At 37.6% G+C, this 144,179-nt stretch overlaps 1 protein-coding gene across 7 annotated transcripts; it reads right to left on the reverse strand.

Annotated features, from left to right (window-relative positions):
• Positions 1–11,885: 11,885 nt before the first annotated feature.
• Positions 11,886–107,537, reverse strand: ZNF292 (zinc finger protein 292). 7 transcript variants are annotated; one of them, XM_059177137.1, is made up of 11 exons: positions 106,653–107,537; positions 104,342–104,439; positions 103,980–104,228; positions 103,582–103,778; positions 57,127–57,281; positions 56,663–56,741; positions 54,283–54,418; positions 37,656–37,858; positions 31,290–31,426; positions 28,947–29,088; positions 11,886–20,699 (listed from the first exon to the last, which is right to left on the reverse strand). In XM_059177137.1, the coding sequence occupies exons 4-11, from the start codon at positions 103,747–103,749 to the stop codon at positions 13,551–13,553; spliced, it is 8,169 nt and encodes a 2,722-aa protein (XP_059033120.1). In that variant the 5' UTR covers positions 103,750–103,778; positions 103,980–104,228; positions 104,342–104,439; positions 106,653–107,537; the 3' UTR covers positions 11,886–13,550. The 7 variants fall into 7 exon arrangements, with proteins under 7 accessions (XP_059033120.1, XP_059033119.1, XP_059033118.1 ...); XM_059177136.1 differs by having other exon boundaries at positions 103,980–104,141; positions 104,275–104,439; XM_059177135.1 differs by lacking the exon at positions 106,653–107,537 and having other exon boundaries at positions 103,980–104,716.
• Positions 107,538–144,179: the final 36,642 nt, after the last annotated feature.

Raw genomic sequence — 144,179 nt, forward strand, 5'->3', positions numbered from 1 at the left:
CTACCTGATGTAAGCCATTGCCTTGTTAGGCTCTTTTACTTATAGCCAAAAATAGTTCCTGACTACATTCATGTTAGTGATTAGGGTGAAGATACAGAAGATACGCTTATCTACTGAAGACAAAAGAAATGATAGGTATTGGGGTGCCTGGGTGGCTCAGTGGGTTAAAGTCTCTGCCTTCGGCTCAGGTCATGATCCTAGAGTCCTGGGATGGAGTCCCGCATCTCATGGGGCTCTCTGCTCAGCGGGGAGCCTGCTTCCTCCTCTAACCCCCCCCCCCCCCGCCTGCCTCTCTGCCTACTTGTGATCCCTGTCAAGTAAATAAGTAAAATCTTAAAAAAAAAAAAGAAGAAGAAGAAATGACCAGTATGTTGAATGCCAGACAGAAAACATGATTAAAAATTTCAGTATTTTGTTCAGAACAAGTTGGATGAAATGAAACAAGTGGTCATTCTGTATCGAGATTTAAAAATTTAATATGAGACAAGGATTGGTGTTAGTTCATAATGTAAAGTCCTTGGAGTTTAAACTTACACTTTAGAAATGAGCAAAATGTAATATAAGACTATTGAAAAAAAGTTAATCTTGTGTTATTAGAATTTTGTGTCCAGATTATCAGGAATGATCTTGAAAGATCTTGAAAGAGAAATAACTTATTATATGTTTCAAAGAACCAAGACTAATTGGTGAACGTCAAAGAGATAAACATTTTTATCTAATACATAAATATTCTATTAATTTGAACTACCTCAAAATGAAATGACTGCCCAATAAAGTAGTGAGAGCCCTAACACTGAGAGAGATGATAAAAAGATTCCTGAATTGTACAGCAGGTATAGCTAAATGACCTCCAAACTTCCTTTTAACTCTCCAAGATTCTATGGTTCTTATACCCAGAATATATACTGTGTAATGGCAAAATAAGACATCGTGTTGGTTATCTTACTATATAAATCTAATACCATAGAAAGATCTCTAATAGAGAATCACCTTTAAAAAACAAATTTCATGTACAGTAAGACACCTCTTTAAACAATTTAGGCAGTTCCTAACAAGATTTATCTTTCTTAAAGATGTTATTTGTCAGAGAGAGAGAGAGAGAGCACAACCACACAAGCAGGGGGAAGGACAGAAGGAGAAGCAGACTCCCCACTGAGCAAGGAGACCAACCCAGACTCGATTCCAGGACCCCAGGATCATGACCTGAGTGAGCCAAAGGCAGACTCTTAACTGACTGACCCACCCAGGTGTCCCAAGATTTACCTCCTTGATAATCATGATATTGTAGTAACATGTAAGGTACTTAATATTTTGTATAATTATCGTTCTTTTCTCAACCTTGAAAAATCTAGTTTCATTTCAAGGCTTGGATCAAATATTTCTACCAGAGAGCATTTTTAAAAATGTAAAATGGAATAAATACCTATGTCATAGGTTGTTAACCAGATTAAAGATAATCCATGCAAAGCATTGGTAAACAGAGATTATTTTTTAAAAATATTAGGTATTGTAATTAATAACACATGGCTTTATTATATCACTTATCTCTATATAATTTGTGCATTTATCTCCCTCTAAATTATGAACATACTGAACTGTAGGCTAGAGCCATGTCCTTTGCCATTGTACCTTCAAGGCTTAACCCACAGGAGTAGCTCAGCAACAACTAACATATCCATGAATCTTACAGCCTAACCATGTTGCATGAACTAAAAAAATCATGGTATCCTGGAATGGAAGAAATCTTTAAAATGTTTATAATGAGAAGAGTACAAAGCAGAATGATAAAGTGACTTGTTTATTACATGAAGTGATGGAGTAATAATACTGGATTTTTTTTTTTAAACTCCAAATCTATTTGTTCAGAAGTTTTCTGCACAAAATTGTTTCGAAGATCTTTGGAATATTGCTAACCCATGTAATAACCAACTGCATTGCTCTCCGTTTTTGTTTTGTTTTGTTTTTACCTTAGTGGTCAACTAAATTCTGATTTTGTGGGAATGACAATGTGCCCAGCTTAAAAAAAAAAAAAAATGCACATTTCCAAGTCTCCCTTGCATGTAGAGGTAGCAGTGTGACTACCTTTTTGTCAAAACAAGTTTTGTGCTTTCAGGAATGTTAAAAATATGTGTAATACAGAAAGGTGACTCTAGCCTGTTTCATTGTAAATGGTGCTCTATTAAAAAAGTCAGTCATTTCCCAATTTTCAAAATTGTACTTCAGTAACTGTTCAATTTATCTTAAGTACTCAAAAATAAAAATGACCACATCTTAGGCCATGTCCTTTATAATGTATAAATTAAAAAAATGGAAAAGTAATTTCTGGTTCAATTTTTAGATCTTGGCTCTACACCAGATTCCCTATGTTAGTTTGCCATCTTGTGGCCTCTTACTCCTGTGCAACTCATTATCTGACCACCACACACTCACACATCCACTTTTCCTTTGTTTTATATGCAGCATATAAGTTAGATGCACAGCAAATTTCACTCCCAGACCAACTTCATTCCAGCAAAGGTTGACAAATCTGTAGTCCGAAATACAAATGCTGGCAGCAACAAGTGAATAATTAAAAAAATATGCTCTGAGAGACAAGTACTTAAAAAACATCTGAATATTTATTGAATAGAACATGCATATGTTTGCTGAAAAGGAGTTTACGTGTGTTTTTTTGTTTTTGTTTTTGGTGAAGTCAATATATGAACATGGCCTCTGATAAAGATGGGAAAGCAAGGTAATAACAGGATTTAGATGTAGATTTTACCAAATCAAAATGGTGACATGGTCTTTCTTCCCATTCTGACAAAATTATAAAATCTACTACAATGTTTGCTTTCTCTGCTGAGGGTATACATACGTGTGTGTGCGTGTGTGCGTGCGCGCACACACGCATATATACACCATTGTGACTACAATTTAAATTTTCCTTCAAGCAGTATTCTAGGCTTAACTTCTGTAACACATGGGTTTCTCAGAATAGATGAGTCAAGTGGTGACATATGAATAAAAACTGTGACAATTACCTCCAATACCAACTATTTCCTATGGCTGTGTGAGTTGACATTTAATGAACTCAGAGGTCTGACACAGTTGTTTATTAAATATTATCTATTGCCCTTATGAGATAGATAATGCCTGATTTCAGTCTTCAGCTCCCCAAACCTCCCTTCCAGGATCTTTGAGCTCAATACTTTAACTGTCTCTCCCCTAATTGCCCAACTCAATGTACCAAAGACCTCTGACGAATAGCGCATGTCTGTCCTTCACTTCAGGGTTGCACTTCTGAGAAAAGCTGCCCACACAGACATTATAGCTTGGGCAACGAAAAGGGAAAGAAAAAAAAATGTATCCATCCTATAGGACTGGGTTTCTGCCAATACAGTTTTAAAATCGAAATTCATTTTTTCTCTCATTTTTGGGAATAGTGGCTTTGACAGAACAAAAACAAGTTAAAAATCTCAGTGATTACACACAACCCACCATTTTATGGTTGAAAGGCTTACAGCATTATACAGAACATTCTGGATGTTTCTGGTCATTTCACTTCTAACAGAACAGCTGCTGTCTTTTCATACTTCTGGCTAATCAACTTTGGCTGGGGAGCTGGTGTAGGATCAAGATTTTACTGGAAGAAACGAATTGCTTCAGTTTCTCATTTTATACTGGTAACATGTAGACTACATTAAGAAACCTATTTTTAAAGTGTAAGACAACATATGCCATGACATGTGACAGAACTTACAATTTTGCCTTATTTACTCCTAAGTATATTGCACTGCCTTCCATATTTGCAATGATAATTTTCACTATGTAATCCTGACGCTCTCCACAATCATCCTTTGCTTTGAAACGGCAATACTTTCAGCCAGCAGGACGGTAGAGAAAGCATTCTAAGTGAGGGCTCAGACCTGTTTTGCAGGTTTGCTATTACAAGTCATTACATTTCTCCAACTCACTGTCCTCATCAATAAAAAGGTTGCTACTTTTTCTATTCCTCCTATGGGACAAGGCTTATTTGAGAATTCCATTTTAAATTGCCTACATAATGGTAAGACCACCATCCAAATGCCGTCATGGGATGAGAAAATTCCCTTTAAGGGCATATACTTGAGAAATTCCCAAACTTTGTAATGTTCCAGCTTTAAGAGGCTGTTATGAAGGTTTAGTAAATACTTTTAAGGGGTTTTTTTTGAAACTTTCAAATAAGTAAATATAATAATGTGTTTACCAGCTGTGTTTTAGGGTTGGAGGTATGAGTAAGAATTGCCAATATGCTTGTTTGAATATTTGGGCTGTATAGATTGCAGAAAAGTTTTTCCCAATATGTAAGAGATTCTCTGTATATCCCATCCCCCCTCCCACCCAAGTGTTTAAGTGTTGGTTAACATTTTGAAGTCTCCATTATAAAAAGGGTTACTTTGGCTTGGTGAGGAGGAGGGCACACTCCTTGTAGGGCTGACTTCTAGGTACCTGTTTCCGATGAAGAACTTCCTGGTGTGATCTGCTCCTTAACAGTCTGAAAACTACTCTGCGTCCTCAAAAGCCCAGTGATTTAAATACTTCACTGCTACAGAGGGACCACAGCACATGAGGCCTATCATTATCACTCTGATGTGCCATTCCTCTTCTTCAACCTACCCTGGGTGACAGAAGCTTTTAGGCGATTAGGGATAGTAGTACTTAGTACTCAAGGCTGTTTTAAGGGCAGCTTGCACAGTGAACGTCCTTTTGACATGCCCATAGTTACTTTGAGGGAACTCTGAACACACACAAGAATCTGGAAGCTGAAATGGCAGCAAACAAAACACGTGACTACCAGTTTCAATTATAGGGCTCACAATACACACCAGAGAGAGAGAAGACAGCTGGTCAGAATTCATTCAACCCCTCTACAACTGCTTATTTTCTTCTCTTAGCTTCTTTGGTTTAATAGTACACAGCTGCAGCAAAGATCCCTAGTAGTAAGCCCTTTGTTCTTCTGTGCTCCCTACCTTCATCAACACAGCTACCTTCTTCATGGTGCCAGACTTGACTCCAGAAGTTCATCTATTCCCCCCACCTTGGAATCAATATTAACTGTAAACAGCAAACAATATATTTTTGTGTGTGTGTGTGTGTGTGTGTGTGTGTACAAACACATGTAACAACATTAAAAATGTCATTTATGAATTATCTACTAATCGCCTCGGGGACAATTCTCTTCAGCTACCACGACAATTATTACATCATTTTAAATAAAGACATTGAGAAACTTGTTACTTCATTTGGCTGCCTATGTTTCCCAAATAAAGGCATATATAAGCTCTGGAGTCAATGGATATGGTTTCAGTTCTCAGCTATGCCACATACTAGGTGTGTAACTATTAGGCAAGATAGTTTTTCCCTATCTTACTCAATTTCATCCTAAAATGAGAATATGAGCACCTAAGAATTGATGTAAGAATAAATGGAAATACAAGGAAAGTCCTTAAGCACAGTCTAGCACATAGCAGCCAATAAATATTAACTGTTACTATCACTAGCAGATCTGAAACATGGGACCTAGGCCTGGGAGAGCTTGGAATAGCAGATTCTCATTAGACTGTAGTAGCCTTGGTCTTAAAGAAGTATTCACCGTACTACCTCCATTCTTACTATTCTAATTCCTCTCCCTGACTTGTGCTTAACCCTTTCAACTCTATTATGTTCTTTAAAGAGTTATGTTTGCTACTTCACAAATTTGTATTCTGCAGCCTTAACTGAATCTGGATCTCCCAAGACTACCGGGCCAAGAGGATGTAAGAAGCTACTTTCCCAAACTCCTTCCATGTCCCACATAGCGTGGAAGCTTTCTTCCTGACAAACCTCTTAATTTGGCTTTATTCCCATCATACTCTTTGGTACCACAAGACCTCCAATCCCTGGACTCTCTTCTCTTCAGTCCTTTTGGCTTTGTTTCCTACTCTAACTGGTCTCAATTAATATTGATGTATTTACTTCTGCCATAGACTATCCAACCTCTTCTGTCTTCTCCACTCAAGGTGAGGAGCAGTACTGGAAATACTGCATAATCATAGACAGTGCCACTACACGATCAGGTTCTCAACTCAGCTGTGTTGAATGCTCATCATCCTTTTATACCTGCTACTTAGCTTCTCCCATTCTTCAGCTCAAACCTTTATTATTTAAACCTTGGCTTCCTACTTTTCCAAGGCTTGCTATTCTGTACCTTTGTGTCCTTTCTTCATGACAAGGAGCTCAACATTTTTACTGAACAAGTCTGAGAGAGAAGGGTGCCTGGCTGGCTCAGTTGGTTGAGTGTCTGCCTTCGGCTCAAATCATGATCCAAGGGCCCCAGAATCAAGCCCAACATCAGGATCCCTGCTCAGCAGGGGGCCTGCTTCTCCCTGTCCCTCTGCTTGTGCTCTGTCAAATAAATAACATCTTACAAAAAAAAAAAAAAAAAAAAAAAGCCCCACCGAAAAACAATAGTTTAAGAGGTCCTTTTTCATTGTGTAAAGCTAACATTTCTAACCTGCGATCTTAGGATCAGGTTCCATCTACTACTCTACTTAAACTTCTACTCTACCTCTTTAACAAGTACCTCCCCAGAATCCACAAATATTCAAGACTCATCTTAAAATCCTTCAAATAAGGGAAAACACCCAATTTCCTTTTCTTTCGCGCAAGATGCTTAAATAATTCATTGCCTTGACTTCCTTAGCTCTTTCACCAATTGAATATAACTACACAAACACTTATTACTTGGCATTTCTTATTTACTTGACATTTATTACTTCACTTAACTTCTTTAAAGATCAATGACTACCAAAGATTAATTCTAGTAGCTCCGTTATTCTTAATGATCTCCCAGTGGCACAATACAGGACCAAAAACTACCCTTCATCATTCTCTTCCAGCTTCTGTAATGCCCTATAACCTTACCTCCATTCCTGGTCCTCACCTCATTTAAACCTTCCTTTCCAGGTTGTCTTTGCTAGTTTCTTTTTTTCTGCCTACTAAGTGTTGGTGTTCCTCTGGGTTCTAGCTTTGGTGATTTATCCTTCCTTACATGCTTGCTATTTCTTTCAATTCCAGCAAAATTTAGTAAGTGCTCCCTATATCTCAGATTCTGAGCAAAATGCTCATGAGACAGAGGCCAAGATACTTGTACTCAAGGAGTCAAGTCCACAACTGTAGTTTCAGACCCGATAAAGAACTGATCACTATTCCTCTCTGCCTTAATGACCTATAAAAACCTCAAACTCAGTATTAACTTTCCATCCAACCCTATTTCTTCTATATTATCTTGGCAAACAACATCACCATTCACAATTATCCAAGCCAAAACTTGAGAATTTTACAACATATACTATTTTTCACATCTTAACCCCTCTCTACCAAATCCTTCTCGCTGGAACTTAACCTGTTCTCTACCAAATCCTTTTCAGTGGAACCTGAAAATGCTCAATTTTCCTATACTATGAAAAACTGGTTGGACTCCATGACTCTTTTAGCAACTATTGTGGGTTTTTTAATTATTTCAATAAAATACCAAAAATAGGCATTTACACTTGTTCTCTACACTTCTCAAACTGACTTCCACTCAAACTAAGTAACTGCAAAGGTTACAGATTACTTTCTTACCACTAAATCCAAAGGAGACTTTATAATTCCCTTATCTCAGCAGAACAGGACACCTGAAATAGTTCCATCCTACAAGTCTCATGATTTTTTTTTTTCTATTTCTCTTTTAATCTACTTTGAAATTCTGAGTTTCTCAGAGTTAGGTCCTGGATTCTTTTCTATACAATCTTCCCTTTCGCAATCATCAATTCACAAAACTGCTCTTTTATCCTCACCCTCCTAAATAACATTTCAACAATGTATTCAAACTAAAAACCTATAAATTATCAATTTCTATCCTCTTCCTCTTTTCCCATAACCCATAATGATCAAGTCCTGTCAAATATCCTAGATCTCTCAAGTCTGTAGACTTTTCTCCTTCAGCCATCACCACTTTTCAAGACTGTATTTGCTCTTTCCTGGACAACTTGGATAGACTCTTTAACTGGTCTCCTTTAATTTTCCACTGGAAGACTCCCTCACTAGAATGAACTTTTAAAACCAGCTTGGAGTTTTCTCTAAGTTCCTTCCCCTTATCTCCTTCTTTAGAGAAGTCTTTATTAACTGCTTTCCCTCATTACAGACTACATAGTACCAAATTCTCATTGTTATATATTCTTGTAATGCCCTTAGCACTAATAATTATGCTAACTGTATAGACTCAGCTCCAGAGACTATTGATTCCAGTCATAATCAGGTTCTCTTTATCTCCCATTTAAGCATTCAAGAAGTTTTTACTACCATTAGATATGTACTATGTTTGAGGTACTGGATTGTTCCTTAGCACAGAATAAAAAGCAATTACAACCTGATAAATGCTATCAAGGAAAGATGAGTGCTGCAATGGAGCAATTGATGACGGGGATGAGGCCTGAGGCCTAAAGAAGAGGGAGTTAGAACACAATAAAATATAGCACTCCAAGCAGAAGGAACCACTAATGCAAGGGCCTTGAGATGTTAAAGAGCCGGGTTGGTTTGAGGAACTCAAAAGAAATCCATGTGGCTAGAACACAACGGGCAAATGAGAACAAGAATTTAGATGGGCAGGCATCATAGTAAAACCACCACATTTTATTCAAAGGGCAGTGTGCAGAAAAAATTCCCTTTCTCCACACACTTCCCACAGACCCACTAGAATTACCTCAAAAAAAAAAAAAAAATTAACCTAGCTGTTCAGTGGGGAATATTGTGGAAGAAAGCTCATAAAGAGAATGCTACAGTGGTGTAGGCAAGAAATGATTTGGATGAGAAGTGGGTTCCTTTTTGCTTGAGGTAAAAATGCCTTAAATTGTGACCAAACATTAAGGGGGTGACTTGGTTACCATGATGATGTTAGAGAACCTAGAATGAGGAACCTAGGTAGTTATTTCACTTATCCAGATTAGGAATAGGGGAGAGGAACAGATTGAAGGTAGGGTAGGGAAAGAAATGATTTGGAGGTGTTATGTTGGAGGTAGGCAGTTGAAATTACAAGTCTGTAACTATGAAAAGTTTGGTCTTAGAGGTGTGATGGTACATTCATACTGAACACCAGAGAATGGGCTCAATCATCCAAAGAGAGTGGTGACATACACACACAATAAGCCAAGGTTAGGTACTGAGAGGGAATAGGGTTGGACTTAGCAATGTAGCAGCCAGAAAGGTAGGGTAACCAAGAGAGAGTATTTCCAAGAGAACTCATTAAACCTATTAAATGCTCCTAAGGCAGTGAACAAGCAGAAAAAATAACAGATGTGGCAGCATGGAAGAGAATGGTAATCCTGATGACAGCAATCCCAGAACAGTTGTGGGGAATATATATAGTGGGAGTAAATGAGAAGAAATGGAATGTTTGACAACTCAAGATTAGCTATGATGGGAACCTAATAAAAGGGATTATAGTTAAATGGAAGCTGAGATTATAAACTTGCCTGTTGTAATGATTTCCCTCCCATTCAACTGCTCAAGAGCAGACAGGTTTTGAAATTGTTCTAGATTATGACACAGAGAGAAAGGCATGGTGTGAGGATACCTGTAAAAGAGTGCATTGAACAGTGGGATCTAGTTTCTAAGTAGGACAAGTTGAGGACAGGGATGAATAATGAGCAGGTGGTAGGATTAACTGACTAGTTTCGATGAGGTAGAAGTATTTTTTTAGTGGATATATCCCAAGCAGGTGAGCTAGCAGTTTGTGGTTGGACAAAGGGAATCTAAATTCCAAATATGGAAGTGATACATGTAGGGCTCCCCTTTATGGAGAGCTGATCACTGAAATGAACCACCTCTACGGAGCAAAACCACTGAGAAGTAAAGCAGATACTATCATTTTGTTCACTGAGAGGTAGGTAGTGTTGGGAGGCACAGACAATAAACAATATAAAATTAAAAGCACTGTTATAAAAGGACATGTGAAACCTATCAACTGGAATGAATAAATTGGCCAATCTGAAAAATCACCATTTGTAAACAGCTGATACAAGCTGCACTAGTGCACACACCTGCTTATTCTCAGCCCTGATTTAATGAATGAAATTTTAGAGGAGTGTTTCCTTAAACATGCTCCCTAGAACACTAAGTTAGTTGGATATATTTAAGTATTTCTTTCATTAAAAAAGAAAAACATTTTCATTTTCAGTTAAGTCTGAAATATTCCCATTTAACAGTTAACATGTTCCCTGCATAGAATTTTCATTTTTTTTTTCTTTTTGAACTTTCAGTCTTTAATATACTACTGCACACTGAACTCTTTAAACTTGCAGTTTAGACAACTCTGATGACAGGATGTTCCAACCTGGTGGTATCTCACTACAATAAACATTCTGAAAAAGAATGTCTTACTGTTCTACTTCTCAACTCTGTTAAGACCTTTTCTTCTGGCCCCCAGAAGAAATTTTTTGCCTCAAGTCTCCCTGCTTTTAACTTCCAACTTATCCAATCTATCATCCTCTATAGAATACGTATTATCTTTCTAAAATTGGTACCTGTTCAAACTGTTGAACTTAAATGCATTCAGTAACCATTCAACAAATCAAAATTGAAAACTATAAGGCATACAAGAACCTTCATGACCTGGCCCATTTCCTCTTCAGCTTCTCCAACCCCCTATCTTTCCACACAGACTACTTCCAATATTGTAAATGCACTATGTTGCCACATACCTCCATACCTAGAATTTTCGTTTCCCTATGACCATTCCAGGACTAGTCGTTCATCTTTCAAGACTCATCTTTTCCAAAGATTTTCATAAACACCCGCCCCTGCAATATACGGCATTCCCTCCTTGACTATCTCTAGCTATAGTATTTATGTCGTCTTAATAGCTACAGCAACTGTTTGCTTACCCGACAATCAAAAAGAAACTCAATCTCTGTCCAGCCCTTTAAAATAATTTAGGCTGAATGTAACACAACTGAAAAGTTCCCAAACTGTTACCTTTTCACTTCACGTGATGTATTTTGAATAACATGTTCTGATCTGTAGATTAAAATTCTTTGGGTTTAGAAGAAGGGGAAAAAAATCCATTTTTAAATGATAAAACCTAAGCAAACTAAGGCTGTAGAAAGAAAATACCTCAATGGACTGAGGAAAAGTATAAGTGAAAAATACATACTTTAAGATTCCTTTTTTAACACTTAGGCATTACATTCCATATCAGATTTTACCAACATGCTGTTCTATAAATCTGTATTTTTAAACCTAACTTGATTTTTCTGTTTCATGCTAAAAAGCCCACTCTGCTATAATTATGTTTAGCAAGCAGTACCTGGAATATAGAAAAAATTAACTCAATATTGGCAAACTTTCCCCTGTCATGTAGAACAATTACAGAAATGTCTAAGGGTCAATTTTCTTGAGCTAATGAGCAAAAGAAAAGCCCCAATACAATGGTATTTTCACTTCACAGTGGTTCATCACTACATTCACCAGAAATAAATCTACTTGCTACTGCACTATTGAGGACAGTTTTGCCAAATGCCTATCTTTAAGAGCTAGATCAACTTCCAAGAAACTTACGGAAACATTCAGTTGTTAACAAAAATTTAATATTAAAATTATTCAGAGTTAAGTTACTGTTAATTTAGAAAAAAACATGTATTAATTACCCATAGAACAACTTTTATTTTAATAAATAACAGTGGGCTTATCAAAGGGAAGGAATTTTAATGTGTCAAGTTTTATGCATATTGGTAATAAACCTTAAGGAGGTGAAACCAACTATTCAATACAACCCATTAGGCCCTAAAAATAAAACTATAATGCTTTAATAAAACTTAAAAAAAAATTTTTCCAAAAGAAAATAATTCACTCCTTGACCATGCTTATTTATTCAGAGTACCAGCAATTTCAGTTAAGTGCTTCATTTTTCCTGCAAATCTGATGTTGCACAGGGAATATACACATTTTCTTATTATTACAACATCATCAATATCTCAGGCTAATAATATTGTGAATGCAACTGGTTTATAACAAACACAAAGTCAAAAATCAATGCTACTATATACGGCAAACAGAAACAAAAGTAAATTCAAAAGGTGTTTTCTTTTGTTTCCAGTCCTGACTTTAGCTGGACTTCAAATGAAAGTAATAAACTCTCCTGAAATAACCTCTATCTCTGCCGTGAATCCACAGTATAAATATGGTGAATAAAGCTAAACTATAAGAGCTAACTATATACTGAATAACCAAAATAATCAATTGTAACAACTAATACTGCTCTGGAAGACCAATCTAATGAAAAAAGTATCATTAGATGTGGTGGGAAAATACAAATCTGTACAATCTAACATCTATAAACAATAAAATCAAAACATCCAACTTCCTTATAGAAAGTGTTTCATCTATGTAATTATAAATGTTAAGGACTCTTGCATTTTATAAACACAAGATGGGCTCACTTTGATGATACCAATTTTAAGATTTATAAAAATGTTTAAAAAAATCTTTCCACAAAAGTTTATACAGTTTAAAGCTATACACCAATCTATAAATCTCAGAAAATGGAAAAAAAAACTTTGTAAGATCACATGTATAAAACAAGAAATGAAATGTGATTTTATTTAAGGCAATACTGGGCTACTTCACAAATCACCACCTCAAATATTTACACTGCTCCACACTACTAGTTTCTATCACATTCACAAAGGATTTTTTTTTTTAATACCAAATGTTTAAAATCTTTGATGTAAGATTCTTTATTCACATTTCCATTATATTTCATGGAATCATAGTAACTATACCCAATTAGAAGCATTGAAAAAAAACCTGTAGCTATAGGAAACCTCTAAAGAATCTGCTATAATTTCACATGAATCCCACCCCCAAATTCTGGAGGATAAATTTACAAAGCAGAGCAAGATATTGATATAATGTGCCTACTTTGTGAAAAGTAATTCTGAGATCTTGTAAATAAACGTTTTATGTAAAAATCAATGAACTATGGCAGAGTTTCTACTTTTAGTTCAAAAAATTCTTAATTTAAAACCATAAAAGAACAGTTTTAAAAACTTGATCACTTAGTTAAAAATTAAAATTCCAAATATAAACGTGTCATTTAATAGTTTAGACTTACACACTGCTGGTGGCAGCAAATGATTTACAATAATAAATATATACAAAAAAGGTATCTACAAACAAAGACTACTGTCCTACATGAGCAGTGACCTGGTGAAACTGATCAATCACACAGATAATTCAATTTAGTTCATGGAAAGGGCAACTGGCTGATAGAAATTTGAGGTGTAGCTCAACTATTTACAATAACTGAAGTACTGATTCTGTTCCTCAAGTCCCATAGGGATAAAAAAAAAAGTTTTACATGACAAATGCCATGTATTTTTTTTTTCTTTTTTTGGCCAGGTTAATTCATGTCAACAAAAATTAATGAAAAAGTTTCACAATTCTAGCATGCTTGATGGCTTCCTATTTAAAATAAAACCGTAAATAATATATTTATAGTACATTAGTTATCAGTACTGCCCTCTACCTGTAGCTTTACCCATACTAATTTCTTTCATAACAGACATATCTGGATCATTTGAATGTACTTCAAGTTTTTTCAGACTGACGGTAGGTTTCATTTCCTGAAGTTGTTTTAACACAAGTTCAGTGCAATCTTTAAGAGTCTTGTCTAAAACAATTTTTACATTATCACTGCACTGAAGCTGTGATGGATTGGCAAACTGTACAAAGGTTTCACTTTCTTTACAAGAACATACATGATTTCCACTAGTCACAGCAGTCTTATCAATATTTTTTCTTGAATTTGAATGGGATCCTTTCTTATTTCCACTATTTGGATGGTCTTTGTCAGAATTTTTCTTCTGCTTTACTGCAGACTCCTCAAGAAACTTCAGAAATGATACTTCAAATCCCATTGGTTTAAATGAGCTCCAGTCAAAAGATGCAGGATGCTCCTCTGTAGTTTGAATGGCAACAGCAGTTTCTTCTTCTTTATGCGTACTACTTAACTCAACTGCTGAGGCTGGTTCTGCTTTTTCAACTTTTCTCTTTTTATTTTGGGAGACATTTTTTTCTTTATTAACTCTCTTCAAATTACTTGTTTTTTGTTTTTCTGACTGGCAGGGGTTATTTTCCTGAAAATCATTACTTACATTTGAAGACGTATGAGCTTGGGTCTCAACACTTGCATTGTCTTCATTTATTAATTTTGTAATAAATAATTCTGTTAGCTCATCCATTTCATCTTTTTCATTTTTTTCACTTTCCTTCTGTGGAACTGTAGCTGTTCTGGAGTTATCATTACTCTCTGTTACACATGCATCAGAAGTTTTCACATCATTCTTATCACCTTCTTGCTCAGAAGTGTCCTTTAGTTGTGAGTTGCAACACCGTTTGAAGACAATGAGAAGATTACGGTGTTGTGATGTAAATGCCTTTGATAATTTATGGCATTTATAATGTCTTATTATATTGCTTTCACTTGTAACAACTGATGTGCACCCTTTTATCATACATGGATACTGGGTCACAAATCTGCTCGTACACTCAGATAAGGCATCATTTCTAGCCTTTATGGAATATACGTGCTTTCCACGTTTTAGAGAATAAGGCTTATTTTCTTCGATCTGTACAATTTTAGCTGTCTTATTTTCTAAATTATTTTTTTTCTTTCGTTTTGTCTTAGGCATTTTGAGTCCTTCCTTTCCAGATCTGTGTTTTGTCCCCCGATGCTTAGATTTTGTCTTTTCTTGGTTTGCTTTGCTTGATATATTTTCCTGACCAGGTGTTAATCTTCTTGGCCGAATCAAATGAGCTTTATGTTTGTCATTATGCTTATTAAAAATATGTCGGAGGAGATTTGACCGAGTTGCATATATACGGTCACAGCCTTCACAGTCACATTTGTATATGCCATCTTCTTCAGTTTTACTTCCCCTGATTCCAATTCCATGATCTGCCTCAAGATGAACAACATAGTTCAAATATGTGGTAAATGAAGACTTACATTCTAACTGGTCACATGGAAATTTCCCAACATCCACAGAAGCAGTCATACCTTCAATTTCCTCAGGAGTCATTTCATGAAGTTTCATGTAGTGTTGTATCAGGCCAGTAATTGCTTGGAAAATTCGAGAACAGTCACTCACCTGACACCGAAATTCTTTCACAGTCTGTTTGGTTTCAATTTCTTCACTTTCTTTACCAGCTTCACTTTCTTCTTCAACCTCTGCAGAAAATGCAGGTAGATCTGACTTGTGTACAGCCTGGTAATGCAGAATTAGGTTTTGCTGTATAGTAAAAGCAGCAAAGCAACCCTGGTGAACACATCGATAAGGTCTGTAGGGGCTGTATCTTGTTGGAAACTCAACAGAGTGAGAAACTGGCTTCTTGCGTTTTTTCTCCTCCTTTTCTTTTTTATGTCTCCTAATTTTTCGTCCTTTGGTTTGTGTATTTGTGAGAGAATTTGAATTACATTGTTCTGAAGTAACTGTGATCACCTGCAAGGAATTTTCTGTTTTTTCAGGACTTTTTTTTTCTACAAGTTGTTTTTCTGGGATCACTGCTTCATTACTGAGGGCATTCTCCTTCACTGCTCCCAAATCTAAAGCAGGCTGGAATTCCCTTTTGTTTTCCTCCGTCATAGTTAGCTGTCTTTTTACTTGTGGAACTCGTGGGGCTGACGAATTTTCACTCTGAGATTTTCTTCCATAAGGCCTTTTTATTTTTAACTTTACCATTTCTTCTGTTGTAAAATGATGGACCAACTGGCAGTGTGCCCGGAGATTAGAATTTCTTGTAAATGTTTTTGTACAGGTAGGTACTACACATTTAAATGGAGCAAATTTCAACTGATTCTTCTTAATTTCAAGAATCATCTCTGGAGTGTACTGATGAATCTTACCATAGTGCTTAAATAAAGCATCCTTTGTCATAGCACTGTAATTACAACCTTGGTTTTGACACACGAAAGGTTTATTAACTTTGTCACTAAACTGAATGTTGCTTATCATTTCAGAAACTGGCTGAACAACTGTGACAGTTGGAACTGGTTTAACAGGAGTGGGAGTCAGTGTCACTGATGTATTTATTAGTACACACTGGGGTGCTGGAGTGGACAAGTCATTTTCTAATTTCAATTTCTGCAAGCCTTCTAAAATTTCCTGTATTTGATCCTCCTTATGTAATACTTCAGATGGAGGAATGTTACTTTTTGCTGGCATGACACCTACGAAGGAGGAAAACTGAGAAGAATCAGGTAACTTGTTATTTTGTACAGTGTTTACTGAAGGAAGCTGAATGTTATAATTTATTTGAGCATTCTGTGACGTTTCACCAACACTGTGAGATCCAGTTTTTACCTCAAGTATTTGAGAATTCATAGCACTTTTAATAATTTCAAGAGTCTTTTCAAAGTTTTGTATAACATTGTCTTCAGAAATCTGCAAATCAGAATTTATTGAAGTTGTGCACGAATTCAAAGCCATCATTTGGGAATCACCATTTTCAGTTTTTAATGTTAAAGGCGCTAACACTGTATGGGACTCAAGATTGGTTTTAAAGTTTTCTTTCACATCAGTAATAAATAACTGATTGTCAACACTATTTAATTTCTGTGTTAGGTTTTCCACCAAACCCTGAGGCTCACAATTTGGAATTACATTTGAATGGAGGTTACTAGTTGGTATCTCAATACTCTTTGCTATAAGTCCCATTGCTGTTAAGTCACTTGTTACCAAGTTTTGGGAAGCATTAGGTGCAATTAAGGGAGGAGCAACTTTCTTCCTTCTCTTTGAAGCACTGTTTCCCTTTTTATTTAAATGACCAGACCTTGTGTTCTGAGGACCACTTATAACTGAAACACGTGAACTGTTATTGGTAAAATTTTGTGATGGCCCACTAGAATTAGGGAATGAACTAGAACACAAACCATTTTCAACAGTCTTCAGTAGTAAGTCATTTGTTGGGAAAACAGGCAAACTGCTGCATTCCTCAATGGAGGAAGTTTTGGAGTTTGGTGTCCTATTCTGGTTTGTCAGCAGGGGGTTTGGGTGGCATACAGTCTGCAACAGGGGTGGTACAGCTGGATTTGGCATCACTGTTGCATTTACTTGTGCTGCATCTGGAACACAACCTGCTGGAACATGAGAAAGGATTTCAGAACCCTCAAATGTACTGGGAATGCCAGCAGTTTCCAAAGCCTGTTTAATAATTTCACTTCCTTCTTGGCTAACACTGGTACTAAAGCTAGTCACACCAGTCCGAGGAAATGTATTTGGTAAAAATGTTGAGCGATTTTCAGCAGCAAGAAGTTGCAGAAATGATGGATCTTTAAAACATGCTTCTGGATTGAAGGTAGACTGTTGTGGCTGCTGCAAATTTACTGCATTTGTGGAGAGAATCATGCTGGCAAGAAGAGAAGGCTGTCCATTATTCTGTAGAAGTTCTTGAGCAATTTCTGCTCCATCCAGTGGTTTACAGTAAGATCGCTTAGATAAGTGTCCACCCAGAGATCTGGGATTAGTAAAAGCCCTGTAACATCTGCTACAGATAAATTTCCCATCTCTGATAATTGCAGGCCATTTAGCCCTTTTGTTGTGCTTGGGTTTTCTTTCCTTCCCATTTGGGCCCCGCCCACGGTCTTTTTTAACTTTTTCAGGTGCAGACTGTTGGGCACTGCTGTTATTAAAGTCATTTGCAACACTTACTTGTGAAGGAAAAACTGCATTTTCACCATTACCTCCCTTTAAAAAGGAGGAATTAGCGTTTGCTTCAATCTGTGAGGAAAAATGATTTGTACTATTTTCCAGTTGGGAAAAAACAGAATTAGCCCCACTCTCTGCTGGTGAAGGGAAGAGAGACATTGAACTACTTTCCGCAGGTAGAGGAAGGAAAGGATCTGAACCACTGTCAATATTCAAAGGCAAAACTGTTTTGGTTAGATCTTCCATTTGTGCTGGCAAGGTAGTAGTAGATAAATTTTCCATCTGGGAACATATAATACCACCACCTTGTTCATTTTTATCCTGAGAAGGTATATTTGGATTTATGACACTTTCCACTGAGGGCAGCAGTGGAGCTGACACACTTGTTAAATGAGCTGGAAAAATGGAAGGCGAGACATGCTGCAACTGATTTGAACAAGTAGGATTCCCGTTGGCTTTGGTCTGTGGTGTAAAAAATGCATTGTTAGAGCTGCTCACCTGTGATGGCAAAAAATAAACAAACTTTCCATTATTTGGTGTATTTAAGTTGTTAGATTTCTGACCTTTTTTATTTTTGCGCTGCATTTTAAATGCAGCATACTGGTCAGGGTGTGCTGTCTTCATGTGTTTCCCGATACTCTGTGAAGAATTATAGGTTCGAGTACATCCCTCGACCTGGCAACTGAATTTCTGAACTGGCGCTTTTGGAGGCACTGATGGAGTTCCTAAAGAACTACTTGGGTTGGGCTGTGGTGGAACAAACGTGATACTTTCCAATGTCTTAAGAGGTAAATTATAAAGATTGGATGATGTTTTGACATTACCTCCACATTCAAACTTGGAAGCTGGTAAACTGTTTAGAAATCCTGCCTGATTTTGCACAGAAAAGGTCATTAGGTTGTTCACTTGTCTTTCTAAGTTTTGTGGGGTAAGGTCACCTATTTTGAGGGTATCTGAATTTACTAAAGAATTCTGAGTAATCTGGGCTTCATTAAAGCAATCCTGCTTGCTTTCTTGAAAACTTGGACGACACAAATCATTACAAGTATCTCCACCTGCTGTATTTAAGTTTGTGACCAGTGATTCACTAGTGCCTTCCACAGATGAGTTTTCTTGTTTTCCAAAGTTATCCTCGATCCCCTGATTGAGGGACACTTTAATGGACACAGCTACTTCACTGGCCTGAAGCAGAGGAGTAGTCACAGAGTTCTCCAAACCATTTGACAATGGTCCATCAGCTGGCCTGAGCTCTGATGCAGAAATCTGGTCTTGTTTGGTCACAGCTGATTCTGCTTTGCTTTTATCCCAAGCATCACTTCCATCTGTCGGTAAGGTGTTTTCAATATTATTTTCTGAAGGAAGCACAGACCTCTCTTTCTCAAAGCTCACTTCTGTGTTCGGATTCACTTTAGAAGGCTGAACACAATCTCCAGATGAAGTACGCTGGTTTTCAGGAGGCAGCACTTTTTCAGGAGTACTGTGATCGTCCAGATGCTTTTCTAGCTCACTCTGAGAACGATACACTTTACCACAACCTGTGAACTTACAAGTATAGGTATTATAATGCTGTGCTTCATGATCATACAGTAAATAAGCTTCTGAAAAAATTCTGCCACATTTAGGAAACATACACTTTGCTCTAAAAACTTGATGTTCCTTTCGGTGTGTTAAGAGCTCTGCGTAACTATTAAAACCAGCCTTACATTTCATCTGTATACAGATATATGGTTTACTGCCACAGTGCATTTGTAGGTGATCATTAAGATGAGTAACACTTACAAAATGCCGTCTACAGTACTGGCAAATAACTTTTTTGCTTTGCATTTCAAGAAAGCGCTTGGCATCTTCATTATCCTTATGCCCCTTTACATGAGCAATTAAATTTTTGAAGTACTTAAAGCCCTTTTTACAAAAAGTTACAGGGCAATTAAATTCATTAACAGGTACTGGTTTTTGGACTGGGATTACTTCTGGTTCATATGATTTATCTTTGTCATCATTCTCATCATCTGAACCATCATTGTCATTAAATATTATGAAGTCTGTTGAATAGAGACTATTCTTTTTTATAGGCCGCTGTTCCTGCTTGGTCACAGCATTAGTCTTCTGATTCTCGTTGGAAGTTGTGATCTTAGGTGGCCTCCCCAATCTTCTTAATGGTTTCATAGCTGCTAGTCTCTCTTTACTAGATTGTTTAACATGTAATGTGACATGAGGGACAAAAGTTTCTTTAGAATTGAAGTTCTTTGCACATATAGGGCAACTGTAAATCCCATCTTTGTAATGTTTTTGAGCATGTCGTACTATTCTATGACCAAGGAATTCTTTGTCACATAGCACACAATATTGCATGTAGGCTTGCCAATTCCTAAACCTAGCAGAAATAAATCCCCTCTCTCTTAATTGTTTTATCTCTCTCTTCTTTTGCTTTTCATCACAGATGTCTTTAAGAAGGCCAGAACTAGCACCAATTCCACCAGAAAGTCCATTCATAGAAGTTTCTTTAATCTCTTCCTGGTAGTCCATTACTTTCTCATAAACTTCACTGTCGTTTAGTTCGTCTATTGAAGACACAATAGATGCTTCTTCCCCCATTAATGCAAGACACTGTCGTTTTAACGTTTTCCAATCCCAGAATTCTGGATCAAAGGGCCACTGAGTTTTCAATACAAGTAGGAGCTCACAACGTAGAGAATTTGGTATTGGAAGATTCTCTTCATCGTATTTCTGGTCTGGCTGGTTATACAGCATCTCCACAGCATAATATGCATCTACTGTAGGCTCAATAAGAAATTCACTCAGCTGACAAGCACGTTTAACCTCCAGATCATCAGGCAACAAGCATGAAATGGTCTTGCAAATAGATATTTTCACTTCAGTATTTTCTGTAGATTCCAAACGAAGGGCTTTTACACATAATTCTATACAGGTGGCAAGTCCAGCCCCTTCAGTCTGTGAAAAAGCAAACAGGAAATGTTAATTTAATCTACACTAACCAACACGTATTTGTGAATTCAGTAATTTTGAAACTAACGTTTGCTACTCTCAAATTTTGTAGCTGCAACATATGAAATGCTGCCTCTTCTAAAGCACTGTAGCTTAGCTGTGTGTGTGTGTGTGTGAGAGAGAGAGAGAGAGACAGAGAGAGAAAGAAATGAACTATAAAGAACAGCAGGAGAAAGATAAGCATTGGAAATAAAGAGAAGACCTGGGTATAAAATCAACTAAAATAGCTAGGAAGGGCACCTGGGTGGCTCTGTGGGTTAAGCCTCTGCCTTCGGCTCAGGTCATGATCACAGGGTCCTGGAATCGAGCCTCGTATCTGGCTCTCTGCTCAGCAGGGAGCCTGCTTCCTCCTCTCTCTCTGCCTGCCTCTCTGCCTACTTGTGATCTCTCTCTGTCAAATAAATAAATAAAAATCTTCAAAAAAAAAAAAAAAAAAAAAAGGCTAGGCAAACCTGGAAGTTACTAACTTCTCTAACCGTTCACAGCCCACTTATAAAAATCAAAATAGCATTTAAACTTCATAAAATTGCTGTGAGCATTAATGAATATTACGTATCAAAAGTATATGATACAGTTTAGTATAATGTCTGGTACACAGCAAGTGATCAATAATGTCAACTTTATCACAAATCTTATTTCCTAAGTTTGTATTTAGAATCCTTCTGAAATAAAAACCCAGTTACAGAACTGAGGAAGTCCCTGTATTTCCTAATTTACTAGAATGAAAGGAGATTTTCACTTTTAACAGAATAAAGTTAACTTGATCCTTCACGGAGGGGGGGGGGGTCTATTATACACTGGCTGAATGCCAAATCACTTACCTCGTTGTTGAACCACCTTAAAAATCAGAAGTACAAGGAGACACAATAAATGTTTTTCCTTTTCAATAAGCATCTTGAACTATTATTATAAGATAGCAGTAATGAAGGGTAAGAGTCATTTGAAAGTAGAGGTAGTGAAGAGAATAAAAATGGGTTTTAAAAGGACTAAGAAGACATAGATATAAGAAATAAACCAGTATAAGATGTGGTCACAATCATGGGAATGGAATATGTATTACACCAGATCAAAAGGCAGAGAAGAGATAAGTAAAAAAAGCTGACAGGGTATTTACACAGGCTAAGAAGGAAATAAAATATTTTACCCAACCAGCTTAGATTTGTGGGGCAATACGAAAGTGAGGGGAGGATACTAAATTGGCTTGACTTCATGAAAAGCAAGGGTACAAAGACCAAGAAAAAAATGGACAATAGATGATACTTATTTTTAAAAGTGACAATGAGGAAAGGACAACAGGGACCATATGGTTGTCTCCAGCTTTTACGTCAAAACCATATATCTATTTTCTACTATTTTGAGATAAATCCGAGCCAGAAAACTTTAACTGTAAAACATCTGTACCTCTGTTACATGCCTTAGCGGCTACTACTAATAATGGATAATTAGGTCACTCCTTTCTCACAGTATGAAAAAAAGATATGTATTATAGAGAGGATATCTTGGAGAAATCCAAGATGAAGTCAACCATAAATATGAGATGAAGTGATAATGAAGACATATACCAGAAGGACTAGTACATATGTACAGAACAAGAATTGTGAAGAAGGATGTTTTTCTTTAGAAAATTCAGGAAATGATGAAGGAAGAAATGACTTTAAGAAAGGTTTCAGGAAGCCTGTTTTGTGGATGCCATCTGCACTGTGGAAGAGGGACTAGAAGTATTCTGTCATGTAACTGTTGATCCCTTCATAAACAACAAAAGCAGATTCAAAAATTCTACTTACTGCTTAAAAAATGCAACTAAAATTATTTCAGAGAGAAACTCAACAGTTCTAATACAGTCTGCTATTGGATTCAAGGGTGATTTCAACTCATTAAGGGCAAATGGCTTTGAATAAATTTGCTTTAAAAATACCTTAATGTTGTAATTAAATGTGAAATCTTAATGCCAATGAAACTACAACAATGTTTTTTATTCTTGGGAATTTTTCATCTTTGTGATTAAAAATTGTTTATAGGTAAATAAGTGTTTTTAAAGATGAGTTTGAATTACTAATTTCCCATAAATATGTAATTGACAATTAGCCCATAAAAATCTACTTAATTCCAGGGCACCTGAGTGGCTCAGTGGGTTAAGCCTCTGCCTTTGGCTCAGGTGATGATCTCAGGGACCTGAGTCCGGCATTGGGCTCTCTGCTCAGCGGGAAGCCTGCTTCCCCCCCCCCCCCCGCCTCCGCCCCCGCCCCGCTCCCGCCTGCCTCTCTGCCTACTTATGATTTCTCTCTCAAATAAATTAAAAAAATCTTTTTAAAAAATCTACTTAATTCCTATCATTAGTTAATAAAAGTTACTGATAATACCAACTTAAATTTAAGAGTGACTGATGAAGGTTAAGTGCTAAAAATTGAGAGGAGGAATATAGATTCACCCCCCCACTGACAATAATCCAGCATGAGGCAACCTTCTAAAAGATACAAGATTTTAGCTTTGGTACTGCCCCCCCCACCAACTTTTCTGTTCCTTTCCTCTGACTGCCTAGTATCCTTGGCCCAAAACTACCCAAAGGCTTAAAGGCTGATTAGCAGCCCCCGGTACATCCTGTACAGCCCTCTCCATCCACACACAGCAACATGTCTTAACCTAAGTGGTTACCTTTGTACCTCAGATATATATTCTTAATGGGGAATAACAAAAGGGCCTTCACAATCTTTAAGTATGCCTCATCTGGTCTAGATTTATCTTTTGCCTTATCCAAATAGCCTATATTTCAGGTAAACTAACTCTATTTCCTCAAAGACGCTATTCTCTCATTTGTCTTGATACCACTTGTGATATTATGATATAAGAAATACATATATTTTTTGGTTTTCATCCAGGGTTCCCAGCAAGTAGCTCCTAAAACCTTTGTCATTTCCTAAGTGATAAGAACTATATGGGCATCTTTTGTTCCCAGCTCCTGAAACAGCTCCAGAGCCTTAAACTGTGAAACAGGTGCTGTTACTAGTAAGTCCCCTTTAACCACAAAGAAGTTTATTTATGTTAATGAGGCCATTTTTGGAAAGCCCCTAGATAACCACCAGATGGGGGCTGACAGGGGAACAAACCTGTGATTACAGGGTTGGAACTTTCAGCTCTTGCCCACACCCCCATCCCAAGAAAGGGAGAAAGCTGGGGTCTAAATCAGCTGCCAGTGGTGGCTGATGATTTAATCAATTATGCTTATGTAATGAAGCCTCTGTAAAAACCCCAAAAGAATGGGGTTCAGGGATCTTCTGCACTGGTAAACATATGAAGATCTGGGAAGGCAGCTTGCTCCTTGCCCTGTGCTTACCTTCCATCTGCTTCTTCCTGAGTTGTATCCTTTCATAAAACCAGTAATCTAGTAGGTAAAGGGTCTTACTGAATTCTGTGGGCCACTCTAGCAAATTAATCAAATCTGAGGAGGTGGTTGTGAGAACTTCTGATTTTAGCCAGTTGGTCAGAAGCACAGATGACAAACTGGACTTGTGATTAGCACCTGAAGGGGGGGAGTGGTGTGTGTGTGTGTGTGTGTGTGTGTGTGTGTGTTAGTCTTGTGGGACTGTGCTATCGCCTGTGTGTGTGTGTGTGTGTGTGTGTGTGTATGTGTGTGTGTGTTAGTCTTGTGGGACTGTGCTATCGCCTGTTAAATAGTGTTAGACTTAAGTTGTAGGATACCCAGCTGGTGTCCACAGAATCAGGTATCTGCTTGATGCAGAGACCATCCCCACATATTTGATGGCCCAAAATTTTCAGTGAGTAGTGAAGAGAGAAGAAAAATTTTTCCATATACCAGTTTTCATACTTTTTCTATTACTAGGAACACGTTCCCCTCCCACTCTGTGTGACTACCACACAGAGTCAACACAGAGAAGTGGATTAGAATGTCCACCTCTTTTATTCATTCAGCTACTTTATACCAGGCACAGTGCTAAGCAATGTGCTCTAACAGGAGTCTCAGCACTCCACCAAAACAGAAAGACCCATACACCAAATTGCAACTGTTTGTGTGTCTCCATTAGTAGACTATGAAAACCTGTATTTTTCAACTTTTAATTTCAAGGGTCTAGGAAAAAGCACGAATAAACTGTTCAATAGCTCCTGGAATTCTGAAAGAGGGCTGCCAGTTAACCAAAATCACTAACCTTGAGACTAAATTACATCATGTGAAAAATAAGGAGTTACACTAGAACCTAGTTAACCTAGTTAACTTAAAGGTTTCTTTTAGTTCTAAAACAGTAATAATCTATGATTGTAGTTTTGTTCTGTGAGAGAGAGTATGACACACACATGCCACTGGGGATAGGGGCACAGGGTAATAAATCTCAAGCAAACTTCCCACTAAGCTTGGAGCCCAATGCAGGGCTCGTTCTCACTGAAATCCTGAATGGAGCCGAAATCAAGAGTCAGATGCCTAACCAAGAGAAACCCAGGTGCCCTATGATTCCAGTTTTTTTTTTTTCCCAAGATTTTATTTATTTACTTGACAAAGATCACAAGTAGGCAGAGAGGCAGAGAGAGAGGAGCAAGCAGGCTCCCCGCTAAGCAGAGAGCCCGATGTGGGGCTCGATTCCAGGACCCCGGGATCATGACCCGAGCTGAAAGCAGAGGCTTTAACCCACTGAGCCGCCCAGGCGCCCCCCTATGATTCCAGTTTTTTTTTTTTTTTAAAGATTTTATTTATTTATTTATTTGTCAGAGAGAGAGAGAGCGAGACCGAGCACAAGCAGACAGAGTGGAAGGCAGAGTCAGAGGGAGAAGCAGGCTCCCCGCGGAGCAAGGAGCCCGATGTGGGACTCGATCCCAGGACGCTGGGATCATGACCTGAGCCGAAGGCAGCTGCTTAACCAACTGAGCCACCCAGGCGTCCCTATGATTCCAGTTTTAAGATAAAACCTCTAAGGGAACCTGGTGGCTAAGATGGTCAAGCAATCGCCTTTAGTTCAGGTCATGATCCCAGGGTCTTGGGATGAAACCCCGCATCAGCCTCCCTGATCGATAGGCAGCCTGCTTCTCTCTCTCCACTGCTTGTGCTCTCTCTCAAATGAATAAAATCTTAAAAATAAATAAATAAATAAAACCTCTGATCAGATTTCAGAAAGTAAAAAAAGAAGGGAAAAACATTTTATGCGATAGGAAACAAGATTTTGGGGGCAGAGTAACTGATTAGCAAGTTCCAAGTTATTCTTGTGAATAGGTGAGCTCCCCTGACCCAACTTTCTAAAGCTATTATTCATGCTTTTAACTGCTTTTTTTATGGACTTTACTTCTAAACCTAAAGTCTCTCCACAAAGTTACTATTCCGCAGACTGTCCATGATGATAGAAGCATTCTTTATCCTATTCAATGTCACTAGCCTCATGGAACTACAGAGCACCTAAAATAAAGGTTACTGGTTACCAATAATGGACAGTATAGCTCTTGTCCAAGTTTTTCCCTCTCCAACACAATCTCCTTATTAGTGGGGTGTAAGGATGAGGGAGGAGAGTCATTTTTACCTAACTTCCTTGATTAATCTAATTAAGAAATGAAATACAAAGTGGTTAGAGTTACCAGGTGGTCAAGAGAAAGTCACCCAATCTGCCAGGCTTTTTAGTTTCAAAGTCCTTCCACTGTGCTATACTGCTCTTCAAGTTAGACATAAAGCAGTGGCACAACCTGTATTTTAAAATTGTACAATAATTTTTAAAGAAACTTAATATTAAGTTCTATTTTTTACCTGCAGCACAATATATAAAATGAAAAATCAGAATGAATTAACAAGGTTGACAGACAAAAACTATATAGATGAATTCACCCCGTTCTTTACTCCTAAAAGAGAAATTCTATTCTTCTGAAATCATTTCAAGAGAAAAAGGGAAATTTGTAAGATTTACTGACCAACTACAGATTTTGGAAGTTACTCTTAAAGGGGGAACAGGAGAGTATCTTTTGTGTGTGTGTGTGTGTGCACGCACGTGTGCAGATGAATTAAAAAAAATTACAAAAAAAATTACAGATGAATTAAAAAATATTTCTTGAGGCTTCTGGGTGACTCGGCTGGTTAGAAGTCTGACTCTTGAGATCATCTTAGCTCAGGTCATCACTGCAGGGTCCTGTGATGGAGATTTTCCCTCTCCCTATCCTCCCCCACTCTTGTGTTCTCTTTCTCTACAAATAAATAAATGAATCTTAAATCCTTCTTTCAAGCTGCATCCCCGTTCTTAAGGATTCCTAAACACTGTTTGGCACCCCATTCTACATAATATCCGCAACTTTAGAAAAACGTCTTCTGTGTACATTTAAAATGGAAACCAACTGCATTACTACAAGGGTTACTATAAGAAAATAAATTAATTCTGGGGCTCCTGGATGGCTCAAGTGGTTAAGCATCTGCCTTCAGCTCAGGTCATGATCATAGGGTCCTGGGATTGAGACCCGTGTCAGGCTCCCTGCTTAGGAAGGAGTTTGCTTCTGCCTCTTTCCCCTGCTGGTGCACACTCGCTCTCTCTGTATCTCAAAATGAATAAAATTTTTTTAAAAAATCTTTAAAACAATTAATTCTGTAAAACTCAGACTCCAATTGAGATAATTAGAAACATATATGTAACCTCTGCTTTCCTCTTCAGTTATATGTAATCTATTTAATCTACTTATTAATTGTTTTCATTTCAATAACTGTTTTTTATTCTTAGAAGTTTTTTTTTGACTCTTTAAAATCTGCTTGGTCATTTTGATAGTATCTTTCTTTCTCATGCTTTACTTCCTTATTTTGTCTTTAAATATATGTATTTTATGTAATTTTCCATAATTGCATTACTTAAACTTACGCAAATAATTTTTCTCTACTGAGATTCATTCATGTCACTGTTTCATATGCTTTATAAATTTTTTTATTTTGTGTGTGTGTGTGAGAGAATGAGTGAGTGTCATGTGCGCACGCGCGCGCGCGCACACACACGCAGGCAGAGGGAGAAGTAGATGACCCTGGGATCATGCCCTGAGGTGAAGGCAGCTGCTTAACCAACTGAGCCACCCCGGCTCAGTATAAATGTATACTGATACATGTATAAATCCTGATGGTTACATTTTTGTCTTTAAATAGTCTATTTAATTCTACTGTTATTTTTCTCTGACAAAATTCCCTCATGACAAACTGTTTCATGTTCCATAATTCTTGATCATGAACTCATCTCAACCAGGACTTTACCTGAGAATCCAGCACTGAGTATGTCCCTTCAAAGAAGTTCTGCATTCTGCCAGATGTTACCAGCCCAGTACTCCACTCTTACCTTCTTAAACATTACTTACTTGGCATGAGGATTTCTGGACTATAAATATGGTAAATTTAGGCCACAAATCTGTGTGAGGGTAGACCTATGGTTACAACCTCTTAAGGGAAACATTTTTCTTTCTCTGACCCACAGCCCAGTAGAACATGCATAAGCTTCCCTACCATCTATCTGTACTAAAAAGCACCATTTTTCTGGTCTACTTTTTCAAAGAAATTACAGAACTTTGCAGGTGGGGTAGGGGAACAGATTGCTGAGTTCCAACTCCCCAACTGGGAGTTGGGGAGGGCCCATAAAGCTATCTCCCATCCCAATGTGCAAATTCCTTGGTTACTGCAAGTAGTAACCTATCCCAATACCCATCAGGCCAGGAGAGACCCAGCAGCAGCTTAAGCTTTCGGCTTCAGAAAGCTTTAAGTTCCTCTTCATTTTGGGCCTATGGATTCTCCCTAACATTCCTGCAACCTTAGGTGCTATATATCAAAAGAAATATTTATTTTATTTCACCAAGTATGTTGGGGCACTTTGTAGAAGGATTTTTAGATAATGTAATCTGCCAAACTGCTAGCAAAGGGAGCTACCTTACATCTCTCTCTTTATACCTTCTTAAATTTCTATAAAGCCAGTTATCAAAATAGTGTAACACCTAGGAGCAAAAATTGTCAAATGATAAAATACCAGTATATGCATATTACTTTTCTTTAGGTCAAGAGCAAGCCCCTAGCTCTCATTTGTACTTTTAAGTTTTTCTGTTATCAAATGCCTATTATAAGACTAATTAAAGCAATGTTCAAAACTTTAAATGAAATAACAGAAGTCACTGGAAGAGGTGCCAAAATAATAGTTTTTATTAAAAGTAATTAATACATCTTAAATTGAGAAAAAATAGCTTGATCATTCTTACCTCCGAATTAATAACTTTAATCAGGAAGAAAATGTGATATACTGTCTTGGTTAACAGAGAAAGTTGCCGACATCTTTCTAGGTACACTTGAATAGATGGTTCTACTCTTTGCTGTAATTTACTCCAAAAGAGAGTGAGCTCCCTAAAAAAAAGTATAAAAAAATAAGTTGGAACAATAATGTAGTAATCATGGACTATATTGGTCCAGTCATTACATTTGAAATTAAAACTGGTTTTAGATTCCAAATTCTACACGTGGAAATTAAATTTAAATTAGATATAAAATATAAGGTATATTTCAAATTTTTTAGAGACTAAATAAAATCAGGATATCATTCTTTTAATGTTTTTCAATGTCAGAGAGAAATGATACCCGTACTAGTAAAGCACCTCTCATTTAAACACATTATACAAATGGTATCTGAGCCACATTGATCTATACAGATCAATGGCGTATTTTTAAAAGCATTTAATTTTATCTTCTACCTGAAACTGAAAACTGACCAACTGGTCACGTAAATTTAAAAATTTGCTATTAAATATTAAAATTAATCACGACAAAGAACTCAAAAGACACAACTAATTTCTCAAATTGGTGAAATAATAAACTTTGAAAAATGAACTTTGAAATTTATTTCAAATACAATTAGAATGTAGGTTTCACAGAAAATAATCCTACGAAACGATGAATTTTCCTCCCTTTTACCTAATGTCCTATTTCTCTTCTGTCCTCTGTGGTTAATTTCCACAAAAATCTTTTTCCTTTCCTCAACTTTCCTCACAAAGTAATCTCCTCAATACAGGCCTTTCCTAATATTATTTCCTCAGGAACACTGCCCTTTCACCACCCACTTGAATAACTTGATCATTTACTGGATTTTAACTTATATACAGAGGACTTCAAAATCTGTCTCTCCAGTATTGGCCACTTTCACCTCTCTAGTTCTTTTTAAGACTTCTCCAATTTGATCTCTTCTGAAACCTGAAACTTAATATATGAAAATGATTAACATTCTTTCCAGTTCACCATCTTTGTAATTAAATGCATCATTATCACTGACCCTATAAAAGCCTCTGCTTTCTATTATCCTAAAGACTGTTTGTGTCAACATTATTTCAACCCATCCTACATCCATAAAGAAGCCTTCTTAACTTCCCAGATTGACTGTTAACTGGCTTTCTAGTTCACTTTTCAAGCTCAACTCTGTCCTGCCACTTCCCCCCAATCGTCATCACTGTTAAGACCCCAAAGCCTTCTCAAGTACTTGTATTAAATAGCATTTCTTAAACATAAATTCCCCCCTCACTTAAGAACTTTTAATAGATTGCCTTCGTTGTAATGAAATTCAGACTTTGATGAATTTTTCAAAGCAATGCAAGAGTTAATTAAGTCATACTAATATTTATATTACATGGAAAATCTACTTCTCCTCAGTTAAATGCATGCTTTTTATTATCCCTTCATAATCTTTCTTCCTACCTTTTGTATCAATCCTCTGTGTACTGCATATATGATTTTCTCTTCATAACAAAACTCAAAACTGCTCAGAAAACCTTTGTAACTGTGAACTTTATTCTTGTTTAATTACACACTGATTTAGCTTGCCTGTCCCATATTCATGGGATTTGTATGTCATACATCATTTGGTAAAAATTCTTAAAGTCTGAATATTGTAAACTGAATTTTGTGTTTCCAATATTACCAACTAACACTGAAGACTAATAATGCTATTCACTGGCCAGATAAATTGTCAGTTTTAGCTAACACAATTTAAGACAACTGATCTTAAGATCTTTTTTTGAGTCAGTTGAAGTCAACATCTTTATTAGTTGTACGTTGTATGTAACAGGCTTCTGCACACTTGAAAATGTACCATATAAAGAAATATGCACTCAAGAAGTTAGTGAAGTAGAATGATAAATGAACTTTATTTCCACACATAAATTACTAAACTAGTTATGTAGTTGCAAGTGTGTAATATGTAGAGGAAAAATATACACAGAGACTACTTAGATATCTGAAAATATTGTGGCATTAGACAAAATGAACATTTCCTTCATCTTCTAACATCTAAAAATTTCCTGATCATTATTAATCATTATACAACCATTACTGGTATACTAAGGGGGTTGTGTGGTCCTTAACATAAAAAAGTTACAATATGAACTACTTCATGGTCAGTCTGAACGGCATGTAATAACTGAAAATAAGCTTTTATAAGCTTTTTCTTTTGATAAGATTTTAAAATATTAAAAAGTATGTTCTTAAGCTCTCTGAATTCTCATAACCTATCTTGTATTCTTATTTAACCAATTTTTCTTTACAAAATAAAATCAACTCACCAAGCACAGTACATATCTCCTTGTTGGAGCTGACGTGATAAAAACGCAGTACATAAGACAAGAGCACTTTTTTCATCACCCTCAGATTCTAAGTTACAAATCATTTCTAGTGCATCTTTGCAGTCAACTTCTGAAATCTAAAGAAAAAAGGATATAGAAAATATGCCATAAAATGGTTTTATTATTAGGATATATAAAAATATACTTTTGAATCATTAGATATTTACAGATCATTTTTTATCAGTAAAACCTCTAGTTTGTCATTACTCGGCTGCAGTAAAGAAATAATTTTTCTTCAAGTCGGAGAACCAATTATTTTCATAAACTTTACAAATACTTATTTATCTGAAATAACTAATGCTAATTATAAGTATCTTCTACCCATTAATCAGGACTACGATACTGAAAAAGAAAAGTTGTATTTTCCCCCCTTTATCTGGTAATTTAAAAACCATTAAAATCAGCAGAAAGACACAGAAAGGTATGCTGGATATACACTAATAAAGTGTCTATTCATCTGAGGGGGAAAAAGAATACTATGAAACATTTTTAGTTATACTACCTTTAAATTAAGCTCACCTCAGTGTTCTATAAATCTCCATTATTTTTCTTTTCATATAAATTCATTCCATCTCAAAGCCTGTCAACAGTCATGCATGCATAAGTATAACCTAGATGAAGGCAACTTCTTCATTTAATTACATATGTGTTATCTATTACTTATTTTTTGAAAAATTAAAATTATCACATTACAATGATTTAATATGTAAACAGATCTCTATAAGCATTTCTGTAAGACAAGGATATAAGCAAACAGAATATAATCACAAATCACTGGTGTTCCACAATATAAAAAGATAAATGGAAAAAAAAAATGAAGACCAATATAGATGACTGGCACCCATGTACCACAGAGATAACCATGCCCCTCCTCGCTGACCTTGTCTGTCCTGATCAACTTGTGAGTAAAGGAAAAGTGTGTGCGTGTGTGCGTGTGTGCATGTATGTAAAATGTAATGTGTTCGGGACTGAACAAATGTCTAAATGAGGATACTCTTGAGACTGATCTTTGAGGAGGATAAAGGTTGCATGAGGATAGATTCTGAGGTTCCATTTTATACATTAAGTTGGGCTAGAAAACTCTAAAACAAGACAAGACCCAACTCTGAGTCTGTGTATTTAAGAACAATGACTTCTTACAGGAATGATGAAGTTAGTGGCCGAGTTAAAACTGAAACCTATGTTTTGGAATTCCCCGATGCAGTGCTCTTTCCATTATTCTTTCATCTCTTTCTAACAAATCTTTAAGTGACCCCACTTAAATAAAAAAAAGGGGGGGGGCTGATCAATATATAATCATACAATGAATATTTTCAAATATTCTACATTATTAAGTGCATTATCAGACATATTTTATTATTTAATCATAAATTTCCTACTAGGTAGGAAAAATGTGGCATTCAAAGAAATTATGTTAATTTGCCCAAACTGCAACAGTTAATTAAGCAGTAGATCTATAAATCAAATTTTGTCTAACTGGCATTAAACACTCAAGCTCTTTCTATTTCATCACATTATCTTTTATTGCAAGCTGTGTTAACTTTGAACAATTACCCTGTTATAGACATGCGGACAAATGTTAGAAGTCACCCCGTAAGTTTTATTTTTTCATGTTAATAATAACATGAAATAATAATAATAATAACACTATTTATTAGTGCCAGCTTCTTCAGAAATAGCACTGCTAACCAGCACAATAGCTTGCCTGGTAACTTTCTAGTTACTAGTAACTTTCTACTAACTCTAGTAACTAGTTTCTAGTAACTTTCTACTAACTTTCTAGAAATAAGGTTCAGAGAGGTTAATTTACTTGCTCAAAATCACATGCTTACTTAATTAGTGGCAGTCAAGATTTTAACCCAGGTACAGCTTCAAAGTCTGCTCTTTCCAGAACTCTCCATGCATAAGCATTGAAGCCTTTTATTGCTAAATATTGACCCTTTACATGTTCTGCTTTAATAAAAAATCTTATATCCTGACAGAATGATTTGTTTTGAATCTGATCTTTTGTTGTTTTTGTTGTAAAACCTAAGCTAATCTTGTTGAATGCTCATATGATGCAAAATGTATATATATATATATATATATATATGGAAATTTATTTCCCCAATGACACCTACATTAGCTTGCACTTAGTAATTAGAAACATATATATGTATTTGTATTAAAATAGCCTCAGCATGTTTATTTCACATATATACAACATATCAAACTGAAACATTTGCCATATTCAGTAATACAGAAAACCACACTTTTTAAAGGTATGCTAGGAAAACAATTTTTAGTGTGTACTTCCATAGCTTTCATTTCCCTGATTTGCCACTAGATGGTCTTCTTGAAAAAAACAGGACACAAAAGAGAATGACAGGGAAAACCGAAACCATATTTAAACCAATGGATGGCTGAATTCAAACCATGAAAGTACAAGTCAAATATAGCTATCAATGAACAAGAATTATTTTTTTAATCCAAGGCAGCACACAGTAGGAATTACCATTATAGATGGTAATAGATATCTTTTAGTATAGATATCTTTTCTCTATTGCTTTGAAAAATGAGCAAAAATTTAAACACCAGTAAATTTAGAACTGTGAATAAATTTTCAAAGTCAGAATGATCTGTTTGTTAAAGACATATTATGCTAACTCCCTCTGTAAAACAAAAATAATTTTAAGAATGCGAATAATGGCTTTTATGTTTTAATATGGCTCTTTATGCCAGGTATTCAAAAAGCACAGAACACTTCAACAGTATTCTATATACAATTACCAAGTGTACTTTTAAAATGTATTGGCTTTCATCACATTTTAAGAAGTCTTGCTTACATAAAATTGCTTTCCAATTAAAAAAGAATTTAGAAGGTGCCTGTGTGGCTCAATTAGTTGAGCATAGGACTTTTCGTTTCAACTCTTGATTTCAACTCTAGTCATAGATCTCATGGTTCCTGGGACAGAGCCCTTGGCCCTCCACCTCCTACCTCCACCTCCCTGCTAGGCAAGGAGTGTGCTTGAAAGATTCTTTCCTCCTGCCCCTCCCCCCACTGGCCCTCTCTCTAAAATAAATACATCTTAAAAAAATAATAATAATAACTTAAATGGTAACCCTATCATACTGAAAAAACATAAAATCAAATCATGAGCTACTATTTTTTAACTCTCGGGCAAGCAAAAATTTAAAAGACAAATAATTTCCAGTGTTAGTAAAGAAGAAACTTCATATACTGTTCATGGGAGCCTAAACTGGCATAATCTTTTTTGGATGGTAGCATGCTCTATAAATTAATTTAAAACATGTAGACTCCTTAATCCAGCAACTGTTTCCAGAAATTTGCCCTACCAGTGAACCACTGACAAGAACGAAAGGATGTATACAATAAGGAAACCACTTAAATGTCATCTAGTCTGACCAAAGATATCACAAATCCATACTATGGAATTATGCAGTCATGAAGAAAGAATGAGGTTGATTTATGTGGAATGATATGAAAGGACATCCAGAGTAAGTGGGGGAAAGTGAACAGCAGGCAGGGTGTGCATATGTATGTTTGGAGCATATAAAAATATATGCATGTGCATAGAAAAGGATCAGGTTATTTATCAAATTTCAAACTGAATGATTACTTGGGGAAGTATTAAATGGAGAAGGGATGGTTAGAGAGAAAGAGGATTTATTTTTTAAATTCTGTGTTTATTTTAAGGACAAAACCAAGAGCTATACTGGCTCTAAACAATTCTAAAATACTAAAATACTGCCCACTTTGTTTTATACCTACACCAAGAATACGGGCCAAGGTTTTCCTTCGAGAGAATCCAGATAGGCACTCATCTCTCTTAGTACCATTCCTCAGCCATCTACCAGTGCTAGCTGCTATTTCTATTACAATGAAAGGATCCTGAAAATCCTAGTCAATTCCTTGCTTACTGGCTTCCCTGAACAAGGATTTCCTCAAAAGGACCACAGAATTCAGGCCATGGTTGACTCTCTCCAATATCTCTTCCTACCACACACTAATGAAAAAACTCATATGCTTTTAAGAACCAGACTTAAAGAAGTCAAAGTAAAAAACTCATATGCTTTTAAGAACCAGACAGGTAAAAGCAAATGAATGGGAGAGAGAGAGCATACCTCTTATGAAGGGGGCAATATCTTTGGGCAATTGTTCCAAAGTGACTACCTTCCCTTGGGGCAAATACAGGCCTTGGTGACAGCCAATCTTAACCCACTTCACATGGAACAATGAAGAGAAAATTTCTACTATTTGTAATAGGAACATAAAAGAGTAACCAAACAATCTCTAAGCAAAAGAGGACTTTTAACAAGGAATGTGTCGACTTACACATATCCTGTCCTGTTCTGCACTTTCAAGATCTAGTGGTGTTTCTGGAGTAGGGTACAGAAACTTTTGGTGAACTCTGCTTAGAAACAAGGAATGCCTTAATTCTACCTGCTTAATGTAAGAAGAAAAAAAAAATCATTTTATATGATATCAGAGATACCTGAGGCCCTCACAGAGAATTTTCCTGAGGATCTCCCAAATCAAGCTAGGCTGCTGCTACTCAAATCTGAAAAATTAAACCAAAAGGGAACTTAAAGTTCAGTTCTACAAAATCTTTTGACTATTCCAGAGTTAGAAATACAGATTTTTCCTGCAGATTATAAATTCGTAGTCTTCAACTTCAAGCAGGGACTTTAGAACTAACCTAACAACCCTACATTTAGATAGTTTCCTATTAGAAGTTAAGTTTCTTTAGGCCAAGACTTATGCCTTAACTTACATTTAACCCCCAGGGCTTAGACATCACACATCATTCACTTAATAAAAATCTGATGAAGGAAGAATAGATAGATGGATAGACTGACATAAGGGCAAGGAATGAACTGATAATTAAAGCTTTATTAAGAAGCTGAAAAGTATCTAAGATATAGCAACACAATAATTTAAGAATTTTAGAAAAAATCCTAAAATTCAAAAGCTATCTCAAGAAACTCTGTCTGCCAATTAACTGTCTACATAGCTATTCTGAACTAATAAGAAAACTTCAATCTTCTATATGTCCAAACTAATGATATAATTTCCTAGGCTACAACCCTTAGCTCTACTCTGTCTAATCTAGGAATTGCCAGACATCACTCTTCTTAGTACCCTCATTATCCTCACCATCCACAATAACCTTACTTCTAATCTTGGTCCAAGCCTACCATTTTCCTCTTCATTTTCTAAAACAACAACAACAACAACAACAAAAAACCCACGAAATTATCACTACCTAAACCAGCTCTAACTTCATGTAGGCATTCAGCTTTTTGTCTGACACTATCCTTCTTCCAGACTGATTACAGTATCTGTCTACACAGCTGATTATACAAGCTCTCTTGTCTTGGTTTGTATCTCAATTCTTCCTGTTACACATCTTTAAGTGTGTCCTTTAGTCATTTTCTTCTCTTTATTGCTCTGAGGTTGAAGGATACTTGTATTAGAGATATAAGACACTTGTTTGCATTAAATGCAAAGTCAACACCATTAAACATTATAGTTTTTTTTTAATCTAAATTATTTAAATGCATATTGCCTTTATCTTATTTAGCAACTTTTAATTTTCCTACCCTGTCTCCAATTTCATTTTGGAATTATGAGTTCTCCAAAATCCAAATTCCCATTTGGACCACGATTCTATCTCAGAATTCTATAGTACAAAACAAATGCATGAATACTATGCTTTATGCCAAACTAGAAGTACAAAAAAAAAAAAAAAAAAAAAAAGCGTATGTCTCACAGAAAATAAAACTTTACATTAAATATGCAAATAAAAATTTGATCTTAACATATATAGATACAGATCTATACATACGTGTGTGTGTGTGTGTGTACACTTCTCCCTAGGAATACATTATGCATGTGTGTGTGCATATGCATGTGTATAAAACAGAGAACATATTTTTAGGAGGAAGTCATATAAATTCTATAGTTACTTAAATTAGCCAGTTAGATCTACAAGTATCCTGAAGTCAGGTAAAACTAAAGTTAAGGTCCAACTGCTGACAAATAAAAACATCCTACTCAATTATTAAGCCACCTCCACCATCCCAGAATTTAACCTCAGCAGTAAAGATTCAATTCAAAAAAAAGCTAGATGAAATCAGTTTACATATAACTCTGAAAGCTGCTTAGAATCACTACCCCAGAGCATACTAAAATTTAAGATTGACAACAGTCCCTCACTATCTAAGAGAAGTCAAAGATATTCTAATTGAAAATTAACTTCTTCATTTTTAAAAATAATTACTAACAAAAGAAAACATACTCACCTCTTCGATTAACTTTTCATTTGGTGATGATGTACAAAGACAAACAAGGTAAGTTTGCTTAAAACTACCTTTTGTACCAATCTCTGGATGATCAGAACACAGCTTTGCTAGAGCAGTTGCTTGACTTAACTGATTGGTTTTGATTAGATGTTTAATTCTCATATCCAACAAGATGGGGCCCTCAAAAGCTAAAAATTCATTCACTTTAAAAAACAAGACATAATAGATTATTAACATTTGGCAATAATTCACTTGCAATACAAATACTCGGAATATCTTTTTTAAAGCACAGGAACTAATTTTTTTTTTTTTTTTTTTGCTTTGCAATTCTCTGTAACTGTCATACTACTATGAAATACCTGACTTTATAAGCAAAAGAAAATTATATTGCTAACTTTTAAAAGTTGCATTAAATATTTTTACCCCTGAGAGTACCATTTAGAATGAGGTTAATTAACTTCTTTATGGTAAAAGTAATTTGCACTAAATTCTAATAGCCCATGCTATTAAAATTACACTAAATTCTTTTCCCCACAGCATTTATTCTTGAATATCAAAAGTTTGCATTCCTGGAGATCTGCAGTGTTGGGGCATTGCACACTTATATTGGTAACCACTGGATATTCTAGACAAGATTCAACTAAAATTGTGTTCAATACTGATGATGTATTTTTTATTTTACAATGGTGAAGTCTAATAGATATTTTAGAACAAATTAAATATCTACAGAAAAATAAATAAGGGGGGAGGGCTACTGAAATTTCTGTAGATTTGTAATTTTTAAAACATCGACCAGTAAACCTCAACATTTGCTTAAGAACCACTTACATATAATACATTTCTATTCTGAATTTCCTACTGCTTGTTTGATCAACTACAAATAAAATTTTTTATTTTTTGTGTTTGTGAGTGAGACTTTAAATTTTAACAAGTGCAAATTTAAACTCTTCCCTGTTTTCTTTACCAGAATAAGAAAATCATATTTAAAAATTTACTTGGTGATAGCTAGCCTGAAACCTTTGGAAGGTTTTTAGTAATAAAATTTTAAATACTCTAAATAAAACACACAATTTCTCTACTTATGAACAGACTGGAAGATACATCTAGTAAGTAATTTGTAGGTTAAAAGATGGTGAGTAAGAGATGTTCTTCCTTCTTTAAATATCCTTTGCTACCTGCTCGTACTTTTATTTTTTAGATTTAACAGCACTGTATTCCACTGTGAAAAGATTGTTCTATGTAACAGTATAATCATAGCTCCTCAGTATTAAAACCATGAACGTATAAGTATTTTAACACAGGATCTCAAATTCTATCCTTTTCTTTAAGTCTAGACCTTTGTACCTGCCAGACTTTATTCTACTCTCTGCCACATTAAATCAAAAAGTATGAAGACTGAACACAGATAAATAAAACTAAATGTATAACTCTCTCGTGCCTCTGACAGTAATGTCTTACATATACAGGTTATTAACTTTTCTTTTTTTAGTATCACATGACTCCCCTTGCACAATTATATCACAAGTATCATTTCACCCTTCAGTTCACTGTCAAATCAAAACCAAGAAAGATTGTAAATGAAAATTTGAGAAAAAAAGAAGTTAAAGTTTTGGCCATAAATAAGTCATAGACTTAAAAAGCAACTTTACTTTCCTAATATAATAATTCTCTCAAAGGGAAAAACCCAGCAATAAAAAGTCTGAGAATTACTTAAAATACTCCCACTAGAATTCATAATCAACAAATTCTGAGGATTGTGGCAAAGAAATGATTTAAAGGTGGCAAGTATTTAATAAAACTGATGACACTGAATAGAATCTCAAATAGTCCCTAAAAATCTCAAATAGCAACATATAAATTAGAATGACAGATTGTGCAAAATAATTTCTGTGCTAATATACAGGAGAATATATGCTAACATAAAATTCAAAAACACAGACTTTTATTTTTCTACTGATGGGAAACCACTGCTACACTTAGGGGAAAACTGATTCATCCCAAAGAAATATAGAATCTTAGAGCAGAAGGGACTTTACAGATCATTTTGTCCAGCTCCATCATTTTTGGCAGATGAGTAAACTGAGGCTCAAAGAAAGTAAGTTAACTTCACAGGGTCATAAAGCCAGTTAATGACAGAACCAGGACTGGAATAATGGGTCTTCTGACTTCCAGCTTAATACAGGGGTGGGATGAGAAGAACATATTCATATTAAGTGTGTCTACTTCGGATTAGAATGGCACTTAAAGCAGTCAAGAGCTGTGAAGTAGCATTAAATGTTAAAGGAAACTAATCATGTATTCTGAAGCTCGGGATTCAAATGGATCAAAAGTAGATTACATACTAATACTCAGTTCAGAACCTGCTGAATGCTTACTCTCCCTGGCCTTTTTTTCATTTCGCCTTCACTGCTTTCCATTTCCCATTCCTTCTATCTTTCTCTACTTCTCTCCAATCCAGGACATGCTTTTTCTTACAGTGTTATAATATCACATCAAAGACTAACTGTTTTCAGGCTTGCCAGACTTACGAAAAAAGTTTTATATTTATCCCTGAGTAGCTAGTCACATTATACCTCATTCCCTACTCTGCTTTTCCCACTCCCATCCCAGAAAAATAAAAATATCCTGAATTTTACTTGTGTGCAGACTTTTAATCTATTTTCTCTTTAATCTATTTTCTCTATTTATGGACTTGAACAGAAACACAGGTTTTACCACATTAGAGTCTATCAAGAGAGCTGGATGACATAAAATGACAATGTAAATCAGTAATTTAGCCAGTTCAATTTAATTTAGCCAGTTCAATTAAGAAAGAATGGCTTCTTCTCATAGAATGCCACTTACATAGTATTAAAAAAAGTACTAGTTTCTACATTAAAGATAATTAGCTTTAAACATATTACAGTATCTAAATTCAATTTTTGTGACCGATCATTACACAAATATTCAATGAACATGTCCTATGCACCAAAGCTTAGACTAACTAGGTCCTGGACTTCTTCAAAGTGGAGTCAATTTATTTACTGTGCATGTATTTCCATGGCCAGATTTGCACACAATCTCCTCTGCAGCATCTCTGAACTAGCTATTTAGCAAGCATCTCAAACTCTGCACACAGACATCTCCATACCACAGTATCTATTATCTTAATTCACTTAGTCATGTTCAAGCCAAGAACCTAACAGTGGCCTTAAAAATGCTCTCTTGTGGGGCGCCTGGGTGGCTCAGTGGGTTAAAGCCTCTGCCTTCGGCTCAGTTCATGATCCCAGGGTCCTGGGATCAAGCCGCATGTCGGGCTCTCTGTTCTGCAGGGAGCTTGCTTCCTGCCATCTCTCTCTCTGCCTGCCTCTCTGCCTACTTGTGATTTCTCCCTCTGTGTCAAATAAATAAATTTAAAAAATCATTAAAAAAAAAAAGCTCTCTTGTGCCATCTTCTCACCCACATATCTAATCTACCACCTAACTCTGTTACTTCTAATGCCTAAATACTCCATCCCATTCACTTTTCTCCATCTTTACTCCTGCCATTCATCCATTCCTCCCAGCCTGTCATTTATCCATCAGACCACTTTGTACCACTCTGCTAGTTTTCTGCATCCACTCTTACAACATCACATCTTCTCTCAGGTTAAAATGCTCCAATATTTTCCCTTTGATTTCCAAGAGTAGATTCTGAACTTTTCACGATGGCCTACCTTAATTCGTATCAACTACTCCTTTTTAAAAAATAGTTTGTATTTTCTATTAAAAACAATTTAGCATTTGGGCAAGGAAAAAAAAAGGCATCCAAATTGGAAAGGAAGAAGTAAAATAATCTGACTACAGATGACATAATCTTTTATGTAGGAAACCCTAAGAATTCAACAAAACAAGCAAACAATTAGAAAGACTTTAGCCAAGTTATAGGATTGAAAAATTAAAATACAAAAATAAGTAGCATTTTTATATACTAACAATGAACAACCTAAAAAGGAAATTAAGAAAACAATTCCATTTGTAGTATCAACAAAAAATAAAATACTTAGGAATAAACCTAAAGAAGAAAGTGAAAGACTTATACCCTGAAATCTACAAAACATGGCTGAAAGAAATTAAAGATGCAAGTAGAAAGATCCCCAGGTTTGTGGATTCAAAGATTTTTTTATTTGTTTATCTGACAGACAGAGATCATAAGTAAGCAGAGCGAGAGGGGGAAGCAGGCTTCCTGCTGAGCAAAGAGCCCGATGTGGGCCTCAATCCCAAGACCCTGAGATCATGACCTGAGCCGAAGGCAGAGGCTTAACCCACTGAGCCACCCAGGCGCCCCCATGTTTGTGGATTCAAAGACTTAATATTGTTAAGATGTCCAGCTACCAAAACTTTCTAGATTTCAATACAATTCCTCTCAAATTGCAATAATTTTTTGCAGAGAAGAAAAATTCATCCTAAAATTCGTATGAAATCTCAAGGGACTCCCAAAAGCCAAAACAATTTTGAAAAAGAACAAAGTTTGAAGTGTCACACTTCTTTCACTTCAAAATAATTCATAAAGCTACAGTAATCTAAACAGTGTGGTACTACCATAACGACAGACATATAGGCATAAAGGCAATGCAACTGAGCAAAAAGGCCAAAAACAAACCTTCACAGACATGGCCAAATGATCTTTAACCGGAGTGCCAAGATCACTCAGTGAGAAATGGACAGTCTCTTCAACAAACAGTGCTGGGAAAACTCATGTCCACATGCAAAAGAATGAAGCTGGACAATTACTATATAACTCAAAATGGATTAAAGATCCTAATGAAAGACCCAAAACTATAAAACCCCTAGAAGAAAACAAAGGGGATGATAAGCTTGAAGACACTGGGCTTGGCAAGGATTTACTGGATATGATACCAAGGTATAGACAACAAAAAGAAACAACTGCAACTACATCAAACCTAATTTTTTTAATGCATCAAAAGAAAGAATCAACAAAGTGAAAAGGCAACCTACATAATGGAAGAAAATATTTGCAAATCATGTATCTGATAAGGGGTTAATATCCAGAATATACACAGAATTCTTGCAACTCAACAATAAAAAAATCAAATAGTCCTATTACAAAGTGGGTAAAGGACTTAAAACAGACATTTAGCCCAACAAACATATGAAAATGTACCCAACTAATGATGAGACATGCAAATCAAAACTACAATGTGGTATCGCCTCATACCCATCAGAATAATTATTTAAAAACAAACAAACCTAGAAAATACTGCTGGTGAGGATATGGAGAGATCGGAACCTTTGTGCACTACTGAAGGGACTGTAAAATGGTACAACTTCTATGGAAAACAATCTGGAAGCTCGTCAAAGTTAAAAACAGAACTACCTACCATATGATCCAGCTATTCCACTTCTGGGTATGTAGACAAAAGAACTGAAAGGAGGGTCTTCAAGTGATATGCATATGCACCCCCACGTTTATGCATATGCAGCCCCACGTTCATAGCAGTGCTATTCACAAGACCAAGAAGAGGAAGTAATCCCAATGTCCACCAACAGATGAATAAACAAAATGTGGTATATCCATGCAATGGACTATTATTCACTCTTAAAAAGGAAGAAATCCTGGGACATGCTACAACATGGATGATCCTTGAGAACTTCACGCTAAGTGAAATAAGCCAATCACAAAAGGTGAATATGATATAATTCTACTTACAAAGGTAACTAAAGTCACAGACACCAAAAGTAAAATGGTGGTTAACCAGGAACTGGGAGAAATGCAGTAGAGGGAGCTGATATTAAATTGTTACAGATTTTTAAAGAAATTATTGGGAAGCCTGGGTGGCTTAGTTAAGTGTCTGACATCAGGTCAGGCCATGATCTCAGGGTCCTGAGACTAAGCCCCAAGTCAGGCTCAATGCTCAGCAGGTCATCTACTGACCTCCCCCTACCCTTCCTACTACTAATGTGTAATCTCTCTTACTAAAAAAAAAGTTACAGAGTTTTAGTTTTGCAAGATGGAAAAGTTCTGAAGATATGTTTTACAACTATATGAATATACTTAACAATACTGACTACACAATTAAAAATGATGAAATACTACATTTTGTTGTATTTTTTTTACCACAGTAAAAAAATAAATCAATGTAGCACTGTCACAAGTATCCAAACTTAGAAATATAATAAAAACACAACACTTCAAGATGTACTTAAGTGGTTCTTAACCATGGCCGCACAATTATGTTGATCTTATAAAAAGCACTGAAGCCTGGGGCTCAAACCCAGAGACTTTGGTCTGAGGCAGGCCTCCAGCACTGAAATGCCTAAAAACTCTCTAGGGAATTTTTTTTTTTTTAAAGATTTTATTTATTTATTTGACAGACAGAGATCACAAGTAGGCAGAGAGGCAGGCAGAGAGAGAGAGAGGAGGAAGCAGGCTCCCCGCCGAGCAGAGAGCCTGATGTGGGACTCGATCCCAGGACCCTGAGATCATGACCTGAGCCGAAGGCAGCAGCTTAACCCACTGAGCCACCCAGGCGCCCTCTAGGGAATTTAAGCACAGACAGGACTGAGAGGCACTCCTCTAGGAATCTGTATTTCAGAGTCCAAATTACAAATTAGGGGTAGTCTTAATCTTTACCCTACCACTCACTATTTCTTGAGGGAGTATATTTATAAGAAATATAATTTTTTACTTAAAAGACTTCAGTATTTCTTAAATCAAGATGTTTGCTTTTTCATTAAATCTGAAACTTTATGGTCATTACTTGATTATGGTAAAACTTTATGATTATAACTCATTTTTTAACATGGTTGCTATAAAACAGAATTTTTATAGACTAGAGGTGCTTGGGTGGTTCAGTTGGGTTAAGCAACTGTCTTCAGCTCAGGTCATGATTCTGGAGTCCCTGGATCTGCCTGCATTGGGCTCTCTGGTCAGTGGGTAGTCTGCTTCTGCCTCCCCTCCCAACCCCCCACTCCAACTCTCTTACTGTCTCTCAAAGAAATAAAATCTTTTTTTAAAAAAACTGAATTTTTAAAGACTAAAAAAAATTCCATGCCACAGATGAACCCAGTTAGTATGTAACACTAAAATTTTCATGTGAAATAAGATTTCATTATGAGTTCTGAATTTAATTAAGTTGACATGTTTATCCATTAATGCTACTATAAAATACACTCATTAAAATAGAACGCTTAAAGATGTTTCAAGAAACCAATGAGTGTATTTTTTTTTTTAAAGATTTTTTCTTTATTTATCTGACAGAGATCACAAGTAGGCAGAGAGGCAGGCAGAGAGAGAGGAGGAAGCAGGCTCCCCGCAGAGCAGAAAGCCCAATGTGGGGCTCCATCCCAGGACCCTGGGACCACCCGAGCCGAAGGCAGAGGCTCAACCCACTGAGCCACCCAGGTGCCCCACCGATGAGTGTATTTTAAAAACATTTTTAGTAAAAATGAAAATCTGGGGGTCACTACATTTATATTTAATTATATAAGAAGAATATAATTAATATTAAATACAAGTGTGTCATCAATCAAAATGGAAGTGAACACTTTTATAGGTTTTCTACAGTTAAATTCTATCAGCTTAATTCTATCCAGCCACTGATCCTCAAGGATCTAAGGGTCATACATAAGTAAATGGCAGTCTAGTTTAGAAGTGATTTTTAGAAATAAAATATAGAATGTTCCATTCAATTATTTTTTTATACCAAGACAAGGTCAATTAAGGGCACAGAAGACAGGAGGAGCTAAGGCCAAAAAAAAAAAAAAAAAAAACCCCAAAAAGGGAAAATCAAACAAGAAAGAAACAGAGAGAGAAAGAGAGAAAAGAAAAAAAACTACACAAAACTAAAGAGAAACAAGTCAGGCCAACTGTATTTCTAAAAGTACTTAATATAGTCTTTAAGGTACTCTTTTTAGTGACTTTCTGTAAGAAATGTCCTAACACAAAGAAACTGTTAACAGATTTAAATCTAATTTTCAGGGTCTCCTCTTCTGGCCTTCTCTGTATAGACATGTAAAGCTCTACATACACACATGAAAAATACACCAGAAGTATCAGAGTGAATGCAGCTCCATGTAATCAGATCTGACCTCATCCTATTTACCTGGGAAGTATAAGTTATCACCTGCTCTCTCCTCCCATCTTCCCACCCTTCAAAATATTATATCTTACGCATGCTAACATCTGATAAACCAGGGAACAATTTTCCACCTTCAATTTTAAATGTAAAGTTTGTTACTGAAATAAAGACTTATTTTCTCACAAAATTCTTAAGGATTTTTAAGTACTGTGGTAAAGCTTAAGCTTTAGAAATTTCCTTTGAGGAAAAAAAAGAAATTTCCTTTGAAAAAGAAGGGGCTGGGGGGGGGGGGGACTGCAGCTTAAGATTAAGAAAGGACTGGCAAGCTAACAAAAATGTGATTTGTGCAATTGCAAAATATCCCAATATAGAAGCATAAGGGACAGGTTTGAAGGATTTCAGTGTGACTGTAATAGGGCACTCTCAAGAGTTTAGATTATAAAATGATGACATGTACAAAATGGAAAGCAGGCTTAGGACTAATGATGCAGTGTTACAGACCAGGTACTGGCCTATGCTGATACTAACCTATGCAAAATGTTATTAAGGCTAGAATCCAAAATGATCCGTAGCTTACCAAAAATGGTGAGAACAATCAAATTGGCAGAGGTGGGTGACTTCTGGAGAAAGACTATTTGGGTTTGACTAGTATTATTTATGATGACAGAGAAAAAGGAGAATTCCTCTAATGGTGGTTCTGTTAATAAGCTTTGGATTTAAAAGGGCAGAACAATGGAACAAAGGAAAATAGATGGGAAAAAGTAATTTTCAAAATGGGGCTAAGCAATACATATAATCCTGAATAAATTTCAAAATTAATCATATTAAAAACATGGCCTGTGATTGTTCAGAAGATATGTGACTGTTAAAGCCAAGACAGATTCACTAAACATAAACTAGGTTACACTTGTCAGAAAAATTATCTCAATATGTACTGGAGACCCAAATGTTAAATGTTAAATTATAAAACTTCTTTTAGAGAAATCTATAGAACTCTAGATTTGATAATACCAAATACCAGTCACTTTACTTTTTTTTTGTATGGATTTTTTTTAGATTTTATTTATTTATTTGACAGAGAGCACAAGTAGGCAGAGCAGCAGGAAGAGGGAGAGAGAGAAGCTGGCTCTCCACTAAGCAAGGAGCCTGATGCGGGATTTGATCCCAGGACACTGGGAACATAACCTGAGCTGAAGGCAGCCACTTAACCTACTGAGCCACCCAGGTGCCCTATATTAATTCATTTTAATTCCAGTATAGTTAACATAGTGGTAATGACGTTTGTTTTTTTTTTTTTTAAGATTTTATTTATTTATTTATTTATTTGTCAGAGAGGGAGAGAGGGAGGGAGAGAGAGCTCATGCGCACGCACATGTACAAGCAGGCAGAGTAGCAGGCAGAGGGAGAGAGAGAAGCAGGCTCCCCGCTGAGCAAGGAGCCTGATGTGGTACTCAATCCCAGGACCCTAGAATCATGACCTGAGCCAAAGGCAGCGGCTTAACCAACTAAGCCACGCAGGTGTCCCGTGGTAATAAATTTTTGGGTAAGACACCAAAAGCATGATCAATTCACAAATGGAAAAATTCGTGTAGTTGAACTTCATTAGAATTTTAAAATTTATGCTCTGTGAAAGACACTGTTAAGGAAAAGCATCAGTCACAGACTGAAAGAAGTTATTTGCAAAACTCCTATCTGATAAAGAACTCGTATCCAAAATATACTAAGAATTGTTATAACAATAGGAAAACAAACAAACTGATTAAAAATAAGGAAAAAAAACCTAAAGGGATGCTCATCAAAGATACACAGATGGCAAATATGCATATGAAAACATGCTCAGTACCTGATGTCATTACAGAAATACTAATTGAAACAGAAATGTAGTATTATTACAGTATTATTACAGACCTATTAGAATGGGTACAATTCCCAAAACGGGTAATCCCAATTACAAATGAGGGTCTAGAGCAACAGGAATTCTCATTCACTGCTGGTGAGAATACAGAATGGTATAGCCACTTTAGAAAACAGTTCAACAGTTTCTTACAAAGCAAGACATAGTCTTACCATATGAGCTAGCAATCTTTTTTTTTTTTTTTAAAAGAACAGAATCTTTATTTATTTTTTTAGATTTTATTTACTTATTTATTTGAAGGAGAGAGACAGCAAGAGAGGAAACACAAGCAGGGGGAGTGGGACAGGGAGAAGCAGGCTCCTGCTGAGCAGGGAGCCTTATGTGAGGCTTGATCTCAGAACCCTGGGATCACGACCTGAGCCAAAGGCAGATGCTTAACAGGTGAGCCACCCAGGCGCCCCATGATCTAACAATCTTACCCCTAGTATCTACCCAATTCATGTGAAACTTATGTCTGCCCAAAAACTTGCATGCAAATGTTTACAGTAGCTTTATTCATAAACAGCAATGGTAGTAAACAAGATGTCTTTTAATAAGTAAATGAAGAAACTGGTACAGTCATACCACACATGATATGGCATACAATTCAGCAATGAAAAGGAATGAGCCATTAAGGTATTCAAGACATAGATGAATGCCAAGTAAAAGAAGCTAGACCAAAGGCTACAATTATATGACATTCTCAAGAAGCCAAAACTACAGAGATGGTAAACAAATCAGTAGTTATCGGGTGTTTAGAAGAGCATTCAGTGGGTGATTTTTTTTATGTATGGTAGTGAAACAATTCTGTATGATACTGTAATGGTAGATACACGTATATACTATGCATTTGTCAAAGCCTATAGAACTTTACAGCACAAACAAGAAATCTTAAGGTATGCAAATTAAAAAAAAATATTTAGGAGGTTGGGGAAGCCCAAGATGAAATGAATACAGGGGATAAAAAACCTAACTGTATTACAAATGTTATGACAGAACTTCACTGAAAGAGGTAGGAACTAAAGTGCCTGCCAAAGATATGAATTCAAAGATTCATATCTTTGAATGAGTGGAGTCTATAAGAAAAATGGCAAGAGAAATTGTACATAAGCATTATATTCTAATCAGTAAAGTTGTTTTCCACAAAGGTATGTGTTATCAATTCTGAAATCACTATACATGTACACTAATGCTGATAATTAAGTATATAGATAGCAAATGGTAAAAGGTCAGTCTGAAAATACTGTGTTAGTGCATGATTCCCATTATAGGACAGTCTGTTGAAGTGAGAGGTTACAGATAAGCAAAAAGACAAGACTAGAGTGATTCTTTTGGTATGGATTAGTGGAAGAAAGATATCAGTATGGACCCTCCTATTTAGTCTGATGTAAATACAGCTGGTTACATATGGAAATAGTTACAGATGTGTCTACACACAGATTAGTACACCTACATATAATTTGCTTTGTCTGTTGAGAGGACCTAGAAGCAATGACACCCTAGAAACAATGTCACTTCAGTAGCAATAAACACATCCAGTTATCAGGTCTTGGTTTCTATTACTGTTCTCCAAGAAAAAAGAATAATGGCTCCTTGAAAAAACAGCTGATTCTAGGACTGGGACAGGAAATACGTAAAGTAAGTTGGAGCACCTTACAGTGCCAGAAAGCAAGAGAGTACTCAAATAAAAAATACAACCCATAATGACAGGGGTATATCAAAAGGATACAGAAATTAATAAATAAGAGGATTCCCAATGGCCAAAGCTGGGACAATCTGAGTAACGAAATAAAGTAATATTGGATTATGACCAAAGTATAAAATGAATATTCATTAGTCCATATAAACAAATGAATGGGGGAAAGATAAAGCTGTGTAAATTCCAATAATCTGTGTAGATACTGCCCTCCTCCAGGATGTAGAGCTTAAATTTCACCACTTAAGTGTGGGCTGCATGTAGTAACTTCCCTCCAAAGAGTATGGTATAAAAAGGGAGAAAAAGAATAACTTTCAAGTGGAGAAACCTGACAAACACACTACCTCAGCCAGGTGATCAAGGTTAATATCAACAATGAGAAGTCATGTGGACAATATGTACCCTTGATATGATGTGATAACAATGGCATTTTACCTCTGTGATCTTCCTCCCCAAATCCATAAGTCCAGTTCTAATCATGAGAGCAACATCAGACAACTCCCAATTAAGGGACATTCTACAAAATACCTGACCAGTATTCCTCAAAACTGTCAAGGTCATCAAAAACAAGGAAAGTCTGAAAAATTGTCACAGCCAAGAGGAGCCTAAGAAGACATGACGACTAAATGTAATGTGGTATCCTGGATGGGATCCTGGAACAGAAAAAGGACATTAGGTAAAAACTAAGGAACTCTGAATAAAGTATGGAAGTTAGTTAATAACAAAGTATAAATACTAGTCTATTAACTGTGACAAATGTATCATACAATACAAGATATGAAGAGTAAAAAAAATTAGTAGTGAGGTATAGGCGAACTCTTCACAATTTTTCTGTAATTCTAAAACTATTCTAAAATAAAAAGTTTAAAAAATTTATAAATTAGCTCATACTAACCTCAGTATTAAACATTATTGCTTAAAAGAACTCTAGCAAGAAAAAAAAAAGAACTCTAGCCAAATACTTGTTATGGTGTTAGGGTCTTTCATCAAATCCTTATATATACACAAAAGTAAAATCATGGAGCAGACACAAGGAAAAACAGGCGTATTTTATCAAACAACCATAATCAGAGTATTGATTAAGGATTGAAGGCAAGAAGGAAGATTTCTGTTAAGTATCTGAGAGGCTATGTTTCTGGACATGACCATTTTATGGTTATTTTCAAGGACCTGGATGCCAAAAGAATATATGTTAACAAGAGGCAACTGGTAAGGGCAAGCACCTTGAATAACAAAATCAAGATTGAAAAGAATGCTGAAAAGTTGCACAGAATGAATCTAACACTGAAATTAAGCAGGGGGGAAAAAGCAATGCTTTCTGTGCCAAAGGAAAGTATAAAATTGTAGTTGGTAATTTAAGGGTACTGTTTATTTTTAAAATTTTTTGCGTGACTAGTAATTTCACGGACCTGTACGAATAATATGGCTACCCCAAAAATTTAATGTCATCTTAAGTCACACTAGAAGTATAAATTGTCAGAATGAAAAATCAGAGAACCAATGACCTCAAAGTCAGCCAGATCATATTCAGGGTACACATTAAGTTCTGAGAATTACGTATTAAAGAGATCCAAAAAATGCATTTTAAAAACCTTGCTATGGCATGAAAGGAAGGGCTTACACTTTGTTTGGCATGGCTCTAGGGGTAGTACTAGATCCAAAAGATGGAATTCTAAGAATGCAGTTTACACAATTTTTATAGTGAAGAAATCACAAGTTAAGAATAGACTGAACTACACAGCAAACCATCTCTCTAGCAAATAAACTAGTGTTTAAGAGAAGGCCAACTGGTGTGTCTGGGTGGCTCAGTCGTTAGGCATCTGCCTTCAGCTCAGGTCATGATCCCAGGGTTCTGAAACTGAGCCCCACATCGGGCTCCCAACTCAGAAGGAGCCTGCTTTTCCCTCTTTCACTGCCCCTGCTTTGTGTTCCCTGTCTTTTTGTCTGTCAAATAAATAAATAAAATCTTAAAAAAAAAAAAAAAAAGAGAGAGAGAGAGAGAGAGAGAGAGAGAGGGCCCATTTATTTGTCAGTGATATTTAGAAGCAGTTAAAATTGGGTTAAAAAAAAAAATTAGCATTCATTGTCTTTCCAATCCTGAGATTATGACCAAAGAAAGATAAAAGTAATACGTAAGCATAAAGTTCCTTAAGAAATTCAAAGGGCACCTACTTGAATTGTGTAAATTTAGTTATTAGAGTTACTTTATTCTAGGATGCTGAAACCTTAATAGTGAAACTAGCATTTCCACCCACCCTCAATCCCCCAAGTTGAAGAGCATTTCTTGGATTAGCTGGGTTTTAGTGAGTCCAAATTTAATCAATTTAAAAAAAAAAAAAATTCTGGGACGACTGGGTGGCTCAGTAAGTTAAGCCGCTGCCTTCGGCTCAGGTCATGATCCCAGAGCCCTGGGATCAAGTCCCACATTGGGCTCCTTGCTCAGCAGGGAACCTGCTTCTCTCTCTGTCTCTAGATGCCACTCTGCCTGCTTGTGCGCTCACTTGCTCCCTCTCCCTCTCTCTCTCTCTGAGAAATAAATATTTTAAAAGAAATCACGATTAGGTAGATTACTGTTCAAATACTACATCAAACCTCCAAAGGGTTCACTATAAACAAAGTAATGAGCATAGCCTCCTGAGATGTATTATTCTCTAAGCTCTAGTTCTCTTCAAACTTGCTGTAGTTAAGTTAAACTAAGAGACTGGGTATTCAAAGCTAAAAGTTCCCCATCCTTCTGAATCATCACATTTGATAAAGTAAATAAATTAATATTAGGTGTAAAATGTTAATTCCTTCAACTTTTTCAACATACACTTCTAGCTTCTGTGATTATTCATAAAATGACTCCCATCAAAGAGACATTCTAAATACCAGAGAACCAAGTAAAGATTATGGCTGCAAAATCTGTCATTTACCATCTGACTGCTTCACTTAGTTTTATTAAAGTCTGGCTACCTACAATCCTAAGAAATTCCTCTTGGTTGAATAATCCAAATTACTCTAGTAGCTAAGTCAGGCAAAGAACAAGAAATAAAGCAGCAAAGAGATGGGCAGAGACTTTGCTAACAGAAATGATGTTAGAAACATTTAAGCAAGTAAGGAAATGGAGCACATATTCTTTTTTCTTTTTTTTTTTTAAAGATTCCATTCACTTATTTGGCAGACAGAGATCACAAGTAGGCAGAGAAGCAGGCAGAGAGAGAGGAGGAAGCAGGCTCCCCGCTGAGCAGAGAGCCCGATGCGGGGCTCCATCCCAGAACCCTGGGATCATGACCTGAGCCGAAGGCAGAGGCCCTAACCACTGAGCCACCCAGGCGCCCCTGGAGCACATATTCTTTTAAAATAAATTTTAAATCTCTGCTAAGGTAAAGGTTCTGTTTTAGTGTAATGTGTGAGCTCAGCAAAAATGCTCTTCAGAAACTGACAACAGAAAAAAGGAGTTAGTTATTTAAGCTAGGTGCAATTTTATTAGGCTAGGTGCAACAGGTCATGATTTAAATGGAGAGAGGTCCTGACTTCAATACCTGGCTCTGCCTCACAACACTGGCAATGTAATACTGAAAAGACAACCAATCTTTCTGAGCCTCCATTTTCTCATCTGTAAAATAGGGATAATAAAGATCCTACCTTTTTCACACGATCATCAAGGTTAAATGAAACCATGAATATAAAAGCACATTTCAAACTGTTAGGAACTATACAATGTAATCTGATATTAGTAGTAATATACTATATCCAGTATATCCAAAAGCTGAATAGATTAGAAAGCATAATTTGATTATAAGAACAAAATCTTAGTGGTATTAGTATACTGGGAATGTAACTAATATGCCAAAGGCAAAAAAAAATCTAAGATTCTCAATTTTAAATGTTGTTCTTATTATTAATTTAAATAATGAGAGTCCAGTTCCCATTTCTCCAAAGTCTTGAGAATACTGTAATACTGTGAGAATACTGTGGATATCTACCATGGCAGGGGGTACTAAAAATAATTTGCCTGTGAAAAGTAAGAAACAGGTAACATTGCTAGAACTATCAGGAAAGCACAGAGAAATTTTAAGAGGGGAGCCAGGTAGGAAAAACCAGTTTGAGGAGAAGTTTGGGGATTGGCTGGAAGGTATCAATGTATCAGAAGACTTCACAAGCAACAGACCTAACTTCTTTCTCAGAGCCTTCACAATTTGCTACCACATAGCAATATATCTAAGGTTTGCCATCCATCAACAAGCAAAGCAGAAATGAACAAGAGAAGAAGTTTATTTACTTCTTCAGTTAAATACCTTGGAAAAAGTTTGGGTGAAATCTGGGCACTTTCCTAAGTAAATTTCAAGAAAAGTACCAAAGACAGTAACTATGCTCTTCTTCATGGTATATAAAATTTTTGAGCTCTGAACATTAAGCGTTTACACATATTACTCGTGATTTAACCATCTACTTCCAACAGGGTATCTGCCAGTTGAGTTTAACTGGGATCTTTATTACCCAAGCTCATAAAATAACAACAAAACAGAATAAAATAAAATGGAGTGATAAGCTGTTGAGAAAGAGTACTAATCTTAGAGGCAGAAGACTTGAGAGTTCTAGGTTTAATTTCTTTCTCTATTTTGAGGAAAATCATTTAACTACCCTACTTCTGCTTCCCCATCTGTCAAGTAAGTTATCAAATACAAGCTAGATTGCCACCTGTCAGGATATTGCCGAGGGAATTCCTCTATGTGAAAACATGTTGGGGAAAAATTTTAGTTTTTCTGTTACTCTAAGACTGTGTAATATCCTATAAATACATCTTCCCCCAAATAAAAATAAGGTGAAGGGCCACAAGTACCTCAGCTAAAATTTAATTGAATGGTCCTTCTTTGGGAAATCTTGAAATGAATTATATTTATCAAAACAATTTTAAGTATTTATTTTTTTCTAGTCTAATGTTTTTTTTTTTTTTTCTTTTTTTCTTTTTCTCTCTCTCTCTAGAAAATTTACCTTTATCCTTATCCAATGGTTCCTGGGAAAGTATAGTGCACAGTACCGGGTTTTTCCACACCCCAGTCTCTTGAGCTAGAGTAGCTAAAAAATGCAATTCACAGCTGCCATTCTCCATCAGCTTTTCATGAGCTACCTATAAATATTAAATAAACATCCAAAGAATTACAACAGATTTTAAAAGCAAGCTTATCAAGCTCTAAATATAATACTAAACTTTTGAAAAATCAGACTTTTATCTTAAAAATTTCACATCACATTACAAAGTGCTGAATTCCTTTACTTCCGATTCTTAAAGATGAATCTCAAGAACTGTATCATTTGTAACTTTTAAATAAATACAATGTATTTCTAGAAATAAGTCAAAATTATTTTTCCCCCAAAATCTAGACCAAGAACAGTTACTTCTGAAGGAAGCTATCAGAATATCCATAATATAAAAGACCTTACACATTTTATATCTTGTGTTAGTAAAAAACTTTTTCCCAAAAAAACTACCATTAATAAAGGACAGATCTGCATCAAGGCCTAAATGACAACACACACATATTCCAATAAAAGGGACTTAGGAAAACTAAATGCATGGTTTTTCATTTATTCATTATATAGATTTGGCAATATTCTATTTAAAACTGACACTAAAACTTGATTACTAGTTGTTTCCAAGTGTTCATGCAATTAGCATATTCTTCAAGACCTGAAAGACCAATGGTTTTTATTCAATTCAGAAAATGTTTATTGGGAATTTCTACGGGCAAAGGACTAGGGAAGAGAGCAAATGGTCCCTGCATTTATGGGGCTTATCCTCTAGTGGGGTAAAGAAAGTTAAAACAGTAAAACACAGGTAAAATGAAACAAATGCTGTTAAGCAAATACAAAATAACCCCAAGGGAGCTCTGAAATGAGAGCAAAGTGTCATGGAAACTCTTAAAGCTATATGCTATGTTTATTCAAAAAGTTTATTCCTCAAAACCATAAACTCTCCCCACTGCAACAAGTTCCAGTGCTTTAAGAAAGTTTCTTCGAACAATTGCTGAAATCTACCATATAAGGATTTAAAGAGTTATTTCCTTCTCATTAACCCATATGAAAAAGTATCAACTAGTGCTACTGTTTCAAAAGGGAAAGTTTAAAAGTTATCATATGCTGACAAAATAGCATAAGAAATTCAGTATTGTATTTGTACATAAACAACTTAATTAATTCTGAGGTAGAATGCCAAACAATTAAAAGTTCTAAAATAATTATTTGCCTAAAAATAAATACTTGCTGGAAAAACCACCTAAGACATGAGTTACTGATAACTCTGAAGTAGAAATTACGTGATCAAAAAATTAGTTGCAATGTAACAAACACAAGACACCTTCATTTCAACAATTAATTATGTGTAAGACACTATGTGGAATCCTATGATATTAAGATATAAATCCTTTCCAGAATTTTGCAATTGATTAAGATTTCAATGGTTAATATTAAAACAGGAAAGCTGACTTCTCTACCTAACTACAGTTTATTTCACATGCTTCTGAAATTTGCAACTAGTTCTCTTTAATCGCTACAGGAAAAAAATTAAAAACAAAACAAAAACAACAACAACAAAAAAAACATCAAGCCAAACATGTTTTATGAACTCTGGCTAGAGAAAGAGAAATACTTTCTAAAACTAACTAGTAAAATCATTCTTTTTAGTTAATCAATTAATCAAAACTTACTTGAAGCTATAGTATATCCAGCACAATCTAGTGCTTGAAACAAAATTTAACATTCTTGAAAATACTCCAACACAACTAAGTACTAAATTGTGTAGTACTTCTGTAAGGTAGAGTAACAGCACTAAACAAGAGAGACAAAGCATGTGTTTTCAGTTACAGGCGAAAAGCATGGATTTTGAAAAAAAGAACCCTGATTCAATAACTACTCTGTAGTATTAGCTGTATAAATTTGGGTAAATATTTTAAAGTATGAGCCTCAGTTTCCTCACCTTTAATATGGGAAAAATACAACTTCCCCCACAAAGTTTTCATAAGGATTAAATGATATATTAAATTCATTTAAGGCACATTGCAGATTTTCGGCAAGTAAACTGTTTCTAAATACAAATTAGGGCATTTTCTTTTGTTTTCCCTTACCGGTCTGGCAAAGTATTAATTAACTGATCTTAAAGAACACTGCAACAATATTCAATCAATCTATTTAAATGTATATCATCATTTAACACACATTTATTGAACATCTAGCATATGAATGACACCAGTGTTAATAAGAGTTGCAAATAATGCCTGTTATTACTTAGATGGTTTGAAGTATAACCAAATAATTTATTAATAAAGAAAAAGGATATGATATACCTATATGAAATCTAATAGGTAAATGTTCTCACCTGCACCAGTGTCTGAAACTGTTCCCACTGTTTATCTGATAACTCAACAGGCAGACACAGTAAAAGTTCAACACAGCTTCTAAAAAACAAAAAATTGGTAAGGATACAAACATTTATTAAAATTCAAAGTAAAATAAAACAAATAATCCTTGTATCAGCAGATACCCCATAACTATTCTATTTAAAATTAAACTATCCTGAGATACAGAATTAAAACAAAAAAGCTTGATCTAGGGGCGCCTGGGTGACTCAATCGTTAAGCATCTGCCTTCCAAACAGGTCCTGGTCCCAGGGTCCTGAGATGGAGCCCTGCGTCAGGCTCCCTGCTCCTCCCTCTCCCACTCTCCCTGCTTGCATTCGCTCTCTAGCTGTGTCTCTCTCTGTCCAATAATATTAAGTAAATTCTTTAAAAAAAAAAAAAAAAAGCTAAATCTAATTTTTTATTTACTCAAAGGTCTACTCACAATGCCAAGCGTTCCAGAACCAACGCTACATTTTCACATTCAGAGGTAAGATAAGGTCGCGCTTTAACATAACTTTGGATAGCCACTGTGTATACCTCCAATAAAGGTAAAGGATCTTCTGAAGTTTTCCATTTCTCTGCATATTCAAGGAGTGTCTGTTTTGGAAAGAGTAATAGAAAGTATTCAATGTAAATCAAAATACACATTGGTTCATCAACTGTTTCTCTTTCCTCCCTGAGAAATCTTGAAAAATAAAATATTTATAAAAACAAAAAGTAGCTTACACTGATTAAAATATTAAAAGTAATAAAGCCATAGTCTTATTTCCAACAGCTGTTCATACGAGAAAAGATTAGTGTTAATTATCCAACAACAGCATCATTTCATGAAAGATGTTAAGTACTGCAAACATTATCTTCTTTCTAACTTCTTCTGACTTCTTTCTCTAGTCAAAATGCCACCTTTCACCTCAAAACTGCTAAGATTTAGAAGTTATTTTAAAAAGAAGATACCTAGACAAGCTTCACCAGAAGGGAAGCAGTAAAGAATTTCAAATATTTACATTTCTATTTTTCATGTAAAAAGCATAAAATTCAACACCTAAAATAAATTGCAAATAGCTAGAAGACATGTTATTTTTCAGTTAATAAAAAAATAATAGTACAACATATTACTATTTTTATGACAATCTTTATCATTTAAAAAATTGTATGAAGAGCTTCAACATACATAAAATCAATATTAAAGATATTAAAAATTATAAGATTAAGTAACTTTTGGAATAAAGTGCTTATTTTTTTTTAAATAAAAAACTCTTTATCCCTTAGTAAAGCAAATATTTCAAATATACCTTATCAGAATTACTGAAAATAAGAAAACAAAACAACAAAACCACCACCACCCCTGATGTTTATCCTAAAGAAGAGGTGGAAGAAATTGGCAGCAGCATTTAAAGACACCCACATTTAAGACTCTACAACTATTAAAATAGCGAATTACTAAAAAGTATTATCTAAAAAGTTCTATAATTATACTAACTGTTTTCATAAAATAGAAAACTGCCATAATTGGTTCTCTTCACACTTCAAGATTTAAAACTCCTCTCCCCACATCTGGAAATTCAGGTGCCCTTTCCCAGAAAAGATTTTGGATGAAAACTCCATGAGGGCTTACATCCTCTGGCATACAGAAGCAGCTTTTAAAAAATATGTAGATAGGCAGAAGAAAGGTAGGAAAGAAGACAAAAAGGAATGAGGAAGGAAGAACTTACAAACACTCAAAACACTGCCTTGTCCTCTCTAGTCCCTCTAACAGCAGTAAGTGATCAGGGAGAATAAGGAAGAAAGAAGGACTAAAAGGAGGAATCTGGTGAACTGAAGAGCAACACAGTAACAACTCACTCTCTGAGCAGTCATATATTCACAGACCCTGATCCTCTCCAAGTTGGACAGAAATGCAGGTAACCTGGAGATCCAAACTTGCCACTGATGTCTAAAGCGAGGGCAGTTTTGTGGGACTGAGCCTTTAAACTGGGAGGTCTGACGCTAAGTTCAGGGAGTTAACTGTCAGAATTCAATGGTAAGAAATCTAATTTGGTGTTGGAGAGTTAGAGAAAAGGTATAGAGAAAGAACATGTATTTCATGTTAGCAGTAAAAAGAAAAAAATCCCTCAACAGAACTTGTATAAATATCCAGCCCTGTGTATTCTCCCTCTCCTCCTGCCCTTCCCCCTGCTCGTGTATGCACGCATGCTTGCTCACTCTCTAATAAAAATATAATCTTAAAAAAAAAAAAAAAAGAATTTATAAAATCTAAACCAAACCTACCAACTGAATGGAAATATCTGCATTTTGGGATTGTTTGTAGCCATCTTTCTATTTCTACGAATGAAACAGAGTATAACATTCTGTTTTTAAAGTTGGTTTTAATGTGTTCCTTGGGTATTTTATGGTTATGTGGCAGAGGATGACCTCACATATTCAAGAATTTCAGAATTAAAAACTGTGCGTTACTTCAGCTAACACCTGTCTTTCTACACAAAGTTATTAAATATTATTTTCCTTTTTCTGGAAAAAGTGTTTAGATGCCTAGGAAATTTCATGCCGGGCAAATGTTTCTAATCTAATATGGGTAAGATTAAAAGCTTAGGTTTCCCCTATTAGTCCTCTAGCAGTAACGAATCAATTTCCATAAAAGATTTTAACTTTAGCTGGAAAAGAAGACAAAATAAAGCACACCACTTTCCAAATGGGTTTGAAATTATAAGCTTTTTCCTTTTCTTATCTCCTAACCAAAAGAAACCCTAAAGTCTACACACATGCACATATCTAGGAGGACCTCTTTTGTTGCACTTCACCTCGTTGTGCTTCAAAGCTGCAGTTTTTTAAAAACTGAAGGTTTCTGGCAACCGTGCATTGAGCAAGTCTAACAGCATAGACTTCCCAACAGCTATTGGCTCACTTTGTATCTGTCACATTTTCATAATTCTTACAATAATTCAAACTTTTTCATTATAATTATATTTGCTATGGTGATCTGTGATCTTTGATGTAACTACTGTCACTGTTTTTAGGGCACCACAAACGGCGTTCATCTAAGACAGTGAACTTAATCTATAAATGTTGTGTGTGTTCTGACTGCTCTACTGACCATCTTTGGGCCTCCGTATTCCCAGAGACCTAACAGTACTGAAATTAGGGCAATTAACCCCACAACAGCCCTCTAAGTATTCAAGTGAAACAAGAGTCACACATTTCTTTAAATCAAAAGCTAGAAATGACTACGCTTAATGAGGAAAGCATGTCAAAGGCCAAGACAAGCTGAAACCTAGGCCTCCTGTGCCAAACAGCCGAGTTATGAATGCAAAGTTAGAATTCTTGAAGGAAAAGTGCTACTCCCATGAACATAGGCATGCTAATAAAATCAAATAGCCTTATTGTTAGTATAGAGAAAGTTTTAGTAGTCTGAATAAAAAGATCACCAGCCACAAGAGTCCCTTAAGCCAAAACCTAATCCAGAGCAAGACCCTAACTCTCTTTAATTTATGAAGGCTGAGAGACGTAATTAAGTGTCAGAAGAAAAGTTTGAAGCTAGCAGAGGTTGCTTCAAGAAAAGGTTTAAGGAAAAAAAAAATCTCTGTAACATCAAAGTGTAACATGAAGCAGCAAGTCACCTACAAGATCTAGCTAAGATCATTAATGGAAGTGGCTACAGTGAACAATAGATTTTGGGTGTGGACAAAACCACCTTCTATCACAAAAAGATGCCACCTAGGACTTTCTTAGCTAGAAAGGTGAAGTCAATGCCTGGTTTCAAAGCTTCAAAGGAAAGGCCAACTCTTCTGTCAAGGGCTAATGCAGCTGGTGACTTTAAGGGAAGCCCATGCTGAAGACCCTAGGGCCCTTAAGAATTATGCTAAATCTACTCCGCCTGAGCTCTGTAAGTGGAACAAAACTTGGAGAGTCCATCTGTTTACAACATGGTTTATTTAATATTTTAAGCCCACTGCTGAGATAAAGATTCCGTTCAAATATTACCATTCACTGATAAATGCACCTGGTCACCCAAGAGCTATGATGGAGATGTACAGGATTCATGTTGTTTTCATACTTAATTACTTAATACAACATCTGTTCTGCAGCCCATAGATCAAAGAGTTATTTCAACTTTCAAAACTTATTAAAGAAGTACTTTCATAAGACTAGAACTGCCCGAAACAATGATTCTTCTGATGGATCTGAGCAAAGTAAGTTTAAAATATTCTGGAAAAGATTCACCATTCTAGATGCCATTAAGGACACTTGTGATTCATGGGAAGAGGTCAAAATATCAACATTAAAAGGAGTTTGGGAGAAGCTGATTCCAATGCTCCTGAATGATTTTGAACGGTTCAAGACTTTAGTGGAGGAAGTAACTGCAGATGTGGTGGAACCAGCCAGAGAACTAGAATTAGAAGTGTAGCCTAAAGGGGTGCTTGGCTGACTCAGTCAGAAGAGCATGGGACTTTTGATCTTGGCTGAGGTATAGAGCCTGAGTCCCACATGATATGTAGAGATTAAATAAAAAACTTAAAAAATAAAGTGGAGCCTGAAGATGTGAATGTATTGCTGCAACCTCATGATAAAATTTACACAGATGAGGAGGTACATTTTAGAGATGAGCAAAGAAAGTGGTTACTTGAGATGGAATCTACTCCAGGTGAAGATGCTATGAAGACTGTTCAAATGAAAACAAAGGATTTAGACTATTACATAAACTTAGTTGATAAAGCAGTGGCAGGATATGAGAGGACTAACTCCAATTCTGAAATAAGTTCTACTGTGGGCAAAGTGCTATCACACAGCATCACATGCTACAGAGAATTACTGGTGAAAAGAAGAGTCAATCAAAACACACTTCAGTGTTGTCTTATTTTAAGAAAATGTCACAGCCACCCCAACCTTCAGCAACTACCACTCTGATCAGCAGCTATCAGCAAAAGAAGACCCTCCATGTGCAAAAAGAGTATGACTTGGTAAAAGCTCAGATGACAGTATGTTTTAGCAATAAAAGTATTTTTAAATTAAGGTAAGTACAGGGGTACCTGGCTGGCTTAGCCGGTGAAGCATGCAACTCTTAATCTTGGAGGTTGTAAATTCAAGCCCCATGTAAGTGTAGAGCTTATTTACAAATAAAATCTTTTAAAAAATTAAGTGCATATTTTTTAGACTTAGTGCTATTGCATACTTAATAGACTGCAATACAGTGTAATTTCATGTGCAGTAGGCAAACAAAAAATTCATCTAACTCACTTTATTGTGACATTTGCTTTATTGCAGTGGTCTGGAATTGAACCTGCAGTATCTCCAAGGTATGCTTGTACTTAAACTTTTCCCAAGACCTACATTTCTTGATATGTCTAACTCTGCAAAGGGTACTCATCCATTATTTCTTTCCTTCATGACCTGAGTTCTACTGTCCTCAGATGAAAGAAGTTTTTAAACTTAACTCTAATAGGTAACCAAGGATGAATGCTTTTGGGTTTAACAGAGTCTGAATTGATGAGAAAAACAACTGACAAATCTCAGAATGTTAGAACCAGAAAGCACCTTAAAAACTCTCTCTCCTCACCTCATTTTATTGATGAGGAAAGAGGGAGAGGAAGTAGATTCTGGTGAAAACGAGACCACTCAGGTGGTCTATTAGATTCCCATTTAATAGTCTGGGAATAATGTAACTAGGAAGAGGGTAGAAAGATGACAGCAGATTGACATAATATGAGAAATGTGATGATATGCTCATAATGATTACGTATTAAGAAAGTAAGTTAAAAAAATGGTTAAAAAGCAAGTATCTATGTGTATAGAGCTTTGAGAGTTGGTATTTATAGTTAATAAGTGTTTTAATAGTAGAGCTTCCACTGTTTCTCAAAACACTAAGTAGAACCACTGTGAAACTGGCCTATCCCCAACATAACTGGTTAATAAATTATGCTTCTTCCATTAAAAAAGTTACTTATTTATATCTACTGCCTTAATTAATCTATACAAGGAATTTTAAGTGGAAATGTCAGAATGATCAGACTCCTATTCTTTTCACAGAATTACAAGAGACCTTAAAGATCATTTGATTCTGTTTTAAGAGTAGTAATTAAAGGGTCTAGTGACCTGCACAATACTAAAAGAACTGGTAATTTGCAAAGCCAGGCACCCTCACTCTGTGAAACATTCTGTCCACTACAAACAAATACTGGTTATGTTATTATAAGAGAACTTTACATCTGTGGTGTTACTCTGTAACTACAAAGTACCTTTTACCTCTATTAATTCAATTATTCCTCATAACTTATGAGATGAAGTACTATTTATCCAATTTACCAGCCAAACTAGAAATAAATAACCTCTTTATTGATTAAGCTTATTTTAGTTGGAGGTCAGACTCAAAGAAGCATACAATAAAAAAGTTTTTCACAAAACGGGAAATTAAGAGGAAGGGCTGGTTAGTTTAGCAGCTCAAGTCTTCAAGATTGGAATGAGCACTGGGTGATAATGTAAGCAATGATTCACTAACGCATATACCTGAAACTAGTATTACACAGTATATTAACTAAATGGAATTTAAGCAGAAACTTGAAAGAAAAAAAGTATGAACAAATAAAAACAATGTCTTCAAGAACCCACCTGTATCAAGAACCCACCTATGTCTTCACTCTGCTATCCTCAGGTGGTACCCCTACCCAATTCCCAGGCCTTAAGACAGTGAAACAGGTTTCTTATCCAGTCTCAGCAGTAACCAGAAAGATGAGACTATCTCTTCATGTGCATCTCATTTAGGAACAAGGATTCCTTTCTCAGAAACCCCAAACCCAATTCCCATCCCGATTTCTCCTCAGATCTCAATGGCCACAACTGGATCACACACCTATGTCAAAAATTACCCAGACATCATGGAACCCCCTGGTTGACTTTTAAACCAAGGAGAACCCACTATCCAAGGCTGGAGATAGGGCCTGATTCTCTGAAGCATAAAACTGTATAGAAGAAGGAAACTGAATAAAATCAGAGTTCTATTAGGAAAGTGAGGGAGAAACCAGTCTTACAGTTTGGCTGTCTAATGGTTTTTATGTCCACATACCCTCAAGAATGAAGAAGTCAATGTTTATGTGTGCATATATGTATGTGTATTTATATTTGTATATACATATAAACAAAGATAAAAAAGTCACTGTGATCTGGTTTTGAGAGAAGTGTGAGGGGATAGTATAGAAGGTAAGAGTTTGGGAAAGAAAAGTCTCCTATAAGGCGCCAGACTGCTTCCATTAATGAGTAAAGTATGGCAAGAAAATATAAAACTGTTATATGAAGAATGACTGATGGAACTAAGGATGCTTAATCGGGATAGTAACATTTACTGAGTACTTACTATAGGCTAGGCATTGTTCTGAGAGCTTTACATGTAATACTTATTAGCAATTAGATAAATTACAGTACTATACTAAACTGGACCAACTGGGGTACAAAAAGATTAAAGTAACAAGCTCCAACACTACAGAGCTAGTTAAGAGGCAGAGAAGAGATCCAAACCCTAACAAGCTTGACTTTAGAGTTTAAGTTTTATGCTCTACATTTCTGAAGAAATTTTTGATTTTCAAATTCACAAATCTGAAGACCTGTCATGTAAGGGAAGAGTAAATTTTATTCTGTGTCGTCTCACAAAACAAACCAGGACCACTAGGTTAAGTTTGAAGAAGATAGATTTCTGCTTCCTCTGAGGCAGAGCCATCAAACAATCAGAGTTAACCAAAATAGTACAGGGTAGCCTCCTGAGACAAGAGGATCTACCACAGTTATCAAGCAGGGACTTAAGAGTTCAGGATGCTGCAGGAGAGTCCTATTTTGGAGAACAGTCTATCACAGTGGAAGAGATTATACTTACTGTGGTATGTGTGGGAGTGTCCTAAACCAGGGGTTCATAGAGGTTCTGAATGCTGTATTATTTTAAAGTTATTTAAATTAGCTTCTGATATTTAAAAATAAGTTTTTTAAAGGGGGAAGGGGCAGAGGGAGAGGGAAAGTAGAATCTTAAGTAGGCTCCATGCCCAGTGTGGAGCCCAAGGTGAGTTCAATGTCAGAACCTGAGATTATGACATGAGCTGAAATCAAAAGTTGGATGCTTAACCGAATGAGCTACCCAGGAGCCCCTAAAAATAAGTTGTCCCTAAAAATTGGATTTTTGGCTTTTCTTTTAAAAAATTTAGGAATTTTGGCAACTTTGGGCATATATTCCACTATGACAACTGGCTGGAGCTGAGTGATGAGCCAAGGTCCTTGGGCATAAACTCTCGGGTTGCTACTAGCTTTACCTAGTTGTCTCCCTCTTTAAGGGACCTACTGCATCCCTACAAGGAATTTGTAGTTACAGCCTCTACTCTTTGGCATTATGGAACAAGCCTAGAGAAGAGAAAAAAATGTAACTGAGAGAAAGGTTAACAGATCATGCTCTAATAGGATCTCTAATGCACTGTTTTCCAACCTCTTTTTCCTAAGGAAACTTTGACTTTTTTCCCTTAACCATCCTCCATCTCCAATGAAATTTTAAATAACCAGATGTATTGTATACCTCCTTATGGGCCACAAACTATTATAATTCTAAGTTTTTCTCTTGAAGAGCCAAGTTTCACCCCCTTGGGAATAATAATGCACACTTTAACATTTTGGCTCTTAAACTTATTTCTCATTATCTAAGTCAGCAGAGACTGGAACATGAATACTCTAAGGAGAAAGACAGTATAAATTAACTTCCAGCAGCTTCCTTTTGTTCCTCTAAGGGTTATTAGGTAAGAAAAGAAAAGAATTTTGAGTAAAACCACAGGAGTGTGCATGAGGACTAAACCACATTACTGTCCTATGTAAAGCTGAGACTAGTGTCATTGGTTATGTTTATACCATTATACCCCAGTTCTGTTCCAATTTATATCTAGGATAGTCTACAGCAGAAGCTTTCAAAAGTTTTGACCTCATGACTCTTAATTCTCTTAAAATAAGAGATACCAGTGACTGTTTTTTATATGGGTTACAACCACCAATATTCACCATATGAGAAATGAAAACTAAGATTTTTAAACTATGTATTTTTGAATAGATCTTTTAAAAAAATAAACGTGATGTTACTACAAATAAGGTATTTTTAGAGAAAAACTTTTCCAAAAAATTAGTAAAATGAATGCCATTATTTTAAATTTTTCAAATTTCTTCAGTGTTTGACTTAGAAAAAAAGCATGACTCGTCTAATTCTGCATGTAATCTGTTGCACTATCACACATCATGTAACCTCTGGAAGACTCCACTGTACACAAGTGAAAGAAGGCAAATAACATCTTATAGTTTTGACTTTTTGGACCCCCTGAGCACTTGGTGTGTAATGCTCTTTATTTTTTTTTTTAAGATTTTATTTATTTATTTGACAGAGAGAGAGATCACAAATAGGCAGAGAGACAGACAGAGAAAGAGATGAGGAGAAGCAAGCTCCCTGCTGAGCAGAGAGCCCAATGTGGGACTTGGGATCATGACCCGAGCCGAAGGCAGAGGCTTAACCCACTGAGCCACCCAGGCGCCCCTGTAATGCTCTTTAAATTGCAAAGTTATTAAAATGTATTTTAAGGTTTTGTATAAAAATGATTGACTGGTTTACATTTTTGTACCCTGCTCTCTCCAAACTTCACCAAAGTAGCATAAACTAGGGGCACCGAGGCAGCTCAGTTGGTTAAGTGTCTGCCTTTGGCTCAGGTGATGATTCCAGGGTCCTAGGATGGAGCCCTGTGTTGGGTTCCCTGCTCAGTGGGGAGTCTGCTTCTTCCTCTTCCTCTGCTGGTCCTCCTGCTTGTGCTCCCTCTCTCTGTCAAATTAATTAAATTAAATTTAAATTAAGTATTATAAGCCCACATAAACCAAGAAAATAGAAATGGAGGAAAGAGAAACAAAATTTTAAACACTAAAAAGCATATGTAAGAGTGGAAGAATGGCACTTTAAGAAAAGTGACTCCTAAGTATATAAATCACTAACTGCAGGAACACCAAAGGGTTCAAGAATTGGGAGCACCAGGTACCTCTAGAAATGGGGGTGAAGGTGGGTCTAGGAAGAGGATTGGTTCAAAGTCTATTTAAGCAGTTAGGCCTCTCTGATTTCTTAGTCGCTCTCCACAGTTAGGTGACCCAAGCTAGGAACTATACTCTCTACTGCCAGCAGAAGCTATTCTGTAGAGAAGTCTTCTTTCTTCCTCCCCCAACCCTTTTTTTTTTTTTTTTTTAAAGGTGTCCATACACAATTGAGGAGGGGTATCTTACTTTTATAGCAAAGCATTAAGTCAACTTTACACACAGACTAACTATAAAGGCAGCTCCCTTTCTCAAGCCCTCTTCCCAAAATCATTGTCAGAACCTCCAGAGGCTTTAGTGGAGTCCTTCTCTTGGAACTCAAGAGAAAAAACCCAGAGATTCTGCCAGGCTTTTCGGGGTAAGCGGGGGGAGACGACTAGCTAGGTTCCCTTTAGGTGAAGACCACAGCAAACCCCATTCTGGGGAGTGGAGCACTGAATCACTTTTTCAGTAGTATACCTTTAGATATGCACAGGCAAGGACCACCTACACATTTGATAAGAAGCAACTAATAGTGAGATCAAAACAAATGGTAAAAAACAAAAACAAAAACCACATACACACAAACTCAAACTCAAAACAAAACAAAACAAACAAGAAAGAAACCTGGAGTAAGGAGGGACTATGAGACTATGGGAGAAAACAAAATCCAAAAACGTCCTCAAAAATCATTAACGTCCTCAAAGGTTAAGAGAATACACAGACCTATGAACAAAACACAGTGTCATATTAGAAAAAAAAGATCTAATTAAAAATAGCAGAAATGAAATCCTCAAAGAGCTAGAAGATAAGATGAGGAAAGGTCCCCAGCAAGTACAATAAAAGGGATAGGCGAGAAAAGATAAGGAAATCTGGAGACCAATGCCTGAGGTCCTACAATTAACAACAGGAATTCCAGAAAGTCAAAACAGAGAAATGGAAATCAAAGAATTAATTCAAGTGAATTTCCAACAACCTAAGGACATGAATTTTAATGGAAAGACCCACCGAGTGCCCATCATAATTGCTGAAAGTAGACCTACACAAGGCACTTTTTCATAAAATTTCAGAGCTCAAGGACAAGGAGGATCAAAATAAGCTCAAAGGAAAAAAGACTTCTCAACAGCAGGAATGGAGCCAAAGGAAAATGAAGTGTTGTATTAAAAACTGAGGAGAAATTATTTCCATCCAACTATCATAATATTAAGACAGCAAACTCATTTTCAGACATGCAAGTTCTCAAAACTTTCACCTTCTAAAGATTTTTTCAGGATACTACCGAAGGGAGAATTTTGCCAAAATGAGAACAAAGCAAAAAAGAAATGACAGTGATATCCAAGGAAAGGGAAGCTAACAAAGAGAAAGGCAATGAAGATCCAAGAAGAAAGCTGTGTAACAGGCCCAAAGAATAACTGCAACCTAACAGATGGCTCTAGGAGAAATTTCTTCAAGAGGAACCTGATGGACTGCCTGAAGTGCCTGAATAAACTGAGAGATTTACACAACTAAGGGAAGAGTTTGGATTCAATTAGCAAAACATATACATATATATATATATATGTATATATTTGTGTGTTTGTGTGTGTGTGTATGTAATTCAGATAAAGCAAAAAGTCTTAGAAAATGGTAAACAATTAGAGAATGAACATTCTTTACAAACACAAATAAAACATTTACGGAAAAAAAACCACAAATTGGTCACCGAAGGGGGAAAAAAAAAAGAAAAAAGAAAGGAAGAAAAAATACCCACAAACAATTCATGTCATATATTTCATTCATTGAACACAGTGAAATAAAGTTAGAAACTACTACCAAATGAATATTCCTGTAAGGAAAACTACAAACTTGAAAAATCTTTAGATGTACTTCTAAATCATGGCTGGAAGATATCATAATAGAAAACAAAGAATAATACTTAGACTTGAACTACAGCAAAAACACAATATATCAAAATTTGTAGGATGCAGCCAAAGCAATCTAAAAAGGAAAATTTATAGGTGCAAATGTTCATCTTGAAATTCTTCTATACTTTTTTCTTAAAAAAAAAAAAAAAATCAACAAAAAATCCACACATTTGTTTCAACACAGTATGAGTAAGACAAGAATTTCCCACTTGTTTATGTGTGATTTATTTTATTTATTTATTTATTTATTTATTTATTGGGTGAGAAACATCCAGTGAAAGCAGAAAACTGAACCCAGAGGAACTGAGCTGTGCTGGAACATGCAAAATACATTAAAACTAAACACATGTACCATCTAGATCAGTTCACCAGGTGTGTTGAACCACAACTACACACACCTACAGTATTACTCTTTCTGTCCAATGTCAGAGAACCCTCCTTCCACCACCTCACAATAACTTGCAAGCTGTATCCCTTCTCACACCTACTTCCACAAGCAAACTTCAGGTCTTTTTCAAGTCAAGTACCACATTCATCCTAGTATTTCCATATGTCTTAACCACTAAATGGATATAAAAGAGTACTACTGTTTTTATATGGTTCTCTGTTGGGGCGGGAGGAAGGAAGGGAGAGAGGGGAAAGGAGGGAGGAAGGGAAGGGAAGGGAAGGAGAGAGAGATATGAAGTTTTTCAGTGTTGTGCCTCTAACCCCATTTTCTCCATAAACCCTGTGATTTTTTTTTTTAAAGATTTTATTTATTTATTTGACAGAGAGAAGAATCACAAGTAGGCAGAGAGACAGGCAGAGAGGGAGGTGAAGCAGGCGCCCTGCTGAGCAGAGAGCCCAATGTGGGGCTTCATCCCAGAACCCGGGGATCATCACCTGAGCCAAAGGCAGAGGCTTAACCTACTGAGCCATCAGGTGCCCTAAACCCCGTGATTTTTGTTGTGTAATTGCACAATAAGGTCTGCTTGGAATACATATGTTGTGATAAAGCAAAACTGAATGCATTAGAAAAGATACAATGAAAAACACTTATAAAGGATACTATTGGGACGAATACAGAAGTCTAAACATACTCTGTAATTAGATATATTAATGTGTTAATATTAAGTTTCCTGAGTGTGATGAATGTCTTTGGCGTTAGGATATAAAAATATAAGGGGGAAAATGTCATGATGCCTACTAACTTAAAAAATCCAGGAGAAAGAGAAAATAAGTGTGAGACAAGCAAACACAGTAAATGTTAACAACTAGCAGATCTTGTGAAAGGTGTCCATCGTACTATTCTGTAATTCTTCTGTAATAAAAAGTTTGGAAAAGCAAAACATTGGCGATGGCAAGGGTGGCAGATTGAATTCTCCACTCCCTGCATTCCAGGCTCTTTTTGACATGACTTTAGAATACTTCCCATACTGGTAGAGAATATATTCCTGTCCTTTGCAGCTTGTTTTAAACAAAAGAATGGGGCAGGAGTAATGGTAGGCCAGCTGTAAGTTTAAAGCTCTTATCCTGTCTTTTGCTTCTACTTTCAACATGAGAAGATATATCCAGATTACCCTAATCAGGAGGATGAGAAGCAGATGTCATCTGGTTGCTCTGGCTGAGGCCAACCTGTGTCAGTCAACATCCAGTCAGCGTCTTACCTATGCATGACTCTAGCCAAGACAAGCAGACTGCCTAGCCAATCATCATCTGACCTCGGACAAGTGAGCAATACATGCTGAGTGTTACATATCACTAAGACTTTTGTGGTTATTATGCAGAATTTTGTGAAAACAACTATGCAGCCAACTTAAGCCAACTTAACTTAGACAATAAACAGAATAAACTCAATGTAAAAGAATTTTTTTAAAAGTAAAAAAAGTGTAAGAAATAAATGAAATAGAAAATAAAGATACAAGAGAAATATCAACAAATCCAAACGCCAGTCATTTGAAAAGATTAAAAAATAAGAAATCTTGTGACAAAATTTATCAAAAAAAAAGAAAGAAAGAAAAGAAAAGCACAAATACATAGAATAGGAATGAGAAAGAGATCACCATTACCGAAGCATTACAATTTTTTAACTCTTAAGTTAATACATTAAATAATGTTACTCCTTATTTGAAATGCTTAAAGATCTTTTTTATAACTATTTAACTGATTTTTAATGAAAAAGCTTAAAAATCTGAATGGGAAGTATTTTAGAAAAAGTTTCTAAAACTAACTCAAAAAGAAGTAGAAAGAAAGAGTCCTTTACCTCCTTTACCCACTCAAGTCCTTTACCTACTACAGAACCTGAATCCAATTAAAAAAAAAAAAAAAATCGGGCGCCTGGGTGGCTCAGTGGGTTAAGCCGCTGCCTTTGGCTCAGGTCATGATCTCAGGGTCCTGGGATCGAGTCCCGCATCGGGCTCTCTGCTCAGCAGGGAGCCCGCTTCCTCCTCTCTCTCTCTGCCTGCCTCTCTGCCTGCTTGTGATCTCTCTCTCTCTGTCAAATAAATAAATAAATAAATAAATCTTTAAAAAAAAAAAAAAAAGATTAAAAAAAAAATCACCAAATGATTTTTACAGGAAAATCCAGCAAACAATCTGTCAGAAAACAGATAATCTCTTTAGTATAGAAACTTTTGGAAAAAAGGAACGAGAATATGGAGGGAAAGAAAACTCTCCCAATTCATTGTCTGAGGCTATTATAAACCTGAAGAAAACTGAGATACGTAACATGAAAAAGGAAAATCTCAGGCCAATCTCACTTATAAACAGAGATTTTAAAATCCTAAATATTGGGTGCCTGAGTGACTCAGTCAGTTAAGCATCTGTCTTTGGCTCAGGAAATGACCTCAGGGTCCTGGGTTTGAGCTGTGGGATTGAGTCCCACACTGGAGCCTGCTTCTCCCTGTCCCTCTGCCTATGCCTGCCACTCCCCCTGTTTGAACTCTCTCCTTCTGTCAAATAAATATATACATTTTTTTTAAATCCCAAGTATTACTAAATCAAATCCTATAATAAACATTTAAAAATTAAAAAAAAATATTTTGAAGCAATCACAGTTACAGAAAAGCTGACAATACAATAGAGAGAAAATTTTTTCCTGAACCATCTGGAAGTTAATTGCCAACCTGATGCCCCACTGCCTTTAAATACATGCATGTATGTCCTACAAACAAGGACCTCCTATGCAAACAGAGTATGACCATGAAAATCAGGAAATAAATATTGGTAAGTTAATGCCATTTAGTTTTCAAACACAATTCAAGTGTGCCAATTATCCCAACCATTCCTTGTAGAGAAAAGTACAATATCTGGAACCATGCAATATATTTAGCTATCATGTCCTTTCAGTCTCTAAGACTTATTTATGACCCTTACACTATCAAAGATTATGGGCCAGCTGTTTTGTAGAATGTCCCTTAATTTAAGTTTGGTATTTTCCTGTAATTATATTCATGTTATGCATTTTGGCAGGAATACCACTGAAGTGATAGTGATTTCTTCTCACTGTATCTCACTGTATTAAGTAGTATCTGATTTCAATCTGTCCCATTATGACATTCCCTTTGATCACTTGATTAAAGTTGGGTCTGCCCTCTTTTGGGTTCTGATTTAGCATGCTGGAATTGGCTGTCTCTTCCACACACACACCAGACCACCCTTCTCCCTTTGCTTAGGCCCTGACAGAAATGCCCCCCTTCCCCTCTGGTCGGGCTGTGAAGCTCCACCTCAGGCTGCTCCCTTTCCTCTTCATGGATGTTCTCTACTCATCACTCTTGGGCTCTAAATCTCCACACACAGCCATGTAAGTCACCTCCCTATGGAACATTCGTCATCCTAACTGGGCTTGATTCCTGCCCCACTGAGCTGCTCTTCTTCTGTGCAGATACCCTCTTTGCCTGATCTGGGCTTTGACACTCACTCTGGGTCAATGCAGCACCCCTGCTCCCATCCCCAAATTACCTATTTCACCCTATGTAATGGATTAAAGATAAGGACTGAGTTATTTGGTTAGGAAAGAATGGCTACAATGTATTTTTAAAATGTATTCTGGATCCAGTAGGATTTATCCTAGCATTACAAGGACAGTTTAAAATTAGAAAAATATATTTACAAATTTACCGTAATAATAAATTTAAAGGGGACCTATATGATTATTTCAGTAATTACTCAAAAAAGAACATGGAGGGGCACCTGGGTGGCTCAGGTCAGGATCCCAGGGTCCTGGGATTAAGCCCAGCAGAGAGAATCTCTGCTCAGCAGGGAGCCTGCTTCCTCCTCGCTCTCTGCCTGCTTGTGATCTCTGTCAAATAAATAAATAAAATCTTTAAAAAAAAAAAAAAGAACATGGAAAAATGCAACCCATTCAAGGTAAAGAAAAAAATCTTCTTTGCAACAATGAATAAAAGGAAAGCTCCTCAACATAATTGAGGGTATTCAGTAAAACCCAGAACAAATCTCATACTTACGGTGAAATGTTAAAATATTTCCCTTTAAAGTCAGAAACCAAATAAAATATGCCTGCTATCACTGCTTCTATTCAACACTGTAGGGCTAATCAGTGTAGTTAGAAAAAAAAAGTTTAAGTAATAAAGGCTAGATGGGGGTGTGGCGGGGGGAGCATCATTTATCAGGGTGCCTGGGTGGCTCAGTTAAGTGACTGACTCAGGTCACGACCTCCAGTCCTGAAATAGAGGCCCGCTTTGGGCTCCGCACTGGGCAGGGAGCCTGCGTAAGATTCTTTCTTCCTCTCTCCCTCTGCCCCTCTCCCTGCTGGTGTGCACTCAGTGCTCTAATAAACAAACATATATAGGTAGATAGATATATAGATATATAGATATATATTTAAATGTCATTACTGCAGACAATGCATACATAAGAAGTTGAAGGGAATTCAATATCGCTGCAGGGTTATCAAGTCAATGCAAAAAATCAATTCTGTTCACAAGTAAATAAGTAGAAAATATAATTGTTAAAAAACATCACTTGAAATAACTAAACCCATGAAAATATCTAGGAATAAATTTAGCAAAACATTTTTAAGATCTTGTCAGAAAAAAATATGAAACTTCACTTAACGACATAAAAGAAGGCCTGAATAAATGGGAATAACCTCATTCACGGATGTAGTAAGATAAAATTAATAAAGATGGCAATGTGACCCAAATTTAATATATAAAATCAAAGCAATGTCAATGAAATTCCCCCATAGGATTTTTCATATAACTTGGAAAAATTCATAAAAAAGGACAAACCAATTTTAAAAAGTAAGGTGGCAGTATTTGCCCTAATGAGATAGCAAAACTTATCCTAAAGAAAAACTAAGAGAATGTGTTATTGATACAGGTATAGATGACAGAAGAGAATCAGAGCTTTTTTTTTTTTTTTTAAAGATATTTATCTATTTTTTTGTTAAAGAAAGACAAAGAGCACACACAAGGGGAGCAGCAGGCAGAGGGAGAAAGTGGCTCCCCACTGAGCAAGGAGCCTGATGCCGAACCTGAGCTGAAGGCAGCTGCCTAACCCACTGAGACACCCAGGTGTCCCAAAAATCAAGAGCCTTAAAATAGCATTACTAGGTATACCTAGGAGCTTAATACATAAAAGATGAGCCATTAAGAAATCAGTGAGTAAAGTACAGACTATTCCTTAATGATGAAACAACCAGTTATACAGGGGAAAAAAATCACAACTATTCCCCGGCATACAGCCAAATTACGCCCCATATGGATTAAATACAAAAATGTGAAAAGTAGTATCTGAAGATTTTAAGAAGAAAACATAAGAGAATTTCTCAAGAGCTTGAGAATATCTCAAGGGAAAGTGAAGGGCTTTTAAAATAAGACACAAAAAAACAAAATCATAAAGCAAGACAATGACAACTGCAGCAACAGTAGAACTTAAAACTTCTGTCCATCAAAACCCCACAAAAAAAATCAAATGAAAAGCCATGAACTGGGAAGAAATACTTGCAATCCATATTCCCAAAGAATGCTTATGCATATCTTCATAATATAAAAAATAACTTACAAATCAGTAAAAAAAGAAAGAGGGAAAGAAAAAAGAAACACATACACATTCCAAATGAAATGAGCCAAGGATAACTATTAGCTAAATGGTTAATCCAGTATTAAGATAAAACTGTGATCAACTAAAATCCCAGGTAGACTCTGGGGTAAGAAGGTACCTCTGAGTAGCACTGGTGAAAGTGAAATGTTAAAATCATTTCCCTTTAAAGTCAGAAACAAAACAAAAATGCCTGCTACCACTGCTTCTATTCAACACCTAACACTAATTAGTGCAATTCAAAAAAGAAATGAAAGTAATAAAGACTGCAGAGGAAAAATTAAAATGTCACTATGGGAGACAATTCATACATAAGATGTCCAAGAGAATTCCAACTACCAAGCTTGTCAGAAGTCTCACTTAAAGAACTGATGTTCATCAACATCACTTCCAACTCCAAAGTCTGCCTCTTTATCTCAGGTTTGACTTTCCACCACGTTTTCTTCTGAGTATGCTACTTTCATACACCTTTTCCTAAACATTAAGAGTTCAGGAGAGTCTCTTACTTAAAATGAAATCCAAGATCATTTATCATCTTACTTCGACATTATTCTGGTCCTGATACTTGTTGTCTCACATTTTAGTCTACTATCCTTGGCAAATGGCCACTATTTTAGCAATTTCAGGGCACTTGAGCATTTTCAAAGAAAATCCATTAGGTGGGGCGCCTGGGTGGCTCAGTGGGTTAAGCCTCTGCCTTCGGCTCAGGTCATGATCCCAGGGGCCTGGGATCGAGTCCCGCATGGGGCTCTCTGCTCAGCAGGGAGCCTGCTTCTCCTCATCTCTCTCTCTGTCTGTCTCTCTGCCTATTTGTGATCTCTCTCTCTATCAAATAAATAAATAAAATCTTTAAAAAAAAAAAAAAAAAAGAAAATCCATTAGGGCAGCTTCCAGGATAAACATAAGAAGATATTGGGAGAGTGACATCCCTGGAGAGGTCGTAGAACATTTGTGCTCTTTCTGCCTACCTTGCCCTGTGCATCTTTCCCATCTGGCTGTTCTATAATAAAGTTATAATAAAGTTATAGTCTTTATTATTAAAACCAATAACCTAGGTCCCTAAAACCATTCAGGTGTGGGGGAAGATACACAGTAACTGAGTACCCTTTCTTCTTAACACCATCCTTGGAATCAGCTTTGAAGATGTTTTCACCCTCTCCATCATCTGCAGGAAACAGGCACAGTGCTGATTCCATCACAGCAGTGAGGAAGTCTTCAGGCTCCAGAAAGGCTGAAATTAACCTGAAGAGCACCACAATCCCTTTCTCTCTCTCTCTAAAAGTTGCCACTGATATTTTTATTGGATAAAGTTAAAAAAAATGTTTCAATTTACAAAGCTAATTGTTGAACTGGTGGCCTGAAGAAACTGTCCACAGCAGCCAAGGCAGAAGTCTCATACCAGCAGAACTGGCTCCATTAGACCATGGTTCATCCCCTTTTAAAAATCAAAATATTTTTCTTCTTCTGGCCTATAAGTATTTTTCTCAAAGTACAAAAAAAGACTACACTGGCACTGAGTTCCATATCAATCCATGTTACACTGCAACCCATGATTTAAGACTATATAATCTTGAATAACCTGTGACACTTTAACAAATAAATATTTTACTAAGACAAAGAAAATCCATCTTCAATGATATAATTCATACTCTCATAAACTCATTCTAGGGACTGAGGTAATCATTCAAAAACGGAGCTCCTGACAGCTTTCAATCAAAAAAATTCTTCAGGATAGATGCTACAAACACTCTCTTCAGAATTTCTCAGACTCCAAGGCCTACTTTCTTCACAGCACTTTGGTAGCATGAACATCATGATTCCCAATTTCCTATTCCCTACCCAGACATGGCCCAGTTCTTGTAGAGTACATCCTCTGCAATAAGCAAGGCTTACATATGCAACCAGATCAGTTTCTTGGTGTAGAGGGTGTCAATATTGGATCAATATTAACCAGTTTGATATGAAACTATTCACAATGCTCACAAGTAACTAACTTCCTATAAAACTTGATGTAATGGAAGTAATGATTTAAAAAAATTGCTACTACATAACCTAGAGAAGGAATGTTTCTAGATCCCATTCAATGAACTAATTCTCATAATGCTATATAATTATTTCTATACATAGGGCACCCTAAAAAGGACAACTCCAACCATGAAGTTTAATCTCCACAACATTTCTAACGTTGCATTTATTTTCCAAGAACCATGACAGCATATGTCTGGCAGACCTGTACCTTTTATCAAGATTCCAATACTCAGTCCTAGGGAAGGGAAGTACAAGGCTAAAGTCAAGAGGGATGACTTTATTTCAACATACAGCAAATGTCACATGGGGGGTCCAAAACCTGCAGAGTTGGGGAAAGAAATTCTCTACACAGAATTTAATCCTACTATGTCCAGGAACCTACAAACCCACTTGCATATAACTCTATTCAAAGAAGCAGAGTCAAGATACCATAAAAAACAACAGCATGAGTTTCAATCTGAACTTGCTGGGCTCAGGCAGAAAAGGTACCAGAGTCTACTGGGTATGCCTATCATGGGTCAATTGCCACATATGTGATATCCCCACTGTTATGGACTGAATACACATATATCTCAAAATTCATATGCTGAAATACTAACCCCCAAGACGATGGTATTAGGAGGCGGGGCCTCTGAGAACTGATTAGGTCTCCTGAAGGTACAGCCCTCATGAATGGGAGTATGCCTTATAAAAGAGGTTCAAGAGAGCTCCTTTGCCCTTCCCACCATGTGAGACATGGCAAGAAGGTGCGCACAGTCTATGAACTGCAAAGAAGGCTCTAACCAGATACTGGATCTGCCAGTGCCTTGATCCTGGACTCTCCAGCCTCCTGAACTGTGAGAAATCAATTTCTGTTCTCTTTGAGCTACTCAGTTTATGGTATTTTTGTTACAGCAGCCCAAATGGACTAGTACACTTACCTCAGAATATGAAATACAACGGCAGGAGGCCCAGCTTAAAAGATGCTCAATTTCTTTCATTTCTAGAAATTTTAATCATTTATATTATATTCAATGATCCACAAGGAGCTTTGATTAAAAACAAATTACATAGGGCGCCTGGGTGGCTCAGTGGATTAAGCCGCTGCCTTCGGCTCAGGTCATGATCTCGGGGTCCTGGGATCGAGTCCCGCATCGGGCTCTCTGCTCGGCAGGGGGCCTGCTTCCCTTCCCCTCTCTGCCTGCCTCTCTGCCTACTTGTGATCTCTGTCTGTCAAATAAATAAATAAAAATCTTTAAAAACAAACAAACAAACAAACAAAAACAAATTACATAAAAAGTTACTTCTTCCCAGGAAAAATATTAATCAACATAAGCTGAACTATGAGGGGATGTGATCCATTCTCAACGTAACAAATGGTACTGGGACAACTGGATATTTGCATGCATAAAAGGGAAATGAGACTTTTACGTCACATATAAAGAGTAACTCAAAATGGACTATACTTAAATGAAGAGCCAAACCTATAAAACTTCTAGAAGAAAACGTAGGATAAAATCTTAGTGACAATGAGTTAGGAAGAGTTCGTAGATGCAAGGTAAAAGTGTGATCTAAAAAAGGAAAGTTGATTGGACTTCATCAAAATTAAAAATTTTGCACTTCAAAAAACCATTAAAAAATGAAAAGACACAAATTTGGTAAAGTTGCAAGGTATGAAACTAAAATACAAAAATCAGTTGCATTTCTATACACTAGTAACATTATCTGAAAAAGAAATTAAGAAAACAATCCCACTGACAATAGCACCAAAAACAGTAAAATACTTAGGAATAAATTTAACCAAGGAGATGATTACCCTGAAAACTTAAGACATCAATTAAAGAAATGCAAAACATGTAGTTTTCCCCTGCTATCTGAAAGTTTGCTTTATGCCACTTGGGCTTTTGCTAAAGACCTACATTAGTATCTGTTTTCACTAACTAAAAGAAATTTGAAAATTTTTGCTTTTATGAAATGGAATTGCTTCATTGATTTACACAATTTTGGCTTATGAAAAGTTTCATAAGAACACTCTACTTTGGACAGTGGGAGAAACCTGTAAATTGAAAGATAGTATATGCACATGGATTAGAAGAATAGTTAAAATGTCTGTAAACAACCAAAGCAATCCACATATTTAATGCAATCCTATCAAAATTCCAATGACATTTGCCACAGAGAAAGACCAATTTGTATGCAACCACAAAAGACCCCAAATTACCAAAGCAATCTTGAGATGGAACAAAGATGGATGCCATCAACATTTCCTGGTTTCCAAACCATGTTATGAAGCTAGAATAATCAAAACAGTGTGACAGTGGCATGAAAACTGACATAGAGATGAATGGAATTTAATAGAGAGTGTTCAAATAAACCCATACATATATGGACAACTAATCTTTTGGGGTTTTGTTTTTTTGGGGGGAGGGTTGGTGAACTAATCTTTTGACAAGGGTGCCAAGAACAGACAATGGGGAAAGACTCTTAAACAAATGGTCTCTTCATTAAATGGTCTCTTCAAAAAATGGTCTTGAGAAAACTGAATATTCACATACAAAAGAATGAAGTTGGACTCCTATCTCATACCACTCACAATAACCTGAAATATATTGAAGACATAAATGTAAGTAAGACCTGAAGCCATAAAATTCCTAGAAGAAAACATTAAAAACAAAAAACTCCTTGACACTGGTTATACTAAAGAATGAAACTGGACTCCTATCTCTTATCACTCACAATAACCTGAAATATATTGAGGACGTAAACATAAATAAGACCTGAAACCATAAAATTCCTAGAAGAAAACATTAAAAACAAGAAACTCCCTGACACAGGTCTTAGCAATGATTTTTTTGGCTATGACACCAAAACCACAGGCAACAAAAGCAAAAATAGACAAGGGGGACAGCAAACCAAAAAGCTCTGTACAGCCAAGGAAACAATCAACAAAATTAAAAGGAAACATGAAATGAGAGAAAATATTCACAAACCATGTATCTGATAAGAGTGTTGATAACTGAAATATATATATATATATATATATATATATATATATATATCTGAAATATATAAGGAACTCATACAGCTTGCTAACAACAACAAAAATCCAATTAAAAAACAGATAAAGAACCTGGAGACGTTTCTCCAAAGGACACATACAAATGGCCAACAGATATAGGAAAACCGTGCTCAGTATCACCAATCAGGGAATGCAAATCAAAACCACAATGAGATGCCACCTCATACCTAGTATCAGAAAGATAAGATGTAAGTGTTGACCATGGTGTGGAGAAAAAGGAATCCATGTACACTGCTGGTGGGAATGTAAACTGGTACAGCCATCATGGAAAACAATAAGGGGTTTCTCAGAAAATTAAAAGTGGGGCTACCAATGATCTAGCAATCCCACTTCTGGGTATATAACTGAAGGAAATAAAATCAGTATCTCCAAGAGGTATCTGTATTTCCGTATTCACTGCATTACTCACAGTAGCCAATATATGGAAATAACCTAGCTGTTGACAAACAAAGAAAGAAAATGTGGTATATATTCACTACAGAATATTATTCAGCCATTTAAAGAAAAGAAAATCCTGCTATTTGCTACAATATATATGAACCTAGAGAACATCATAAGTGAAATAAAACCAAACACAGAAAGTCAAATACTGTATGATGTCACTCATACAGAGAAACTTTTTTAAAAAAAGTCAAACTCACACAAACAGAAAATACAGAGTGGTGGCTGGCAGTGACTGGGGGGTGGTAGTGAGGGAAATTAAGCAATTCAGTTATAAGATGAGCAGATTCTAGGGATCTAATGTTTAGCATGGTAACCAGAGTAACTATATAACAATATGTATTGTAGGGACGCCTGGGTGGCTCCCTGGGTTAAGCCTCTGCCTTCAGCTCAGGTCGTGATCTCAGGGTCCTGGGATCGAGTCCCACATTGGGCTCTCTGCTCAGCAGGGAGCCTGCTTCCTCCTCTCTCTCTGCCTGCCTCTCTGCCTACTAGTGATCTCTGTCTGTCAAATAAATAAATAAAATCTTAAAAAAATAATAATAATAGTTTGTATTGTATACTTCAAATCTGTTAAGAGGGTAAATCTTAAGTGTTCTCAATGCACACGTGGACACACACACATGCACACACACACACACAGAGGTGATGAATGTTTTAATTAACTTGACTGTAATCATTTCATAATGTCATTTTGCATACCTTAAATATATATAATTTAATCTATCAATTATACCCAAAAAAATGGGGGGTAGAAGCATTTCTCATTTAAAAAGAAGATTAAAAAATGAAGAGGCACACGCTGGAAGAGAATGTTTTTAAGTGATATTATCTGATAAAGGCCCTGTATCTAGAATACATAAAGAACTATTACAACTCTATAATAAAAAGACAAATGACCCCACAAAAATGGGCAAAGGTAAATGGACAGTTTGCCAAAAAAAAAAAACAAATGGCTTAAAAAGTACACCAAAGATTCTCAGTATCATTAGTCATCAGGAAAATGCAAATTAAAACACAAGAAACCGCTACACATCCACTAGAATGGCTTTAATTAAAGACAGACAAACCAAGTTTTGGTGAGGATATAGAGAAAGTTTCCTTAGGATTGTTCTATAGAACCAGACTTGAAAAATTTTAAACAATTAGTGTCACTTAAGACAGATCCCTGGCTACCTGAAGTTTCTGATATAAGTAATCAAATTTACAGAATGAAATTGAAACTAATCAAAAAGAAAATACCCATCAACATATATTAAACACTGCTTAAATATTAATGGTTCAAAATCATATTACTTTTAAAAAAATTAACTGTAATTCAAAAACACTCCTAAAATAGAAATTACCTGAAAACCACTTTTACTATAACACCTTCAATTATCCCTATTGAGAGACGGAAAATTAAAACTTTTTAAAGACTTCTTCTTTGCAAAGTATATGTGTAACAAGAAATTAAACCTCCACAGTTGTCAGAAATAAAAACATTACAAGGAGACACCATTTCACCCTGCAAAATGGCAAAAAGTATAAAACTTTAAAAACAATCAGTGCTGTAGAATATTTATCAGTACAGTCTTCCGGAGGTCAAGCTGGCAATAAAAACATTTCACATGGGCACAACTGTTAAACTAAAAATCCTGATTCTACAAAAAAATCCCAAACAAATACTGCCACATACATGCAAAAATAGAGATATAAGGGTATTCTGACATTTCCTGTAATCCAAAATATTGGAAATAACTTAAATGTCACTAACAGAAGACACTTTAAAAATAAGTTATGGTATGTCCATACTATGAAATGTCTTATTTAAAAAGAATGAAGTAGGGGTGCCTGGCTGGCTCAGTTGAAAAAGTGTGTGACTCTTGATCTTGGTGTCATGAGTCAGAGCCCCATGTTGGGTGTAAAGATCACTTAAAAAATAAAATCTTAAGGGGCGCCCGGATGGCTCAGTTGGTTAAGTGTCTGCTTTCAGCTTAACTGAAGCTTAACTGTGATGATGATCCCAGGGTCCCGGGATTGAGCCTGTATTTGGCTTCTCCCTCTCCCTCTGCCTGCTTGCTCTCTCTGTCAAATAAATAAATGAAATCTTAAAATAAATAAATAAGATTTTTAAAAATGAAGTAGTTTTGCGTTTATTGACAAGGAATGATGATCAGGATATATCAAAAGGTGAAAAAAATGTATGGCACTTAACAATATACATGATCCCACTTTTTAAGCTTGATCATATAAATACCAATGAATTATACTTATGTGAATACATAGAAAAATGTCTGGAAAGATACTCAATTATGTAACTAGTTACTTCAGGAGTAAAAAGTGGAACAGGAGGTTAAAGATAAAAATCTTTGTATTGTTTGGATTTTTAAATAACAAAAATGTTATTTTTATAACTTAAAAAAGGAAACAGTGAAGAAAAAAACTGAAAACTGAAAAACTGCCTTTTATACTATGTATTAGAGAGTTAAGAAAAGCTAATCACAAGTGTATCTCTCTTAGAAGATATCTAGAAAACTGTTAGAACTGACTTGGGATGCTGATTACATTTCCATAAATAAATAAGTGATCACCCCCATCCCAAGCAATGACTTCTCTGGCTCCTGGTAAATCCAACTATACAGGCTGATTATATATGAAAGTCCAATTACTGGAATTGAGTTTTATACCACCAAAAACTTGATCCAAAGTAAAACAAACTTAGGCTTCAAAGATGTTTTTCAGCTATTTAAACACTCCTTTGAAGGAATTTTTCCTGCAGTCTTCTTAAAAATATATATCCACTTGCTTAAAAATCCCTTTTCCTGGTAAATTTCCCTGTAGCAAGCATAGGCATTCTTAACTGCTCTGAGAACTTCAAAATCTTCCAGAATCCTCTATCCTGACAATGTTCACCAGTGCCTCTGAAATACCTGAATGAAGAAGGCTGATAGGGCTAAACCAGTGTTAATTATGGGACTTTAGGGTTAACAAGGGTGTAAAAATGGAGGGATAATTAGTACATAAAACATAACCTGTATTTTAAAATTTTTCTTCTAAATCAAAAGACTTGTGCTACAACACATCTACATGCAAAACACACACACACACACACACACACACACACAACACAGACTGGGGTGAAAAGCAATGTCAAAGGCATACATGAGTCAACTGGAAGAGCTCCCAATGCCCAAAACTGGCATAATCTGGGCAAGAAAATACAGTAGTGGATTATAACACAAAGTATACTTTGTGTTATATCCATACTTATCCATACTTATATAAATAAATCCATACTTATATAAATAAATGACTGAATAAGTAAATGCAGGAGAAGTGAAAACCTCCTATAGAAAAAAATTCCCAATAATTTACCTAGACTCCACTCTCAAGGAAGTAGAGTACAACTTCCCAACTCTTAATTGTGGGTTGTACACAGTGACTTCTTCCAAAGAGTACAGTACGGAAAAAGAAGGACTTTCCAGTGGAGTAAACTGACAAACACTGCTAAGCCAGGTGATCAAAGTTAGGTCAACAGTGCTAGGTCATATTGATAATATGCACCCTTAATATGACTGTGATGACAATGGCACTTTACCTGTGTGATCTTTCTGCCAAAATATCCTAACTCCAGCCCAATCAAGAGAAAAACATTAGACAAATTTCAACTGAGGAATATTCTACATAGTATCTGATCAGTACTCCAAACTTAAAGTCACCAAAAGTAAGAAAAGTCTGAGATATCGCCCCAGCTCAGAAGGGCCAAAGGAGTGAAGACAACCAAAAGTTAATGTGGTATCCTCATGGGATTTTGACAGAAAAAAAACATTAAGATAAAAACTAAGGAAATCCAAATATAGATTTTAATGATACTGTATCAATATTGGTTAATTGTGACAAATGTACTATATATAATGTGACTGATGTGGGAAATAAGCTGTGGGGTATTTGGGAATTCAATTTGTACTGTCTTCACAATGTTTCTGTAAACTTAAAAATATTTTAATAAAAATTTATTAAAAAACAAAACAAAACAAATTTGTCAGGGCACCCATGTAGCTGAACTGTTTAGGCATCCAACCAACTCTCGATCTCAGCCCAGGTCTTGATCTCAGGGTCATAACTTCAAGCCCTGCATTGGGCTTCATGTGGAAGATAACTTAAAAAAAAAAAAAAAAAGGATTTGTATTTGCAATTATTTATTTTTAAGATTTGTATTTTTAAGGTTTGTTACCTGAGAGAGAGAGAATGCGAAAGGGAGAGAGGCGAGGAAGAAGCTGACTTCCCATGGACTAGGGAGCCCAATGTGGGACTCCATTCCAGGACCCCAGGATCATGATCTGAGCCAAAGGCAGAAGCTTAACCAACTGAGTCACCCAGGTGCTGCCCCTAAGTTTTGTATTTTTAAAAACCATTATTATACTCCTTCTCACACTTGATATTGGTTATTTTTACCTGGCCATTGAACTTGGTACTGGCTCTTTCAACACTGTGAACTAAACTTGCTAAAATAAGCAGAAACTAATACAGCTCACCATTATTAATCCAAACTTGAGAATTTTCTCAGATAATGCAAAAAATTAAGCAATACTGACATTCTATAAACTAATTTTAACGTACGTATATTTTCTAAATTATAATCATGTTAGCTGCAAGTTAACATGGTTGCAAGCTAGTGTTATCTGATTGGTTCTCTTCCATCCTTCCACTGAAATATTCATAAAATCATCCCTGGGGTACATAGAATGTTTAAATAGTTCTGGAAAGTTAAAACACTGGCTAAAAATCTGTTAGGCCTCAGAATAAATTAAACAGAGCAGGAAAAGACAATCAGGAAGATGATAAGAGATTTCTACCTATCTGCCAATGGGAATCTTTACCTTAAGATCTCTCTATTCCAAATTAGGTACCAAAGCAACCTGAGTTGTTTCCCTCCCCTTACCTCACTGGCTATTTGTACAACTCTCTTTCCAGATGCATTCAGGAGACTACAATTTCCAGGGATGCAAATGAAAAATGGAAAACAATATAGTGTGATGGAATCATAAAGAACTAAAACTCACTCTGAGGAAGGAACTGTTTTTCATGTCCTGTTTCTGGCAAATGATAGATCACTCAAAATACCCAGGAATAAATTTAAATTACTCAGACATGTTTTGTTTGGCTCATACAGTGTATGGGGGTGTTTCCCCTCAGATGTTTTTAATTACTTGCCAATATTTCAAGATTGTGCTATTATACTAAGAATCTGGATTTCTAGTTCTTGAGAAATCAGAATATCCGGCAACACTAGGCCAGAATTCCCACACAACAGTCAGTAATAAGAAGGTAGTCAACAGGCAATGAATCTGGGTGGGAACTGTGGTTCCTCACTATTCTTTCCCTACCCTACTTTACATTCCTGGGGTTTGTAGACATTTATTGTCACTGCTGGCAGAGACAAACAGTTAAGTAATGACAGTAGGTTTTTTTTTGTTGTTGTTTGTTTTTTTAAGATTTTATTTATTTGAGAGAAAGAGAAATCACAAGTAGGCAAGAGAGGCAGGAAGAGAGAGGGGGGAGGAAGCAGGCTCCCTGCAGAGCAGAGAGCCCGATGCGGGGCTTGATCCCAGGACCCTGGGACCATGACCTGAGCCGAAGGCAGAGGCTTTAACCCACTGAGCCACCCAGGCACCCATGACAGTAGTTTTTAAATGATTTTTTTAAAAAAGATTTTGTTTATTCATTTGACAGAGATCACAAGTAGGCAGAGAGGCAGGCAGAGAGAGAGGAAGGGAAGCAGGGTCCCTGCTGAGCAGAGAGTCCTATGTGGGCACAATCCCAGGACCCCGGGATCATGATCTGAGCCGAAGGCAGAGGCATTAACCCACTGAGCCACCCAGGCACCCCTGACAGTAGTTTTTAACCCAGAAACACCAAACTATATTTAGTCATCAGTAAATATCATGTATCTGTCCACAGAATAGGTTCATCCAACAGCCCTTCAGCTACAGACCTGGCTATGGATGTATGTATTTTCTAGTACTAAGTGGCCAGGCCTTGAAATCCAGAGATTTAGTCAAGTGTGTTATTGGACAAGAGTTCCCAGATACTTAGCACAATTGATCTGTACCCATAATTCACAGTATTTTTAATGTATTTAAGTCAGAAAGAATTGACAAATTGTTTTATGTAAGCACTTTTTACCTAAATATTTGATCACTTTTTATTAGGATGAGAAATTTAAGGGGAAAAAGGGTAATTTATTCACTCACATAATAACTGTTAAAGATCAGAGTGAAGACAGCGCAACTGGAATCCCAAACTTATAAAGCCACACACACAGTCCTGCCCTATTCATCTACTCCATGAAGCCTTGCTGCTAATGTAATGTACATAGTTAAGAAAAAGTTTCAAATTCAAGTTTTCAGAGAAATGATGGATTCAGGAGCAGGAGTTTTTCTCTTTGGAGACTCTTCTATTCCAATTATTCTTCCCTAAATTACCCATATTTCCCCCATTATTATCTACTTAAAATCTTATCTACCTAAGACATATCCACACATCCCTAGAAATTATTCTGGATGTTCCTTTACAGACACACACACACACAAACACACCCTCTTGTTTCTAACTTGGATAGTAAGCTTGTCTAATACTCAAGAGAAAGAATAGGAAACCCTTCTTTCCCGCATGGCATAATGTCCCTAGAATACGAAATAACATTACAGCATACACTGTAGGGGTGCCTGGATGGCTCAGTTGGTTGTGTCCGACTTTTGATTTTGGCTCAGGTCATGACCTCGGGGATCATGGGATCACCCTATGACAGAGTCTGCTTCCATTCTCCCTCTCCCTCTGCCTCTGCCCCTCCCTCCTTGCAAACGTGCACTGTCTCTCAAATGAAAAAAAAAATCTTAAAAAAAAGAATAACGAATACACTGTAAATAACAAAAGACTTCTGTGATTAGCCTGGGAGTTTACCTCTATCAATAAACACAGAAAAGTATGCTTGTAGTTCTAAAAGAATACAAACAGTACACCAACAAAATTAAAATTATTACTGTTAGTTAAATTGCCACACTGTGTTAACCGAGGAAGACTTTAGAAAAGTTTTTAAAGAAGTAACTTCTTAGTAAGATACAATATATGCCATATGAATTTCATGTTATATTTTTCTTGTAGGGGCCGGCAGGAAAGAGAAAAATGTATCTGATAGCAATGTATATTATAGAATATTTTCTTCCTTATTATTCTTACTGCAAAGAATTCTATTTTCTGTTATGATTAGATTCATTCCCTTGTAATTATCTTTCTCTAGTACATTACACCCTTACAGAGTTTCACATGTCAAAGAACAGAATAAAATAGGAATCTTTTCACTGAAAGGGAGGAAAACTCCTATTGGTAAATTTATTGAAAAATACTTTTTCCCAAAAAAAGAAAGTACTTTTTTCCTTTTCAAGAACATTCACTTTATACATAGTAATCTAAGTTTAAAATAAAGGGGCGGGGGGGGGGGGGGAGCTCCTCTACAGAAAACATCATTTGCTTTTAAAAATTTACTTAAAATACTAATTAGATAAACATCCCACTGGGGAGATCATCATCTACACGGTCAGTGGTATCAGTTTTATCTTCAATAATATCTCTACCCAAATTTGTCACAAATAGTGAAATTAAAGCAGTAGGTCCAGGAGGTAAAACCCCCTCAAACAAGAGTCTAATATCCTATTTTATTGATTTTACTTTAATATATTTAATACAAAATGCAGATTCTTTACTTCTGTACCAGTATAAAAGCTATCAGATATAGGAGATTTAACAAATTTTGCTACAGAATCAATAATCTGTCATTAATTCTATTCCTTCCTCCTTCAATTTCTGGAGCTACTGTCATTATCCCTTTTAAATATATATCACAGCTTCAAAGAAAAAACAAGCACTAGGGTGCAGAGAAGCCAACATATTAAGTCAGAAATTCAGTATCCACTGAATTGAGAAAAATAGTTGGGAATGAAGGTAGTATTAACAGAATACTTTAGTCAACTGCAAAGAAATAACTACAGATACATGATGTTATGAGAGATATAAGGGGATCATAAAATTAGCAAAAGTACTCATTTTAAATACCCACAAGATTCAGATATGAAAATGAACAAATTTACATGTCTACAAATAACATTTAACAAGTTAGCATTACTAATAAATTGGTCACAACAGCATTTCTGTGTCTCCATTCCTTACCAGCCCCATATCCTCTAAGAGTGTGGTGTGCTTTTCTTTTAATCCAACCTCCTATTTGGGTAAACTTTTAAAAGATAATTCACATGACTGTCATTTGCTAATTTATTCAAAAAGAAATGACCAGGTAGAAATTTTCTGAGCTATCAAATATGCTCATAACTTAATAGGATTGAGAAGTTCTCACTTGGTGTTTCTTGACTGTTTAGAGACATAATTAACCATGAAAACACAATTATTCCATTCCCTCATCTCAACAATTTTTGAGGCCAGTGATTTTTTTCAGACTTATTTATTCACTTCAGAGAGAGAGAGAGTGTGCATGCACATGAGCATACAAACAAGTGGGATGGAGGGGGTGCAGAGGGAGAGTGGAAGCAGATCTCCCCGCTGAGCCCAGAGCCCAACTGAGGGCTGAATCCAAGGACCCTAAGATCATGACCTGAGCCGAAAGCAAGAGTTGGACGCTCAACTGACTGAGCCACCCAGGTGCCAGAGACTTTTAAGGATGACTCCCAGACAGTTATAAGCCGACTGGAATGAATTTTACAACCATGTTATTTTATTTCTTTAATACTAAACTAAGTTTCCATGGACTAGGTGATGACCCAAATAATACCGTGTATATGAGGGAAAAAGTATCGGTACCAATCTACAGGTTTTATGCATAAATATAGTATGTAATTTATTTCATTTCAGCCTACTGCATCAGGGTTCAACCAAGAAATAGGAACCACACAGTAATTTGAAAAGGGAAAGTTGCACTTAAAGAAATAGAACAAGGGAGTAACATATATAAATGTGTAAAGAGAACTCTAAAGAATACCAGAGGGCTGGGTGAAAGTATCCAAGGCAGAAACAAACACAGAAGAGGGCCCTCCCCCCAAACTAGGGTATGCACCAAGGAAAAGGTGTGCCTGCAGCCTGCTGGATGGCAAGGAAGTTCACCAGGTTGGGATGCTTGGACCTAACAGGTTGGTTAGTGAGCACACATAGGGAAATGAAACACAAAGAACCAGACCCAACAGTGCCTATAGGGAGGGCCATGGAAAACAACCCTCAATGGTGTAAGAAGACATGCAGGGAGAACTAGGGTGCTAGCCACTGGCTTTCCAGAAAGGAGACCTATGTTCGGGGTGTGCAATGTACATGTCAGGGGAACTATGGTGAGATGGTCATGAAGTTGGGGCTGGGACTGTGAGCTCACCAAAAGCGTGTTTACTGTGGACACTCACCCTGGGACAGAGCACCACGGGATGTCCCCATACCTGTCCCACTAGCAGGCATGCAGTAGGAGTGAGAAACAAAAACTAAAGCCCCTTCCTTGTGTAGTGTCCCTTCAGTATGCTCTACTAACAAAGCGGAACATCAAAGAAGAAATGCTTAATGGGTCAAGCTCCAATATCACAGAGCAAGTAACTGAGTTGATTTAGAGCTGAGAGGGAATCTGATAACTGGGACAACTTAATACTCAGGTATCTTTATAAAGGGTAAAGGGTGAGAGAAGCAATAAACCAGAAATACATACTACATTAAATCTGACTAAAAGACAGTAATTAAAATCTGCTGTTACTGTTGTCATATCTCCATACACTCTGAAAATGGGAAAAATAAATCAGGCAGTTATTTAATAATTTATCTCAGAAATGTCAGCTACTCATAGCACTATAAACCAGAGGTTTCCAAAGAAAGAGTACACAGTGAAGTTCAGAAGGGAAAAAAACTTCTTGTTCTATTGAATTTATCTAAAACATAAACTCTGTAATTTAGTAAACATACTCAAATAACTATGTAAGCTGTAATAGTACATATATATATTGTGTGTGTACACTCTCTCAAAATATCTTACTGTGCTACATTAACCCTTGTTCTTCTTAGGATGAAATTATGTAATGCCTACCCAATGAGATAAAGTGAGGTGAACGACATAGGCACTGTGATGCAGCATTCTCCGACACCTAAGGAAGAAAATGAAAGATCCAGAGAAAAATAGATGAAGATTGGGGGGGAATGTGTAAGATGGTGCAGGTCTCCTTCAAGAACTTTCAAGAATTAAATGTTAGCAATGAGTATATCTGTGGAAAGGCACACAAGTTTCACTATTAACATTTATTGTTATTCTGATAAAGTATATACATTTATACATTTATAAAGTATATACATTATATACATTTCAGTACCACACTTCCTGAGAAATAAATGTATTTTAAATATTAGATACAAAAAAACCTGAGTTTATTTAATGTGACTTAGTACGTAAAACAAAAGCAAGCCACGCAATTACAACTCTTTAAAAATTAAACAGAATATATGAAAGTTCTGAGTGATGGCTTTATTATGTCTCTAAGACAAGAACATTCATTATTTCCTCCAGAATACAGAGAAGAAAGCAGTAAAATGAAGAAAACAAAAGGGAAAAAACCCACACCTGTTTAAGAAGAAAATAATGTCAGAAAAGTATACTGAACTCCCTTTACAACCTCTGGCAATGGTATTGTTATATATGCTAGATTAGTACTTCTCAAACTTTTCTGCAGAGGTAACTTTTCTGTTTTATACATCAAGATACCAAGTAAGAGTTTGGGGTAAAGGGAAGGAGTTACCTTAAGTTTTTAAAGTTTTTTTTTAAAGACTTTATTTGACAGAGGTCACAAGTAGGCAGAGAGAGGGGAAAGCAGGCTCCCCGCCAAGCAGAGAGCGCGATGCAGGGCTCAACCCCAGAACCCTGATATCATAACCTGAGCCGAAGGCAGAGGCTTAACCCACTGAGCCACCCAGGAACCCCAATTTTTTAAAGTTTTAAGACCACTATCTAGATGACAATAAATTAGAGAGTATTTTACTAATGCTAAGATTAATTTTCTTTTACGAGGGAAAATTTCAGATCTAGTCCTTTTAAGTGTGTTAATAGCTAGCAATCACTGTGTACTTCCAGCATTATAACATGCAAAGTGCTCAGCAAATATTATGCCTTAATCACGAAAGCTTTAAGGCAGGTATCACCTCCACTCTGTAGAATAAAATGAAGCCTGAAGTCCTAATGGAAGTAAGGGAGTTGTAATTTGAATCACAGTTCAAAAACTGTACTTTCAGTTACTCTGTAAAACCTTCTCCCATCCCCAGCCTCTCAAATCCCAGGTTTAAATTTTGGACAAAGGAAAGGTTTCAATTGTAAAGCCAATAATCTACTCTACTCCTGGTACACTCCACACATCAATTAATCTCTCTCCTGCTCACACCCCCAAAATCAAAACAATTTTTTATAAATTACTACGAAATAAAATTCCACCTTCTCTAAAATACAGACTTCAAAAAAGTTGGTAGATCAGTACTCTAGGTTATTTTTCAATGTGATGATAATAGATAGCATTGAATATGACAGAATTTTTGTTTTTAAATTATGCTAGGTCATTATCATATATAAAACATCAAAGGTGTTTCCAAAGTAGTCTCTAAGTGTAAATGAAAATGTTGCTTTATATTGTAACAATCATTTAAAATAACTACATGTCCTTGATCAATTCTTAGAACAACAAAGGTCTGTACCATTTCCATTTCAAGGATAAAGCAAAGTTGTAAGTAGCATGCCAAGGATCAAAATAAACAATTTTGTGGAAATTAAAACCAGTGTCCTTAGAATCCCAACTTTAATTCACAGTATCTAATGGGATGTCAAGCAAAGTATCATGAGAGACAGAACGTAAAGAGTACGTTTTTTCCATTAAGTAAAACACGATCTATAAAAGATGATTCTCAGGGTGGGGTGGAAATCAAACACCACAAATGGCTTCATTCAAGATAAGTAAATCCTCAAAGGTCTTTTTGGTGTTAAAATAATTTCTCTTTGGCAGCATTTGCAACATCAGGTCACCTTTTCAGAAATATTTTATAAATAGGTCACAATATTGAGTATGCTAAGCGTGACTTGCCAACATATTCGGTTTTACACGATATGGTGGTGAATTTTTAATTACCAAAGAAACAGCAGTTATGGAACATTCAGAACCGTTCCTATAAAATATTTTCATGCTAACAAAAAAGTTTATGATCAATTTGTTCGAGGATATACATTTTATCCATCTTACCTGTTTTTATGTGCAGTATCTCATTTTAGGCAGGCATAGAGCTTTAAAATAGGTACACAGGGGTGCCTGGGTGGAACAGTTAAGTGTGGGACTCCAGGTTTCAGTTAGGTCATGAGATGGAGCCCCAAGTTGGGCTCTGCACTCAGCATGGAGTCTGCTTAAAGGATCTCTCATCCTCTCCCTTGCACCTTCCCCAACCCTCCTCACCACAAGGGCGCACTCTCTCTCTCTGAAATAAATAAATATTTTTTAAAAATAAAGTTATACAAATACAGTTGGGAGAAGTTTGATAAGTCACAAGATTCAAACTACTTAACTATTAATTTTAGTAAGTATTTTATTAAACTTTGTTTTATTCTTTTGAAAGATAATCTTACAAAAGTTTTGTTCAAAAAATTAAAAACAAAAATTTGTAGTTTCCAGAATATAAACTGACAAAATGATAATGCTTTTGAGGTAAATATACCTTTCAGGGTTTTTACAGACTGAGATTCATCATATTTGCAAAAATCTGGGAAAGATCAAGAGTATGTACAACGTTTATACAGATAATACAAAATGTAAGCTATTAATTTGGAGTAAGATTCTAAACGCCTCGTTTTGATGATAATGGCTCATCCAAAAGTAGTAGTAAAATCATTCTTATTTAATGAAATAATTTTCTCTCAAAAAACACAAATATGGTGCTTCAATTAACTTTGGTAAGCTAAAATTACCACAGCTATTAATTTAAATACTTGATAAACCAACTTTCTAATAATCTGATAAAACTGGGATGGGAATCCAGTCAATTGTTAATTACCACTTTTAAATTCAGATTACCTTTTAAATATAAAACCTGTATCTGAGTTATGAACTTAATATATAATGCTGCCTATGTCAGGCATCAATAAGGATGCCAAATGTTCCACATGAACACAATGTCCAGATATTTGAAGTGTTTTCATTTTAGCCATTTATCCAAATATCTCAGTCTTCCTAAACCAATGCCTAATAAAATTGAGTATTTTCTGATGATTCAGTGTCATACTAAACAACTATTATTTAGTAATGATGAGATCCTAGGAGGCAATCTGGATTAAGTGAGACATTTAAACAAACAAACTGGTGCCTTTCTGAACATTAATTCTCTTCCTCTTCAATCTTAACACAGCCTCTCTAACTCCAAACTTCCTCTCATCTCGCCTATTTTTTCAAAGAAAGCATGAGCTAAAGATCTTGTCCTGATTAGAGATGAGCTCATATCTGACATCAAATCCATTTGGGTTTCAACTATGTAACACTGCTCCTCCAAGCAAAATCAGAAATAAAGTAAAATGAACAGGTATATTTGTAAGGAATGAAGAGTCCAATTTAAATGGAGCAGAAAGTTCCTGTCGTAACAGAGAAAGGATGGGGAAAAAGTAAACAACAGAGCAAGCACAGTCCTGGCCCGAAGCTTAAATTTGTATGTTATCCTATGCACCAGTATTTCTCGAATTGAGTTCCATGGCCATTATGCTGGGTTTCTAGCATTCACTGTAAGAAATTTAAAACCATATTTTCATTTTTGATCCTCCTCCTAAATAAAGTGTAAGAAGTTCTGAATCAGCTAGACTAGAAGGCCACCTTGTAACTTAGGATTGCCTGCCTTATCCTTGTGCTAACTACTAAACTGAGCAGAAAGATTCCCCCTATGAGGAGGGGGACTGGCTGTGCCTATCAGTGGACTATAAAATCAAGAGCAGCTTTGCAATATAATAATAATAAAATAGAATACATCATACCTAGTAAGGATAAGTACTGTTTGGGGAGATTTTTGTTTTAGCGTGACAAGTAAGTGGTAAATTAAAAAAAAAAAGTTACATATTACTAAAAGCTGAGGTCAAAACTTGTAACCCTAAGATTGAAAGACACACACTTTTTTGGTTTCTGCGAATTCAAGCTTGAGAAACACTGGTACAAATACTGGACTGCCAACCAGGCAGAAAGATCAAAGCAGCATACTAGGGACTTTCACAAATTGAAAGTAAGGTTAAAAGCAAGTTTATCAGTTTAAAAAAAAAAAAAAAAAAAGAAAAAAAGGCCATGGATTAGAACAAGACCTAAGAGGCTACTGTTGGGACTGCATAATGTTCAGAAAGCACAAAACACCAAACTGAGACCAGATTTAATATTAAGGTAAAGAACTATTGTAAATAAACAGGCTGTTCTACAAATTTCCCAAAATCTGAGTGATGTAGTGGGGACACTGTTCTTTTACTTAGAAATTGAGATCAGAAAATGTGAAATAGGAGACGCCTGGGTGGCTCAGTGGGTTAAGCCACTGCCTTCGGCTCAGGTCATGATCTCAGGGTCCTGGGATCGAGTCCCACATCGGGCTCTCTGCTCAGCAGGGAGCCTGCTTCCTCCTCTCTCTCTCTGCCTGCCTCTCCATCTACTTGTGATCTCTGTCTGTCAAATAAATAAATAAAATCTTTAAAAAAAAAAAAAAAAAGGTTTAAAAAAAAAAAAGAAAAAAGAAAGAAAATGTGAAATAGAAATGCCTTTAGCCAATCTACGAGAAAAGGAGCAAAGAGATGTGCTTTGATTACAGAATATAGATTGACAAGAAAAAAGCAGAAGTAGGGCTACAGAGAGGAAAAAAAGAAATCTGACCTATAAAGTATCTGACATTGCAGTGAGGAATAAAGGGAACCGGGATATATGTCAGATTGTTAGGCTACAGAAAGAATCCCATTTCCTTGTACCCAAAAGAAGCTGGGTTTGACCACATGTACCCAAAAGGAGCTTGGCAAACATGACACAAGCAGAGGCTTAAAAAGGAGTTGTGCAACAGAACTTTATCTCCTCTTTCCATGTAAAGAAATCCCAGATTACCTTACTAGATGTAAGAGTGGAGCAGATGAGCCAACCCAACTGAGGAACCTTGGCATCCAACCCACCTGACAACAAGACAAGTGAATGAGACCGTCTGGGACCATTCAGCCCCAGACAACCTCCCAGCTGACTGTAAACCATCCAATAGACCCCCTAGACTGGAGTACAGTTAATAAAAACAGCTATTCTTCTGGGGCATCTGGCTGGCTCCATTGCTAGAGCATGTGACTCTTGATCTTGGGGTAGCTGAGTTACAGCTGCACATGAGGGGTAGAGTTTACTTAAAATAAAACAAACAAACAAAAATCAGCTGTTCTCCTAAAACCATTATGTTTTGGGGTAGTTTGTTACACTGCCATAATACAGAATACTTCAAGAAAAAACAAAGCTGGGGGTGCCTGGCGGGCTTAGTCAGTAGAGTATGTGCTTCTCAATCTCAGGGTACGGAGTTCAACCACCACACTGGGTATGGAGCCTACTTAAAAACAAACAAACAAACAAACAAACACCTGAAGTTAGCACATTCAGCTTTTTTGTCTGTTTCAACGTCCCAAATTTAGAAGGGTAAGTCTTTAAGCAATGTTACTATATATTATCTATACTTAAAAGATCAATTAAAATTCCTTTGTTTGGATCTTAAACCCTTACTCGGGTTCTAATTTATCTTTTCTATCCTATTCTTCAACCCAACCCCTGACATTTTCCTCCAAGATGCCAGTTTGAAGCTGTTTCATTCTTCTGTTTATTCCCACCCTTCCCACTTCTATTTACTTATCCAAATTCATTAAGGACTCAATGTAAATAAGTGTGTTCCTTTCCAGATCAATTTTTACTAAATTAATTTCAAAATGCTCTTAATTTACACTCCACTTACTGTTATTTATCACTAGCTACTTTACTATCTAATACTGTTGTTTAACTGCTAATATATGCATCAAATTTGTAAGGGCTTTGAAGGCAGAGATCTCCATAATTCTCCACAGCTCCCTTAGCATCCCACATGAGGAATTTAATTACCTAATTAAAATAAATTAAGAAAAGGGCAGCTGGGTGGCTCAGCGGGTTAAGAGTCTGCCTTTAGCTCAGGTCATGATCCCAGAGTCCTGGTACTGAGCTCCACATCAGGCTCCCTGCTTGTTGGGGAACTTGCTTTCCCCCTCACCCTATGCCCACTGTTCCCATGCTTGTGCTCTCTGCCAAATAAATAGAAAAAATTTTTCAATGGATAAATTAAGAAAAAAATACATGTAATTGACTGAATTTTAACACATCTTCTTGGCTAAAAATGTGTATTCACAGACAAAGTTTTTGTAATATACAGTTAAGGGGAAAAAGATTAGCATTTTAATTCTGAGATACACTGTGCAACTCTCAATGCTAAAAGTATATAATGAATCAAGAGATTCTCCTGGGAACAATACATAGTTAAAAAGTTATATGGAGTATGTAACAAATGCATGAATAAAAAACAAACTTTCCATTTTATAAATGAGGCTCCTCCCATAGTGACTGGTTAATTTCATGAACTGGATTTATGTGTGGGAGTTAGAAAAAAAAGGTAAATTCTCAACTCTGACAGAATTTCAAGGAACATAAATACAGCAAAAGCTTCATATGGTTAAGAACACATATTTTCAAAAATCTTTGGTTTTGCAGGTTCGTCATATAAAATATTATAAGGGGCAACTGGAGAATACATCTTATCTTCCTCCATTTCAATTTAGGACCAGGAAGTAATTGTCAAGAAGGAGGCAAGCAAAATTTGGCAAAGTTTTCCTTTGCTAAAATTGGTAGAAGCATATTCTGGAAAGTGGAATTTAGTATCTCCAATATGCAATCATACTAATTATGAACACTCAAAAAATTATTTCCCCTGAGCATTACCTACACTTTTAAAGTTTAAATGACTTATTACTCCCTCAATACCTAAAGTAATTATCACTAATTAACAAGCAAGCCATCCTTTCTTCCGATTCAAAGTGTCCTAAAAATTAACTTAAGATATCCTCTAATAATCAAAAGAAAAAACCTAGCTTTAAAAAAAAAAAACTAGCGATTTTTTGAGGAAAGTGGGCATTTTCAAAACCTTTGCCATTCAAACAAAACTGAACAGAACATACAGATAAAACAATCAACTTATATCAAACAGATGAAACTAAAATATACTCTGAAATATTTTAATTATATAACTCGAATACTCAGAAGCTCTCCTAACAGTTTTACTTTGATTTTTCTTTCTTATTCCAGTAAGGCACCAGTTAATAAAAGCAGTAAGGTCTGGCTCAAATCCTATCTCAGTAAAGCTTTCTCTGATACCCCAGCCAGAAATGCTGACCTCCTACTTTAAACAATTTGCTGAAATTACTATACATAAAATTAACTTATTTCTCTGAACAGCCACCATAATTAACTGATTAAACACTGTCATAGACTGAAATTATTACAGGTGTTTTTTAAAGATTTTGTTCATTTATTTATCTGAGAGAGAGAGAGAGAGACAGCACAAGCAGGTGGAGGGGGAGGCAGACTCCTCAGTGAGCAGAGGGTAGCCTGCTTCTCCCTCTCCCTCTGTCTGCCATTCCCCCTACTTGTGTATGACAAATAAATAAAATCTTAAAAAAAAAAAAGCCACAAATTTACATGAGAAGCTATGGAATGATCTCAAAGATATGTATTTTTTGGTTAATAAAAGCCACATGCAGTGTACAGTATGTCCTCATCTTTTTTTTTTTTTTTTTAGATTTTATTTATTTATTTGACAGAGATCACAAGTAGGCAGAGAGGAAGGCAGAGAGAGAGGAGGAAGCAGGCTCCCCAATGAGCAGAAAGCCCAATGCGGGGCTGGATTCCCAGGACCCTGGGATCACGACCTGAGCCCAAGGCAGAGACTTTAACCCACTGAGCCACCCAGGCGCCCATCATCTTAATTTTTTTAAAAAAAGCAAACATGTATTCCTGGAAAGAGTAATAAAAAACTATTAGGGGACTATCTTTGTTCAGAGTGACAAGAGGTCTGGGATGGGAAGATCAAGTTTTTGTTATATGCCCTTTCTCTGTTTGAATTTATAAAAAAAAAAAAAAAATTCAGTACACTACACTTCCTTTTTTACGATTTTATTTATTTGCCAGGGATGGGGGGCCACACAAGCAGGGGGGCAGCAGGCAGATACAGGACTCGATCCCGGGACCCTGGGATCATGACCAGAATGCAAGGCAGACACTCAACCAACAAAGCCACCCGGGCATCCCTACACTACACTTTCAATTTAAAAAAGTAGAATAAGGGGTTCCTGGGTGGCTTAGTTGGTTAAGCTACTGCCTTCGGCTTGGGTCATGATCCTGGAGTCCCGGGATCGAGTGCCACATCTGGCTCCCAGCTCCGTGGGGAGTCTGCTTCTCCCTCTTACTTTTTCCCCTTTCATGCTCTCTCTCTCAAGTAAATAAATAAAATCTTTTAAAAAAATAAGTAAAGAATAGAATAAAAAATAAACTTGCTAATGATACACTGCCTTTTGACATCTCTTCAACTGTCATCTTGAAGTTTTATTTAAATCTTATTTTATATACAAGAGTCTTCTGTAACTTATGTCCCCTGCTAACATCTTAATCTAGTCTTTGCATCAAATGCTTTCTTAAAAGTACAAAATTTTAATTATATCAAAAGGTCAAATCTGTGCTTTAATCACGACAATTAAGTATGCTAAATTGCCAACCTCTTACCCCAGTAAAAAGGAATTGTTTTAGTAATTGTTTAAGTAATTGCTTGTAATTTCTACTAAGGAAGTAGACATTTTCTTGACCTCTCAAGCTCAGTGTGAATTTAAGTATCGCTAAACAACATTTACCTAGACCTGTTCCGGATTAGCTACATAATTATGAAAAGATCATAGCAACTAAAAAAAAATCTTACTATATTATTTTTCTTTCTGTTCAGTACTTCTCAAAAAAACACTGTGGGTATTTAGGCAGAGGAATCCATTTTGGTGGAGTGGAACGGTCCTAGTATCCATGGGCCATGGACACTAAATGCCAGTATCACATCCACAGATACTGCAATCACCAAACAACTGACCCCTTAACTTATTTTCAAATGCCCCTGAAAAGAGATCTTCAGGAGAGAAAGTACTTTGCAATTAAGAATCATTGTTTACATGAATTAAAGTATGAAGTATGTGTGTGCATGTAGGCACACATGGAAAATACGTATTTCCAAAAATGCAATCCAATCTTTTTAAGATTTTATTTATTTGTCAGAGAGCAAGAGCAGGCATCAGCAGGGAGAGCAGGCAGAGGGAGAAACAGGCTCCCCGCTGAGCAAGGAGCCCCATGCGGGACTGGATCCCAGGACCCTGGGATCATGACTTGAGTCAAAGACAGACGTTTAACCACTGAGCCACCCAGGCGTCCCCAAGTCAATCTTTTAAAACAATTATCAGCCACATGAAGATGAATGAGCAAAACCAGTCACAACTCATGTATTCATCAACCCAGTCATCTAGCCCTGCGCATAATGCTGTCAACAAATACCATCCCCTAACAAATCATTCTTCAACTATTAAATGGCTTAACTTTTTAAATGAATAATTTTAAAATCCTTTTAGAACAATTCTTCTTTTGAAATGCTTCTGTTTAAACTCCCAAATAAATAACCTTCCACTGTACTGCACTGATCTCCTAAATAAAAGATGTAAGTCACAGTACACAAGGATCAGTGGTTGTCTACCTTCCTTCAGAGACTGTAGACTCTGTGAAGCCAAGGACCACGATCATGACTGGCTGGCCCACAGTGTAGGTATTCAATAACAATGCTGAATGACTGAGTGAACACTGACCCTGTCCAATACAATAAATAGTCCAAGAAGTTCCAATTATAATCAATTTTTATGTACACTAATGATCCTGACACAAATAAATGTAAGAAATTATTTCTGGTTATCCTGTATTCTTATTCTAAGTTGATTAAAAAAAAAAAAAAACAATGAAGTAAACTACATTACTTAGATTAAAGCTAGCTTGTAAAGATTTAAAGAAATTTGAGATTTTTGACAAGCACTCCCTTATACTCATCCTCTACCACCTTTTCCTCCTCCTACTTAAGCTTTAAGCAAATGTTCAGGTAAACAAGTAAAAGTGGGGCACACTTCCAACACAATATAAAGAACAAAACAATTCTGTTAACAGTTAGAAAAACTTACTTAATATCTTTTATTTCTATTTTTCTTCTCAGAACTAAAGAAATCTATTATATTGTACTTCTCTGAAAAAGAAAGAAAATCTACAAACTAGGATGCATAAGCAACTTCTTCTTTTGTAGATTTCACTATATTCTCCAGAAACTCATCTTCTGGGGTGCCTGGGTGGCTCAGTGGGTTAAGCCTCTCCCTTCAGCTCGGTCATGATCCCAGGGTCCTGGGATCGAGCCCCGCATCCGGCTCTCTGCTCATTGGAGAGCCTGCTTCCTCCTCTCTCTCTCTCTCTCTCTGCATGCCTCTCTGCCTACTTGTGATCTCTGTCAAATAAATAAATAAAATCTTAAAAAGAAACTCATCTTCTGCTGAGGTAAAACTTCCAAATATAACTAGTCCATTTTTTAAACTAATTTTTTTTAACTAACTCATTTTTTTAAAAACAAATGTAACAATAAGGACTGCACAAACACTAACTGTTAACAGGTATAGAATATTAAATCTGAAGCCCACTAACTCTGACAAATATTTGTTTATCTTTGCCTTTCTGAAGCATGTGAATATCACACTTTTACAGAAAAACTTACAAAGAAAAAGCTAATCTCAAGGTTAGAAACAATTTCCAGGTCATAGCATTTCAAATACTGTTTTTAAATTGCTCCAATAAATTCTTTAATTGTTAACCACTGTTTTGCTCAATTCCTATCAGCATGTTAAGTAATAATGGCTGGGATACAATTTTAAAGAAACAATTGTTTCAAGTTACTGCCCATTCAACCTAATCACTAAAACAGATTATTAAAGAAACAACAACAACAACAACAAAAAACACCCCAGCATTTGTTCTAGAGGGGATCAAATATCAGACACATTCTGCAACTTTTCAAGTAATGGAGATTACTTTTAAATGCATTTAAATTATTGTGGCATTTTAGTGCATGAAATATTTCATTATTCTTGAAATCCAGAAACCTAGCATTTGTTTTATTACTGTTTCCTGCAACATGAAACCTAGCATTTGTTTTATTACTGTTTCCTGCAACATTGGTCAAAAAAAACTATTTACATGGTATAAAACTAATCATATAAAACACAGTAAATTCCTTTCATATTGATTTAAATAAATGGTATTTCATCCATTAAAAATACATTTTAAAGTGATAAGTTTCTAATATTGCATACACTCAAAAAAGTCCAACCTGCACGAGATTCCTTTTTCCAGAATTATTAATCAGGCTTATAAATATTGCTGGCTAAGAGTATTTACGGTAATTAGCTATAAACCCATCAGTGGATACTGCTATTTAAAAAGCACCTTTCAGCAAAGCTAGACTTTAATACTTTTCACTGGCTAAAGCAAACTTTACTTATAACAGAAACACTTCCTTTTATGGGTACTTTAAGTATTCTCTCACAACTAAAATAAATATATCTAAAAGACCAATTAACAATGAGTTGGCACTCCCAGGGTAGGTCAAAATGGCAAATTTCAACAATTCTTTAAAACAAGTCTTCAAAAGAATGATGGACTCTCTAATTCTGCCACAGGTATTCATCAGACCTTTATTACCTTAAGTGGGGAGCTCTTGACACTGCACAGACTCCTAAACAAGTCACCACTTGATCTCACAAAGTTTTTTTTTTTTTTTAAGATATGAAGTACTACCAAATAATCAGTGACAATAACGTGCATACATTAGTGGAAAATTTTTTTCTATGGGTTCAAGTATCCCTATCTTCTACAGGAAAGATTTCTGAAGACTAAAAATTAAATGAAAATGTAATCTTTTCGGAGATTCCAAAATAGTCCACCCATTGTTCGGCCTTGGGCTCAGTATCATTCCAAAACAACTTCTCTATACCGATACATTGACAAGTTAATTCTAAATGTGATCTGTATAAATTGTCCGTTTCCTCCTCGAGAAGACAATTCTAACCAAAATCTTCACCACAGCCAGCAGCAGCTCCTTGAAATTTCAAACGTAACTGGAGGGTCTGTAATCAGGGCCAAATGTAGACCTCAAAGTCTGCGATTTCTATCGAGCAAACGTGCTTTCAACATTCTAAATCCTGGTTAGAACGCAGTTACTGGAAAGCAGTGTCCTTGTTCAAGAAAGGGAAGGAAAGGACTAAAACTGACCTGAGCACAGGTCCACAAGAACCTCAATCCTCTTTTAAACCAGGAGGCCAAATAGGGAAGGCTCCAAGTAATAGAGGCGGTGGGGAGATGGGGGAGGAAGGGCAGAGGAAACCGTACTCCTCGAAGGGTGAAAGCAAAAAAGAGAAGCGGACTCTGGAAAGCCGCCCCACAGGATACAGGGAGAGCTCCTCTCCTCTACCGAGGAGAGCAACCTTTACCATGGAAGCGGTGCACCAAGCAAGCAAAGGCAGGAAGGGCCAACCTCTGCGCCCCCACCCCGGAACATCTCAGCCAGCTAGAAGGGGTCGGGGAGGACGGTTCCACGGAACATCAACAAAGGCCCCTTCAGTCCTACGGCGAAACTCGAACAACAAAGGCCCGGAGACAGCGAGGACGGGGCCGGGGGCGGGACGGATGAAAGCAGGGGGAAGCAAAGGAATCAAACCAGTGGGGGCGGAGGCCCGTCGGAGTGGGAAACCAGAGGCGCAGAGGCGGGGGGCGCGGTAATCCCCAGTGCACAATAAGAGGAGGAGGAAAAAGAGGACCTGGCCTCCATTCCTCCTCTACCGTATCCCTGCGGCAGAGAGGACTCCGGTCCTTGGCCGTGTCCATCTCCCTGGCCTCGGGGACTAAGCAGTCCCGTGCTGGGGGAAGGAAAGGGGAGGGGGATTTTCCGCCCTGACCACAACTCCCTTCCCCCCGTCGGGAGCTACCGACAACAACCGCCACAACGGCAGCCACACAAAGGCGCCTTCCTCACACTCCCCGCTCCCGCCTGGGCGGCGGCGCCAACGATGGCAAAGAAGGGACGACCACCGCTCAGCCCCCAGACGCTCGCTCGCCCTCTTCCCCCTCTAGCTGGGGAAAAGGGGGAGGGGACCCCCAGGCGCCCTCACCTGGCACAGATGCTGACAGTACTCCGTGGCCGCTTCCACGGCCGGCACGCGGCTCTCCCGCAGCTGTCGCTCCAGCTCCTGGAGCCGCTCGCCCAGGCGCTGCAGCTCCGCGACGCAGCCACCTCCGCCGCCACTCAACCTCTCCTGCTCGGCCTCTTCGTCCGCCATCTTCACACCCCGCTCCGTCGCGTACGCACCTGGGTCACGTGATAACACAATGCCACGTTCGGCGGGGTCACGTGCCGGGCGCGCTCGCACGCCGCCGAGCACGTACAAAGGGCCCGGTGGGGAGGATGGGGGAGCGGAGAGAGTGGCGCGAGGGAGCCCGAGGGAGGTGAAGGGAAGGGAAAAGGAAGAGGGCGGGGTTGGGGCGGTGCGGAAAACCGCCGTTTACTTACCCCGAGCGGGAAGTGGGCTGCAGCGGCCGAAAGGGGCGGGCCGGTGGAGGCTAGTTCTCGGTCACGTGGGCCCCGCGACTGGGGGTGGGGGGAAGCCTGGGGAGCGGCTCCCCTTTCGAGTGTCCCGATTCCGGCGTAGCTTTCCCCAATCCCCGAGGTCTTCTGCGGACATTTGCCCCAGTTCCCCCAAGAAGATAGGTGAGAGAAAGCTCTGGGTCGGCTGGGGCAAAGGCTACACATGCGGCTGGCCTGTAGGCAAGCCAAAACAGGGGAAAAGGGAGAAGGTAAAACCTACCCATGGACCGCAAGCGTGAGAGCCAAAGCGGTTCTGTGAGCTGTCAAAATTGTCTCTGACTTCTCACCAGGCGGGGGAGGAGGGATCTCGTTCCTGAGGTACCAGATACCTCAATGGGCTCTGCTCTTCAGTCCCAAGAACGCCTCTCCCGTGGAAACACAATCTCTAGGGGGTGGAGGCAACAAAGAAAAATAACAATTGGATCAGAGCAGGATGAGGTTCAAATTCTCAGTCTGGAAAACGGAGCGAACTCGTGAAAAACATAGCTTAAAAGATTTCGCTTTATGAAATTGTGGACGATGTAACCGGATGATGTTTTTAAACCACGAAAACATTTCTAAAATAAGTGATAGCCAACTAAATCTGTTTCACTTTTATTGAAGACTTTTCTCCTACACACTACAGAAATCACCATCACTGAAAACACTCTATATGAAAGCTCTTGAAAGTAGGTCAAGGAAAAAAAAAAAAAACCAATAAGAACTCCATTAAAATGATAACGGAGGAGGGAAAATTGATGCTAAAATAAAAGAACAAGGTTACCGAGAATTATAAATTCAACAGCGTTTTTTTCCTGGTGCTGCAAATAGAGATGGCATTCTCAACCGTATTTTATTTGGTTACCTGAAAGGAATGAAGAGGTGACACTTGAAGAAAATAGAAGAGGTACAACAAAAAAAGTCACGTCCTTAATCCTAATGCTCAGAATAATAAAATGAATATTTTGTTAGTAGTAGAAAATTAGACAAGATGCTTATCTTAAAACTACAAAAATTCAGAAACTATACTGATAAGGCACCTACCTAGTCTTTTCACTATCATTCAAAGTGATATTTTTCTAGTACAAGAATTTAAATTAAGAATCCCTATTGTGGGGGCGCCTGGGTGGCTCAGTGGGTTAAGCCGCTGCCTTCGGCTCAGGTCATGATCTCAGGGTCCTGGGATCGAGTCCCGCATCGGGCTCTCTGCTCAGCGGGGATCCTGCTTCCTCCTCTCTCTCTCTGCCTGCCTCTCTGCCTACTTGTAATCTCTCCCTGTCAAATAAATAAATAAAATCTTTAAAAAAAAAAAAAAAAAAAAAAGAATCCCTATTGTGTGCAGCATCCTCTTTCAGAGATTTCTAGCAGCTACAGAAAATAATCTAGATAGTATGTTGTCCAGAATGAATGTTTTGTAATGCATCAGTGGTAGTGACATCTGTTAAGTACCAATGTATAAGATGAGTGGGCACAACTGAACCCCTTATGAAAAACAGTATCAGCTAAAATACTAGTACTACATAGTGTACTGATACTACATATTAGCAAGACAAGTTCTCCAAATATGTACTTATGGAAGAGTCTAGGGAATGGGGATATATTTTAAAGTATCACTGATAGCTGAAAAAGCAACAATTAAGGCACCTAATTTTAATACTTGCAGCTCACTTTCCCAAGTGAAGTATTTTAGACATCCAAAACCAGGTTTCTCAATTTATGTTATTTTAGGATGACAGTGCAAATATAAAAAGTGAGAAATATGAAATTTAGCCAAATGTACCTGTAAATCCAAAGATAGATATCAAAAGGTTAGCACGGCATATTTTCACTTCAAGAATAATGGCTTGCACTACACCTAATCTACAGAAAAAAAGAAAAACAGAGCAAAGAAAGGAAAATAAATGAAAAGAGAAATATATCCAAATACGGATTTTAAAAAATAGCCTGAGAATGTAGGTCATTCCCTCCTCCCGCCCAGGATAGCCCTAAAAACCAAGAGATTTGATTAGCAAATCGATTCTGAGCACTATAAAGGTTTTGCAAATGTCCCTCAGCGGGAATGACTAAGTCCTTCACTTTTATTTGTTATCTTTGAGCTCTACCTCCCCATTCCTCTGTTTTAGAGCCTACAGAAAATGGAAGGACTAGGAGTAAAATCATCATTTACTGAGTATTTATTTATGTACATGCACTGCTTGGTTTGGGAACATCAAAGGTGGATAAACACTTTTCCTGCCTTGGAGAAGCTTACAGTTGTGATGAAGAGTCACCTGCAAAGGCATTATTTACAACATACGTATTCTATTATGAAAATGTATGTAGATTCAGTTCAGAACACAAGAGTCTGAGGTGCTGCGTAGAATGTCTACAGAATCTCAACAAAGTACAGGTTTTTAATGAAATGAGAGGGATTGGGAATACTCTCCCTTACAAGGTCAACATTGTCTTGGAGATATAAGAAATCTCATTCTTATCCATAGAAAACATGTATCCACAAGTACGCCATTGTTTCTACCTAAGTCCATTTGTCCTTAAATACCAAACTGTCAGTTCATGAGAATCATTACACACACACACACACACACACACACACACACACACACACACACCCCTACTTACTGAGCAGTTCCTGGGGAAATCGGAGGCCTGTTCCATCGATAAGAAAAAACCCTGGGGCCAAGATAATCCGCCTCTCTGGGGAACTCATTGTCAGCACAGCGAATGCCCATGCCCGTTTTGGACACAGCGCAACTGTTATAATCATATGCTCTTTCACTTCCAAGAGGCTCTATTTCACAGTAAATCTGAGAGTCAGGAATAGACCCCTATCCCATTCCTGCGATCAATAAAGCTGGGGAAAACTTTAGGGGACAGATACGTTTGCATCCAGGCCACCTGTGCCTGCCTGCTTCGCGAGTTGCCCTGCCTGCCCCGGCCTGCATCTCGCCAGTGCACATTTTTTCACTAGAATTCTTGAAATAGCAGGGCCCAGGGGCAGGAAGAGAGCTGGGTTGTGCCTGCTAACAGAGCCAGAGGACCGTGCCAGGGATGCAGCGAGCGCAATGTTTGCAGAAAACGGATCGCTGAGGGGTGAGGCCCGGCAGGTCCTTCCAATCCCGGGCGCAGAGAACCACCGTAGCCAGACCTCCACCCCAACACGCAGGGAGAGAGCGCAAGGCAGAGCGCAAGGCAAGGAGGTGGCAGAGACAGCGCGCCGCTCTCGAGCGGCTGTTTCTCCCTCCCGCGGCTGAGAAGGTCCAGAGGACTAGAGCCGGACTAAAGCTCTCTCGGCTCCGCTAACCCTGTATGCGGGTCTCCAGTCGGCGGAGGCTACACTTGGCTCCCCGGACCGTGGCCCATCTCGCTCGCTAGCCCGGCAGCCGCGGGAGTGCCTGCGTCCTCGGTGGTGGGGCCGCCGCCGCCGGCGCGCTAGCAACGAAGCACTGGCCAAGGCGGTTTTCCCACCTAGCGCTGCAGATCGAGTCCACAGAGCGGTTGTGTCTCCTGGCCCAGGAGCAGCGGCCGCCGCGGGCCTCCGGGCCTAGAAATGCTGGAGCTTCAACTGGGCGCGGCGGGGCGCTGGGCCTCCGGAAACCGACCGGGAAAGGATGCTCCTGTCTTCCTGACGAGGCCGCGATGCGGGCACGGCTGCTTGGTCTCTGGCAGCTCAGCCTGCTCTCTTCCAAAGAGCTGGGCCGCCGGCCCCAGACAGGCCACCTCCTGGAACTCAGAAGTGAGGACTGGAGTCCGTCTGGGTTTCGGTCCAGTAGAAAGTATCCCCAGAGTCTGGGAACCACTGCCGTGCCCACAGACACAAAGAAGGAGCATGGGGTTAAGGCTCTGTTGGCATCGGTTAAAAACATACTACACTTTGACAAGGAAGACATTTTTCTTGAGAGGAACAGGGAGGGGAGTCAAGTAAGATGCTGAAAACACAAGACAGGTGCTGTTGCACTTGCCGGAAATGATTCCCAACGCACCCGGTCACAGCCCACATTTAGGAGGATTAATTTTAGGCCTTGAGTTTTCCCAGAAAGGAGATGGACAGGTAATTAAGTGAGGGGGGACATTTTTATTGCCTATTTGGATAATATTTTTCTTTTCACAGAAAGAAAAGCCACGTGTGAATGAAAAAGAACAACAACACCTTAAGGGGATGCTTTTTTTTTTTTTTTTTTTTTTTTTTTTTTTTTTTTTTTTTTTTAAGATTTTGCTTATGTATTTGACAGAGAAATAGAGAGCACAAGTAGGCAGAGAGGCAGGCAGAGAGGGAGGGAGAATCCGGCTCTCCATGGAGCACAGAGCCGCAGGTGGGGCTGGATCCCAGGACCTGGGATCACCACCACAGTGGAAGACAGCCCCCCAACTGACTGAGCCATCCAGGTATCCCAGGAAATGCTTTATAATACAGCCTCAATTATTCAAACTTATAAATCAACCAAGGTGAAAATAATCACTAAATTGAGCAAAATTTGGAAGCACGAAAGTAGTATGCATCATTTCTGCAGGGAATCCTTGAGTTAGTTCACAGTATCTCTCCAAAGAAGCAAAGAGAGAAATGTAGAAAGTGCCTTTCTTTTCTTATATTTCTGTTTTAATCACTGTATCTCATTGACCTCATTGGAAATCCAGCAGAGAGTATTACTTTTGTAGCACGAAGGATCAGAAAAGTTTTCCCTTCTTCCCTTCTAGGTTCTAGTGATTAAATCACTATAAAACAGATTAACAGGAGAAAACAAAGTTCAATAACATGTATACAGACCCAGGAAAACTGTAAGCCAGGTATGGTTGTTATGCAGACCTAAGTCCTGCTCTCTTCTGTTGATAGGAGTTTCTAGAGATCAAATCATCTGCTTCTTCCTGAAGGAGGGAGACACCCTTACAAATGGAAGATTTCCCTTATAAAGATAAATGTGTCTTATAAAAGAGTAACTTCTACTCAGTTCTCAGAGCTTAACTGTGTCTGCTGTTTCTTAAAAATAACCAGTTTAAGGGGTGCCTGGATGGCTCAGTGGGTTGGGCCTCTGCCTTGGGCTGTGGTCGTGATCCCAGGGTCCTGGGATCAAGTCCAGAGTCGGGCTCTTTGCTCGGTGGGGGGCCTGCTTTCCCTCTCTCTGCCTGCCTTTCTGCCTACTTGTGATCTCTCTCTGTCAAATAAATGAATAGAATCTTAAAAAAATAATGATAATAACCAGTTTAAAATAATACATTTTTTGGGTAACAAATTCTGCTGCCCTTTAGTCCCACCTTTGAAACCTTAAATAAGAAATTTCACAATCAAGAAGCTTGAGTTGCTCCATCTCACTGAAGCTGTCTCTTAATCCTGACAATTGTTCTGTTCAGTTAAGCACTCAGGTCTCCTTTCAGAAGGCAGTCTAAATGGGATCCCAAAGTTATGCTGTATTGTGAAAACAATCAGATAATTAACAAGAACCATTTCTGTGGAAACAAAAGAAAAGCAAAAGTTGATGATTGGAACACGTAATAAATCAGTTTCTGAGCCCAGGGGACAGCCAGTCAAAATTTCTAGTTGTCAGGGTTGAAGCACCTTCAGATGAAGCTAGGGGCGGCAATAACAATCTGAGAGATTTTTGTGGTTTGCAGTTTGAATGCCTCTGATTATATCATCTGTGTACCAATAAGCTTCCTGAGAAGACCATATAACAACAAGTGTGAAAAAGATTGTCTAAATATGAGCTGTTGTGGTGATTTCTCTGAATTTTCTGAAAGATTGATTTATTTAAGGGATGCCTGGGTGGCTCAGATGGTTAAGCAACTGCCTTCAGCTCAGGTCATAATCCGGGAGTCTTGGGATGGAGTCCTGCATCTGGCTCTCTGCTCAGCAGGGAGCCTGCTTCTCCCTCTCTCTCTGCCTACTGCTCTGCCTACTTGTGCTCTCTCTCTCTTTCTCTATCAAATAAATAAAATCTTTTAAAATTTTATTAAATTTATTAAATTTAAGTTTTAAGTTTTTAAATTTGAGAGAGAGAGAGATACGGGGTCAGGGATGGGGAAGAGCTGTGGGAGAGGGAGAGAGAGAGTCAAGCTGATCCCGAGCCGATCATGGAGCCCAACTTCGGGCTGGATCTCATGACCCTGAGATCATGACCTGAGCTGAACTCGAGAGTCAGACACTTAAAGGACTGACCCCCCACCAAGCGCCCCAATGTCTCTGAAATTTTTATCAAGTGTCTTGTTTCAGTTTGCAGGGCTTCAAAGTAAAGCACAGTTTTATTTCTCAGTGATTCCCAAATCAAAGGATAGGAGAAAAATTGGAAAAGTTATTTTGGAGATTGTCACCAGATGAAGAAACTAGAGGAATTTAGGATCCATCCAATTTACAGGAAATACCAAGACCTCAAAGACAATTAACATGACTAGAGTTAACAGGATTAAAATCTGGTATCTATGCACTATAATTTCTACTGAGGCTTAATTCTTTCTTTCTACAATCAATATTTTATCTTATTTGAAAATGAATTAGATATTCAATAAATATCTCATCTTTTGTTTTAACTTAGCAAAACTAAAGTTTCAAATTACCAGAGATCTGGGAAATTTTTCTAAGGAAACATACCTTAAAATATAATTGCTGTTAAAAAGTTTATCTATAACTTACATCTTATCCCAGTTATGTCTCTCTAAATCATCTGTTCCCGACAACTGTTTAGAAGAATTTGTTTTTAAGCCAATTAAACAGAGCTCTCCTGCAAATTAATTTTAGCAACAAAAATATCCCATATCTATTAACATGTGTTTACATGCATAGATACACATAAACATGTAGACAGACTCAAAGAAATCTTAAAGCTTTGCTTTAAAATATTAGCTATGAGGGATGTCTGGGTGGCTCAGCTGGTTAAGTATCTGACTCTTGGTTTCAGCTCAGGTCATGATCTCAGCATTGTGAGATCCAGCCTTGCATTGGTGCCCAGGCTTAGCGTGGCATCTTCTTGAGATTCTCTTTCTCCCTCTCACTCTGCCCCTCCCCCATTCATGCTCTTTCTCTCTTAAATAAATAAATACATAAATACATAAATAAAATCTTTTAAAAATAAAGTAAAATAAAACTTTAGCTATGAGATGGGCATAATAGTGCAAAACTTACTGGTTTATAAAAGAGAAGTTGGATCCAAGCCAAATGGAATAAATTAAGTTTACCTCCTTAGATGGCTAAAGCTTTTTCTACTAATATTTTTGAAGAATCCATTTAAGATTTTTTATTAGCCTACTTTCTAAATACCTACCCTTTTTGTATTTCTTCTGATGAGAAACTTCTCCCTAAAGTTTGCATTTCAAAAAATGGCTCTTAGTTCCCAGAGAAGATGGGAGTAGAAAATCTACATCATGGGCACCTGGGTGGCTCAGTGGGTTAAGCCTCTGCCTTTGGCTCAGGTCATGTTCTCAGGGTCCTGGGATGGAGACCCTGCAGGGAGCCTGCTTCCCCCTCTATCTCTGCCTGCCTCTCTAGTTAGTTGTGATCTCTCTCTCTCTGTCAAACAAATAAATGAAATCTTAAAAAAGAAAGAAAGAAAGAAAGAAAGAAAGAAAGAAAGAAAGAAAGAAAATCTACATCACAAAGACACAGAGAAATTATCCAGTTTTCCTCCAAGATGGTGATAGAGGGAAACTGAAGAGATGCAAAGGAAAACAGCTGTTCCCCCCCCCCCCCTTTGCTCCTTTTCCTGCTTCTATTCTTGCTAGAACCTGCACCCCTGCCTTAATGTATGTCCTTATAAAGGTCAAGGAGTTAATGGTTTTTTTTTTTTTTTTTTTTTTGAGACTTCCAGCATAATAGATAACATCTAAAGAGTCACCAGGCAAGGTTATCAAGTGCATTTTCTAAGACCACTGACTACAGACACCCTGACACCAAGACCCTTGGCTTTAGGGCGTAAGTAACTTATGGAATACTGCTGAACCCTTGTCCTTGTTCGACCAGTTCCTGAATGCCCAAGAATATACGTACACCAGATAACCGTTCTCAGTAAAAACACCAGACCCCGAGCTTAAACAAGACTCATTCTCTTTTTCCTTTCTGAGTCTCCCAGCCTCTCCATCTATATCTGCTCTTTCTTCATATATCATCAGTAAATTCTAGTCTTACTTCCTACTGGCTCAAATTTGATTTCTATCCTGCATACAGCCAAGGACCCCTCTGGCTTGTCCTTCCGGACCCTTCCTGGGTCCTCAGACCTGGCAAGGCCTCACAGTAGGAGCTTTAGGGTATATTTGCCTCTTAGTAGAGGTTTAAACTAATCCTACCTTGTTTTGTTTTGGTTAATTAAGCTCTTTGCCAAATGTAGAGGTTGAACTAATGACCCCAAGGTCAGGAGTTACAAACTCTACCAACAAGCCAGGCTCCCCTACTATTACTATTTAAATGTTTTCCTTTCCCTAAGGGCATGATGTTTGTGCTTCCAATGTCCTGATCTTTTACAATACCTGTAAGTATTTTGAGATGAGTAGAGAGTTTGGAGATTAGTGAGAATAGTAAGCTTTGAATTGCTTCTAGAGCCACATTTCTGGCTTCATAGAGATTTGCACGATAAAGACAGTTGTTTCAAATTCCTTAAAGAACTGGATTGCAGCCTGAATATCAAGGGGCTGACCTACCCATCCAATTAAATTATCTTCGATTTGTTTCTTTATATCAGGAAGATTTCCATTATAAATAAAATGGGAATTTTCAAAAATGTCTTTGTTTTAGAACTTCAGGGCTTAATGTTTTATGTCTTTTAAAAGTCTGTATACAGTATTTAACAAAGGCCTTTGGATGCTCTTCTTTCCAAACCATAACTCAACCTTAGACCAATTCACTTTAGGGAGAAACTCTCTGATATTTTTTCTATCAAGCCCCTATCAGCTTCCAGCTGAGCTATTTCCTGGTCATTTGTAGGAGGGCCTGGAAGAGATTCTGGTCATCTGTTTCCTTTGGGGGTGAGGGGAGGAAGTTCCCCCAGGGGGCCATCTGGCTTGTCTGATAACTATAGTATAAACTTGAGAGGGAAGAACACCCCTTAACAGCCAATCTAGGTCTCTCTAAGTGGGCTTGTGAATGGCCACTAATCTTTCCAACTCCCTTCTAAATTTGGTGGGGTCTTCTGAAAGGGCTTTATAATTTAGAAGATCTGTGCTGTCCAGGGGATATAAATTTTTTGCAGTGGAGGTCCAGGATACATCCACAAAGAACATTGTATAGGAAGGCCTGAAGTTGGCACCGTGTGATTACAGAGCCCTGGAAAGTAGGAGGAACTGTAAGAAACAGCAGAGTGAGCTCTACCCTAGTCTAAGGTGCTTCTGCTAAATTCACTTCCTGACTTTTAATGTTTACATGAGTAACCTGTATACCCTGGGGGTGGAAATCAGACTAGAGTGCCATCTATAAATCTTGTAGAGAAAGGTAAGTCAAAACAGGCAGTTGCAGGGGTGGTGGGGGGCTGGGTGCCTGGGTGGCTCAATTGGTTAAGCATCTGCCTTCCGCTCAGGTCATGATCTCAAGGTCCTGGGATCAGGGTCCTAGGATGGAGCCTCATTAGTAGCAGTGGCGTTGAACTCCCTGCTCAGTGGGGAATCAAGTTCTCTCTCTCAAATACATAAATAAATAAAATCTTTCTTAAAAAGATTTTTTTTTTTTTTAATTTGACAGAGGGAGAGAGAGATCACAGGCAGGCAGAGCAGCAGGCAGAGAGAAAGAGGGGGAAGCAGTTCCCTGCTGAGCAGAGAGCCCAATGTGGGACTTGATTCCAGGATGCTGAGATCATGACCTGAGCCAAAGGCAGCGGCCCAACCCACTGAGCCACCCAGGTGCCCCCTTAAAAAGATTTTATTTGTTCATTTGACAGACAGAGATCACAAGTAGGCAGAGAGGCAGGCAAAGAGAGAGAGAGAGATGGGGAAGCAGGCCACCCCTGAGCAGAGAGCCTGATGCAGGGCTCGATCCTGAGATCATGACTTTAGCTAAAGGCAGAGGCTTAACCCACTTGAGCCACCCAGGCACCCCTAAATAAATAAAATCTTAAAAACAAATTAAAAAAACAGGAAGCTGGGTATTTTAGGGATTTTCTGGGGCAATTGGAGAAGTTTGGGTATGTAAGGGACTTTGCTGGGATAATGAGGCTGGATTTTGAAATGGGGGTTAAGCCAGGGGGGGCAGAGATATAAAATATCTTCTGGAGGGTCTGGGACAAGGAGGTGGGGATAAAGGAGTGTATGAGAGAGTGGAGAAGGGGCATTTACGTTAGATGAGGACTCTAAGTTTTGTACTATGTTTAATTTCTATTCTTCCAACTTATTAAGGGAGTTGGTCCCTCGGGCTAGCCACCATCCTTTGTATTTACTTTTCAATTTGGTCTTTCCAATAAGACAATTGTTTAGGATAAAAGCTCTTTGGGGAAAAAAATTTAGATACAGAAATTTGTCCAGTGCAAAGGATCCATCATCCAACCATTGATGAGTAGGAACTTATTTTAATCTTAATAATGACTCAAATCAACAAGGCTTTTTATGTCTTAACCACAGACATAAGAGGTGTCCCCAAGGGAGAACACCCCAAGGGTGTCCCAGCAGTAGCCTCAGTAGTCAGACTTCACTGGCACAGGTGGTAGGAATGGTGTAGAGCTGTGTATCCAGTTTCCCACGAGAATGTGAGATGCCTCTGGTCACAGACCCGCTAATCTGTGACACTGGGCAGGTGCTACTGGAATGGGCCTTTTCCAACACTCTCAAAACAACAGAGGTTGAAACAACAAAGGTCCCTTATGAACCTGGACCCCTTATAACAAACTTTCCTGAGAACTGGCTCTGTTGGACAAACAGAACACGGTTGCCAATTGCAAGCCCAGGCTGTTACCTATGCTTCTGACCCACTGGCTATAAATCAGAGGTTCCCATGACTCCCTCTCTTTTTGGATCCTCAGCCTACTGGACTGTCTGTTAAATGTACACCAGTATGTGCATCCTGTAGTTGGCAGTGAGAATATTTTCTCCAGTCACAAAGCTGTGCTCCCAAGACATAGAAGACTAAAGGAAAGCCTCATCGGGTTTTTCTGATATGCACGTTAACAATTTTAAGCCTTGGATCTCTTGGAGTCAAACTAATACCTTAGGGGGATTGTGTGGTGTTTCACAAAGTGTCTCATTGCACAGAAATTATCTTGGGGTTGGTGGTTGACCTTGTGTCAATCTAACCTGTTCTGTATCCTAACATGGGGGTTCTATGGGTTGGGGGCAAGCACTCTAACCACTCTTAAGCGCTCTATTTGTGTCCACTGATATAGTGGCTTTGGCTTTTGAGATGCCCCTTAGCAACAACCTCACCTCATGTTCACATTAACCTACAGTCAAGTTTGTTCAGACAGATGCTGGTCTGGTGAGAACCATGAACTGCCAGTCCATGGCTGACTCAAAAACCTGATGGAGAGGCATGCCTATGCATACATCCTACCTTATGGTTTTCCTCTTGATGACAAACAACACAACAGACAGAAACTAAGAAAAACATTGAGTATCTCTGGGAGAAAAAGGATCAATAAAAACCAACTGTACTCAAAACAAATCTTTACCAAAGTCACTATACCCAAGGAAATTGTTCCACAAATATTTTCTCTGCTAATATAAATTCAGAAAAGCAAAGCAAATAAAAAAATTAAAAAAGGACTCTCATCACTTTCACTTCCAACCAGACCCTGCAGGCAGAGATCTGGGAGACTGATGCTGGTAGAAATTCTTACCTTCTGCCAGCTTTTTGTCAGAGGTCCCAGAATCTCTCAGCTACTGATCATCTAAAACAATCAGTGACTGGCTGGTGAAGGTCCCACCCCACTTGCTAAAACCCTACGGGTGGAAAAGTTTTCCCTTCTTATCATCCAGGTTCCTTGGCTGGCCTCATCATTAAATTGATATAAAACAGATAAATAGGAGAAAAATGAAGTTTAATAACATGTATATGAAGGGGTTCAGGACAGGCCCCTGACCCAATGTGCTTCTTTGGCCTGTGGGTCATTTTGAGCTGAAAACACCTGAGAGCTTGTGGGCTCCAGTGAAACTTTTGTTCCTCCCTTGGCCACACAGAAGAATCTAAGCTGGGGGCCTTTCAGACTAAAAATTATTAGCAGGTATAAATTTTATCTGAGTGACCTCTCTGTATGGTAGGGCAAACAGCTAATTACCAAGCATCAGCTCTTCCGAGCACCCTGAGAAGTTCATTCCTCTTCTCTGAAATCCCAGACCCTCTACTCCCTCTACTTCGTCCTGAATGACATATATGCCTCATTTTACCTGAATGTCTTTGGAATTTCCTTGTCTATGTGAGTTCCCTGCGTGGACACCTATTAAATTTGATTTTCTCTCATGCATCTGTCTTATGCCAATTTGGATCTTAGTCCAGTTAGAAGGACATTTGAGGGGACATTGTGGGGCGACCCGATTGGGTGGAGCCTGGTGGCACAGGTGGTGAAAGACTGTACCCAAGGCAGAACTAACGATTTGGAAGAACTAACGATTTTTTTTGTTTTGTTTTAATTTTTAAAAGATTTTATGTATTTGGCAGAGAGAGAGAGAGCGCGGCGAGCGCAAGCAGGGGGAGTGGCAGGCAGATGAGAGGGAGAAGCAGGCTTCCTGCTGAGCAGGAAGCCCGATGCAGGGCTCATCCCAGGACTCTGGCATCCTGACCTGAGCCAAAGGCAAACTCTTTTTTTTTTTTTTTAAGATTTTATTTATTTATTTGACAGACAGAGATCACAAGTAGGCAGAGAGGCAGGCAGAGAGTGAGAGAGAGGCGGAAGCAGGCTCTCCGTTGAGCAGAGAGCCCAATGCGGGGCTCAATCCCAGGGCCTTGGGATCATGACTGGAGCTGAAGGCAGAGGCTTTAACCCACTGAGCCGCCCAGGTGCCACAGGAGGTGGAAGGGTTGAATACACTGCAGAAGAGCAGCCAGCAGGACAGCAAAGGAGAGACTGTCTACCAGGAGGCAGTGGTGAGAGGCTGTAGTGAAGGGGGGAAGGTGAGGAATTTTCCTTTTTTGGTTCCCGTGCTGGGTTGTAAGTTGCCCATTGGTCAGCTAGGGGTTATGGCTATTTCAAGGTGGGTTGGCTAATGAACCTGTTTGCATTCAGTCCCATGGCTGCTATGGGCCCTTTTATCTCCATCGGCTTTCCATTGTTCAACCCTCTTGCCTAAAAGTGGCCTCTACAGAAAAGAATTCTTGCTTCTTCATATAGACTTCCTGTATACATGGAAGAGACCCTGAAAAACAGTAACTCCCAAATGGCCAAGGCCATCAAGCCCCTTAAATATCATCTTCAGCTAAAGGCAAAAGAAGATGTTGGGGGGTGGCAGTTAAGGGAGATTACAGGGAAAAGCACAGCAAACCAGGGTGTGGTTGTAATGCAGATTTCAGTCTTGTTTTCTCTATTGATAAAAGTTTCTAGAGACAGAGTCATTCCCCTCTTCTGGCACAGAGAGGGGACACCCTTAGATACAGAGATTTCCCTCATCAATATAAATGTCTTTTAAAAAGAGTAACTTCTCAGGTTTCAGAACTTGACCTGTGTCTGCCGTTTCTTAATCAGTTTATAATAACCAGTTTAAAATAATCCTTATGCTCTCTTTTTTTTTAATGATTTTATTTATTTATTTGACAGAGAGAGAGAGAGCATGAGAGAGGGAGCACAAGCAGGGGGAGTGGAGGGAGAAGCAGGCTTCCAGTAGAGCAGGGGGCCCACCATGGGCCTTGATCACAGGACTCTGGGGTCATGAACTGAACCAAAGGCAGACACTTAATGACTGAGCCATCCACTCGTGCTGACTCTTAACTCTAAGGAATAAACAGGGGTGCTGGAGGGGAGGTGGGTGGGGGGATGGGGTAACTGGGTGATGGGCATGAAGGAGGACACGAGATGTAATGAGCACTGGGTGTTATATGCAACTGAAGAATTTTTGAACTCCACATCTGAAACTAATGAGGTACTGCATGTTGGCTAATTGAATTTAAATTAAAATAAACCTCATGCTAAAGAGACACATTTTGGGGTGGTAAATTCTGCTCCCTTTAGGCATCTGGATTTTTTTTAATGCTTTCTTTTATTGAAATAAAATAGATGTACAATGTTCTATTACTTTTATGTATGTAAAATATTGATTAAACTATTGTATACATTATGCAATGCTCATCCCAGTAAGTATGGTCACCATGCGTCACCATACAATGCGATCACAATATTCTAGACTATATTTCTTCCTTATGCTGAACTTTTCATCACCATGACTTATTTATTTTATAACTAGAAGCTTGTATCTCTTAACGGCCTTCAGCTATTTTACCCATAAGCATCTGTTTTTATAAAAATAGGCCTGCCAAAGTGGGACGAACTTGGAAATGCACAGGTCTCTTCCCGTTTTAGGACATCAACTTTAAAAAGGTTCACTTTAAGGGGTGCCTGGGTGGCTCAGTGGGTTAAGGCCTCTGCCTTCAGCTTAGGTCATGATCCCAGGGTCCTGGGATCGAGCCCCGCATCAGGCTCTCTGCTCAGTGGGGAGCCTGTTTCACGCCCCCCTCTCTGTCTGCCTCTCTGCTTACTTGTGATCTGTCTGTCAAATAAATAAAATCTTTAAAAAAAAAAAAAAGGTTCGCTTTAAGAAGTTTTGCTGATGTCTGTGACTCTTACAGACATATTCTTCAATAAAACAATAACAATCATTCAACTAATATCACTGGAGTATTTAGTATTTAATTCGTATACTGGGCAGAATCAGTCCCACTAAGCACTTACCCTCTCTCATATCTTTACAAAGGTGTTCTCTTTCTATTTCTTTCCCCACATCCCCATCCTCTTGAGCTCCTGTGTTGAAGCCTTCCTTGGTCTGATTGTGTGGAGGGAAGTCTAGGTGTAACATCGTCATTAGAGTACATTTGACTCATTTGTTCTGCTTTCCCTTACCTACCCTTCCCATACAGAAATAACAGCTCTTCAAATACCCATACCTTTGATTTGCTACTTACTATATTTGGTTTGGAATCTGTCACTTTGCCTTTTATTACAGTTAATCTATAGATGAGCCTTGCTCGGGAGCCCATAAGCCTTTTGAGGGTAGAGATCTTGTTTTGTGTTCAGCCTCAGTTCTCTAAAACCCTTTGGCACGTTGCAAGATAATAATAAGTAGTCAGTAAATGCCCATTGAAACCAATTCAATTCAGTTTATATTTTACAGTCCTATGGATTTGGATTTATACTTGTCCTTATTATTTAAAATGTCCTAGACTCTGCAGGGTGAACATATGCCCTCCAAACTTTAGAAGCTTATTTACAACTGTCTTTCAAATATTTGGGGGATCTATACTTGAACAATAACATTGTCTATAATCAAAAGTTGTAACTCAAGTACAATAGAAAGAAGAGAATATATATGTTCAGTTGTTACATGGTAACAGAGGAACGGCAAATACATGGGCTCTAGCTTTCTCTTTCACCACCTTAATCTGTGCTTCAGGTCTAATTTAGTTTTGTTTTAGGTCTTGGATTTTGTCACAATATTGATTTTTTTTTTCCATCGTCTTCTTGAGAGATTCTAAATTTCCAACCCAGTGATTTTCTTAACATGACTGGTTCTTTTTTTTTTTTTTTTTTAAAGATTTTATTTATTTATTTGACAGAGAGAGATCACAAGTAGTCAGAGGAGAGGCAGGCAGAGAGAGAGAGAGAGGAGGAAGCAGGCTCCCTGCTGAGCAGAGAGCCCGATGCGGGACCCTGAGATCATGACCTGAGCCGAAAACAGCGACCCAACCCACTGAGCCACCCAGGCGCCCCAACATGACTGGTTCTTTTCTCAATTTCTTTACCATGAGTTTACCAACTAACATCTAATGCACTGCTTAATATGGGCCCTAACTACCTTCCTAGAAATCTAAAGAGAAAATAAATGTGAGGAGACTACTTCTGGGTCCAGGTAGGACTTATTCTTCAGGATCTGAATTCTCTGAGAGAAAAGCTTTCAAATTTTAGTATGATAAAGATCAACTAGACAAGTTAATTTAAATGCAGTTTCCCAGACCATACTTCTAAAAAGTCTGATTCAAGGTTGGGCCATGGAAACCTGCATTTCTAGTTAATACTTCAGGGGACTTCAGATCATACTGTTCTAGACCTATGGTTATCTATTTCTGCCTCTCCTTCCTTCCCTCCAACTCATGGCCCTTGCATCATTTTCTTCTTTCTTTCTTTCTTTCTTTTTTTTTTTTTTAAGTAAACTGGTGCATATATCTACCTATCTGAGCAAGCAAATATCCATGGGAAAAATTCCCCCCAACAAGGAATTATTGGATCAAAAGCAACGTGTGCTTTTTTTTTTTTTAATTAAGCAACGTGTGCTTTTAATTTAGTCATATTGCCCTTCCAAAATGTTGGACCAACTTATAGTCCCATCAACAGAGTAGAAGAGAGCCAGTTTTCTCGAAATTCTTAGTAGAACTGTTTTGTCAAACTTTTAAAACTATTTCATAGTTTAAAAATAGTACTCCATTTTAATGAGCATTTCTTAAATTTGGGGTGAAATTGAGTATCTCTTGACTTGATCATTGCTGCTATTGATGTCTGAAGGATATAGTCAATTAAAATCAGATAGGATTTTAAGCAATTGTTAGCTCTGCATAACATTAATATGGAATTCCATAAATATACTGTGCTTGAAATTGCTTAAGTTAGATTTAAAGTATACTCTTAGGGGAATACTTTACTCTTAAGTTGATAGAGGAATATTAAGATGGACCTAATGTTTCTTTCTTATTTGATATTTCTGCCCATTGAATAGCTTTCTGGCATATTAGTCCTCTTTTGAATTAGAGACAAAGGTAAATGGGTTGATTTCTAGGGAGAATTACTTATTCTATGCATGAAATATAATGCGAAACAAGGAGGCAACGTCCTTTCCTCTTTGCTTCAGGATGCTCATCTCTGCTGTCCCTTCTATTCCACTGAAACATTTCCTTCTTTGAAGCTCTGCCCTATTTTAACTGTAGAAAGTAACAGAACCTTTATAAGCACTCAACTGTCTGCAGCTTTGGTGCATCATTTAGAAAGCAAGAATCATTTCTGGCCGAGTAGTGACTGGCACAACACAGCAGGGGAGCAAAGCTGAAAGGAGAAACCACTAGAAATTTGTTTTCTTTTTGCTTGAGTTTCCTGTCAAATGCATAAAACCAGGACTTAAAAATGAACCAGATGTGGTTCAAATGAACTTTCAAGATTAAAGTCAAAACATGAGTTTTTAACTTCCAAATGATCAGTCTGTATTGCTCCTCACAGGATTATTAGACTTTTTCTTTGAGGTTATAGAGCTATACACTCTAAAAACTGGTTTTATGAAAAACTCAATCTTTTGGAGTATTTTGCATCTTTTATATACTTGCACTATTTTTATGAGAAGCAAAAGGCTATTCTTAAAAGGGTAACTGATTACCATCACTTCCCTGTATAAGTTTTTTGTTTTTGTTTTTGTTTTGCACTGTGAATTTTCACAGTTATTCCAAATGCATTCCCTTTAAGGCACAGTAAATGTAACCCCCTTTGTTCTGTTGAAGATGACTGAAGATTATCACACGTACCTTGAGTGTGTAATGTAGGATGCCCAGAAACTTGCAATGAATACTTTCATGAATTGAACCACAAGCTCCTTCCTTCCACCTCTCATCTCATAAAGCACTTATTTATACAATTATTTTAGAAAATAACTCCTTTGTGACACATTTGCCAGGAACTTTTTCCCCCACAAAACTTAAAAGGATTTTAATTTCCAAATCTTTTTTTGAGAATGCAAAATCAATGTAATGCAAACCAGAACATCCAATTAATAACAAGAAACCATGTAATTTTGTTGCCTACACTTACCCATTTGTTACAGGTTAGCAAGGTTTCAAATGGTGGAGCTTCTGCTGGTCTTTCAGTTTGTTCAGTCTCTTGATGGCAGACGTTACCGTGAAAGCAGGAGTGGCGTTGGGGACCCAGGCACCACTGGCTACTATTTTCATGCAGCAACCACAGCGCCAGAGCCCCACAGCTGGTCTCTTCACTTTGGATTTGCCACTGAAGGAGAAAGTGTACTTGGCATGCTGGCTTATTTCAATTTTCCTAGCCATTTTCTGAAAGGACACACCGTAATAGCTCCTCTATTTGCTGACAGTTCTGACCTTGGTGTGTTTAGCTATGTTGCCACAAAGTAGGACCAAGACCAGGAAGAGCCACATTTGCACCATTAAGTATCTAGTTTGGAGATATATCTTCTAGGTCCTTAAGATCTGAAATTGCATCTTAGTTGCTCAAGATACTGAGTTACTAATTGTTTTCTTCGTTCTTGCCTCCAGTGATATAATGTAATTCCATTATATTAGATCTTTGATCTCACTAGAAACTCTTCAGAGACTGCTAAATGGTTTTTTAAGTTCCTGCTATCAATCTTTTATTTTCTTTTTCAAGACTATATAATATTTGCCTTCATCTTCTTTGACTCTTTTACTATCAAATTTTCATTGTATCTCTCCCTTGGCAGCCTCATCCATGTTCATGGCTTTAAATTTTATTTTGTGAAGATGACTCCCCAAACCAATACCTCCCATCTGAACTTGTCCCTGAGTTTTAGCTTCACATATCCTCCTGCCTGTAGGGCAGCCCCACCCAGATGTTTGGCTGGCAATTCAATTCCCAAATGAATTCATCAAATTCCCCTCCCAACCTTGTTCTCTCCCAAGCTCTGGCTTTCCTCTTTTTGTTTGGTGCATTACTATCCCTCCAAGCTTTAGGTTCCAAAGCTTGAGTTCAGCTTTGACTTTTCCCTTCCTTTTCCCTGTTGCCATAAGCTGTTCAGATGTGCCAAAGAAATCACTATATCCTTTCTCTTCTCCATGCCCAATGTCTTTCCCAGTGGCTCTCCTTTATCTCTCCTAGGGTAAGTTTTCTTAATTTGTCTCTTTACCATCTGCCTCTTCATCTATTTTGTGCTAAGAATTTCCAGCTAGAGCTGTCCTTCTGATTTTGAGAGAAGACAATCTAAAAGAAGAGTTGAACCCCAAATGTGGAGTGAGCTAAGTGTGGGGGATTGGTTAAGCCACTTTATCTCTTATACCTTCTTCCCTTATTTGTATTGTGGATTTTAATAATTCCCCCAACCTGTAGTTGGTGCAACTGAATGGAAATACACACATAAAATTTTCATCCCTGGCACATAATTAACACACAATAAATGTTAACGGTTATTATCATGTCACTTTGCTGCTCCAAACTGTCAATGGTGCCATGTCAACCAAACAGTGCAGCTCTGACCTACCTTTCTGGCTCAGAATCCCATTTATTGACCTTTTAAAACTCTCTTTACTCCCATCTGCTGAACTGTGTTCTGTACGCATATTGCTTATTTAAGATGTCTCTTACTTTCTAATTTGTCTTTTAGCATTTATTTCATTTCCCCTGTCTTGGTCAACATTTGCTTAGTTACAGATGACCTACACTCTAAACAGTAAATTAAGTAAAAAGGAAGGAAATTATTAACTCACGCGTATGGGCTAGCCAGGAACCGGAAAGTGCTCAGGAAGTCACTCTTTCAATCACTCTCTATTTGGGGTTGCTGGGGACTTCATTTTCTGCCCCTGCACTTTGACTTTTTCAAGTTCTCTTTATACCCAGGAGCAACACATCTCTCCATTAAGGCCTTGTTATTTCCATCCACTTGCTTCCACACACAGATCGAAGGGCTCTACTTCCCAATTCCAAATTCTGGGGAAAAGAATCAGGTTAGCACTCATTCTAAGCCAGGCAGTCAGTCACAGCAGGACAGATCATCTCAGACAAACCTGGCTTCCAGGGCCCACCTATGTGGTTGGGCTCTTCTCAGAGAAAGTCCCTTCAGGGTCAGATGCTCCAAAGATATTTAATGTATAAAAAAAATCAGGTCATTAGAGCACAAGTAGTGTTTTTCATTTTTGTATTTTCTCATCATTGCGTAGACTCTTTCAAAAAATTGTTATGGAAAGAGCTGAAAACTTCTATTGTAAGGTTCCTAGAAACCATGCTGATATTAAAAGTGAAGTTAAACTGATAATTTACTTAATCCACAGTGAACAATACAGGCTTGATTGAAAGTTACAGGGACTCACAATGCAATGGAAAATTTTGCCACAAAATGAGGGAAATACTTGAACATGTCTAAACCAGGGAACTTTGAAGAAATGCAAGAAGTCATCTCTACTCATCTTTGGTAAAATTCCATTTTGGGTAAAGTTTTGTGTACTTTGGAGCCCATTAGAAGAAAGATGCTGATAGACTAGAAAGTATCCATACCAACTCAATGAGGGTGATAAGAACATAGAGTTTGCATCTGTTTCTTAGGTCTGCTTAATAGAGTCATACTTTAATAGCACAAGCTGCGTTGGGGGAAATTGGAAGGGGAGGTGAACCATGAGAGACTATGGACTCTGAAAAACAATCTGAGGGTTTTGAAGGGGTGGGGGGGTGGGAGGTTGGGGTACCAGGTGGTGGGTATTAAGGAGGGCACGTATTGCATGGAGCACTGGGTGTGGTGCAAAAATAATGAATACTGTTATGCTGAAAAAAAAAAAAAAGAAACCAGAAAGCAAATGGGATTACCCAAAGTAGTATTAAGGAGGGCACGTATTGCATGGAGCACTGGGTGTGGTGCAAAAAAAATGAATACTGTTACACTGAAAATAAAATAAAGAAAGAAAGAGAGAAAGAAAACAAACAAAAAAATAGCACAAGCCACATGGAGTTCCTAAATTAAGATGCTGGCAGTACTGTGTTGACTCTGAACCCTGTGGGAGAGAATCCTTCTTTGCCTCTTCCTAGCTTCGGGTGGTGGTGGCTGTAAGTTGTTGACATTGCTTGGATGGCAACCCTGGTCTCTACCTCTGCCATCACATAGCATCCCCCCCAAGTGTCTCTGTGATGGTTCGTCTATGTATCTATGTGTCACAAGGCATCTCTCTCTCTCTCTTTTTTTTTTTTTTTCAGGATACCAGTCCTACTGGAGTAGGGCCCATCCTAATGACTTCATCTTAACTCGATTACATCCACATAAACCTTATTTCCAAGTAAGGTCACAGCCACAGTAACAGAGGTCAGGACTTTGACCTAACTTTCTGGAGGACGCAATCCAACCCATAACAGAGTATGACCTATAAAGACCTCTTAAAAGTTGAAATATATCTTAGTCCAAAAATGAGTCTTTGAGGATGTGAAAAATTACAATAAACATTGGGATACTGTGGTGGTCAGAATCATGCCTTCTCACCTACGGATGTCCATGCCCTAAGCCCCAGAAGCTGTGAATAGGACAGGTTACAAGGCCAAGGAGGATTATGGTTGCAGATGGAATTACACCTGCCAATCTGACTTTCAGATAGGTAGATGATTCTAGGGGACCTGATGTCATCACAAGTGTCCTTTAAATGTGCAAGAATGAGCAGAAGAGGAGGTCAGAATGATTTGATGTGAGAAGAGCTTGACCAGCCATATCTGGCTTTGAAGATAAAAGGGGACCACCAGCTAAGGAGTACAGTGGCTTCTCAAAACTAGAAAAGGCCTGAAAAGGGTTTCTGTCCTAGAGCCTCCGGAAGGGACGCAGACCTGTCCAAACCTTGATTTTAGCACAGTAAGACCCATTTAGGATTTCTGACCTCCAGAGCTAGAAGATAACAAATTGGCATTGTTTTAAGTCACCAAGTTTGTGAAAACTTCATTATAGCAGGCATAGGAGACTAATACAAGGGCTAGTGTCATAAAAGGAAGATAGTATTTAAACCGGTCTATTTTAATAGAATGATGAACAACAACTTGAAACTTTAAAATAGGCATACTTAGGGTAGATGTTAGTAATTTGGCTCAGGTAGTGATTTATCAAAATCAATTGCTAATGTGTTACTGCTGGAAGGAGTTAAAAGATACCTTGTTAAATAGGGTTTTAAACATGTAGAGAATATTCCCACATTTGTTCAGGAGCATATACTTAGAGGAAAAGTAAGACTTTCAGTCATATTATTTGTGCTTTGTTTTCCCTTTACCAGAATAAAAATACTATAATGATGTATATATTCATTAGAGCGTGTTGAATTCAATTAACATAGCTTGGATCCAGAATTTCAATTTCACTGGCAGTATCAGAAAGTTCACCTGTAACCAGCTCCCTCTGGGGAAGATTGCCTTCCCATGTAATCTGATTTCCATAGCTACATGGAATGAGAACCTGGCCCCTTGAAAACAAGGTATTGATCTGTTAAGAATCTACCTTATTCTTATTCATAAAAGCTGTTTTCAGTTGCAAGCATTTAAGTTTCTGAAAAGCACCCTGTTCTAAAGGAATACTAACTAAAGCTTGAAGGGATGATTGTTACTGTGATTTTGCTTCTAACATTTTATGGGTTACTACATAGCAAAATTGTATTATATTCTGCAAAAATAATATTAACCATAAAGAAGTCAAAAAGTTTCTGGCTCTGATTTTTCTCCAAACTGCAAATTTCAAATGGTCCTTATTATCTTTTGGTTTGTTGGTCCTTTTCAACAAAACACATCTGATTCTACTTTCTAAATCAAAAGGCGGAAGGCTAGCTCTCTGACAGCGTTTATGGAGAGGTCAGGAGGACTATGGAATGATTTGTGAGCCCAGAGATTTTATGGTTATTTTATAAAATTTCCAGTATCTCGCAGGGGTTTATAGTTAATTGGGTTTTTTTAAACACAGGTTTTTTTTTTTTTTTTATCTTTTTTTAAGGTTTTATTTATTTATTTGACACAGAGAGAGACAGTGAGAGAGACACAAGCTGGGGGAATGGGAGAGAGAGAAGCAGGCTCCACACCAAGCCAGGAGCCCAACGCAGGTCCCGATCCCAGGACTCTGGGATCATAACCCGAGCTGAAGGCAGACACTTAACAACTGAGCCACCCAGGCGCCCTATAGTTAATTGTTAAATTTAATTCTGTCCAAAGTGTTTTCTCGCTTCCTTTCTTTTCCTTCTTTCTACTATCGAAACATTCCCTGGCAAGTTTCCTTTATAACTTTAGTGTGTACATACACATGTACTGCCATTCTAAATAACACTGAGTTCAAGTTCCTGAGGATAATGTGTAAAAATGATTGCAATAAGTTTCTTTAAATTAAGAAAGAGTGCTTATACACTGTTGCTGCTCTGCCATGTTACTATAAGTGAGAAATTATTCATTGGTAAACACTCAACCATGAAATTCTTCCTGGCAGGTGGGAGAATCCTGCAGGTGGGTTCTAGAACCCAAAGAAGTGCTGACTGAACTATGATGGGTATGATAAAGGACTAGGTACTCGTATGAAGGAGGATTATACTACACACAGGAAGCAGGAATTCCCAGGTACTCTGCAAACGTGGAAACTGATGTATGAAAAGTTTGAGGTCCTGGTGTAACAACACTTGATTTTTATTATCTCTGTATTTTCTGTATCTGGAGTTGTCCGGTTTTCTTAACCAGGACCTATAAGTGCTAGTTGGATTCTTTTGATATGTGTACCCATCCACAGCCATGTTTACGAATTCCCTTAATTTTAACTCTGTATTTCCCTTTCTACTCTCAATATCGATTACTGTCATATTCTAATTTAGGTGTTACAATTTCTTTAAAAATTTGATCTTTAAGCTTTTCTTCTCTTTTCTCCTTCCTTCTTTCTTCCTTCCTTCCATCCTCCCTCCCTTCTTTTCTTTCTTTCTTTCTTGTAGGCTCCGCACCCAACATGGGGCTTGAACTCACAACTCTGAGATCAAGAGTCACATGCTATAAAAGTGAGCCAGCCAAGTGCCCTGGCCCTTTAAGTTTTTTAGTTTCCTCATTTCAGTATCTTGACTTGGGGGCAGGTGGTATAATCAAATAACCCAAAACAATTCATGGTTTCATATGCCTTTTCCTAAGAGAGGAGTTTGGTTTTGCCTTCCTGGAAAGCAAACACTCTATTTCCAACTCTTTTTTTTTTTTTTTTAAGATTTTATTTATTTATTTGACACAGAGAGATCACAAGTAGGCAGAGAGGCAGGCAGAGAGAGAAAGAGGAGGAAACAGGCTCCCTGCTGAGCAGAGAGCCTGATGCGGGACTCGATCCCAGGACCTTGAGATCATGACCTGAGCCGAAGGCAGCGGCTTAACCCACTGAGCCACCCAGGCGCCCCCCCAACTCTTTTTTTAGGTGAAAGTTTTCTATGCAAAAATTGCAGAAAATCAAAGTAGCCTCAAAAGATCCTGTTGTGCTGTATAACCAGAGGCAGAGCAAATATGAAAGAAAAAGTTTCCAAATTTTCACATTCAAGCTATGTGAAATAAATAATTTTTTTCCAAATTATGTTTCCTTAAATTTTTGTCAATTATTACTGAGAATTGCATTATTTTCTCAGTAAAACAAACCAGGACCTTTTAAAAGGCTTTCAAAAGAGATAATAATAGAGAGGATGAATTCAAACTCAATTTACTAAGTGCTATGTTAGGTCCTTGGGGTTTTTGATTGATGATAAACCTATGTATATTACTTGTGAAATGTCTATTGATTTCAGCCATATGGTAAAAATCATTGCTTAGTGGAAAAACAATAGCTGTGCAATGATTAAATGAAAAACAATATAATATTTATTTTAAAAAGATTAATAGGAATACAACGAATGTAATAAGTTCCTCTTGTAACATAGTTGACTGGTGGTAATAAGAATGTAGAAAATATTGGGAGAAGAATGTAATGTTAAGCACTTTTTAATAAAAAGCCTTTATAACATATATCTTCAGCAGCTTAATTTACTTTCCTACAGCTCTTTATATACAGATAACTTTTGCCCATACAAGCCTTTGCATTATTTACAATTAGTTCACAGTTCATGGTGATAGAGATTTTAGCAAGGAAATATTAACTTCCTCTCCCAAATCTCCCCTGAGATCAACAACTTGCAAATACATTCCTTGTCAGGGATGCACAGTCCTCATTTTTTCACGCTCAGATAACAGCTCCTTACACAACTATTCTCTTACTTGATTAGGGGCAAAATGTCACCTTTGCTGAAAGCAACCCATTGCTTTCACAGCAATCAAAGATCAAAATTCCACTTTATAGATAGAAATTGCACATGGACTTTCACAGGAAAAAGGTTGTCGATGGCGTTAAGTTGTCGCCTGAGCTAAGACTTGGGGGAAAATGAAGGAATCCAGGATAAACTTAATTTTATGATTCATTTAAAAATAATGTTTGAATTTATTACAAAATCCTGATCCCAGAAATATAATTCTATTTTATTTATTTATTTTTGTTTTAAAGAGAGAGAGAGACAGAGACAGAGAGAGCACAAGCAGGGGAAGAGGCAGAGGAAGAAGCAGCAAACTCCTTGCTGAACCGGGAGCCCAAATTGGGGCTCGATCCCAGGACCTGGAGATCATGACCTGAGCTGAAGGCTGATACTTAACCATCTGAGCCACCCAGGTTCCCCCAGAAGTATCATTTTAATAAGTTCTTCAATAGTTACTGCAGTACCACTGGCATTGAACCAAATTGCCATAGTCTGCAACTAGATGATGTTTCAAAATATGAATGGATGCGGTCTCCTTCTATTATTATTATTTTTAATTCCCTAACTCTTCCCCAATAACACACTACTGGATGGTAGGCCATCATTGCCCCAGGGACAACTGAACCAGAGAGCTGAGGCAGGAACTTCCTTCTTTTGCTTGCTCGCTTGCTTTTTAAGTTCAAATTTCCAGGACCCAGGATAAAGCAGAAAGACTGGAAGGAATACTTGACAAGTGAGTTCCACTCGGCCCTAGCCTCCCTTTGTTCCTACCTGAGAGCAATGGAAAGAGGACAACAAAACGAAACCAAACTCCTATATGAACCTCTTCCTGCACTGGGAGAGGAAGACCACACTGGAAAGTAAACAGTAATCAGATGTTAGTGACACGTCTGAAAAGAGGTCTGCACCTCTTCAAATAACACTCTGGGTTAAGAGAGGGATGTTAATAGGCTCTCCAGATAAATTTGGGTATCCAAGAGTGGTTGTGTCTGGTGTCCTGCCTTCTTCCTGGTGGTCCTATGAGTCAGATGAGATGCTTTGGGTGGCAGAAACAATAAAGAAGCTTTCAGGAAGAAGTCCAATTAATTGCACACAACTTGCTCTCTCCCCTGCTTCCTCTCTCTTTTTAAAAACTGTACACTGTGGGTATATAATTAATGGACTAGAGTTATTTATAAAGAATATCAATGAATCAGTTAAATATTTATTGAGTGTCATATCTGACCACCTTCAAAAATTTTTGAGAAAATTATGATGCAGTCCACATAACACATGTTTTAAGAGCCAAGGAAAGTTTCATGAAGGAGATAGGTCTTGGGTGGGAAGTGAAGACATTGGTTTTCAGTAAAAATATAACAAAGCCCAGGGTGCTTGGGTGGCTCAGTAGGTTAAAGCCTCTGCCTTCAGCTTGGGTCATGATCCCAGGGTCCTGGGATCCAGCCCCGCATCGGGCTCTCTGCTCCGTGGAGAGCCTGCTTCCTCTTCTCTCTCTGCCTGCCTCTCTGCCTACTTGTGATCTCTATCTGTCAAATAAATAAATAAAATCTTAAAAAAAAAAATATATATATATATATATAAAACAAAGCCCAAACACAAAAGCCAGTCAAGGAGGGAATAGGTCTTCAAAAGAATAATATTTTAGGGATTCCTGGGTGGCTCAGTGGGTTAGGCAACTGCCTTGATTCAGGTCATGATCCCAATGTCCGGGGATTGGGTCCCACATTGGGCTCCCTGCTCAGTGGGGAGCCTGCTTCTCCCACTTTCTGCTGCTCCCCCTGCTTGTGCTCTGTCTCTTTCTCTGGCAAATAAATAAGTACATAAATAAAATCTTTAAAAGAAAAAAACCCAAATAGTCTTTTATTCCTGGAATCCCCTGTAGGTTCGACCCAATCACTGAAGCACAACTGTACAGAAATGAAAAGAATTGTAAGTGAACAATAAATGACAACTCATTTTTCCCTTCAACATGTCCAATCTAGTAATGGGCAAAGGAGGGCCTTTGTAGAGGCTCAGTTGTGGACACAGATATGCAAGGAGACTAGTTCAGCAGGAAAAAGGGCTAGGGGAAAATTACTGCTCCCTGTTTTTATTTCTGTGGCTAGTCTTCAGGTGGAATTATCAAAAACACCAGAAATTATTCTGAAATGTAAATTTCCCTAATAGAATCATCAAACTAGAGACCACATTGTGGCTTATGTGAAGAACCAAGCACCATAGCTTTGGGGATTTTCTCAGATGCCATGTTGTGAAATCGTGTGTGTGTGTGTGTGTGTGTGTGTGTGTGTGTGCATGTATGTAGTTCAAAATAGGGCCCTTGCCCTTGTACCTACTACATCATTCTCTCCAGGTGCTTTTCTTTTCTTTTAAATTTTATTGTTTGACAGACGGAGATCTCAAGTCACAAGTAGACAGAGAGGCAGGCAGAGAGAGAGAGTGGTAAGCAGGCTCCCTGCTGAGCAGAGAGCCTGATTCAGGGCTCAATCCCAGGACCCTGAGACCATGACCTGAGCTGAAGGCAGAGGCTTTAACCCACTGAGCCACCCAGGCACCCCCGTCCAGGTGCTTTCACACAATGCTTAGCTTCTGCATAACTATTCCATAGCTCATTCTGATGAGGTCTTATGAAGTTGCTGTGGACTGAATGGTGTCCCTTCTCTTCAATGAATGGTTAAGTCCTCACCCCCAATTTCATAATGTTTGGAGATGGGCTTCTGGGGAGGTGATTGGGTTTAGAGGAGGTCACCAGGGTGGGGTCCCGGTGGTGGGTTTAGTGCTCCTTTAAGGAGAGATGCCAGAGCCTGCTCTTTCTCTCTGCCATGGGAGGACATGGTGAAAAGGTATTTGTCTACAAGACCGGAGAAGAATTCTCACCAGAACTGACCATACTGGCACCCTGATCTCGGACTCCCAGCTTCCAGAACTGGCAGCCTGAACAAACTAAGGCAAAAGAATTGGACTTGCCAGCATGAGGATGCTTTCTGAATGTCAAGTGGTTATTGACTTTCAGTCTACAGGAAAGCATTAGCATGAACATAAACTGCTGCTTCTTACCACTTCCATGTCAGCACGTCTGTGTCAGAGCTGGGTCTAGTCATGAAATGCCACTGGCAAAGACACGCCAATTGTTACTTATTTAAGAGAAGATCACTTAGAGAACAAACAACGCACAAACGACAGAGAAGCCTTTTGTGCTATCTCAGGGATTAGGAAGTCTCATGTCTTCCTCTGGTAAGATCATGCTTTTACAATTTGTATAGATTACGAGCTTTCTCTGAGAATCTTATGGAAAAATATTCCTGTGCTGCTGATTATTGGTGCAGACACAGAGCTCAAGATTTTTTGCTTGATGTGTATGTCTAGTTTAATGAGTATAAAACTAAAAAGCACAGTTTACTACTGAAGATGTGAACTATCTACCAGAGAAAATGCCCAGCTCTGTAGCTATGTCTTCTTAGAAAAATGTGGGGTAGAGAACCACCAGGATGATCAGACTGAATGATTAAACAAATCCCAGATTGGTAATGGCTTGCACTGGGTGTGAAGACATGTGTAACACGGGGATTGGTGGTGGGGACTGCTTGAGCTTTTTAAGCCACCCATAAGCCAGGAACAAGAATTATTGGTCTCAGCTTTGGGTCAAAGTCACATTATCCAGTAAATTATTACGACTATGCTGCATCTACACAATCAGGGCTGTTTGTATGAAAGTGATGCCTAGAAATTACATTTGAAATCTTATAAAGTCAGCGATCCTTCCCTAGGTGCAAGTTCCTTTTATACGAAATTCTAGTGTACTTAATTTGATTTCTATGTGCATTTTGATAATTATGAAAATTTTATTTCCAAAATAAGTGCACAATTATTTTGGGAGCAATAAAAGAAAGAGAGAGTTGAAAACAAAAAGTAAGAAAATGACAAAAAGTGTTAATGACAAACGAGGAGAGCAGGATTTTAGAAATCTTGAGTTAGACAAAGATGGAAAAAAGAAGCCACACTTAGCAACCAGTCTGCTACTTCTGTTAGAACAAAGGACATTGAGATAACCCTAAAGGAGCAGGTGAATTGGGGCCTCCCTTCAGGCCTACATTGGGATTCTGGGACAACGGTGCCAAGTCCTGGGTAATAAGAGCAGAAAGGATAACTTTCAGGATGTGTACTGTGTCCAAGGAACCGAAACAAGTTTACCAGCATTTCCATGAGACTGCAAGAGAAGGAGATTTGGGAAACTTTCTAGAAAGCAGGAAATAGTAAATGAAAATTAATTATATGGTGCCCATTATGACCTATTTAAAATGTTTTTAGACCCAGTCTCAATCAACCCCAGTCCCTATCTAATGGGTTAAACATGTGGCCAAAGGAAGACTGTATTTGGTAGCTGTTTTTATATCTGTTCAGGTCAATAATTCCATGTCTACAACCCTTGGGGATAGATGTATTTCACAATTTATAGACATTGTTTTAAAGGTACTATTTTTTTTTAAGAAGTATATGTATATAAATGTTTTGCTAAGAAATATTGGGGTGTTAGATTACTTGATTACAAGTTACTTTCCCCAGTTCTACTAGAGGCTATAGACATAGATATAAATATGTGGAGAGAATACAATATTGTTTGGTATCTCTCTTTGGTACAGTTTGGGAAAATAACTCATAATCAAGTGTACAAACATTTCTCAGCAAAACATAAATATTCACACAAAGTAAAATAAAGGTTATAAATGGTTTTCTCAGTTCAGGCCAGGATTTACTGCCAAATGAATCTAAATTGGGTCAGGTTTTATTGTCAACTGAATTATGAATAAAATTTCAGTTTTAAGAGATTTTTAGATTTCAGATGTAAGGCTGTGGGATTATGAACTTACATGACTTTCTTTTAAAGCCAAAACTCCATTTTGGCTAAGAACTCTGGAGTTATGTATGCCAAGTTATACTTTTTCCGTGACAGTTGAGGTCAGAGAATCTGGGTTGGACCCAGTATAGAGAAGATGGGTTGATATGGTGTCCCCCATGGGAGGGGACTATGAAGACATCTCCTCATAGAGGCCAGGTATGCCCAGAACCTTGGAATAATCTTGCTTTATGATGCTGGTCAGAAGGACATGTTTGAATGTTCCACCATTTCAACGAATGACTTTGATGAGGTTGAGGAGTTAGGCAATCTTTTTTTCCCTTTTTTTTTTTTTTAAGATTATTTATTTATTTATTTGACAAACAGAGATCACAAATAGGCAGAGAGAGAGAGGAATAAGCAGGCTCCCTGCTGAGCAAAGAGCCTGATGCGGGGCTCGATCCCAGGACTCTGGGACTGTGACCCAAGCCAAAGGCAGAGGATTTAACCCACTGAACCACCCAAGTGCCCAGAGATAGGCAATCTTATTAGCACCTGTCTGGGCTTTACAGATGGTCAGGAGTCCAGGGTCTTTCAATTCTGGGCTACTTAACTTACTCATCCCAGAATGCCAACTCATTCCATCAAACTCCAGTTTGCCCCCCAAACGGTGAAGAACACACTCTTCTCAGCTTTTATGATGAAGTGTATACTTTATTATTGACCAGCAGCATTCTCTCTCTCTTCATCAACAAGATCCCGATTGTGCTGCTAAAAAAGAAGCTTCATGGACTATTACTAGAAGTCAGACTGAGAACAAGTGTGTCCTTAACTAACCGGCCTTTATGTCTTCAAAAACCACAGCCCGGGCTGTAATTATTTTAACTTGTGCCTCCAACAAAGCAAAAGAAACAAATACCACCAACAAACCCTGGTAAACCCAGATGTGTAAAGCGGGAACATTTTGAGGAAAGTGAATAGAGGGAACAAAGCAGAGAAGCAGAAGGCAGGAAATGAAAGCCTCCCAGGGCAACTCCATTGGGGATCATAATGGAAAAGAAAGCTAGAAAAGCAGTGTGGGACCAGATAGGGACTGACATGCATGTGCTAAATTGTCTCCGTTACTAATCTTTGTAACTTTTGTGCCAAGCATGGGGGGATGATGATGATAATTTTGCATAGAACTTTTTTGTTTTATGTGCCAGGCATTGTCTAAGTGCATTATGTGAACTAGCCTTTTTTTAGAGAGGGAGAGAAAGGGTGGGGGAGGAGCAGAAAGAGTGGAAGAGAGAGAATCTTAAGCAGGCTCCATGCCCAGTGCAGAGGCCAAGGTGGGCTCCATCTCACTATGCTGAGATCATGACATGAGCTGAAATCAAATGTCAGACCCTTAACTGACTGAGCCACCCAAGTACCCCTGAATTAGCATATTTACTTCTCACAGCAACCCCATGAAAAGGATTCTATATCCCCATCTTATAGATGAAGAGACAAACAAAATGAGCAGTGAAGCAAACTTGCCCAAATTTACGGAGCTAGGAAAGAGTAGAAGTGGGATTTAAGCCCAGATCGCCTTCACTCTGAGTGAATGAGTATAGGGACCAAACAAGAGGAAAAGTCAAAAGTAATCCCAAGATGGAGGATGAGGTTGGAATGGAAGTGAGGTTGTAGGGTGGACAGTGGCATTGTGGCCTGGCATCTGAACTCCTTTGAGTCAGTTATAGACTTCAAGTTTTGTTTTGGGATCTCTCCTTTCAGAATCTCAGTCTGTGTAGCTCTCATGCTCTGAGTTCCATCAGGCCCTAAAATGTGGAGGCAGGTGATTTGGGTGATTCCATCCTTGGCCAGACCTTCAGTTCCGTTGGCCGTAGTCATCTGGGGGTGACCGATCCCAAAGGAGTCCCTAAGACAGTAGGAGTCTTTCTTGAGGAGAAAGGCAGATACTCTAGACTGCCGGGTTGGAACTCAGAGACTGTGAAGTCCAGAGCTGCTACAGCCAGCTGCTATCATGTGGAGCCGTGACTAATGCCTGCACAGTGGAAGGGAGAATCCAGAGGGAATAAGGAGGGATGCTGAACTCCAAAGACAGGTTTTGAGCCCAGAAGCCAGTCCAACTATCCCTCTTAATGAAAGCTTCGGTTACATGAGCCAATAGATTTCCTTCTAAAATGAGCTCCATTTGTATTAGTTTTCTGGTAACTTCAAAATATATATACTAGCAAAAATAGAATAAGAATTTGGAAGAGAAATGTTTGGTTTGAACAAGTTGTGCATGAGGTTGTTAGAACAGTAACTGGAGATGTTCCACAGACATTTGGAAATATAAACGAAAATGCAAATATGTGGAGATGTCTGCTCAGAGAATCTCCCTTTTTACAGTTAAGGTTGGTGGTAAGGAGGCTGATGGAACAATGAGTGTGACTAAGCAGGTGTTATACAGTAAGTGAAAAATCAAAGACAGAGCTCCAGGGCAGTGGTCTTCATAATATTTTCACTATATATGTGCCCAGTCAATACATTTTTTAGGTTCTAAAAAATTTCCATTGTAAATTTAAGCAGTTGCAAAGTGTGTAATTTCCTGCTTATTCTAAGCTTGACATTTTAAATTGAAATGGTTATATCACTCTTTTGAATGTATCACATATAATGCAAATGCTGTACCAATTTGATATCTATCATAAGCCATTAAAAAAATATATATGAACTCTTCTTTAATAAAGGAGTTGCCTTTTTTCCCCAACCTCATTTCTATTGCATTTCCCCACATAATTTTATCCCAACATGACATATTTCAATATTTGAAAATCCTTATTAGATAATCCTAAAATCCTTCTTTGCCACAAAAAATATTTTTAGTGCCAATTCAGCAAAACAACATACATATATTATGATTTGATAATTATTAACACAAAACATTTGGGCATTGTACGTGGCGATATCTGTGATTCACAATTGTCTACTCTATGATGATGATAATGACGAGGATGGTAATAGTCACAGGTCATGTGTATTGCCATTCATTTTGTGCCACATATTGTCTAAGTCCTTTTCATGTTAGTTTATTTACTTTTTACACCAATCCTATGGTGTGGTGATGCTTACCACTCACATTTTAGGTACATCTATGGGTAACTGTTATCATTATAAGAGGGGATTTTCAGCCTCAGTTCTATTCTATTTTTGTTTATTTTAATAAAGTAAGCTCTGAGAAATCTTTATTCCTATAAGTAATGGAATAGAAGAAGTTTTATTGTGGTAATTTATTCAATTTAAAAAATTTCTTTCAAGTTATATGCTAAAAATATTGCAACTGACTTCTTGATTAGTGGCTCCTCCAATTTTGTTGAAAGCACAGAATTAGAAACCACCTAACTTATTCATTGGAGTCCTTTGATTTCTGGGAAGTCTCCCAAAGAGGCTTCCCTAAGAGTTATCAAATGAGTATTAGTTACTCTTACTCATCCCCTTAGAGGCATCCCAATATTCAGAAAGGACTGGGGAAATTGAGAAACCATTGACGTCAATTCACCTTTGCAAATATATTCTATCTTGTGATTTACTTTTTTTTTTTTTCCCCTCTAAGAGGGGGCAAAATCCTTAGAGCTTTTTTCAATGCATGAAAATGTCCGAAGTGTAAGGATAAGTGTGTAGATTAAGTCACGGAGCTTTGCTGGGAGTTTGTTACTGAAAGAAAGAAAAGACTATTACTTTGCTTTGCTAAGATTCTTTTGTTTTGCTCTCAAGAGAACCTATCTTCACAGGCAATGCACATTGTAACACTGTGATCCAGGTAATGAGGTCTTTGAGCAACAATTGCCATGACCACTGCTGCCCAACTTTACTATCCATCTGTAATGGAAACATCTCAGGGTGTCTGAGATTACTTTAAAAAATTTAAATTGAGGGGCACCTGGGTGGCTCAGTGGGTTAAGCCTCTGCCTTCGGCTCAGGTCATGATCCCAGGGTCCTGGGATCGAGCCCCACATCGGGCTCTCTGCTCAGTAGGGAGCCTGCTTCCTCCTCTCTTCCTGTCCCCCGCTCTGCCTATTTCTGATCTCTCTCTCTATCAAATAAATAAAATCTTAAAAAAAAATTTTTTTTTTTAAAGATTTTATTTATTTATTTGACAGAGAGAGATCACAAGTAGGCAGAGAGGCAGGCAGAGAGAGGAGGAAGCAGGCTCCCTGCCGAGCAGAGAGCCCGATGCGGGACTCGATCCCAGGACCCTGAGATCATGACCTGAGCCGAAGGCAGCGGCTTAACCCACTGAGCCACCCAGGCGCCCTCTTAAAAAAAAATTTTAAATTGAAACATCTCAACAAAGATTTCTAGCATCTACCTTCACTCTTAATGGAAATAAAGGTTTAAGACAAAGAAAGGTGCTAAGGTCTACTGTGGGCTTATGGCATCTCAAAGATGGCTTTAGGGGCACTGCGTATCTCAGTCAGTTGGGCATCTGCCTTTGGCCAGAGTCATGATCTCAGAGTGCTGGGATCGAGCCCAGCATTGGCACCCTTGCTCAGTGGAGAGCCTGTTCTCCCCCTTCTCCTCACCCCACTTGTGTGCTCTCTCTCTCCCCCCTCACTCTCTCTCTTAAATAAACAAACAAATAAATAAATAAGATCTTTTTTTAAAAAAAAAAGATGGCTTCATTGATACAGATATTTTGGATTATTTTGGATCTTCCTTTGTTTTCAGTCTGTGGATTTTTACTCTCAGGGCAATACAATGCAGTAAGCTCTGGGCTGCATGAGAGACATGTCTTTATTCTGTAATGTGGGAAATGCAATTATGAAAAGAAAGGGGAGGTGGGAAAGGAGAACAGGCATGTCTTGACTATATGAGGTGTTCTCAAGCAGATCAAGTTTAGAAAAGAATGCCTAGGGAATTTGAGGATTTGGAAATTGATGGTCTCAAAACTATTTATGTCCTTTATTCTTTGAAAAGTTTTAGAATACTCCCAGAATCATGTGGACCCCACTTAATGACTGTGCTTTACTCATAGGAATTTTGGGGAAGAGGAATCTTCTGAAGAGAATGAGTTCTAAACCTGGGACCTGGTTCTAAACCAACCCCTGCAGAGAATGGGTTCTAACCTGGGACTTGTGGATGGGATTTAGTGCAGTGCATAAGCCTCCTAAAATTCTGCTAAATGTCTTTTGTGTTTGTGCATTTTGGAGAGGGAGAATTTCCATAGCTTTCATCAATACGTAACTACTACTAAAAATGTTTAAATTTCATATTATGGAGAGAATGTACAAAGTAAAATTTCCTATAACTCATGTATTCTTTCTTATTAGTGAAATTTGAAAGATTATTTTATATCTTGCATGGTTTAAAAAGTTTCCAAAAACTAAATATAATGAAACAAGATAAAATATTACTTTAGATATGTGAGGGGACCAGAGTAGATAGGAGATAGTGTAGGAAAGTAATGTGAAGTTAAGAGCAAGAGTAGAGCACAAAATGCTTGTTGAGGGGGTCTTTGCTCCCTTGTTATGTCAGGCCATGTTTGTGGTTATATACTTTCTACCAGTCAACACAAGAAGGACACAATCATCTAACTAACAATGTCTAGGAAATGGATCCCCTATTCATTTCACTGAGACCAAATAGAAATCCTTCCATAGTACTTTGTGAAGAGATTTCTGAGGAGCATAGTGGACAATGATCTTAGAAATACCTTTATGTAACAGTGTATCTGTTACATACAGATACAGTTTACAGATACACTTTATGTAACAGTGTATCTATAACAGTGGTCTGTATAGGATTGGTCTTTACAGCAGTGAAATGATTACACTTCCAGAGAATTTTACCATGTGAGAAACACCTGGCTGAGGTATTTATTTACACACATATGTCAACTAATCCTCACAAAAACATTGTGATACAGAATAGAATCAGGCCAAAGTGATGCAATGGGACTTGGAGACAGGTCATAAAAGGCCATGTGGTTTCCTGCCTCCTTCTGTCTTTCTCTTGGCTTACTTACTCTGGGGGAAGTACCTCCCCTCCCATCCTGTTGAGAGGGCACTCAGGCAGGTTATGGAGAGACCCACTTAACTGAGCAACTAAGGTCTCTAGCCAATAGCCAGTAAGGAGCTGAGGGCTTCTGCCAACAGCTGTATGAGGGAGCTTGGAGGTAGATTTTCCAGCCACAGCTGAGCCTTCATAAGATTGTAACCCTGGTCAATAGTTTGACTGCATCCTCATACGAGATCCTGAGGCACAGTACCCAGCCAAGCCATTTCCAGATTCCTGACCCATAGAAACTGAGATAATAAATGTTACTTTAAACCACCAAATTTGGGAGTAATATGTTATGCAGCGATGAGTCACTAATAGAAGTGGTAAAGGCCCAAACCTCTCTGATTCTTTAGTTAAGACCAAAGAATAATTTAGTAAATATTTTAGAAAATCTACAGATGGAGACAAATACGTTTGAAGTGAAACCTTTCAAAAATTTGGTGATGATCATGTAGTCTCTCCCTAGAAACTGTACAAATGCACAACACTTAAATACAATTTCAAGGGATTTAGAGTCTTCCTGGGGCCCATCCAGGGATACATAGATCCCAAGGTTAATGTGGGTTAGAGTAGTGCTTCTTGAATGTTACTGGACATATAAATCTTGTTAAAAGTTCAGATTCTGATTTACTGGTCTGACTTAGGGCCCTGTTTTCTGCAAATCTAACAAACTCTCTGGTGATGCAAATGTGTGGAGACACAGGCTTTAGTATTTAACAGTGTACTGGTTACAAGCATAATTTAGAGTCTGATGAGGAAGCTACCTCACCTTTGCACAAAGATAGCTATGGCAACATCTTTAGGCAGGGCAAAATTCTTCTCCAAAAGTGGTATGTGGCGAGCTCTAAAACATAGACAAATGAGCTCTCAAAAGGTCAAAGTTCTTCATCCTGATTATATCCACGATTATTTCATCCTAGAAAAACTATAGAGCAGTTGTAACTAGACACTGGCCTTGGCCATAAAACTATTTTAGTAAAGGATCCAGAGGATGTATACCCTTAAGAAATATAATTTCCTGGTGAACGTATTAAGTTAAAGTGATCTTTAAATATTGATAAGTAGATTTATGGAGTTTAAAGTCATGAACCCATTTAATGTGGGGGTGATTTTGAACAAAAGTGATAACTTTAGGGGCGCCTGTGTGGCTCAGTGGGTTAAAGCCTCTGCCTTCGGCTCAGGTCATGATCACAGGGTCCTGGGATCAAGCCCTGAGTTGGGCTCTCTGCTCAGCAGGGAGCCTTTTTCCCTCTCTCTCTGCCTGTTTCTCTGCCTACTTGTGATCTCTGTCTGTCAAATAAATAAATAAAATCTTTTAAAAAAATGATAACTTTATTTATAGAATGCTTGGTCTCTAACCATTTGGTGGTGGTGGGGGGAAGCAATGGTTAATTCTTTCTTAAAGCCAATCTTAGAACGTTTGAATAGAGATATATCATCTATATAAGAGAATATTTATCTTTCTTTTCTTCATAGTTGGGTCATGTAACCAGATCATGGAAAAGTGTCAAATCACAAGGGCAAAAAGATATCAAAAAGGGAGGCCATTGCATTCCCATTTTGCCTCAATGGAATTTGTTAGCTAACACATAAAGAAACCACTCTTAAAAAGATTCTTCTTTTTCTCAGACTCATATTCTCAAGCTACTTTAAATATATATGGATTTCAAATAAGCATAAAACAAAATTTCAAAAAGATTTCTATTTGAGTTCATGTAATCGGACCAATAATTTATTCTATTCTCAAGGGACAAGATGGATGAATAAAGACAAGAAAACTATTATTTGTGGCAGAGACAGTAATGCTCACACATGTTCCATTTGACCTCCTGCATTTAGGAGTCTCCTTGTAGTTTGTAAGCCCTTGTGACTACTTTGGCCAATAAAATAGGAAAAAAAGTGATCTTCAGACTGAGGCAGTGAAAATCTATGTATGATTTTCCAGTCTCTCTTTTCTTCTGATCAGGGATGCTGTGTGTTCCCTACAGAGCATCTACGTGTTGGTGGGGCTTTTGTCAGCCTGGGTCCTTGAGTGGAGTAGAAACTCCAGCTGACCTGTGATGGATGTGTAGTATGAGCAAGAAATAAATCTGCATTATGTTAAGCCATTGAGAAATCAGGATTAATTTGTAATCACTGTGGAACCCGTACATTTCAGCTAATACTTTAAAAAAAAATGTAGGTGATAGAATGTATTAAAGGGTGGCTCTACAGTAAATGGCTGCTTGGGGAGAAACAAAAGAGGAGAGGAGTAGGAGGTGCAAGGAAATCTTATGTTAAATGTAGTGCTCAGGGAAGGCCCCACTGAGAAATAGGGAGAGAGAGAGAGAGAACAACAAAAAGAAAAGCCATACACCCAAACCTCAGGGTGGGCCTTTATTAGGGAAGTGTGAGTGTTAAGTTACCTAAGGATGAAAGAGGTAACTGTGGCTAATTCATCTTCATTTCTTTTCTTCTTCTTCTTTTTTTTAATCAGAAATTTAGAGAGAAAAACTCTAAAAGTTCTCTGACCTGTTTCCTAGCTAAATGTCACATTACAATAAAGAAGTTCTTAGCTGTTGAGGGTACTCAGAGGAGTTTAATCGCTTAATCAAGTAAAAGCAACTTCACAGCTATTCATTCCCTCATGTTGTCTGGAACATAGACATGCTGTTTGGGTGGCATGCTTCCGCCTGCTCTGTGCTACATGAAGGATATGCGATAGAAGACAGTCTTTACCCCAAAGGAGGCAGCAGTTCCATGGGAGGCAGAGAAGTAAATCCTCACCATGCATGAGGACTATAGGAGCTTTTGGACAGTCAAGGAAAGGACATTGCAGCCAAAGTCATGAGACATTGAAGGACATGTTCAGTACACCATGATCACTGTGGTACTAAAAGGACCAAAGAGTTGAGGCACCTGGGTGGCTCAATCAGTTGAGCATGGGACTCTTGGTTTTGGCTCAGGTCATGATTTTAGGGTTGTGAGATCAAGCTCCGCATGGGCTCCACTCTGCCCATCCCCCTGCTTGTGTACTCGCTCGTTGTCTTCCTCTCTCTCGTTCTCAAATCACTAAATAAATATTTTTAAAAGATTATCTATTTATTTATTTAATATATATAGAGAGAGCACAAGCAGGAGGGAGAGGGAGAAGCAGACTCCCTGCTGAGCAGGGAGCCCAATGTGGGGCTCTATCGCAGAACCCTGGAATCCTGATCTTAGCTGAAACCAGATGCTTAACTGACTGAGCCACCCAGGCACCCATAAATATTATTTTTTGAGATTTAATTAATTATTTATTCATCTGATAGAAAGTGAGAAAGCACAAGTAGGCAGAGCAGCAGGCAGAGGGAGAGGGAGAAGCAACTCTCTGCTGAGCAGGACCCTGATGTGGGACTCGATCCCAGGACCCTGGGATCATGACCTGAGCAGAATGCAGATGTTTAACTAACTTAACTAAGCCACCCAGGCACCCCATAAATATTTAAAAATAAATAAATAAATTAATTAAAAGAACAAATAGTTGGTGTAGGGATGATGACAATGAAGTTGGGGAACCTGACAAAGCAAAACTGAAAACATTTCAAGGGTCATGTTAGGTAGTTAAGACTCTGTTTCCAAAAGCAATTGCCCTGTACCAGGCATAAAATAGCGATCATTACAGACCCATTGCTGGTGGTTCTGATGTACAGGCTGCTCACAATCGATCCAGAAATCAAAAGGCATGGTCACAGAATTGATGTTTGGCATTAAGACTGTTACACTGACATTTTTGCTTTGGGAAAGAAATATCAATGTTGAAACATTTAATTTTCTGCATTTTTAAAATCCAAAGATCAAAGGCATGAATATGACAGGGCAGCTGTATATGAAAGGATGATGAAGACAACTAGAAAGCTTGGAATACACATACTACTTGTTCAGAGCCCCTCTACATTTCTAATACACTAATTACTGGTAGCAGGGGTCTAAACTGGGAATTTATTGATGAGCTTCTTGTGGATCTCAAGACACCTTGAAATTTCAGGCAAAATTTTGAGTACATATGCATTTATTTTCCAAAGGAGAGAGTTTTTAATTTTTTTCAGGTTCAAAAAAGTCCTTGTCTCCAAAAAGGTTAGGATCCACAGGGCCCTATTATGGGCAACTAATACAAAAGGACACGAAGCAACATTGTTTGGACATTGCATTGTGAATTATAGTGGTAGTGGGAATTTCTTTCCAAGGCAATGGAGAGTTCACA

This window comes from Mustela lutreola, chromosome 6, assembly GCF_030435805.1.
Source record: "Mustela lutreola isolate mMusLut2 chromosome 6, mMusLut2.pri, whole genome shotgun sequence".
NCBI classification, from domain to species: Eukaryota; Metazoa; Chordata; class Mammalia; order Carnivora; family Mustelidae; genus Mustela; species Mustela lutreola.

Excerpts from the sequence above, each read along its gene's own strand:
- ZNF292 (XM_059177137.1), bottom strand. The coding sequence starts at position 103,749 with ATGGCGGACGAAGAGGCCGAGCAGGAGAGGTTGAGTGGCGGCGGAGGT. Across the intron at positions 54,419-56,662 it reads AGTTTCAGACACTGGTGCAG|GTAGCTCATGAAAAGCTGAT; the intron begins GTGAGAACATTT and ends TAATATTTATAG. Across the intron at positions 20,700-28,946 it reads TTAAAGTTATTAATTCGGAG|ACTGAAGGGGCTGGACTTGC; the intron begins GTAAGAATGATC and ends GCTTTTTCACAG.